The sequence below is a fragment of the Anopheles moucheti genome, chromosome 3 (genome assembly GCF_943734755.1).
Source record: "Anopheles moucheti chromosome 3, idAnoMoucSN_F20_07, whole genome shotgun sequence".
Taxonomy (NCBI): domain Eukaryota; kingdom Metazoa; phylum Arthropoda; class Insecta; order Diptera; family Culicidae; genus Anopheles; species Anopheles moucheti.
Genome location: NC_069141.1, coordinates 48,521,835 through 48,623,222, shown reverse-complemented (window position 1 = coordinate 48,623,222; position 101,388 = coordinate 48,521,835). Strand labels below are relative to the sequence as shown.

Here is a 101,388-nt window from a genome sequence, read left to right as displayed (position 1 = left end):
GCAGCTGTCAAGCGACGAGTGTGTTGCACCGAGTGTACCGTACATTTAATGTTGCGTTTTCTTACAATTTAAAACAACGTGTATCGTGTTTTACATCGAATGGTATCACGTCCAGCGTGATACCGTGCGTGTGACACATTTATTTAACAAGGTTCCATTGAACAGCTCTCAGCTGCCGGTAGTCTAACAGGTCTAAATTATAAAACATCGTCTCGTTTGCTCGTTGTGTGCTCGGTCTGAATTTACCGGCTATCCGTCAACGCTAACGGGTTTCAGCTGTGCAAAGTAGTGACCTCTTTAGATTTGGAAACCACCTCATTAGGATGGGAGTGGCTGTTGAATAGATACTGAAATCTTAAACCAGCAGGGGTGTGTCACAAAAATCGGCCTGAGTAAAATGGATTCATGGAAAGCAAAAACGTAAAATTTGCTGGGAAATCCAAGAATTGTCGTTTTTTGAGACAAAAAAGCTTTATAACTACCTGAAACAGGGTGGTTACAATTGTAAATGGAGTTTCGCAATATCTGTAATTGAGAATGAAATTAAGTGCTTTGGAAAACTTAACAGGGCCCACTATAAATTTGAGGGAGCTACTAACACTATCACTAATGTTTTAAAGAAAAGGTATCTACATGCTTGTGGACATGCAGCTTAATATAGCGTTGAGACTGGAATTCATTTTCCGTATTTTATTTTTCTATAATCAATTACATTCCTTTCTCAGATGTTTGATAGTTGCAGGTGCGCTGTACTTGAAAATATGAGATCATTATTTATATTACTCATATGCAGATCGGAGGTTCACACTAAAAAAAATCCTCAGGCCATCCTAAGATGGCCAAAGCGCTAACAAAATATGACGGAATTTCCCCAAAAGTATTAAGCTCATTTATTTTTTCCGCCCAAATGCAGGTAATGATGGAGATACTCTTTGACTCTCAAACGACGTTAATTAGCATTAATTAGAGTTCTTCTGAGATTGATATGAAAGCAATTTCCGTTAGCTTCAGTTTTGAGCTTTTGACCCAGCGCAATGGAGACGCCCAGTCTCTCAGCGTTCCTCACGATCGGCTACGTGTTCTGTATTCGAAAGAGTGCTAAAGGGAAAGCACTGGGACTCGATTGTGGACATCCAAGCTCCGTCACGAAAAATGGGTTTGATGAAGATTTTTAGGGATTTGCATTGATCCGATAAATAAAATCAGTTACAAAAAAAAACATATTTCGTTTGGGAAAGATCTTGTGTTGCATTCTGCTGTGGAGAGTAATACGATTCTATCGGAAAAGCTCCCTTACCTTTCGTATCATTTAAATTCTCTTCCCGTACTTTTTAAACTCTCTGCCTGGGACCCTTGGGTATAGACATAATTGTTCAGTGGGTTAGATGCGATCCGCAACTTTCTTCGTCGTAAACTGAATACTGTTTGTTAAGTTAATTAAGGCGAAATATGAACCCTACATTTTTATCGTAATGGAAATACTTTTTACATTCCTAATGGGTTTATAAATGCAATTAGTTTAATTTGAAGCGCATGCACAAAGCCTTCCCACTATGCTCCGCTATACAGGCAGTGTTACTAACTGAAAGTATTAATAAATGGATTGTAGTAGAATGAGTTTCCTCTGGCAACTATTTTACAGCAAAATTAAACTAACGATGTGCACTAGCTCCAAAGGTTGGTGACCTTGCGGCCGAACTTCCGATTGGCAGTGTCGTCGGTGGAGGAATTTGTGCAGTGATACGATTCGAAAGGGAGGTCGAAAAGGAGGTAATGGACGTCGGCGCACCCAATGTGGTGCTGGCTGAACGGCTTCTCGTCCCGGTGGAAATGGTACCGATCGTGCTGCCTTGGGACGAACATTTGGCGAATTGCCCTGCGATGGTCAATGACGTTGTAGAGCCGTGGGGACCGCTCGAACCTACTAGCGGTGTATTAATATTGGGTGTACCGGAAGCAATGGTTGCATTGGTAATGGTTGCGATCCCACCGCTGGTAAGTTTAATGGTGCCGACGGTAACGTTAGTCGCACTGCTAGATGTAACGGACGTAGTGTTGAGAGCGGTAGCGGATGCTGACAGAGGTGCGTGCGGTTTGGGTGGTGCCTGCTGTGCACTACTATTACTGCTGAGCGTGAATCTATCTTTGGTCATTAATGCGTACAGCTGTCGCTGCAATTCAGAGAGGAATGGTCGATTTTTTGTTTTCGGTTTTTGATTTGCGGTGGTGCAGGCGAGTGGGTGGTGCATTCGCGAACGATGCAGAATCCCTCTCCCAGATGACGGACATCAATATGGGTTGGTGCAGGTGGACGATTCAACAGAGATGAGGGTAATGATTGGGTAGGATATCAGAGCAGAGTGATGATACGTGATACAGATGAAAGTAAAGTTTAAGAGGAAAATGTAGAAATTGAAGAAAAGAAAGAGAAAGACAGAGAGAGAAACAGAGAGAAAGAGAAAAAGAAAAATACTACCATGAGCAACAAGAATTAAAAGCGTGGCCACATTGAACTAGCAATTACAATATGTACCAACACATACATACACTACACATACACAGCCTACACACCTATACATATTTCGTACGGACGAATAAAACAGACATACGCAATATGTTTAAAACATGTCGTACAGTAAAGAAAGCATTTGTAATGTTTGAAAACTTCATCACCACAAACCGCTAACGTAACGTCCATGCGTTTTACAGGTGGATAAATCAATTAGAGGTGAGTGTATTCGTTTGTACACTTATTGAATTTTAAAATATAAATCCATTCTGCAGCGCAATGTTGCGTACCACAACAGTGATTCATGTTTTCGTTCATCGTTTCCGGACGATGGTACGAGAAAAATGTAATAAAATAAGCAATCTGAACCGTTTGTTGAAAACGAACCTTAAAATTAATATTTGATTGAACACAAACCGTACGAAGAACCGTACGCGATTGATTGGTTGCAACATGATATGGGAGTACTTCTTTAGTAATGTTGCCATTATGCTTGAGTTTTCAACATGATATATGTATTTTTCCATTGCTTTTTCCTCAATCGCCGTTTGAAAATGTTTACGAATGAATTACTTTCATAATTGCATTGAATACGAAAATTCGAAAAGTAGAACTTTTTTGAAGTAACGCTCTAAAGCTGATTATTTAATTTGCATACATTTGTTGAGGTATTGAAGGTTATTTGTTACACTTTTTGATTCATTGATGATTTGCTGCTGGCAGCGAAATTGCAACGGGAGTATCTGTTTGGGCATGTGCTAATGGAAATTAGTTTTTTTCCAACATTAACTGATGAACTGATTCGTGATTTATGTCAAGCGATATTAAGCCATACCCAACCGTACGATTTCACGCGTGAAAAGTGTTTAAAGAGCAATTTGTCGATAATTATCGTTAATTGGATCTTGATCAAGTTGGTAATCGGATTATGGTTCGGGGTGTATCAGCAAACAACAGTGTAGATCTCCCGTCTACGCTATGCATGATTATGGCATGTATGAAACATACAGTATGGTCCGTTTACTACCTATTTGTACTAAGAAACAAAACAGATCGTTCCACAAACACTCGCAACAAATGCACTACTGAAACATTGAATACATAAAGCAGAGTTGTTAACTAAACTATTTACGGTTTAAGCTCTATACACAGTAATGCTTTTCATTCTTCAACGGGAAAACAGGAACGGCCAGATAGACGAGCAAGCTGAAAACGATCAATGTTTAAGAACAAGCAGTAAGTTAGTGAAGTTAATTAAGACCAAAACAATGCTACCAAATTTTAACAGAGTTCGGTTGCGGGCTGAGCCTCAGGACACGTCGAAATGTATTGTTATGAAAGTTGTTAGTAAAGAAGTTAAGGTAAACCTCCAAAAAATATGATAATCTTTATGCGAATCATGCTTTTGATGATCTATACGTAATTATGGAAAGAAATGTAAATTATGATTTAATTTAAAAATGCGTAGGACATTTACTTTGTATGTATGTGTGCATTTTAGTACAACATCGACAGAAGTGTGTTCAATTGATTTCCTTAAATTATTTTTTCTTTAAGAACCGCTTTATGTTTAGTACTGTGTAGTGAATAAATATATTTCTACAAAACTCATGTTGAAGATTACTGAGATTGAAATAACTGGTGTTTGTGCATGTGTGTTAAGTGTGAGAATCTTAAGTTCGTAAAGCATAGCTGTAGGAACTAATAACATATCTAAAACATGTATAACATTGCATTCAACAAAATTCTGACCCTAATTCCGATGTTCCATCAAAGGCCAATCTGTGCATTGATTGACGAATTATTATGCACACTCTTTAGTACATTAGTTTTTTTCTTTGTAAAATGAGCGGGAGGAGTAATGGAAGAATGGTATTTTATAAAATTCGTACAGTATCGAATTGGAGGATTTGAAGAAAGTTTTTGCTTCCAATTGCACTGCCCAATTGCTCATATGGCAGTCGTCGTATAAACCAATTGACAATTGTACTAAAATGGTTGACATAAAAATTAGCACAGTTAGTAGATTTTTGGTTCCGTTCTCCTGACAACGAGACAATATGCTGTATCCCGGATAAAATGATCATTAAAACAGTGATATTCTACGACGTAACAAAAACCAACAGGAAAGACAGAATGAAATATCCCACCGGTGTGACGGTATGCGTAATTTTGGCTCGTTCCAATACTAATCTAAACATCCGTACTAAAACAGTACACTAGCAGCGTGTGGCACCGGTGCGCTGTCTACTTGCAGATAAGAGCAACTTTCAAACTACGTCATTACAGCGCTATAGTTAAAAAAGAAAATTCACGACATCCCGACTGCATCCGTCGCTAAACGTAAATGCGTATGACATGATTCCTACGACTAAAAAGGATGTCTACTAGGTATGTTGTCTACTCTAATCGGCCGGTTAGTTGATTTCCGTTTGCAACCATCACGGGCCGGGTTGACTAAACATGGCTTACCTCGGAACGCTTCGGTTCACTCGGTTCTCGTGTCCAGACACACGTCCAACCGATCACTCGGAGCATCGGAATCGGAGGGGAAGGGCGTTGGAGAAATATGGCTTTTGTTGTGGTGTTGGGTTGTTGGATGGGCGACGGTGCGTGCTGTCTGTCGGGTGGTTGTTTGTTTGATTTATTTTTTAGCACAGATGGATTCAACGGTGGAGTACGTGTGGTTTGGTGCTGATAGTGGCTGGAAACGTTCACCGATCACTCGATTGGTAGGTGGGGTGTTCGAAATAAAAGGTCTTGTATTCATCGATCTCAAGGGAATAAAGACGCACGTGCACATACTCACACATACACACATACATTCATATATATATGTATATATATATAATATAAAGAAATGTTATAGGTATATTCTTTTGTCTGACGGTATGTGGTATGTGGTGTGTCGGTGTGTAGGAAGGTGCTTTGACATTTCTTCACCAGATGGCGCTACTATCCTTTCGCTCTAATCCAGGATTGGACGCTACAGTAAGAGATGTACTTGTTTAGAGCACACTCAGCTGGAGAAACCATTACAGAGGATCTTGTGCGTCATGTGTGTATCGTGATGGGGCGTTTATTTCTCTCTCTCTCTCTCTATTTTTATGTTTCCTCCTTTTGCTTCGGAGGGCAATATAGTTAGCATAAATAGCATTTTTAAACAGTCAGTGCTCTTTTAAGGTGCTTCCATATTGGATTTATACTTCTAACGATCATTGTCCACGCTAAACAGGGATGATGATCGGGGACGATTTTTAGTAACTTTTTCCAGAACGGATTTGAAGTTTTTGGTGTTCAGTATCTGAAAATATACAGATGATTGTGGTGAACAAACGGGCGGTCAAGCAGATACGTGAGCTGGATGATGATAGATGGAAGATGAAGCATGCATCACAATGGTGAGTGGAGTTGTGAGTAGAGCATGGTGATGGTGGTATGAGTGCAAGCAAGGGATGAGCTTAGCAAATGTAACAGAAGGTACCAGTTTGGGAAAGAATGTACACATCCGGAGAACCAAAATCAAACAGAACTTGCTATTTAGAATGTTACTAAAACTGATAGGAGTTGTACATGTTTTGTGTGTGCAATGTTGTTCGTAAATAGCGGTACAATTGCTACTGTATTTGTTTACCAGTACAGAATTTTAAATCGATAGATTATGGAGAGATTGTTTACAAAAAAGAGAGGAAAATTGCGGTATATGAAAGACTCCATGGAAAAACCCGTTGGTGTTGCGAACTCCTAAAGGTTCTACTTGGAAAAGTCTACTGTTTCTACTGATACGATCTTACTTGTTGTGCCGCTGGGGCAGGGATGGTACTAGTTTATCGGGTCGGGTCGAAGATCCGCACTGTCTCTAACGCTACTTTGCGCACAAGTTGATACATTTCTAGTACTGCTCACGACTGTTTCGTGTTCTACATATACGGCAATACATTCATACACCAACACGATGATTGCGATACGATCGACGAATTGACGTTCATTTTGTAGTTCTTGCTGCGGTTGGTGGTGGAATTGAACATCGTAGATTTGTGTCCCATGTGTGTTTGATTCGATTAGTTTGATTTTGGTTAGCCATTAGCGATGGTGTTTAGTGTTGTTAACAGGTGATAGCCACCGAAAGGTGTTTTGTTGCTTTACTATTCTACCGCCCCGCTCATCTCTTCACACTTAACAATAAACATCGGATGATTGTAGTTAGAAACCGGTGGCTTTACAAAAATGCTCCTAATGCCATTTCTACTCTACGTTGGGGGCGGCACACGTTTAAATGATCCATTTGCTTATGTTTTTGTTCGTTTACCAGTTTACCCTCTGACGGTTTCTGGTGTTGTGGTTACAGTGGTGTCGTACTTGTTGCATGCTGTGGCTTGTGTACATTGGTGTCTTAGTTATGATTAGAAACATATCATGACGATTGGAACTGCTGCTCTGTTTTGCTCGTTTTGTTTTTGGCTTCAATTGGTCTAACGATATCGAGTATCATGCAGACAAAGGTATAGAATCTGACAGGTTGAGAAAAAGCGACAGTGACAGTGCAGACTTAGTAATGTTTTGATTCTAGTAGTTTATAGCGTGCTACGGAAATGCTAGGCAAGTCGATACAGAATGAACTTCTTCCATTCGTTTATGGCCATCTTTTAGTCGGTTTCCCGGTTACGACTTGTGTGCGTCTTGTTCCTTTCAAGCGACATAGCCAGTACTAAGAAATACATTCATTAGGCAGCAGTACACCGATCCAAGTAGGCGAGATGCATTACTAAGTTTGGCGGTGGTTAGAGCTACCACCGTTCATGCAACGATTTCGGTCCATATACACACATACACAGCCATGATGAAAACGAGAGAAGTATATGAGAGCATATGTAAAGCGGAAAGTAGCGAGAGAATGGAAGAGATCGAATAGGGCGATGTCGACTTGGAATGTAGTCTCGTCTTGGGGAAATTTGACGACGATAGATCCGGCATTAATTTCAATCCATTCTTCCATTAAACGATGCGCTCTCTTTTTCTGCATTGCTCGTTCGGTCCTACTTTCCTAATGCCTTCTGTACGGCATCGTCCTAGGTATAGCTTGTAGCTTTTCAGAGCTTGAAGCTTTTGCGCAGATTTTTGATCGCCTTTTTCTGGCTCTTCTGAAAGCTGCGCTGGAAGCTACTAGTTGCGCTGGTATTACGCGAAGCCGGAGCATACGACAACAGTTCCAAAGGCTTTAGGTTGGAAATTTTGGACGACTGCTTGACGACAGTGGACTGTTGTCACGGTTGCGTTGTTGCGAGAGTCGAGATGGAATTAGTCGTTCGAGTTTATATGAAGATTTGGAAATATAAGTATGTTTGTTTTTGTATATTAGCACATACACAGATACACGGACATACACACGCACGGACGCATTAACACAATTGTACAATGTGTCAGTGGAGAGCAGATATAAAAGAAAGAGAAAGAGAAAGAGAGAAAGAGAAAAAGAGAAATCTTTTGTAGGAGAATGTTCGGTATCCAATCGAATCGGTTTTCTTGTACGCTGTTCTCGTCTTAAAGCTTTCCCGTTCAAAAGCTAGATATGTTGTAAGACTGTTTGTGCCATAGTTATGTTATTTTTTTTTCGGTGCTTTGTGTCGTACTGAACTGTGGTTGTTGTTAAGTGGTGATGATGTTTTGACAGTTGACAGTAGTGGTGACTTTAGTGATGTTTTAGTAGCTGTAGTTTTGTTGTTGTGTTGTTTGTAGTTCTACATGACATAAACTGTATTCTGGTAGTGAGTTGTTATCATCTTCTGGGAAAGCCAAACACGATGCAGTGATAGCGTGCCACAGTGTGGAGCATTGAGTAGCGAAAGCAACCGCTCTATGGTGACTGTTGATGTTTGTAAGAAGATACAGTGTTGGTGTTTTAGTTAGCTGCTTAGCTTAGTGGTGCGACGCCATATTCAATGCAGTGTAATTCGTTTTGCGTGCAACGTTTTTCTTTGTGGTTGTTGTTCTGATCGAGTAAATAAACTGTGCTTCAAGCATTTGTTCAAAACCAAAGTTACGGGCGTACTGTGGAATCGCTGTGTGCTTTTTGTCCGTTAAGGGCGGTGTGCAGCCAAGTTGCTGGCATCGTGGTGCGGGTTTTGATTATGCAGTGTGCCTCAAGCGCTAAAGTAAATGAAGATTGAGGATGTTGGTGCCAGCTTTGGTGGATTCACTGAATTATTAAAATTCAAGCAAGGTTTCATAGCATTAGGCAGATTTGTGTTGACGTAAAAAAAGTATTATAAAACGTTATAAAACAGAGCGCGTATGTACAGGAGCAAAAATATATTAAAAACATACAAAATAAGCAAAACATCTACAAAGTTCATTCCCCGGGGAAAATCTTAACAAATACCTGGGAAAAGGTTGCGTGTGCTATTGACAAGAATAATTTTCAATTGTTGTAAGCGGTATATACTTTACTCTGCGATGTATTGTTTCCACAAAAAGAAAAGAACAATGACAGAAAGGTATCATTGTGCGCAGCCAACCACTGAGAAAAAGCGGACAAGCTGAGAGTTTGGACAAGTTTGATTATTTGACAGATTTCTTTTGGGGGTTGTTGCTCACGTTTGGGTGAGCATAGAAGATTGTTTTTATTCGCGTCAGCCATAAGATATTTTATCTGGTTTTTCGTTCTTCGGTCGAACCTTGGAGAAAGTACAGATTGGTTGTCTTTAACGATTGAAACACTGATGCCAGTCCGTTTCATCTTTGATATCATGCCATGCTGTCTCGTAGCACCGTCTCGAGGGAGCACTGGCTAGTGGCAAAATGCCATATACGATATATTTTCAATGCCATCGTAAGGCTTGTACCCAATTCCGCTTCTACTTTGTGTGCAATGGTATGGGTCATCACGTCGCGAGACGACTGAGTAATAGCACGAGGGATTTTGCTGCTACCGTAGGTAATGCGAATAAAATGTTCATTCGCAAGAAAAGGAAATTTTCATCCAACTGCAGAGTAGAACGTTTAATCTGATTACAGACAAACATAAAATGGTTGCTCGGCATTGTACCATGCGTGATGCGCCCGTACCGTGTCGTTTTATGGTGCTTTTAAATAGCGAAGCAGATTAAAGAGCATCAGGGAGCTATAGCTGCTTTAGATATTGTTTTCTTTTGTGATTGTTTGCGACAGCTGATGATGAATATTCAGCTAAAATCCAACCCAATTGGTGTTTATTTGTTTATCTTTTGTATGCGCAGCGTTAGTTTAGAGGGAGGAAGTACAGGTTACTTTCGCATTTCTAACGCAAGTTACACCGTTGCGCAGTTTCGGCACGGAAGGATTAAGGAGCAAATGATTTGGTATTCATTTGTATTCGGGTAAGCGCATACACGGTGTATATTTAGATACGGTACGAAAGGCACAGTTACCGATTGGATAGGAATTTCACGGATAAATTGAGCCGAAACCCGTATACCGATAGGAGTGTATAAAATTGGTACAAAACCTTCAAACCAGAGACAAACAACTGGCCGACTGGGGGGGTCGGATACAGGTGGAAGGATATGGACGGAAATGAGAACAAATGACAACCATCAAGAAATATGGCCGCTCTGCGATGGTCGCATCCGTACGATGGGACTTACCAACCACGAACAAGAGCAATGGGGCCAAACTCACGTAGCACGTGTGCAACATACCGCTAGCGCGCGTTACGTATATGTAGCGCCGTAATACATCAAACTGGATTAGAACCGCAGCCTCGTAATGAAATACTAAAGCCATGCTCGTTGCCGGTGCGCTCCTTCCGCAATGCGTGTGCTGGATGCGGAATGAGAAACCGGAAGCCGCTATCGATGCCAGTATTCCTGTGTGAAAGCAGGTGAGGGGGAAGGTGCAGTGCCACTGATTCGATTTGTATTGTGTACAGTTGTGCATAGCGGTGTGCAGAGTGGTGATACGCTCGGAGACACGCTCATTCGATGCGCGCGTATGTGTGTGTGTGGGCTCAGGTGTTGCATGCAAAGTGACGTGCAAATCCATGCCGAATCGCTTTCCACTACACCCACACTGAGCTGTGCAACATGTGTTTGTTTGTGTAGGAGGCAGGATGCTGTGCGGACTTTCTGGTGGGTGTTTGGTTTTATGTCTCTTTTATAATTAATTAAATATTCACCAGGGTAACTGAAACACACAAAAAAAGGGAAAACCAACAAAGGGTGTAAAATGAACAGTTTAACTATCGTTTTTTATGCTTTTGTGTTATGAAAAAATAAATCATTCATCAGTTTTACCATAAATGAGTATAATAGAATGAAGCATTCTTGATTTTGAATATTGTACAAGCTTTATAGCTGCCTGGTCTTTCGTTCATTCAGTGGAGGCGCATGGTCACTTGTTCTTTTGACGGAGACGCATGGTCACGTGTTCTTCTGATGGAGACGCATGGTCGTGCGTTCAATTTGTGGAGCTGCTAGCCGATAGGTTAGCTACACAGAAGATAGGTCTTAGTGCAATTTAAAAAAATAAACAATTAAAGTGAAACATAATATAAAATAATCCAATTGGTCACTCGTATGTACAATAATAATGTTCAAAATATGCCAAAGCAAATTTGCTGTAAATTGTGATGACTTATTTGACCACAGCCCAAATCACTGTATGATAAATGCATTCACAACCCTCCAATACTCAGGACACTCATCTGTATTTCCTGACGGCATCAATAAAACTGAATGATGCATATCATATGCTTAATAAATTAATATCCCTAACGGCAATATGCATGATGGATGATGTATCGGTACGTAAAAAATGCATTAAATTAAAAGTAAAAAAAAAACTTTTTAAATTTAAAATTGAACGAATTGTTTAGACTGCAATCCATAACATGGTAGCGCATAGTAAACAGACTAATAAAAACTAAATTGGTCAGGATAAAATGTTGGTAATCGTGGTTATGGGCTGGTATATCGAATAATTTGACTCAGCTGAAAACAAAGGCAACTTTGAGAAACTTTGTTTTTTTTCGTTTGACAGAGGATGTGCAGAAGCAACGTTTGGGTGAATGAAGTTTTGTGTGGCTTGGGATTGAAAATCATACACCAAAATGAGTGATTATTGAAATTGTTTTAGGTTGTTGAAGTTGAAAAATAAACCGTAATTTTGAGAAGAAACATTTGATTGTATGGAGTTATACTGTACTATTGAAACATAAAACAAGTAATTTTTAGTTTCGTGAGGATTTGTATGAGTATGGATCATCTAGATTTTAAGAGTCATATACATAATCACGAAAATAACATATAATAGGAAGAGTTTTAAAGTATAAGGCAATTTATGTAAAGGAATGCGAGGACTCCGGGATGCTAGTTGTGATTTTTAGCAGAAGCACGAACAGCCAAAATTAAATCCGAATAGAATATGTTATATTGTAAAAGAAGCATAAGCATCACACACGATTAGTAGCATCACAAAAAAAACCCAAAACTCATAAAGTAAGACTTAGCTAACTTAGACGGATTTCTTGAACATTCTCATTCATCATTGCAAAGATAGGATGCATCTCTGATAGCATTAGAGGCAAATCTGCAATATGAGGTTTGCAATAAAGTACACTACAACACGATCATTGTTGATTCCCGGGCAGAGAATGGTAACGATGACTCAAATGCTCGAAAGTGAAACAAACACAACTTTGTACATCTCAGATGAGTGGCTCAGTAAATGAGGTGGAATGCGATAAAACACTGTGGAACCGATCTGGAGACTTGTTACTATTATCAGTTTATATTACATAGGTTGTATGCAAACACAGAGCCATCGTTTTATTTTTGTCGATTGTTGTGTTTCCTATTATCACTTTAGCAACGTTACGATATTTACTTTTATCAACATTAATGAAAACAGAAGATAAATCCTACAGAACGATGTGGTACATCGAAACATCGACACACATAGCAAAGCTCGCACAACGTAGTTGGAAATTAGCCACAATATGGAAAGGCAAACAAAGGTAAGTATGGTTGGTTGGTATTTGAGACCACAGGCGTGTGTGTACATATTCATAGCATTCAGTATAGAAGTAAAATAAGGACAGTTTGAAAGCTTGGCAAACATCAACGTTTGACAACTTTTCCGTAGACTCAACAAACAATGCACACTACAGCTTGATCGTACGGTAAAATAAATGGGAAAATTCATGTGACCTGCGTTGACAGTTTGACAATGATAAATGCCGAATAGATATATCCACTGAGACAAGGCATGATCATGACAATTTGTCTATTTCTAACAGAGACAAACATAATTATTTATACAGTAGGGCACTTTTAGTCACGTGCAAACTTTTTTCTAACTGTGAGGTAGGTAGAGAAGTATATAATTACACATTGAACATGTTGTACACAAGCTAAATCTAGAGATTAGTTTATTGGATAGGGACAGTGAAAGAAGAAAGAGTTCTGATAGAATTAGGTAGTCAGAAAGGTGGGAATACAGAGAGAAATATAGAATCCCATAGCAATCGACAGGGAGAGAAACACGAAGCCTCTAACTGTTCATTAGTAGACACTGTTTTAAAGGGGTTCGTATTTTTAGTTCCTCCATTATAATGTTGAGCTAAGGAATCGTTGCTGCACTTCAATGACTACAAATTTTTGAATTCTTGACTTGTATGATGATAAAGAAATTTAATGTCATGACCAAATATTTTTCAGCAGCTTTAGTGCTTTACTGTATTAATTCAATAAATGAATAGCGCATCCTTCACAGAAATGTGAACACTAACAAATGCTGTGTGATGATTTCTGCCCATTACATGCCGCATTTTGTTCAACGGTAATAGAACTTATCACTAGCCAATTAGAGCATTTGTTACTGTAAACGTTACGAACAGTTTGTCAATGTATAATCTTACACACATACAAACATACGCACTCTCTCACATTCATACACACGTACATTTGCCCACAACGCACAGACACAGAAACAGGACAAATCACAAGAAGGGAACACATACATTTTACACCCACCAGTCTCATCGTTAATCATTGTTGGTGGTGAGCCAGCCAGCACCATCGTTTGGCCGATGGTTTGTCGACGAAGGTTACCAACTAGCCCACGAATGATCGTTGTACTTATCGTTATACTTACGTGGTTGGGAATGTGTGTACGCTATGTGTAACAGATGGCCGTTGCATGTTATCGCTTGTTTAAACATTCTACTGTCCAATTATTAGTGAGGAAATATTAAATTTAGGTTTGCGACGGAGACGCTAAGTTATGCAATAAAAACCATTCGTTACTTAACACTCAAATCTGCCCGGGACTACAATGAGAATGTTGTAGGGTTTGTCTTAAACTGTCGTAATGTTATCATCCGAGGGCGCATTCGTTAGCGGTATATCGCATTATTATGTACCTTAATGTTTACCTATCTTGCATCTGTTATTGTGAATAAGTATCGTATTTCCCTTCATTTAAATTGTTACATTGTTACTTAATAAATTATTTCTCGCTTGCACCTCTTCATTATTGCCTTTTTTGCCAAAATTTACGGGGGGTTTTATTTGTGTTATTATTGTATTCGTTTGATTGTTTTCGTTTGCAAAGTGTGCGATTGTTTCAAGCTTATATGCATTTTGGTAGATAATTAAAAGTGAAAACAGTCTGCACAATCCAAAGAAATGATTTAGACGAAAAAGAGTGCACTCGTTTCGATTAAGTGAAGAAAATCGTATAAAAAAACGTGCCAATGTTTGGTATCTGATTAAAGTTTCAAATAGAATGAAGAAATAAACGGAGGAGTATGCTCCCAATTTGAAAACACTACACCAATGACAGTTAAAATACGTTAAACAAAACAAACAGTTTTTTTCCGAAAAACAAGAATAACAATGAAAATGGGCGAAACGCGTACGGAAACGTACGCCAATATGATGAAGAACGATAAAGCAAAATGATTGTTTTTCTGCCAATGAGTAAAACAGATGAGAAAAACGGCTTTATGCCAAAAATAATATTCTCCAGAACACAAAATAATGTGGAAAAATGGCATGGCAATATGTGATGGCAGAAAATGAGAAACATTGAGTAAAAAAGCAGTGAATTAAACAAAATGGAATGCGATGAAGGTATGGTAAGGACGGTGGATGAAAATGTGATCGCGGTCGTGAGCGAATGATGGTGAGTGTTGCGCGTGGAATGTGTGTGAGTAAACCTGTGATCATATGAACACATGTGCATCGTTTTGTTGGGTGTGCGATCGTGGTTCGGGAGTTGTATGCGGTGTGAGCGGTGTGTCTTAACGGCTAAACGTAATATTTAGTGACGGACACTTTCGTACATAATTATTTCGAGTCTGACTACTAGAATTTCCATTGAAAAGAGACTGTTGAACCGGACTTGCGGCACCGGAGCCACCATAACCAGTCAGTTGTCTTACCATGCCGGAACCGAGCTGTTGGAGCAGACCGGAACCGGAACCGAGCGGTCCGGACGAGAGCACGGTCGAGGTACGACGGCTCCGGATTGATTGCATGCTCGACGACAGTAGGAACGGAACACTGCTCGAAGTGTTCGGCATCGAGCCTCCCTGCGATACGTTGCAATCCATCGTCCAGGGTGTGAGGCGTAGGTTGCGCCAGGCCGTGGCAGAATGTCCCCAATGATGATACAGAGATGAAAGAAGAAGGAGGGTGGGAAAAAAACATTGACGGGAGTGAAAAGAAAAAAGAGAAGAGAAAAGCGAAATGCAATTAGTGGTTGTCAATTTTGGTTCGGTTGTTTCTTCCACGCTGTTGTCACGGGTCATTTGCCTCCCGTTCGGCCAGAGTGTATGAGCACTGGCAGGGTTGGCCAATTGCGCACACCTTCTATTTGTTCGATTTTTTTTCCTTTGTTTCTATTCCGTGGGTGGTAAAAACTGTCATCGGCAGGGGTGTTTTATTGCTTGATTGGACGATGTGGGTTGCGATGGATATACTGTGGATAGCTGCATGCAAAGCAGGTTTCCTTCATTCCATCGTTATTTGGTACTGAACGGTAAAATGGCGGTCATTTGGAAAGCACTTTTTGTTTCAAGATATGCGTGAGAGTGTTTAGATTCAATGTACTGTGCGTTTTAAAATGTGATATAAATTGTACTAAATGTCAATGTTTGTCAGCAGCCATACTTGATAGTTTACCATACTTTGTGTGCACTAAATGTCAATGTTTATCCTTATAGATAGTAGTCATAGTATGTGTCTATTTACATATGTTTTAGTACTTCATATTACCAAGAGTATATTATGAGTATTATCGAAAGACCTGCACGGTGACAGTTTTTACCCAGCAACGACACGATAAACCTTTTAATTTGTATTAAATTTAAAAAAATCAGAAAAAAAGTAGAGTGCAATCCATACTGAGCCGATAGTGTTTCCAATTTAATAATATGGTGATGTGATAGACCATTATGTAAACAAAATAAAGAATTGAATTTGTTTTCATTAGTACCTTTAAAAGATATTGTAAAAATATAAATATATATTTAAAACATGTATAATATAAACGTATATATAACTTATAAAAATATGAATATTGACAAAAATAGGTTGATAAAGTATACTTATTATAGATTAATAACATGTTCAACACTAACAAAAAAGAGATCCGTTACTGGTTGCACCTAGGACGAGGTAAGTAAGCACAGACAAACAGTAGCACTACGCGAGCGGTAGTCCAGCTTCACTTTACAGCCAATACAAGTCAATGCAGTGTATTTGAAACAAAAAAGCGACAAACGACACAATAAATAAATCTCAGATATATAAAAAAGAACGAATGAAAAGCATCCACCCACCGTCCTGATCGAATTCCTGACAAAAAGGAAACTACCATTGGACAGCAGAACATTAAAGCTGCTCATCACGTTCTGCACACTTACTTGATGCAAATGCGTTCCTTTTTTTGCGTGGGAAGTTGCGGTAATGGAATGGATTGTTGGCAAGGGATTAGGGCAAGAGCAAACGAATACGTTGTGACGTTGCATGAAGTGATGCGGCACAGAAAATAGCAACGAATAGGGATACTTCCAGCCGAGCTACGAGTGCTGTTTGTTTGCATAGAAGAATTCTGCCAAACGCTCGTCCAGCAGAAACACCAAATGCAAACGCTCCACCGGCAACCACACACGAGAAAAGAATGAACGGCCAGGATCGGGCAATTCAGGTGAACTCGCAAGTTTCAGCACTACGTCACGAATGGCAAATCTTACAAAAATAGTGTCCGCTCGGTTGCAGCCAGCAAACAGAAGGATGTTGATAGCAGTTTGAACAGACAATAGGAGCAGTGCGGGTTGATAGCAACACATCCTCACATACACAGAAGGAGAATAGTTTTAGAAGAAAAGTGATTTCCGCCGGAAAGGATAAAAGTAAAACAAACACTGATCCCGTAGTGGATGCAAGGGATTCGGCCAAGAAAACTTCATCGCCATGTTTTTCGTTGGCAAATGGCGTCACCTACTCGAAAGAAAAGTACCGCGGATCGAAATATGGTCCAGGTGAATGCATGTGTAAGCAAGCTTGCCTGCAGGATATTGTGCGCAAACACAAACAATGGGAAATATGTTTCATCGGATGCGGAAATCTTTCCCCTTTAGTGGCTTTGATGGTCTGATAAGCCCCGTTGCACGTTGCATATCCCTTCGCTAGAAGGAGATAGGAAAAGAAAATAGGTGGGATGTGGTGTTGAAGGTGTGGGATGTGTGGAGGAATATTCCGGGGAAACTAAAACTCTTCTACCAAAGTACGAAACGTTGAACCCACAGGATGCAGAAGTTCGATCCCGGACGTGCCGGTTTCACGGAGGTATATTAACGCTTACGCTAGAAGGCTGTAGGGAACGCAGCTACGGCTACGGCACACGATAACAAGAAAACAAGAATTACAGATAGATAGTACTCACGATCATGCTCCGTGCAAGCTAAAGAGTCAAACGGGAAGAAAAGCGTATATTTGTTTCTGCTCGTCTTTCGATTCGAGTTCGATTGATACGATACGGATAATGGTTCTTCGAGTGGTACGAATGTTTACTAGCCCGCGTAGTACAACGTATGCGCCAAGTGCATGACAGCATGACTGATGATAGTGTCAGTGTGTTTGAGTGGCCCATCTTTCGCTTTTGTTTGGTTTCTGATTGATTGTTGTTGTGTATGCTGCGTGCAGTTCGTTGTGTGGTTTGGAACACACCTGTGCTGGCAGGTGATACCGTGTGTGTGTGCTTTGATTACAAATGGTGTGAATTCAATTTGGTTGTTGCATTAGAAAGAAATAATACTTTTCCCGAATAGTCTAATCCTATAAATAGTAAGCTATGAGTAATATATTTTTTGTATGGCACAACTTTTGCACCAGGTTTCATAAAATGCAATGTAAATATTTCTCCATTGGCCTATGCATGATCAACAGCTTGTGAAGAGTGTTTTTATATGTAACACATAATCTCGAGTTTTAGTTTAAACAAGCTGCATATATAAATAGTTCCGTAAATTAGAACAAATATTGCTCGAAATATAGCTTTACCGTTGCTTAGAAACCACTTTCAAGATGGATGAAATAATTTTGTAAATAATTTACGTAATTTTCGATACAAATAATTCGAATCTAAAAAGCATCAAAACACACGCCACCTGTTTGAAAATACTGTTGTTTGCATTATTGTTAGCTTAGATATTTCAATAAACTTGTCTCACGTAACAGAAACGAATAAACGCAAGCAAACTAAATACGAAAGCAGTACTTTAATAGAACGAATTTGAAAAGATTCTGTTTTAGGTTTAGAAATAAAATTTGAGTAACAAAGTATTTTTTTACAAGTCAAATCACAATATAATAAACGCATTCATTTGGAACAGACATATAGAGAAGATCGAACTTTAATTAAAAAAACGAAACGAACGCAAACCACAAACAAAGCTCAAACAGTCGAACGCAACGAGTACAATAAATGTAAGCGGACGGCACAGGACAGTAACTCGAAGCAAAACCGACTTTAGCATTTTAGCGGATGAGATAAACAAGCGAAGCGGGCAGTTAGTTTGGATGATACAACGTTGAAAACAAGTTATAGATTGTAGAAAGTATGTAAAAAGTGCATTGAAGTAATGCAAGTTAGCAAGCGTTGAGAAAAGTTTAATCAGAGTTTAGTGTTAAATGAGTATGAGCAATACGGCAGCGAGAAAAGCATTTAAGAAGTCAAATAAAACAGAAAATATCAGTATGGTATGCAAATAAGTTCGGAACCATTAAAAAACGACGCAGAGCCAAATGAGATGAAATGACTCGATCCATGTGGAGAGCGAGAGAAAGGGAATATGAATTAAAAGATTGACAGGGCTGCTCATTTAATTTCAGTTAATTACAATTACACCGGTGTAAACAAATGGAAAAGAAAAGAAACAAAAAAGGGCACTACGCACACAGAAATGAGTGTAAAAAACGCAAATAATAAAATTACATACAATGGAATGAGTGGTTGGCGTCACTTCAATGTTGAAAAGAGAAAATTCCAAACGAATGATAAACTGTTATAAATGGCACAAGTTGTTGAGCAAAAAATATGAGGGCGATCAAAAGTGTTGGAAAATTCATCACTATGATGACGTGAGTGAAAATTCCAGTAATACCATTGGTGAATAGGCTAATATTTATTTGATATTATCATGAAAATTCCCATACGTTTGATGAGGGTACCTTTTTTAAGATGAGGAAATGTATTGTTCATTTAACTCCTCCTGCATACTTCAGTTAGAATCAAAAACGCTTTATAGAGAAGTACTAGAAGCAAATAACTTACTGCTTACCAAGTACTACATTGTGTGCAGCGCTCTAAAATAAATCACGGAGGATAAAACCTGCTGCAAAAAGGTGTTTGCGTTTTTGTTTTTTTTTAAAGACACATTCTGTTTCAGTACCGTACAGTACTGGATTGTACCATTCGCGCTCTCATGTCCCATTGTACAGGACTGGTGATTGTTGTCGCGAGAACAACAACAAAAATACATTTCACCGTAGAAGCCACCATTAGAGCATTGCATAGCATAGATCGTTATCGACGGAACAAAAGTAAAACAGAACCCAAGCCGGAAAGGACAACCGCGGGAGTAAAGTAGGAAAAAAAAGAAAAAGCTAACATTTTCCGGCCAAATGTCAACAGGTGGCGTCAGTTCAACAGGTTAGGTGTGAGTAGCTTTATGCGCCTGTACGAGGAATGTGCACCGGAATAAAATAGCTCAACAAAACTGACAAGGAGCAAAAAAATGACAACGGAAGTGAGAAACGGGATAAACGAAGTGACTGGAAATGGCGTTGTGTTAGTTTTTTTTTTTTCGTAGGAGCAGTAAACGTTATCTATGCGATGCAGCAAAAGTGACGATGATGCACTGATGCATAAAAAGTAGGGCTCTTTTGTTTGGTTGTCTGGTTTTTGTTTCGAGCACAACATGTGAAGCACACTACCATGAAGTTAGGAAAATGGCTTTTTTGCCCAGAATGGAAGAAGGAGAAAAAACAACTCAACTCATCTAATCAATCAATCGTCTGGGATGGGAGCAGTAGACGAACGTTAAAAGCCATGGATTGTAGGGTAATTGCTGACACGTAAAACTCTCGACTCTCGTCACACCTATTGGTAGGGGTGGGGGGGCATGTAGAAAAAGCAAGATCAAGTTATTTGGTCACATAGCAGCATAAAGGCAAGGAAAGTTGGGAAAAAGTGGCCAAGGGATGGTTTTTTTTGCGATAGAAGTTAATTTAGTTGGAAGCGTCTTGAACATAGTCAACACCACACGGAACATAGGAGGGCACTTCAATTGGCACATCGATGCGGACGTACACAAAACACATAGACAAGGAAACAGAGCAAAAAGAAAGAAGCATCAAGCACGGACAAGTCACATTCAGGTGGACAGCGCACAGTGGACATTGTAAGACACAACAGTAAGGCATCAGCCAACGAACTAGACTGTGACGGCACGTGTGCAGAGGGACAGTCAGCACGCCCGTGGACAGATTCTGCAAAGTTTTGACAAAAAAAAGAGAACATTTACTGCAAGGCATGGAGCCGAAACCGAACGAGACGAAACAAATGCACACACACGTTCAAGTGCTATAAAAGACAAACACCGATCGCACCGATCGTCACATGCGAATGGAATGGTGTGCGGTGAGAAAACATTCCCACTCATCGTACTTTTCGAGCGATCCATTTGTTGGCGATTCCTCGATCGCAAAAAAAACACACACACACATACATTCACAGACACAAACGTGCATGTCAAAGACGGACGAATGAAGCCACGCAGGTGTGAAGAAAGGTAAAAAAAAACACATCATGGCGTGTCGTGAAGGTCCTCAAGAAACATCCAGAACAGACAGACGGACAGAGTACCCATTCATTCAACTTCATCGTCTATTACATGCGCTCTCTGAAACTTACTACGTAAGCGGATGAGGAAGGCACAGAAAGGCTCGAACCGGAGCCACCTCGAGCGCTGAAAGCCTGCTACAGTAGATGGAAAATGGAAAAGTAGCACGGATAGCAGCGTTGACGGATCGGCACCGAATCCATCGGGCGCGGCAGGCATGATCATTCGGATGATCCCGGCCGAAGACACGGAAGAAGCGGAAAGCGGAGAAGAGGAGAAGCACGTCGGAAGTTTATAGATATCATGTATGAAACAAAAGAAACAGAGAGCATTTGGTTTTATAGGAGAGAAGAGAGAAAACAGAAACGGAAACGTTTATGTTAGTTTATGCTGATACAGCGATCGTTAGCAATGTGCGATGTGAACGTGCTTTATCGATCCCACATCAAATGGACCGCGTGGACTGTGGCGGCGTAACCTGCGCAAGATGCAACGTCATAATGCCTAATGAAGAGTGAATCAAGTGACCGCAATGGGTGCCCCTTTTGTGATGGGTAGCGTATAGCGCGTGATTGATTACACGATGGGAAGGACTGTTTGGAAACTCATTAGCCAACTATCGTGCGACGGAAGCTTTCCACTTAAGCTGAAGGGGTCTATTATGGTACGACCGTACGACCGAACACATCGCTTGTGAAGCGAGCTGTATATATACTTGAGATGTAATGTTAATTAAATCATTGAGTTCGTATCTGGCTCACATACACGGGGGTGCACAGATATTACATTACTTTGAAGTAAATAAAATTTGTACATCGTTGCCCTAGATGGAATGCTTTTGTGGACGACGTAGAAAGCAACATGTAAACATGTTTATCCTTGCGGGACAATAAGCAGTGTCACTTGGGTATGGGACTGTAAATATGTTTGACCTTTTCATAACAATTATACACATCAGTTGTTATAAGTTTTGTTGCAAACTTGTGGGCTGCAGTTGGTTTCCCACGCAGACCAGTTTATATGCTTTTAATTCATTGAAATCTGTCTATTGTTTGTAGTTGAAGTCTGAGAATGGTGACAAGGGAGTCTCTGACACCACTCTGCTTGGTTAGCCGAAACCGTAATGGTGGACGTATGATGATTTGACTATTTATGAGCAAAGTTGATATACAATTGCTTTACTTTATGAATATTATGTAGCAAATGACGAAGGCTGTATTGATAAAAACGAATGGAGCACTAGGTTACGAGTGAAGAGCGAATATGTACGGAAAATATTACAGAACAGCAACAGAATGTTGGTGTGTATGTATGTACGTGAGATAGCAAGATCGAGTGTACGATAGCAAAGAGAAATGAGAAATGAGTCACTAGGCATTACAGCTGGCAGTATTTACTAATGCAGCTATACGCTACTTGGGCTAATTGGATGCTACTTGTTGGCGTGTCGGTTTATTCACTTTTAAACCATACCCTTCTCGATTAGGCGAAAAGTACTACAAAGATACACGCACACGCACACACACACACGGACATACGCACGCTACAAACAGGGTGTTGATAGGTTTGCAGATCGACCACTTGCTACTTACAGTCGGTGGTGACAGATTGATGTTGGAGCCACGTCGTTCCTGCGGACCAATGCTCGAATGTCGTCGTATCGGTAGCCCTCCGCCCGGGGTTCCACCTGCAACGGGGAAAGAACAAGTAGTGTGGAAACATGGAAACCAGCCAGAGACACAAGGGCAGCTGGGCTGGGCCGAACGATAGAGCTTATGCCCTAAGCTTGTTTTATCCCTTAAGTGAGCGACGGTTAAAGTTCACCGCAATGAGTGCAACGGGAGTGTGACACCATGGCATGACCGAAGCTGTGGATATTGCGGACGCTGTCGATGAGCAAGGCTTGAGGTTTTCATGTGTTCCGGACAGCTAACTCAAACATCAACTCAATGCGGCTAAATTCCCAAGACGATAGCCAAGTTCCACGCGACGGCACCAAAGAACATTGATAATTTATTGGTTGCAATGTGTTGTAATTTGTGCAATTATTCAAAGGATTACTGTGGGTCGAGGTTATGTCGCTTCGTACTGTGTCGCTATCCTGTTCGTACAACGATACTAGCAAACTTTCCACCGAAAACATAGACTGTTGGACAGTGAATATTTTATATGGTAGAGAAAGGATTAGCAAGAGATTAGGTTTGCTTGGTGTAGTGAAGCATTGATGTGTATCTTTTGTAGTGAAAATCTACTACCACATGATTTATCTTAATTCCAGTATGTTAATTGAAAAGCGACAGAAAGGTGTTACTGTCAGTAATGCTATAAAATGTAAAGCATCTATTACATCAACTCTAGAACATAGATAACGTGGTAAAACTTTGTTGGACAAAAACACATTTTGCTGGATATAAAATTTGTTTGAACTAGTTGCAATTTTAGCGAGTTATAGTACGCGTTGTAAAGAAATCGTTTCCAAAATTTTAGAGTTTCAGGTCCAAAAAATACGGGCTCTATTGATTTCATCGTGAAAATCTTCATACAAGACACGTCACTAGAAGGGTAACGTTTGCAAAAGGGTTTTTTTTTGCAGGAATATGTTAAACAATACTTCCCATCGTTGCATTTCTACTCACCCGGAGACGAAGCACAAGAGGGCGCGATGCGTATTTTCGGCGTCATGAGCGTATTGTCGGACAGTCGGCGGTTCGGGAAAGCGTTTACCACACGCAGGAAGTTACTGTCCGGCGAGGACGGTGATCCGCCGAACCACCAGCTACCTAGAGCACCCGATCCTGTTAGAAATGGGGTTACGACACACACACAACTATAGCATGCACACGTTTAGACATTCCAATACCTCTTCGGGTACCTGTCGAGTTCTTGCGTGCCATATCCTCGGCGCTCGACGTTTTGCGCTGGTCGATGCGTAGGTTCGGTATGTTGAACTGCTGCGCGTTCATGTTGTCGGACGAGAACTGGTGCCGCAGCGGTCGGTGCCGGTCCGGCGATGGGAGCGATAGATTGTCCAGCTTCAATTTGTTACGTTGTTGTCTATCTATTTGGTCCAGCATTTCTTGAAGCACCTGATGTAGAGCGGTACAAATTATAGAAGATGCATTTCTGTGCTGGCTGCCAGGCACCACCGGTTTTATACGTACCTCCAGAAGGATCATAAACTGTTCGAGATTTAACGACGGATTCACTGTTTGCGGTAGCAGCGTGGGCATCACCTTCGTCGCCATGATGTTAACGGTTAAGCCATACTTTTTGTCACACAGCATGATCCGGTAGATGTCTGTGGATAATGGAACAAAATGGGGAAAATAAAGCTGGTGACGGCAACAGGATGTCGTGAGCGTTACAGAACTCACTGCCTGGTAGCAACAAAAGGGGTGACGGAAATGGAAGGAAATCCTATGAATAATTTTACGCCCACCAACGTTATGCTTTATGTATGCACACACGTATAATTTACACGCGACACATCGCAACACCGTCGTCCCCTTGTGGGTCGGTTGAGGATGCGGTACGCTTACTGTTCAATTTGCTTTATTAGTGTATCAACTGGTTTATGACATGATTTCCAGCTCATTAAATTACATTTACTAACAGCACCAGATTCCAACCGAGTGCAGGAGGAAGATAATTTTATGTGGACCGTGTCAGCTGCTCCGGGAAGGACTTTGGCTTTTATCGGATGCATCAAACTATGGCCTGAACAGAGTGCTTTTAAGAGTGGTTGAGTGTGTCGCTGTGCTTATTCCTCATCGATTTGTGGAAATTTGTCGAAAATGATCCTTTGATATCGGTGGTGAAAGTCTAATTACTGCTCACCGAATTACACGATGCATTGTGCATGCATTACAACGAAAATGTGCCGTGCACTGAATATCCATTAATACGTGGATTGTTTTTCACGTCACATGCGACAGCAGAACGAAAGTGCGGAATATATACACTCAGCGTAATTATAAAAGTTGCCTAAAAATCTCAATTATAAATTGGACAGGCAATAATATACAATTCACTATTATTATATCACTAATAATAAGAAAAATATAAGTATTATTTTATTTTGCGATGTGTCTCGTTTGATGGTTGAAACAAAAGAGAGCGAGCCCGGGCAGACGTCGATTAGTCTCTAGTGTAGTCGAAGAGACTAACCCAGTGAAAATACTCTAGCGTATAGTCTGGTTTAATATTCTCTAGTAATACTATACCAGATATAACTTGTATATTTATTATTATAATTATTGTTTCTGTTCTGTTATTATAATATATCTATAACTATACTTTTAATTAGAATGATTCAACTATTAACAAATAAACGAGCATTGACAAGGAAGCACACAACGCCCCTTGCTTTAATCAATGCCTACTATGTGTAATAATTCTTTGAATATGCCAAACTCCCACCGATTGTATAAATAAACGTGTTCGGCCAGTTACAATACTCTGTTTCCATGGAAATAGGATGCAAAACCCGGGATGGGAAATTTTTGTTGTTGATGCTCTAGTTGTTAATATTAGCACGCCTACACTATCGTTTTGATGACGTAATGCAAGGACCAGTTTTCTCCGTTAGCAACAGTATGGCTGGACGAAGTTTTGCATGTAGGTGTAGCAAGATATTTTTGTACGTAAATTTTAGACCAACTCGTCCGAAGTGATTACTTTTCTTCGTTTGCAGTTGCAAAACGGCATTACTGTTATGTTTATAGAGGATGGAGGATAAGTTATTACAAAATATTTTGATAAATTAACAGTCCGATCTTAAAAGTATATTTGAATACCAAAAGTATTCTTTTATTTCTTGATTGCTTTATGTTAGAATATTTGCATAGATGATGGCTGCGATATTTGTTATAAAGTTGGTCAACGGGTTTGCCATCACAATTCTGTCTCTAGCATAACAATTGTGAATTAATCGTACAAAAGTCATAACCGTTAAACAAAAAAAGGAAACAAGTAAATGTTCACTCGTCCTCGGGCTTGTCCTTGACATTATGATGTATTACACGGCCATAAGGCCACAGTAATGTTACGGGTTGTAGTACAAATCAACAAACATTGCCGGCAACAACAAAAAAAACTCGTTTTTCCTGCTATTACATGTGATAGCACATGTTTCATGTATGAACTAGCGCCTCGGGTCTGCTTTCCTACTAGTTAACATACTGTCCAATATGGCTCTGCCAGACTTCCAGGTGTGGTTGATAAATTGTACACCATTAATAATGAGCGTACGGCTAGTGAATTTCTGATGGGTTTCTCCAACTACTCATAATAGAGGTCGAAAAACATTTCAAATAATGTTTTTCTTATGCTGCTTCTGCCAAACTCGTAGATTCTACTCGTTGCAATGCTGAGCCCCATGCGAAGAACGATTTGCTTTGCATGGTTACTACGCACGAATGCTTTATTCTTTGTATCATTTACCGCCAGGTTAATGGCTATGGATGAAATTGCTGAAACATCTCCCGGACATTGGGAGTATGATAAGTCCCCAGATGAGCGTTACCATCTGCATCGCACAATGGACTCCTCCCAAATGCTTTCGGGCTATTGCAAAACTGCAGAAAACAGACACACACACAGTGTACGGTTCGGCGTACGGCAACGTTTATGTTGCAAAAGCTCATTGAACTGTCCCGGATGGCCGGTTCAATGGAAAGATTTTGCAACGTAAAGTAAACCCACCGCAAGCTAAATTGCAACAGGTAAACCCGCTGGCAAGTATTTTGCGAAACTGTCATCTCACAGCTCAGTCGAGCTCTCAGGGACACGCGGCGAGTGCCGTGGGAAGCACATTTATGGGGTTGATGGGAAGTTGCATACTTACTGACGACGCGCACCACGATGTCCGGATCGGTGAGTCGTACTTCGAGCAGCAGCGGCAGCACCTCATCGATTATCTGTCACGGAGCAGCAAAGGAAACCGGGAATGAGAACTGGTTACCATTCGTACGATGGCGTACCGGCATGGTGGTAACTCACCTGAGACTTATCCAGCTTATCCAGCGTACGTTCGACGCACTGTAGCACGTTGCCCATGATTTTCAGATCGCTCTGGTTCTTCTCGAACACCGACTTTAGCTTCGGCAGCACCAGCTTCTTGATCGTGATGTCGTCGAGATAGTCGTACACATTGGTTACCGCCACCAGGGCCGCACTCTGTGAACGAGAGACGACAAGCAACGCGAACGTGTGCATCGAGTGCGAGTGAGCAGATGGAGGAAAACTGTGGGAAATTAATTTATCACAACTTGAATCACGACGATATCCTCCATCTCTCCACCTACGGGGTTTAGGGGTTTCAACAAAAGCGTTGAACCGTAGCTTTCACGAAGTTTCGTTGCCTTGGAGAGACGATTGATTCGCGCTGCAGATAATTGACATTGGAGAAAGGGCAAAATGCACGAGCCCTTTTTTCTCGTTCTGCTTTGCTGCTAGAGTTGGATGGAATGTATCTTAATCTCCGCTTGGAGGCGTTGCCCAAGAGTATGCGGAAGTTGATTCAGGGTATGATCTTGATAGGATCGTGATGGATTTGATTGAACTTCGACTTGTTCCGTCCGAGTTATCGATTTCAGTATCAGACGCAAAGATGGAATTGAGTAAAGGCAAGCATTATGAAATTCGAATTGTAAAATAGTGCAATGCGTTCGAATTGTGGATTGAATTAGGACGTGTATTGAAACGATTTATAGTTGAATAGAACATTTTTATGTAGACTTGATTTCTGTCGAGACATATCGACATCATTATCACAAGATGAAAACAAGAATAGTGCAACTATTTTACCTTTATCATTTATTGTTATAGTAACGAAAATCCGATCTAGGAACATTGGTGCGGTCTGTGGCGAGCTTTATATAGTGTGTTATTGTTAAAGGATTATTATTGTGCGAAATATAAAACAATCACACACTTCATAAACAATCGTTTAACTCTTCGTACACCTTGCGAAAGCGAGTGAAGTATGGTTCTATAGCAGTGATTTTAATTGTCTTGAAACCAAACGGTACGTCTTCGTCGGACGCTGAAGATAGGAAGAAGTCTCCCTTTTCGTTGGAGATTAGCAATGGGGGATAAAGAGGTCGAGAATTACATAATTGGATTGCTTCCATGATAGGGCAGACATACGGTGCCATTTCACACAGCACTCTAAATACCGTACCTGCTAATAACACATGATATCCATCCCAGCCAGGCACTCACTGTGGAGCCGCTTCACACTCACCTGCACCTGTATCGTTGTGCTTTCCAGCGCGTTGAACAGTAAGGGTAAAACTTCCGTCCGTATATCATCCCGTGGTGTTTTCTCTAGAATAATGTGTAAGTTCTCTAATAACGCTACGGTTGCTTGTATAGATTTTGGAGCTACAAAAACAGTCCTGTGGGCGAGTGAGAGCGCAAACAGAAGAGAAGAGAAGACCAAAAATTGATACAAACCACCAAAACCCCACCGTGCGGGGATGGTGGTCGGTACCGGGGATGTGTGAAATCTGTTAAGATCTTGCTTGTAAAGTACACACAGAACTGACACAGTACACCCAATGCGATGGTTGGGAAAGTGGAAAACATCGTCATCGGATAGGAAGGCTCGGGACAAACCCGTACATACAACGAGATGGTGGTGGTGGGGATAGGAATGCTTGCGAACACAATGGAACGAGGGTAAGGAAACAATGGTTCTTACTTAAAGGTAGGTAAAATGATTGCTTCATATTCCGAGTTTGAAGATTCTTGGACCAGGGTTAGGGCGGGCTGCAACACTGCGGCCAGCACTTCATCAGCACGCATTTCCTGTTGCAGATTAGGCCAGATATGTTGCCACCAGAGTTTCTGTTGGAAGAGAAAGAGAGAAAAAAACAGTAGCCAGAGGAGGTCCGTGAGTGTACGGTAACAAAAACCGACGTGAATGGTTATGACAGACAAATTGAACAGCCATTTGTAGTTTATCTGTTCCGGCGCACGTATGCTTTGAAGGAAAACTATCCGTTTCTTGGAAGAACTTAACGATAATAGATCGTTTTGATAAGTGATTACGCTCGGTCTTGCGTTGCAGCTGCTCCACTTATATTCCATTAGACGACAAACAGTTAATTTCGACGAATGTTTACTATTGGTTTAAACAATAAAAAGTGATCGGAAAGTGATGAGAAAAAAAGCGTAAAAATACACGTGACATTAGCAACGTGTACTGGAATTTCGAAAGGTTCAGTAATATTTTCGTAATATTTGACTACGTTCCATGACAGTTGGGAGGATATTAAATCTTGAAAACTTTAAATTTTAACATCATAAATTATTCCCTTTGATTTGATTAATCATATTAATTATCGGACCATAATTCAGGTGTATCCTGGAACATTCGTGTAATTGTGCAGATTTATATACCGAGCAGGCAATATTCGCGACGTATGTCAAACAAAGATGATGAACTATTTGGGATGTTTGGGATCCATCTTAAACTCCGTCGAAACTGTCAGTCTAAACTGTCAGTGTTGCTTACTAACATGATATATATCATCCATAAAATCATATATCATCTACTAAAAATCGTTCCCAACGATAATTTGGGATATTCTTCGATTCTTCTCTTAAGGATGATTCTATTTTTAAAAGTGATGTGAACGATTCATTCGACTGACTCCAACACTGAATGACTGAAATTTGTACCAATAAATGCCACCATTACGATCATTTACATTTTCTATTTCACTACAAGAGTTGAATTTTTTTCGGGTTAATATTAGGATGGAAACATTTTTTGTATTCAGTCTGTTCTGGAATCAGATAATCATTGTTTTTAATTAACTGTTTATGTAGGACCACGATTAGAACTGTTTCGAGGATTATAAAGTTCTTCCGAATATCTTAGAAATAGCTCAGATGAAATCATTCATATTCCATTTAGAGATTGAGTCTAATGACTCTCAGTTTGTTGTGGACAAGTTAAACTAAAAGAGATCGATGAGAAAGACATAATATATCGTTCATTGTCTATTGAAGTAACACTTAAAAATGTATTAAATGATCTCACATCCTACTCGGTAAAAGAATGGGTGTAAGCCATTATAAGATTAATGATTAATCAACTTAGTAAGCACTAATTTATTTCTGCCTTTAAACAGATATGAACGTACCATTGATTATATTGAAAAATACTTTCCGTAGCCAGGTTGTCTGTACTACACATTTGGATTTTCATTTTCACACCACCTGTCACGCGTATGATCGCTTTCAGCACGCAGGTATGAGGTGTGAGCTATTAAATTTAAGACCCATCATCCGTTGGATGGCAAATTAAACAGAGGGCAACAAGAGGGGCCCATGTAACGAAAACGGTGAGATTTATAGGGCACCACCAGCACGATAAACTGATTACTGTTGTTCGTGTTGCTTGCCTGCCCGTTCCTCCCCCTCCAAAGCGTAACCATCAATGCGAGTGTTGGTAAATCACATACCAAAAGGGAAGGCTGCTACTCCGTGTAGCGCCCTCTTACGAAGCGGGTGATGTGCTCGATAAGATGGCACGGTATGGCAGCAGAAAAAGGAATATCGTCAAACGACGCTGAGTTCAATATTGTTGCCTTTAACGGACTGCTGAAGTGAGAAAAGTCGGACGATCAAATCTAATTTGCACTTTCACATTGTTAACACCGTCCGGATTGGGGATCGCTTACTGGTTTGGTTGAACATCCTTCGCGAATCATTCGAAGAAAATCGAAACCCATTCCCCACCGACTGCGCATCGGTTTCGATTGGATCTAATGGTCCGACAGCTAAAAAGTGTGCAACAGGTTGTGCCGGGTAAGATGAGCTATGAGCCTGCACACTCGTCACAAACTCGGTCGGTTTTCACAGGCAAGTGAAGCTTGACTGCTGCTACCCGGCTATCCTTCGATTGCATCGATTGAGGTTGATTGATTTTTGAAACCGCGCTCGGTTCTGGGAAGCTGAGTTTTGCATCAGGTCAATTTGCCTCGGGCGGGTGAACGAGCATTGAGAGGTTTTTGAAGCATTGGCAAAATGGCTTCCCTTAGGTTCGGCCAAGCTCTTACAGAACGTTTGGGAAACGATTGGAACAACGTTTTGCAGCTGATAGCTGATGTGAGTGAGGGACGGGGAAGACGAACCCTTATTAAGCAGGAACGCAAATGAACTGGAAAAAGAGAAAAGGTTGTTTACATCCGGTGATTGGTGTACAGGTTAAGGCAAACAGTCTCGAAACCGCATAAAGGATCAATCAATCGATGAGTCCTGCCTGTTTTACAAACAGGTTTGATAAAGACAGAAAGCTCTCGCTTGGGTCGTTGTTTTACGTGAGAAAGTTGTTTGAAAATAGCTCATGGCCGTTGTATTACAAGCTTTTATCAAATGATTATTATCAATCGCCGCCAGTGTTGTTCAGGGCTTCAGAGGTAAAATGAGGTGTGGGTAGTAAAAACCAAAAAAAAAAATTGAAATACCTAAAATGCTGTATATTTTTTAATGCTGTGCTTCTTGCTGTATAATTGGTATTGATTAGAGAAATAAGCTAATGCTGATATTTACTATATCTTACTTGATTTATAATTGGCTAGATAAATGAAAAAATAGAAGAATGGCTACAATCTACAAAACTCCATGTATTTGAAACGCATTTGAAATCATCAAATAATTCCAGTAAAAAAAACTTAATTAAAACTGTGTTTATGATACATCATCCGCCGAAGGGATTGATTTGTGGTAGAAGGGATGTGTATTAAGTAGACGGAAGGTTCGAATAATTCAAGTCACATGTAGAACATTACCTGAAGGAGAGCGGTAACAAATAAATAGTTGTAAGGATGGAAATTGGTGCAATAGATTACTGAAGACAATTAAATATTTGCTATGAATAGTTAGGTAAACAATTAAATACCGGAACAAAGAATTAAGTAAAGGTATAAATTGAATAAAACTATACATAGAACTAAATGTAATAAACTAGCGTAAAACAAACTAGCGCAACGTGTATAATGGCTAATTCATCATTTTATGATACGATAGACAATGACAACAATGTTTAATCGGTTTATTCAAATGAGATGCCCACTTGCTGTGCAAATTGTAGTTTCATGTTGTTTAGGTTTATGTTTTATTATTTTGTAATTGCTTCACCCAGCGAAGCATGAAAATTGATTGCTACTACAATGTAATAATATCACATTGCGGGATGCATTCTGCAAAACAATATTTTCTTCTAATCCTTATCGGCTTCAGCAAACACTGTACCGAGTGAACTCACCTTTACGGTAGTCAATTATGCGTTCGCTTGAATATGAAACAGAATTATACAAACAAAAGCGGGACAGTAATTGTGCATAATATTCATCGGTTGGTATTAAATCATTAACTTCGGTTAACTTATTTTTTTCGCCTGGAAGCACTGTTTGGCCACGGGCAAATTTGCCCGGCTGCTTCCAAAACGGTGGCATTATTACGAATTTGCGTTTTGAAGCGAAATGAAGCAATTTTTGCGCAAGCCTTTCCCGTCAAGGCAGGTGCTGGCAAGGTGGCGTACATGAGAAGCGTTCGCTCTGAGCATGGGATGCTACAGGAGCCACTTGAATGAATTGTTTTTGTTAGTTCTTGTCAGCCTACGCTGATGCGCTGCGGACGCGTTGACGACGAGGAGAAACAACAAATAAAAACATATTTTACCGAAGCGCAAACGTTGCGTTATCTTACCCGCGGTATGAACGGCAACACTTCTCTCAGGGTGCTACGGTAATAGTGCGTTTTCTGCGTCGGATCCTTCATGTTGATGACATCGAGAAATTGTAGCGCCTGGACGGCAGGATCGCTGTGCGGGTCGGATTAAAATGAGGAAAAAAAAGGATAGAAGGGAGAATAAAAAAATTAAAAAAATGAGAGTAAAAACATCACCGGTTCTGCGACAGTAGACGAAGATGGGAAAATAACGAAATGCCAACGATTCGAAACGGAACGGAATGGAATTAGGTACCGAACGGAGCACGAAAAAAACACGGACAATCCAATTATGCCGCTCCGTTCCGCGTGCTGTGCGTCGATTCGCCATGAAACTTCCGGGAAGAATGGATGGGTGAAGATGGAATGGCCGGAATATGTTTGTTTGGTTTTTTTTATTCTACCTCTTCGTTCACCATCGCCCACCGAGCGAGGTGGAAAAGTAAATGTGTCCATCCTACCTGAAGTACTTGATGAGCGTTAGTAGCTGAGCCGTCGGGCGAGCTCCGGGTGATTTCTTCAATAGCCTTGTGGTTGCCTCCTGCAGCGGGATCGGTATCCTTGGAAGGATATTGTGTACGGCCTCATCTAGCTGATGATTTATAGAAAATTAGTTCACGTTTTCCATTCACTCGCTTTCGCTCGCTCCGTTTAAACTAATCACCCACTGGTTCAGACCTAGTAGGGGACTAGTGCCAGCGGTGTCCGACGCATCCCCTTCACCCGGTGTATGCGAGTGTGTGTAGTAAGAGGAAGCATGGCGCCAAACGTTACACCCAGGCAACCAGCACACACCGGCACAGCGACAGACAGAATGGCAACGGCGTAGATGTCCGCTCATGTTGCCCACATTGATTGCGTGTGAATGGTATATATTCGTGCACGTGTGTCGTGACGGAGCTTTATCGCGTGGGATATTTGCAGTATCAATGGGCTTCTAATAATAGGCTTGCTCCATTTAGGCCTGCGCCTCGAGCTGTCTTTCCCCCGTACGCACACAAACCTGTGTTTTGTGTTGGAACTCTAGAGATTTTCTTTTCTTTGCAAATAATTTGACTCCCCTTACGACTTCGTCGAACGTCAAAAGAAGCAAAAAAAAAGAACAGCTCCAAGTTCGACAGCGTACTAGGCGAAATGAATGTATTTTTGAATCTAATCAACAAGCTCTGTGGCAGTACATATTAATAACATTTTTTGTCAGTCTTCCTACCCGGGAAAACGAAGGTGACACACAAAGCACACATGTACGGTGAACTCTAGTCTCCAAACAACCCCAAGCCAACTGCTTCCAATCGGTGTGAAGCAAGCGGAAAAAAGTATGTTTCCCGTTGCAATTCACCATCAGCTGGTGAGTTGGCTGCTACAGCTCGAGTAGCTAGACGGTTGCTCGTCTGCAATCGTGGAGTATTTCTAGTGAAAGGGGAAAATCATTCCTTGTCCCCGTACGGTTGGTCCCGCGCGCGTGTACAGAGTTTGGAATTGATTTAATTATTGTTGTGAATAAAATGGAAGCTAACCATGTTAAAAAAATGAATATGGAAAAGGTCTTGCCGTCGAAGCGACGAAGCTAGAAATTTAGATTCATACGCGTAAGCCGTATGTTTCCTTACACACACTTGTCAAGGTAATTTATTGTTGTGCTACAAAGTTAGCACCTCCAAAGTGCTAAAAAGGGCAACATGTGTTATATTAATATCATCAGCAATTGAATTGTATGAAATAGATTAAATACATGCTTCACACACCACACAATTATAAAAAACAGTGTGTGGCCATACAGAGTATGAGGCAATAATCAGCACTATATAAGTAATATCTGTATTTGTTTTTAAAAGGTCGTACAAACATAACCTGCGTAAAATAACAAAAGCATCGTACCACCTGCAGAAAACATCATGTTTATAAAATTAATCCCATCCCATGCGGTATTATGAAACCATAAAAAGCAAGGTAATGACATGATTTTAAGGTTAAAGACTGGAAAGTGAAACAGTACAAAAAATCTCTTCAGCAGGGATAAAACAGTTACCTTGTAACGGACGTCGGCCTGATTTTGAAACGGAATATTACGCCCGGAACCTGAACCATCAACCCACCTCGTATGCTTGGTTGCTGTGCTCGTGCGTTATCAGAACCAGTAGCATAAACGATGTACGGAATTTAAGATTACACTGAGCACGCTCACTTTCCCCAGTGGTTGTATTATTTTTTTACCTGGCTGTCATTGCACGAATTATGCGTACGCCCTTTTGTGCGTACGCCCATCCCATCGCGAACGATGTCTTCACGAAACTCGTAAAGAAAGTTACTTTCGAAGATTGCTTTGTTCGGCGAAGTAAGCCAACCTGCCAGGCTTTGCAGTGGTGTACTCAACCAAGCGAGAGACCGAACCCACCAGTCGGAAAGATACCCACCGTAGATCAAAGCTTAAATTGGATACTATTCACGTGCTGGCGGAAAATTGGGAAAAAAACATCAGTCAGAAACTGTGGAATGTACACTAGACATAGCACCTGATAGTGTGTGCGTGTGTGCGTGTGTATATGTATGCCCTTAACCAACCCCGCACTACCGATTGGAGTTTAAAGCCTTACGTCGAGCCTTCGGAGGATCGTTGCTGCATTCAGCGAGCAGCTTTACGTTAACGTTGGGCCGAATACTTATCATGACCGCGAAGTCACTCGACAGACAAAGAAGACTGGTCGAAATAGTTCATTTCGTCGGTACGCCCCAACGGTGTGGGGATGCAATCGCAAAATGGGGCGTGAAAAAAATAGTGACGAAGGAGCATAGAAAGCAGCATCGGGTATGAAATCATATCTATGCCATGTGGTGCGTGCCAAAAATACCAACCAATTCCATCTGCTTCAGGTAGGTCGAGGTTGAGTTGCCCGACTGTATCAGCGAGCGGCCGTGGTTGAATATGGCACAAATAACCATCCCGAGTGAGAACATATCGCTCAGTATGCTGCAGCTACTATTAATCTGGATTTCGGGAGCTGTGGATGAGATGAATCGCGATGAGTTGGATGTGCGTTTTCGCTGCTTGGTTTTGAGTTGAATCCCCTACCCATATAGTCCAGATTCGGTTGCACCAGCTTGGAGGCTCGGGTTGACCAAGGTTGGCACGGTACGGGATCGGTTGCATCGGTTTCGTTGGTGCGCTCAGTGAACTCGAACCCGGCCAACTTCCAGGTGCCCTTCTTCGTGATCAGGATCGATGATGGGCAGACATTTTTGTGTATCACTTGCCCGGAGTAGTGCAGGAACGATAATGCTTCGGTTATCTGGAACAAATGAAATGAACAAATTTCACAATGGTCGTTTCGTTTCTGATATTGGAAGGGTATATAGAAATGGGGATGAAATCAAACGATTTGTGGGAGTTCCCATCGTCTCGTAAGGTAAACAGACGGGTTGTGTTTCGTCGAATCGTCGAATTTCGCATGTATATGAGTCACATTGCAAGTATTTTAAATCTATTATTTATTATTGTTTTATGACGATTTTTTGCCGCATTATCATTGGCATATGGGCTGAAGAGAATTCAAGGTTCGCAAAAAATAAATGAAGCAATGTACTGATGTTTGCACGCACTTACAGTATAATTCACACAAAGATAGGCCACACAGAAACATTGTTTACATATCTTTTACAGGGAAATAAATTAAATACAAAAGAAAGCATGAATATTATAGAAAAATAAATAAATTGACCAATGGATGAACTTTATTAACTGATTATTTTTAAATTTTATTTAAAATTTATTTGTTTATTTTTATTTAAAAAAATAAAATAAGTAGATGACATGGATAAATAAATAAATGAATCAAAATAAATAAAACAGACGGACAGCGAATGCAGCAGATAACACATTGTGAAACACATTGAAAGTTTAATAAATAAATGAGTAAAAGAAAAGTGCATTACAAGGTACATAATAAGCAAATAAAGCATATAAATAGGAAAGGGAAAATAGATGGAGAAATGAAGTTTAAAAGAATAGTAAAATGCAAAACAATAAAATACATGAACAGAAACGATAGTTAAAAAAATAAAAAGAGCAAACAAATAAAAAACGAAAAATAAACAAAACGAAACAAAAGCGAAAAAATACTCTGACAAATATTATTTTAAAATAATTTACAATCATTATGACAATCTAAATCGAAAGCTTCAACGAAGTAGGAAAGGAGTGTGGAATAAGTTGTCTTGATGTTGATAATCTTGAAGATGTTCTTTTAAAAATCATGTGCGACTTAACCGTACTACTACTGTTGATATAATATTTTGATTATGGTAATGGAAGAAAATAAATTAAAATTAATTATAGCGGAAACATTTACTACATGCTTTGTAGTAGTTTGGGTAAGACTAATATAGGATTTCATATTGCACAAATACTGCAATGCGTGCAATGTCGTGCTTTGTTTTACACCTTGGCCTGATGCTGCATCCTCAAATTCCATTGCAGTTGCAAGATAACTTATAAATAACGATAGTTTCCAGTTGCTATAATCCCCCTCAATGTCGTCAATAAAATTGGCCTCGTTGGAATGCCAACATTACTTGACAGACCACAACTTTATCCGTAAAAGCTAAGCAAGAACACGCATCAGAATCGTTCCGCATCTGTAGTATCGTATCAATTGCCGTACTGGCAAACTGCTCGGCCTCGTTTCACTTACAGCTTTATAGCACTGAAACGTGACTTTGGCAACGTGAAGAAATGCCATTTGAAATCATCATTATTCTGCACAAAGAATAGTTTCCTTCGGGCAATAGTTCAGCGTGTGGAAACAGACTGAAGCAAACGGCTGCAAAGCGGAAACCTCTACAATAACGAGCATTGGCAAAGGCATTATTTCCGAAAGGGAGAGGATCGGAACCGGAAATGGAAAAAAGAATGCATTTTTAAACAAGTTTGCTTGAAGCTGTACCATCGGGTGGTGACTAACGAGAAAGTACAGCGTGCACGTGGCCCCTTTGCAATTCCATCTGGAACGCGATGGATCGAGCAGTCGATTTGCGTAAAATGTACTATCCTCGACATTGATCTGGAGTTTTCTCGTTCTAATCGATCAAGCTGCCCCAACAATGGACATTTATGGGGAAGCGAGCAAAATAACAGTAATGCTGCTCACGTTTGTCACGTTTTCCATGCACGTTTATGCGGCCGAACGTAGACAATTATCAGGAAAAGAGGCGAGATATTTTGTACTCCTATTTATCGTTTTTTCAGTGCAACAAAATGGTTTAAATGTTATAAAAATGTCACCAATAACCATTAGATACTTCGCCGTGCAAGAATTATTTTTTGCGCATGATGGCGTTCTGTCATTGCTACGGTGGCGGTGTGCGAAAACGTTTGTTTCCATTTATTTATTGATCCGATTTTGCCGAGGAAGGAAGGATGACTGCTCGGACGGGACAAAATAGGATGAAGAAAAAGGACGACATAAAATGAAAGCATGCGATCTTCCAGTTGGCCGGTACGGGGCACCTGCTTGTACTTCATCGTCACAGTCGGACGACGCAATGATACGATTTGGAAGAATGTTTTCTGACCAGAAGCCGTTCTGGCACGGGAAAAGGTGGCCAGTTTCACGAATCATTGGTTCTCCGAACGCTTTAGGAATCCTTTCTTGTACTTCTTTTATTTTAGGATGCTTTGATAGGGCGGGTTGCTATGTGCGTGCCTGGGGTTTCGTTCGACCTAAGGCAGACCTATTGGGAAACTCTCTTTGCCCTTTTGCATCGATCGGCAAGGCTTCGCGGTCCGATGACAAATTGTGGATACCTTTATTAATAGGGTATTAGATACCGGTGAATGGGAGACAGTCGAAAGGGACGGTTGTGTTTTTGCGGTACAGCTATAGGGAACGGGGAAAACAATAAAGCGAAGAATGGTTCAATGCTATAGCAACCATACCTGTAGGATTCCGTACTTCAGCTCAATGTCCAGGAACGTGTACTCTTTCGCGTGGGCTGGCCGATTCGTGGCGATAGTGTTTGGGCAGTGCTGTCCGGATGCTCCCGTGGTCGGTGGTCCCGTAATTGTTCCGCCTGCTTCCTGGCTCGCAGAACCGGATAGCGAGTGGAAAGAAGAGACGAGGATGGAATATAACACAGGTTACTTGTTTGTGGGTGTTCTGTTGATAAAATGAATCGAAAAGCTTTAGTAGGCGGTAGAATTGGAATAACAGTAGAAGGTTCGGGTCCTACAGGTAGGGGAAGTATTCCGTACGCTTTTTACTAGGTAGTGTCACGTGCTCGAATAATATTCCCCAAGGACATTGGGGAAATTTTGTTGATAGAGCTATAAAATTGAAAAAAAACTCGTCTTTAGCGTGGTGATTAGAGATTTTTATTGAAATATTTTTGTTGTTTATCGGATGTCTTTCCTGTACAAATAATTACAACCATTAGCAATACGGCGGCTATCTGAGTAAACCCAGATTTTCTAACGTGACGGGTTTCCATGCGTACTTCTGCTCGAACATTGATTTACGATGCAAGTTTGACGGACCACGGATTGAGCGAGCTTGTTGCTCCTCAAGGATACTCCCAAAGTGTAGGTGCTTCTGAGGTTTGGCACTGTGCTCTGTATATTGTACGGGTGGTCTAATGGTCACCTTTCGGAACACATCTTGTCTCTACCTCTAGCTACCTCGTCAAATAACACAATCGAAGTCTATTGATAGCCTCCGTTGATGACGGTCGTTTAGAGCTTCGATAATGATCACGATGTTGACGATAATGGCGCTACGGTGATTCATGCTCGATCTATCGACCATCACATAAATTCACCCATAATGGTTCCCCATGCCACCGTCGTGCCACCCGTGGGTTATTGGAAACGCAGCCGGTACGTGCGGCGCAGGTGTGAATGCATAGCGCGGCAATCGGAAATAGCATACCATTTGTCAAAATACCTGTCGCCGATGCTGCCCGAACCGAGAGCTTGTTTGCCGGACCGATTGTGAGTGGCTTATGTTTGCGGTTTGATGGACCCTTGCCAACGCTTTCCCCCAACCATCGTAGATCCTTATCAGTATCGGTAAGGACGATACCAATAATTGATACACCATAAAACCTGACGGCCGAGGTTCGAGCATTGTGCGGTTTTCTTCCGAGAAATCGGAATACAATTTACCGCTAGGCTGTGGGTTTGGTGGTGAACTTTGTGGTTAAAATGTTTCCATTTGCTTCGTTAGACACCGCTCGGTATGTTTCTGATTTGCCACCTTAGACAGATGAAACCATCTTTTACACAAAAGCTGTGTAAAAGACATCAAAACAGCGACTCAACATATTAAACTTTGTGGTCGAAGCCTCATTTGACGACATAAAGTGATTTTTTTCTGCTAAAGGGCAAACATTATCGTAGCAGAACGCTCAATTTACGGATTAGATGACGGGTATAACTTTTTACGACAAAAGCAATTATGTTCATCTTAAACGTTTAGTTGAAGCGTCGTTTGATGAAGCACCAACTGGTACAAAAGAATGTGATTTTTTTCATATCATATATTTTATTTATTTTAGTACAACTCAAAGCTATTCGATACCATCGACGCCTGGTGTATAGTTACTCTTCGCATATTTTTAAGTAAACCAATATATTTTAAGTTAAATAAGCACACTAAATTATGGTCATTATAGGAGTTTGAAATAAATTTTACTATTTTATATCAAATAGTGCTTTTTTAGTTTCGTTTTTCTTTCTAAATCTCAAGCTGTAATCAAATATAGTAGCTCTTCATTTTGTATAAGTCTTTATAGACTGGAGTTAACTGCTTCTTTTAATGTTCTCCTTGTTCTCCCATGTGGAGTCCCATGTGGACTGCTTCTTTTAATGTTCTCCTTGTTCTCCCATGTGGAGTCGGAAAAGCTTTCGACATAATTTATTATTACCCGTTCGAATAACCAAGCCGATCCAAGATTCGCCATAATTTTTGAACAAATTTATAGTTTTTGTTTTAGGATGGCTTATTTACAAACGTAATATTGAGCCTTGCAAACTAAGTCTAAGTAAATGAAATCATTGTTTCGTTGTTTTCAGGAAGTGTTTTAAAGCTCTGCAGAATTGTGCAAGGATATTATTTTCATTTAACCATATTTAGAACAAGAGGTATCCATTGAACCAATTTTTTTTCATACACAACTTTTGTTCTTTTTTTTCTTTCAGTTTTTCTCTTGTGACATTTTATACGCTAAAAGGCATCTTCAGTGAATTATCGATGGTTTATCACAGAAACGAGTGGTAATTGGATTATTTAATTACAAAAACGAATATGAAGTATCCGCAAACGTAATGAACAACCCGTGTATATTAGAGGAAATAGAACAAGAAATATCACTTCGTTTGGATAGGAATTAAATTTAGACATAAACAAAGCTAAAACGTATTTGTAACCGCAGCTATAGCTAGACCACATTAAAGAGCAAAAGAATGCTTTTGACTATAGCATTTCAACGGTATTTCAAGTAATGAATTTTATTACAGTACTTGAACACCAACGCAAGTCATTTTCTTTAATTTATCGTAAGAAACTGTAGTAATGCTCTTGGAATATGTAGTGCACCATACTGGCAGCTCAATTTGTTTCAGATTGTATCTTACTCAGCTTCCTTGCTCGAATGACTGGCACTATTTGATAACCGTTCCTCTTTCTTGCACTACCGCGCTGTACAAGCGATAAAGAGCAATTGAGCAATCAATCACATCAAACGAAGTCTAAATGTTTAATGCCGTTGTTGTTAGCCTAGGATCGCGTTGAGTCGATGTTCACTGGCAGTACAGCGTACGGTACGGAAATTATTACATTAAAATCATACTGCAGCTGTACCGCCATTCCGTAGAAGACGACGGCAAAAAACCCTCGCGGAGCAAACCATGATGCAGCACTGCAAGTAAAGGCACATTAGCATACGCCCAATGGGGCGGTGATGCATGTGCTTGCATAAATGTAATCTTGGCTTTGGTGCAGAAAATGGCTTACGTTCGTGAAGGAGGCGGTGTGGGCATGGTATGATTTTAAAAATTCATTACCTGCCTCACCGAATGCCCTGTTCCAGCGAGGAACGCGACTGTCGATCTTGACGCCTCTCGAATAGCAGCCAACAATCAAGCGCAAAGTGCACTCGAAACCCAACATAGCGTAGTGGTGTCTGCATCGCACCGTTGGACGCTCTGTTAGCCCGTGTCTGTTGTCCGTGAAAGGCATGCGGACCCGAAGGCGGTTCTTAATTCCTTAAATAATCCTTCGTGTAGTCAACGATGGTAAGCACGTAGCAAAGGTACGGATTACCTTTTCGTAGGTGAACACGCTACAGGTGTGCACCTGATGGCATGTACAGACTCGCACACACACACACACACACATTCAAATAGAGGTGTGGTTTGGTGCATCGCGTGCCATTTGCCGCTGCGGCAGGATATGCAGCGTTCCGTCACGAAAAGCTCTTAGCCCTGCCAACTGGAAGAAAAGTATCACTTTCAACAAAGTGCCGCAATGAGCCGAAGGTAATGAGTAGGGCACGAGGGCGTGTGTGATACCGTTGTGTCGTATCAATATCCCACTGTCATGAAACCGGCAGGAAGGCGGTCGGGCATCGTGGTTGCAAAAAATAACAACCTCGTGGAGATGCTCGCATGCCAAGATGTGCATGCTGCGGCATTTGTACACCGTTACCAATACCTTGTACTAGATACCACCAAGAAACCTGGGCGTGTGATCCAAGTAGCTATTCGGAGTGAATTGTTTTGTACCGATTCTAATAAAAAAAAAACTAGATGTAGTAGAACGGACGAACTGTAAACTTTTCAAAACACTCGACTAAGAGTGGTATAAAATTCAACAACAGCTAGAAAGGAGAAGAAACAAGCGAAAATATCGAACAGGTATGCTGCTGTTCACCAACCACTCACCTGACAGCTGACCACATGTAAAGCATTGAATGTGCACTTTTCCATCAGCTGTCAAGTTGCAAGTGGTATGTATTAATGCTTCATTCCTTTCAAGTGGAGGAAAAACTTGTACAGAATCGTCCAGATTATCAAACTTGCCTTTTAGGAGTGAAGTGTTGTTGAGAATTGTTGAGCATTAAACAAAGGAATATCCTTTTGTTGAAGTGAATTTACACATTGAGAGATATTGAACTGAGTAGCAGGGTAATTTCCCAGGAAAAAATGGTCTACTATGATAAGCAGTGGAAATGTTGTGGATAGAATAGAAAAGTCTGTAAGGGGTGTACACTCACTGGTGGTGGAACAAACGGTGGTAGCAATAAAAAGAGCAAATCTATTAATTAGGATACGCTTGCCCTCGGTATCAGCGAATCGGAAATGGATCGATTTCTATTTTAGTGTAGCACTACCACTATGACTACCATTACAACTACCATCATCATCACCTTTGATGCTGATACCTGGCGTTCCTGATGTTCATTTGCCAGTTGCCATTCCGAAATTCCCTGCCGGGCAGTAAGCAAGGTCTAATATGGTAGGGTTAAAGGTGTGGTACTGATTTTGGGAGTGTTGGGAGGTTTGTGTTTCGGTTTAATCGACCTGCTACGCTCACCGCCGTCTGTATAAATGACCAACATGTGAACGTGGACAGGCAGGCAGACCACGAACCGGAAAGGCATCGAAATTAATGAGCCTACTACATGCATGCACTTGGGGAATTTCTATGTCGTTTCGGTGCGCGTTCACTGCGGCCAGTTGCCGGTGCCGGAGAGAATGTTCGAACCGTGGCGGCACCACACACGTGTTTCGTTTGCAACGGATGGTAGGCAACTTGAAGCCGATTGGTTGGAGTGAATTGTGCTTCTCGATTAAAGTGCTATGGGTGTTGTGTGTTGTTTAGCATTCTATGTTCCATGCTCGGTAATTTTGGGTTGATGAACGAGAAGGATATGATTACTGTAATATTAACATAACGAGCAGTTTCTATACAAGTTACAGAGCATGTGTGTTATTGTTTCCATTATTGATAGTAATTCTATACACAAAATTTATTGAAGCGGGACTGTACAGTAAAACAGCTTTAAGAACAAATATGTAAACTGTGTGAAAATAATTTTTATGTTTCGAAATGTAGAACAGCTATAGACGATTGTCAAATATAGTACCAATTTAGAATAATTTGGTATAATAATATAATTTGGTATATAATAATAAACACGTTCAGGTAAATTATACACGTATAATAATACATGCACTACAGCCATCAAAGTCGTTATAAAGTGCGACCTTTTGTAGGGTACGAAGCATTTGCTTAAAGCTTACGTGTTGATGATAATGGGAAGTAATTTAAATAACCTCTTATTGTGTTTGTTGTGGTTTTTACGCAAATGAGGCAGGCGCAACATGTTCCAACTCTATATCTTTTACCCTCGCTGTGCGCTAACGGGGTTAAAATGACAGTGAAAAAGGTCGATGGAAAAAGGTTAATGTGTGCAGAGAGGTGGAGACACCGTGGAGGAGATTTTCAGTGAAGAACTGTGTGAAGTGTTTTACCAGTTGCATTTTTGAATATACTTGCATATCCCAAGCTACAGCCGCTTCGCGGTCTTGGCCTGCTGCAGGAGTCCTCTAGCTCCTCTTCTGATATAATCTTTTTAGAATGAACCGTTACGCCATGTGTTACTCTTGGACACTTGCTCTTAGGTTTTAAACTCCCCTTTATGATGATTTTAAACTTAAAAAACTATTTGCTGATTGAATATTCGCAAATTTTCGTAAAATAATTAAAGCTTTTGTTTGCGTGCGATTAAGACAACTCAGCAAGGAGTCATTTATGTTGCCTACATCATTTTACCACACTTTATTTGTACTCATGTAGGTACAGCATTACATCAGAAACATTTCTATGCATTGTAATAAAGCCTTCATATTCGTAATCACCTTAGCAGTCAATGCTCAGTGAGGTTCAAAAGCTTCTAACAACAAACGAACTTTGTGCACAAAATGCATGTTTTTCGTTTAAACCCTACAGCGTGCAAATTCAACAGTGGAAAACTTTGAACCAAACAACGCCACCATGTCCAAATAACGAGATCCTACCAAAAGATAAATGCACCTGGCTTATCCATTTGGGCATGCAAACAACAAACCCTGTTATACTGGTGTTTGTTTTGCTGCCGCTTGAAGAGACATCCTCGGAAAGGCTCATCGGATGGAGCAAACTTTCGTTCCCTAGTGGTTGAAGGAAATTGAACACGGTGAGGGGGATTGGATGGAAGGAGGTTCATCCATCTATCGTTCCATCTATCCATCGTTCGCTCATTAGCTTCATTATACGAGTGAATGGTCGTGAAAGGAAATGAGTTAGAACGAGATAATCACCATTCCATGATTGTGTGGCCGTGTCGTTCCGTTTGGCCTCGGTCCATTACACTCGCAACAAAAGAAACACAAGAATGAATTCCTCGTCTTTCTTCCTTTTTTTATACTACCCTCTAGTTCCCATTGCCTCTCCCACCTCACAAACGCTAATGGAGCGAGCGTAGTCGAAAGAGTTTTCCTTATTGTTTACGCAGTTGCGCTGGGGTGGGTGCCTGTGCGTTGTGGAGTGGGACTTTTGTCGAGAAACAGACTCAAATCTGAAGTTTGCAGCTAAGCAACAGCGTGACAGACTATAGTTCGTAATGTAGACTCATTTAAATAAATAAGAATGATAAATGTCCTTAAAAGTAGCTGTCCTGTATTTCTCTAAACGTCCAACACCTCCATGCTATGTTATTCTGAGCTTTCGCGTAGAATGAATCTTCTTCGTTGGCTCGTACATTTTACCCTGAGGAGAGCTTTGCTTTCAGCGCCCAATTTAGTACTGTCAATTCTGATTAACTGCAACTGAAAATCAACATTAGCGCACTCATTGTTGCGAAAAGTGTGGTAAACTCCATAAGAATTTGTACCGCGGAGTGGAGTAGAGACGGTTTTTTGTGTGTTTTAAATCGTCGCTTCATAGTTTTCCTTTCGCAGAAGCGTCGAGAGCACTACCCGCAATGTTTCTGTTCAGACCAAGCGGTGTCAGTTGAAGCCACAAGCTTAATGTTGGTGTAGCCACAAAACAGTACGATGGTACGATTATAACAGGTCTCACTCACCTGATAGGCCAGTATGTTGGCTAAGCTGGCTATGACAGGTTCGGTAGCGAACGAGAGGGTTTCCGAACTTTCCTCCACCGTGTGCATGATCTGCAAGATCTGTAAAGCAAATTAGGCATGGAAGGAAGGCATAAATATTAAACACAAACTCATTCCGGATGCACTCGATCCATGTGTTGCAGGCCGTACGGTCGTAAGCATCGCATCGTCCAGAAAATGTAGCGTGCAACGATCGTTTCAGTTTGTCTGTTCAACTTTTCTCCCAGCGCTTTACGTACCTTGGGATGCCGAAATCGTTCCAGCTGCTTTACGGATGCTCGCAAAATTTCCGTAACCGTCTCCTTCCGTTTTGGTTTGTGCAGCTTTTCGGCCGTCCGCTTCTCGAACACAAAGATGGAACATTCCTGGAATAAAGAGAAAAAGAGCAGACCACGTTGTTTATGAATAAATAATAGTTCTCATATTTCAAGAGAATGCTAATAAATATAGCGATGCTATGCGAAGAGAATATGTTCTTGCCAGTTGCTCACAAAAATGGAATAATAGAATTCTAGTTTATTCCATTTAGCTTTGCATTTTTATTTAAATTATATATTATAATTTCTATGGATTGGTTTCTATATCTCTATGTTAACAGAGATAACTGCTGTTGTTCAAAGGAATTTCGTTAATTTGAATTAACAACAAATAAGTAAGTAATGCTAATTAATTTATATCTTTGTAAAAGATCCCGACCGGAGGTGATAAACCAAATGAGGTCAGAACTCAAGATCAGTCAATCGATACGTTTTCTTTATAATTTATTTGAATGCAATCAAGATTAACTACAACCTCAACTTTTATTACTGTTCAATACGTTTTTAATGTAAAACATTATTTTAGAATTTCATATCTTCATAGAGTGGTTTCCGTTCACTGATGTGCTGTTGGAGATAACGAAAGCACTTCGCACATTAATCGAAATGATACGTAATACTATCAAAAGAATTATTTGAACTGAATGTCTCGAAGTTTAATTTGAATCGTATGTAAGCCTAAGTGAGCCTATGAATGTCAGTGGGGATATTTTCCAAACAATAATATTTGTACATAAACTCGTGAAAGGTTTGTTATCACAATATTTTGGAGAAAGGATTATAAGGGGTTCGCAGGTCCATCGATAATATCCTCAGAGTAGATTAGCCAACAGAATATCAAACTTTATTTCGGGTAACTCTACAAGTTTATCGTTCATCGTTCAAAAACATTCAGTGTACTAGGAACCTTGTTGGGCATATAATCAACACTAATAACATGTTTGGATTTCGACAACGATGTTCTAGCTAGTGTCATCTTTCGAATGACGATAGGATTCTCATTTTTACTTGTTTATTTTCACAGAATTAATTATAATATACGAAAGGATAGCATAGACTTGAGACATATGCGCAAGCCTGGGGCTTACTTCAAGTGTAGTTTGGGAATGTATCACACTCGAATTATTGGTTATGTTGTATGATTTGTCTATGCGATACTGGTATTTGTAGGTGATCATTGACAGAGATTTGGTACGTAGGATGCTAGATGTTAGATGTTAGGATCCTAGATATTGGATGGTGTATTAATTTTTCGTGTATATGGACTTCGATATCATAGAGGAAATAGTATTAAATTTATAACTCTGCTCACCACTGCTTCTCAAATCAATGTTGGGGTACGATGTGGAAATAATCGTTTAATCGTTTGATTTATTAATTTTAATAAACACTCAATAAATATATTATAGTCCAGTTTCTGATGTAGCGATAGCCTAACGTCTAGCCAAACATCGGGAAAAATAGTGTGCGTGAAAAAGCATGTTTATGCATTTTTTATTGTTTGTTAACCACTTGAACAAAAGTAATTTAGCCTGAGGTGAATTTTAAACAATCAATTATGTTCATGTTTGTCGCCGTAGATAAACGAGATAAAAAGCAGTTTTTCTTGCTGGAGCTAAAATTGACAGTGATTGAGCGAAAGCTGAAATACATTGTGCCTGCAATAGCATCTGTTCGGTGTATCGTAATGATTCAAGCATGTCGAAGTGCGTACCAAGCACAAGATCTGTTATTTGCCACTTCGAATGTTGTGCTTCACCGATTTTTAACCGCTTTGAAACCATTACATCGTTGAGATTGATGAAGCAAAGGTATACACCGCTGCCATTCCCAACAGAACGATCACATTTACCGGCCGTTGCAGTGCATTTCAAATGTGCATTCCAAGTGCAGGTAGCACCTGCGAACCCTCCCACCGGTTGCGCTACATTCACAGAACGTCGATGAATTTATTCATCTCGGCACGGCGCTCTCTGCTCACCTCGCCTGCCGCATGAGGAACGCTATTTTGGTGCGTTTGTGAAACGTTTTCTCGGTCCAAACTTGTTAGCAAGCAAGCAGCTTGAAACTCAATGTTCCGGACGAGCGAACGAGCGTCTTCGCTGCTAGGCTTCTATACGTTCCATTTCCACGCACGAAATACGGAAAACCCGTCACAACTTTGGTTGGCGCTGCTTGTAAGCTCGGTGACAAATCACTGTGCCATGCCACTTTGTTGTCCTCTGCTCCGTCTCTCGCACACATACACACATAGATTCAGAGGTTTACCAGTGAGTGTTTTCTTTTCGTCCTCGCCCGGTGTGCCCTCAGCATGTTGCGAAGGAATTCTGCTGTCGAGCTTTTTCAATGCTCATTTCAGCCGAGTGAGGGTAAGGCATGGGAAGTGGTTAGACGGAAGGTGGGTTACAAACACTTCCGCACGAATAATCAAATTCATTCCGTGGAAAATTGAATTTTATTTCTGTTTTATAGTGTTGAAATATTTGCTGCCCTTTCGGAGGGACATGTGGGTGAAGGTGGTCGGATGTAAGACGCGCTATTTGGAAGCTGTAACAACAAAGTACGAACGAGCATTGTGTACCACAGTGATGTTGATGTTTTGCCTTTCACCGAGTACATCCACGGGTCTTTGTCGGCGAATTCATACCGACGAGGCCGAAGAAAGGTCGTAGAAATCTTAAGCATTTTGGGTCGAGATTCGCTGTGTACCATTTGAATCTTAAAGGACATTAAATTGAATGTATTGGAATTGTTTGTATTGTGTTGTTTATGTATTTATTAGTTGTTTGTTGAGAGCGTGCGTTCACATGCTGTAAGTTCCAATTAGTATGGCAAATTTTTAAAAGAGATAAATGATACAAATGGCGATAAATGTTAGAAGTACAAATTTAATTGTTTAACAAAGATAAAGAGAGTCATTTAGGAACTCCTTCATTGTGTTTTTTATACAACGAAAAATTTGTTAATTATATTTTTTAAATAAACGAATGTATTTCCCCATTTTGTATGTTTTAAACGTATACTTTCTCGTTTGAGATTGGCTTCTTCACTAGCTTTCCTGGGTTTGCGCAGCAAAGTTCATTGCTGTTTGCTGTTTCAAATGAAAGAAAAACCCCCTAATCTGCTGGCGGATTAGCTTTGTGGCGCACAAATGCGTGCCGAATTTGTTGAGCAAATAGTGGTTAAGGATCTTTTCCAGGTCCTTTTTTCGCCTATTCGTATCCCTGTTTGTTTCCACAGTAAAATGCTTGCTCCTGCTCAAAAGCATCCATTGAATGGTATCACAGCCTCAATGTATTACAGAGAGACTTTCAACCTCCAAACCATGGATGGCACAAACGTTGCTGAAACACGATACACAAAAAGGGATTTGCCAGTTTTATTGTTCACATTATTGTTAACCGGGTTTTCACAGGCGAATTGTTCGCAGCCGTTCGAGTACAGCTTAAAAAATATTTATGACCTTGTAATATTTAGCCCCCAGAAGCTACACGCGAACATCGTCAAGCTGCCGGTGGTAGAACACAGCCAGAAGTGATTGTTAAACGGAAATACTTGGAACGAAACTTTTGCAAAGTTTACGCTTCCGATGAATCTCATCAATTGACACAGGGCGATATCTGACGCTGTTTGTTCATTTGCAATTGGGAAATAATTGTTTGGATTCTGAGAAAAAGTCATTGTGCCAGTTTTGGGCAGGGACAAACGGATGGTTGTTTGTTTAATTTACATTTATTTCGATTTTGTTCTATTTCGGGGTAGAGAGCGTTGCACGTAAAGCAGGAAAAGGAAAGGTATTTCCAGATAGTGTAATAACTCACACAAGAAGTTTACTGACAATTAATACAATAGCGCTTATTTTAAGTGCATCGTATTTGGGACAAATCATTCGCATGAACTAGATGTAAATAATGGCGAAGTTCTTAAAAACATTGTTTGATTAACAGTTTAAGAGTTCCATTTCAAATACTTTTAGCTGAAATTTCCTTCGTCTCTTGCTTGGTAATTATAAACTGTTCGTCCCAAAGTTTAAACCTTTTTTCCAATTATCCTTTGAGCAATTGAGTCTATGCTTTGTGAAAAGTCAATTAAACCAGCATTTTCGAATTAGCAATGGAATACTTCGTTGAGATGATGAATATGGTTTCGCTAGTAGATTTTATGCAATATTGAGGTATTTTTTAAAACTTAAATAATTTATGTGGGTTACAACAATGTATGATCTATTAAACTATTTATTTTCAAGAAATAAATTTTGGAACAAATAAATGGTTCAATGACCACAAGAGTCAAGTAAGTCGAAAAAAATGAGCGTTGATATAGTTGTAGTATGAACTGCATTTTTTTAAGGTGTACAAAATTGTAAGAAGAAATTTAAAACACTTCAATTTGGAAGGAAAAAGCCAATACATTTCGTACAATGAAATTCGAAATATCCGGTCTTAAACAGGACAAGCCGTTTCACCCCTGTGTGATCGAAGTGGCATTTTCTTGATCTTAGTTTCTCTTGTGTAGACTACACTCTATCATTGTAGGGAAAACCGGGGTATGGAACATTCTCTGCTTGACACGAAGTTAAATTCATTCATCTTCATTATTCAACAAAGTTATCTTGGGTCGATGAAACCGTCATCCCGCAGCCAAGTTTAAAAATGAATGAATTTTTTTAACTAAGGTTCAGCTGACAAAGGGACGGTTTTATGAAATATCCCCCATCATTAAACTTAAATGACTATTGATTATCGGCACTTTAGCAATGATGATATAGATTTTCCTAGTACTCAGTTTTTTCCGCGTCCCTTACCCTCCAGTAACTCATGTGCAAAAATACGGCCCCGATCGGGGTGTAATTATTTCCTTTCCATGCGTTCCAATGCGGCACGGTAAACCGGATGAACATGTTTTACATTTTGCAGATGCAAATTATCGACGAGTGACCATAGCAAGCGTGTACGCTTGTGTACGCTTTATCCGGTAGCGCTTGGGTGAATCAGCGTGATCCATGATTTGACGCCGACGCTTCGAGACCCATAGTTGACTTATGACAAATATTCCTAGCTGCTTCGCAAAGTTAAAGTAAATTTTCAATAAATATAAAAATATAAGTAAAACTACTGCAATAATACTTTATTACAGCAATGTAATTTCTTGACGGTTTACTCAGAGTGAAATAAAATGGTGATTTTTTCAACTTTTTTTGCAGTGGTGGAATCGTACAGTTTTATTTTTCGACACAAGCATATAATGTGTATATAAGTATCATTTCAACGTATTACATTAAGTCGCAAATAATTGACAGTTAGCACCAAACCCATTATCTCCCTTTGTGCCATAATGAATATTTAAACGATTTTTACCATGTTTTAGCAGCAATAGGAGAAAAAAACTCTATTCTGATCGACATTTGTCATAAAAGTGACAAACGGCTGGAAAGAATCTTCTTCATTCCTTCCCTGGCAATAACCTTCTTGACAAGAGTATTGTGAAAATGCAAAAATTGTACATGTCGATTAGTGTCAATTGCTATCATTTTTATGGCCATCCTCGCAGTGTCATCGGGCTGTGAGCACAATACTTTTCTTCGTCTCGCCCCGATTGCAACCAATAGATGCACGCATGCCAAAAAGGTAAACGGTTGCATATAAAAGTCGTATGAATAATGGATTACGGGCGTATTAGTTACACGATCGCATAAACGGTGGAAAGCTGCCTTGGGACGCTATTTGCAACAACAGTTCCTGGGGCCAGTTGTGTGTGAGCACTGCCAGTGCCGTACGGGCAGCGTGGGTAAAGCGATAAATATTATAACCGTGCGCGTGCTTTTCTTCGTGCAACGGAAAGAAGAGAAAGTTCGTCCGAACGCTGCGAAGGAAACGGGGTCTCGTGTTGTTTCCCTTTACTGCCTACAACGATAACGGGCCTTTTTGTTCTTCTTATTGTTTACTTCGTACGGAAAAAAGATAAAAAGTTATTCGGAAGCGTTGAAAGTATCGCTTGCGTGCCTACACACACACACACATATATACGGCCATCAGCAATGTCGTGGAAAGCGCGTAATGTGGAAAGGATTTCCCCCTTCCAGAGGTGTTTGTGGATTGGCAGCCTGTTGCTGCTGGGAACCGTCCGGGGGCCAACACTGGCTGAGGGGGTAATAATTTTCCCATCCCATTCAGTTAGCTTTTTTCAATCGGTGAAAAAAATCACACAACCCCTAGGCACCATTTAACGGCTTCTCCGCTGGAGGGCTGCAAGAGTACGATACTTTGCATCTTCAGTTCATAATCACAGCACAAACAAATGGCGCTACCAGCGAGAAGAATTCCAAGCTCAAATCACATTTTCAAAGCGGATTGTTTTTTTTTTTGCATGTAACCTTTTCTTGCTCATTGCCGACTAGAAAGCCACAGTGGAGCAAATGATGAAATCGGGTGAAATGATACGGTCTGTTTGCCTGGGAAAGACGAAAGTTTCCGAGGAGCTGGCGAACGGATTGCGCGAGTCGAAGTTCGCGGACGTTAAGGAGCTTAAGTGTTACGTGAACTGCGTGATGGAAATGATGCAAACGGTCGGTGGTCCGCTCACTGCGCTTCGTTTGCACCCCTTTACTGATGCACGCGTACTTTACCGTTCTTGCAGATGAAGAAAGGAAAGCTTAACTATGACGCATCGGTGAAACAAATCGACACAATCATGCCGGACGAGCTGGCGGGGCCGATGCGCGCGGCGCTCGACATCTGCCGGAATGCGGCGGACGGTATCAAGAACAATTGCGATGCAGCATACGCCATGCTTCAGTGCCTTTCGAAAAACAATCCTCAATTTATATTTCCCTAGTAGCGGGTTTGGTTGTGTTATGCTCTAGTGAATGGTGTAAAGTATATTTTATGCATAATTATTAATATCTTGGCGTCCTGTACAAATGTTGGTGACCTTATTGTTTTTCATTGAATAAATTGCAAACGGTAACTTGAGAGATTTCTTTCGGAATAATTAATTTGCATGGGATAAAAAGCACGAAATGCGATCGCGGTAGTTAATTAATGTGAAAGTCAATTTTTAAATTATTTTTTATGTTTATGTTATAATTAAACCAACAAAGCAATCTTCATGATATATAATAATAGAATTGATTTTGGGATCCTTATGGGATCGCCGCAATAGGCAAAACTAGTGTATTACTGCACATTTATGGAGTTTGTTGAATAAAGGAAGGAATCAGGAAAACTTTAAGATTTTATAAAGGTAGAAGAACAATGAGGAAGATTTCAAAATGGATTGATTACATCTATTTTGTGTACGAGTTTTCCACCACCACCTAGTAGAGTCTCACGCAGGAGCGAAAAAGGTTTTCATTGTGAGACAATTCGTATCCACTCGATATCCACTGTATATCGATCTCGTATCTAGTCGATCTGGGATGTACAATATTTTTTCCCATCTCATACCATCCCACTTCAGATAGACCAAACAGCCGTCTTGTGCTGGCAACAATAGACGTTAGCGTAAGCTTTTCGCTCTAGAAGTTAAAATATTCGACCCAGCAATTTAGTACCTTAACAAAATGAACGACGGCCACTGTTCGTGTTAATTGCACTCAAAAGCGATGTACATTACTTTTTTGACTATTTTCAAAAAAAGGAACTTATACAACAGTTTCGAGGCCAACGCTCAGAAGTATAGCCTCGAAAAAATTAAACCATATACTAACATTCATGTATTTTTTCTGAGGTACAGATCAGCTCCTATATGACCAAAAGGCGTCGATAAATTTTTAATGAAGTTTATTAAACATAGACTTCAAGAGAACTTCATTGCTTTTAATTATCTCTGAAAGTTTGCATATTTGCACATTAGACCGCAGAGGAAAACATAAATAATACCTCCAATTTATTAATAAAATATTATCTTAATAGAAAATAAAAATATAAAGTTCCACAAAAATTAACATTTCTAAACAAGTCCCAATTCATCAATGTAAGTTTTAGTCATTCTAATGTGACTAATGTTCGAACCAGTATTAACCGTTCAACATCCGTATAACACATCGCATTCAAAACTTCACAGTGGTAGTACTAATAATTGAACATTATCATTAGGTTAACTGAGTTACATGTTTTTCCATCGTGTAAATTACACATAATACCACCACGCACGCACACGTATAGCGCACATGTTTGATTAGAAGTCTCGTGCGGTTCTGTAAGCTTTTTTTTACATTTCAAATCAAATGAATTTTGCACCACTTTGGGTAAGCACACCAACGCATTCGTTTGGTAAATAACGTGCAAAAGTAAACCCGATTAAAGTTGGTGTCTTTCCCGTGACTTTTTTCACTTCAGTATTCTTTATAATTTTCTTCTCGCGTCAGAGGAAAAGTTTGGTTCATTTTTCTTTGTGGCGTGCTACAAAGTTTCCATCAATTCTTCATCCTACCAAAGCCCGATGTATACAGGGAAAAAACAGCCTTAAAACCCCTACAAATAAGCGAGTATGTGCGGTGCTTTCCGGTTTTCCTCGTTTTCGCATTCGTGTGATGATGCTTATTTGAAAGGAAACAACTTTCTAAAGTCATCAAAAGCTGCTCCCACTTCCGGGACGCCCAGGAGGTGTATCTTATTTTTTTTTCATACTGCACACGCAGGCATGAATGAGCTCGCTGTGCCAGAACTAAGATAAAGTATTACAGCACATCGGAAGCTTGCTGTTTTTACCGCGGGCGGATGTGTTTTTTGCAGCAACAGCATTCCAGACAGCTCTCCGGAAAATACTTGGGTATTTGTATTATTATGTAGGTTAATTAAGGTTCACATAATAGCTATAAATATTAGATCCAAACCACGCGAAACATCTGTAAGCTAGCTTTGCTCTACAAATTGTTTAAAATAGTTCATAAAGATAAATAATTAGGTATTTTGTAGTTATACATTTTTACAAACTGTTTGGCAAGCAAGACAAAAATTAGTTGCAAGATTTCTTCATCCGCCATGAACAATGCAATGCGAAAAATCGATCACCAACCATCAAACTGCATCGCTTTACGAACGAAGATGACGGATAATTAATTCATGCAGCCCAGCGAAACTAAGCGTTTTCCGCTGCCACGCCGCGAAAAGCTACAATTTGGCTGATTGCTTCGCGAAACATTATCATTAAAGTCGTCATCGTACGATTGGCGGATACCAGAACCGTTCGACTGGGTTCGAAAATGCAAATTGCTTCGTCACTTTTCCGCTGAACGACGATCAAAGTGTGAGAGATCCAAGTGTAAAAGTAGGAGAGAGAGAGCGCGCGTGCATAACGCTTGCGTTGGCCGGAAGCAGGAAATGAATTTGGCAGTGGGAAGTTTTGGCACCGGGAGCTTACCGAGTTTAATCCCGGACCCACTTGTTATCAGGCGGGCTTTCAAGGCAAGTTTCTTGGCGGTGCTTTACACCTACGGGATCATGATCTTGAAAATGAACCGTATTTTTTCGTTAAGTGAAGATTCTGAGATATAAAAATTAGTATATTAAGATTGTTACTCGTTTTTGTGGCGATTTTAAGAAAAGCTTATATTTTTGTTCATAAAATTAACAAATCTACTATTAGTCATGTTCAATTTTATTACAAGCTAACGTTCAGCGATGGATTTCAACCATTTTATATTTTATCGTTTTGCTCGAGACAGGTTCATGCGTCATCATTAGTGTATAAATTGCAGTTATGAAGAACTTTTACACTCCATCCACCATTTCGTTCTTTTTTAGGTCGTTCGATTAATGCTTTCAAAATAAATAACGAGCCAACAAAACAAAATATAAAAAAAACCATTAAAACCTGATGACGGATTTGCTCGTCAGCATTTTATTTTTACTTCATGTTTTGTTGAGATAGACGCGAAGATATCCCACGATTGTTACTGCATGGCACGTGGGGAAGTTTGAGTGGTTTAATTTCTATCGCTGACGTTGTTAATCGCAAAAATTCTTTAACGTTAAAATAAACTGCGGATGAAGCAAAACAAAAAATACTGTTGAAGCACATTGCTCGGTTCAATATCTTTATCTCCTTTACTTTCATTCCTTCATTTAGTATATCGGTTGATTCGTAGGTTCCCCAATAAGGGTTCGCTCAATAGAATATAAATTGACCTATTTGATACATAAATAATGATTCCCTAGGTACTATCTTCTTCCTTCTAGTCCATTTGAAGTGGAAACCGTTGAAGAAAAAAAGAAATGGAGCGAGAAAGAAATGGTTTTCTCCGTGCAATTTTCCCCACCTTCAGTAGACCTTATTCGCTGTTGTCGATGATTCCGCTGTTTCCGGAGGCGAGGATTCAATGAATAATTTCTATCGTATGACACTCGTCGAAAGGATTGGAGATGGAAAGGAATGGAGAATGGAGCACACAAAAAAAAGTTTCCCATTCAGGTGGCATCTTAGGACATATGCCTTCCAGATTACACCGCCCGCACGATTCGCGATGGGTGCGGAGCGAACGGAGAGCAGTGTAGCATGAGTTATCGAGGTACTTTTAGTCAATTTCTAACCGCCCGATTTGACTAATGGTTGTTCCGGTGGTTGTAATGGTGAGTTAGCAGCAACCGTGCCTTTGGATGCAATAAATATCAACACCCGGATTCTGCATGCTGCCGGGCGCTATGCGTCGCTGTGCTGGTTATTTGTCATAATGATATCCTAAACAAATGGGTAAATCCCTCCCAAACACGTATGATACATGTGTGACCGGAGAATTGTAGCGAAAAGTTTATGCTGAAAGACAAATCGCTATCAATTTATTGCGGTTTGTAAATATCCGACCAGATGGATTCCAGGGGAACAACGTAATACGCAGAGTGCTTTTAAACGGGCGCAATTGATTGTTCTCATTTGACTTTGAGGTTTTAAGTGTATATTTCAATTTTAAAGAGTGTGAGATTTAAAACACATTAAGTATGACTTTATTTCGGTTTACTGAATGATTTTGACATTTCTTTTCAACTATTTCCGACTAAAGTAGGTATGATATTGTCTTATGTTAATATCTTTTTTCTTTGAGAATGGCCGGTCCGTTCAAACCTATTTTTACCACCCAGCTTTGTAGTCTGTCCTTGCTACCGAGGAAGTTTACGGGGATGATGCTACTGGTCCATTTATTGCTATGAAAATAAAATGCATTGCAGTCATTTCTTGCAATTTTTAATAAGTTCCTAGCTATATAATACGTGCTGAGTGTGAGCGGATTTAGTAACCTATTAAAGTGCGTCGTTAGCACTTAAAAAATAGTATCAACCTTAGTGCGTATGGTTATTATATGCAATATATAATAGATTGCTGCAATGCGTAGCTGTATAATATGCGTATAATACAGCAATGTGAAAAATGCATAACATAGTAACTTAAAAATTCATGTAAATTGGCATGTTACTGAATTTCAGTTGATAACAGTGAGAAACTAATGCTTATAAACAACTGATCGATCAGATATCTGGATTTTTATTCTGTTTTACATTACGATTACGATGTTTTAGATTAAGGCCACATGCTTAACTTGATTCGGATTATACTGTAGCTTACAATTTACATTGATTGGCAGAGACATTTTCATCTCTGAACCTAACAGGTGGGCTGATAATTGTTTGGCCTATGACAGTAAAACACTTTTTTTTGGCCAAATTTTTTTTTTTTGTATTCAACATACGTCCCTTCAAGGGCGATACACCGATTTTTGCGGTCTTTAAATTTTTCGATACCCTTTTTGTAGTAGTATTTGTCGTTTGCCTCAAAAAACGTCTTTGTTTCGGCGATCACCTCTTTATCCGACGAAAATTTCTTCTCAGAGGACATCCTTTTGGGATCTGAGAAATGGAGTTAGTCACTGAGAGCCAGATCTACGAAATACGGTGGGTGGCGAAGAATTTCGTGGCCTATTTCATTAATTTTTGCCATTGTTTTCACTGATTTGTTGCACGGTGCGTTGTCTTGACGAAACAAAACTTTTTTTTCTTCAAATGCGGCCGTTTTTTGGCGATTTCGTCCTTCAATCGCTCCAAAAATTTGATGTAATAGTCGCTGTTAATGGTGTTTTCTTTCTCAAGATAATCGATGAAGATTATTCCTTGCGAATCCCAAAAAATTGACGCCATAACCTTGCCAGCTGATTGTTGCGTTTTCCCCCGCTTTGGAGCAAGTTCATCGCGTCCAGTCCACTCGGATGACTGTCTATTGGACTTTGGAGTGAAGTGGAGAAGCCAACACTCATCCACAGTAACATACTGACGCAAAAACTCGGATTAAATTCGCTTAAACAGCTCCAAACTCTGCTCCGAATTATCAACTCGTTGTTGTTTTCGGTCAAATGTGAGCTCGCGCGGCAGTCATTTTGCACAGGACTATCTCATATCCAAATACTCGTGAACGATATGTCCAACACGTTCCTTAGACATCTTTAGGGTGTCAGCTATCTCGATCAGCTTCACATTATAGGTGTTCTTAATAATTTTGTGATTTTTTTAATGTTTTCGTCAGTAACCACCTCTTTTGGGCGTCCACTGTGTTCACCATCTTCAGTGCTCATTTCACCGCTTTTATATTTAGCATACCAATATTTGATGGTTGATTTTGGTAAAGCAGTGTCCAAAGACTCTTCATCATGCCAATTTTTGGCTATAACCATATGTTTCCCCTTCAAAAACTAATATTTTATCATCACGCGAAATTCCTTCTTTTCCATGATTACGCAAAACACAAAAGTTGCGTCACACAAAATGCTCTAGCTCATTAGGTTGTGGCCCGAGTGCTGTCAAATTTGGACAGAATTCGTTTGAAGGTTGGTACAAACGAAATATGATATGGATAAAAATCTTCTAGCGCGATAAATGTGTTAGGCCAAACAATTATCAGCCCACCTGTTACAAAGGGTTCCTTAGCCAGAGAAAACCTAACTATTTTCTGTAAACAAATGCTGAATCTTCACTATTGTCCAATTTAATTGCCACTATCAAAGTCATCTATTTCGTATGGGTTTTCATTTATTTCCTTTAGGAACCTTCAGCGTAAGGGAAGTGACCCCTAGTCTCATTTAGAAACAAATAATAACCTCACTATACCGATTGCGTGATCGTAGACGCATATCAAATTTGGGTTTATAAACTTAAAAAATAGCAAATACAGCTATTTGTTATAGCGTTTGTAATCAATATTGAGAAACTCGTTTGATACGACAGATACGATACTCTTCGCAGTAAACGCAACGTTCTGTGAATTATAATGATAGTTTGCTACCTCAGCTTTGTAATTAATTAAACTCATATCTGCTTATCACTTCAGCATAAATTCAATCGATAATATTTCAATTCATCGTTAGGAAATTCTTGCCTAATGAATTTTTACATCTACGAAAGACAAATTTCGTTACGAATCGTGCCTTCACTGAAAAGTTTAGTGATTTGATCGAAACCTACAATAAAACTGTGACTGTCGCTTCTGTGATGATTGAATGGTACAATTTGTCGACGTGTTATGGGAAAACTTTAGAGGCAAGTAATGCTTCGGCCGGGAAACTTCCTGTTAACGATACATCAGCAAATGAGAATATGACATGTCGGTGGAAAGTCCTCCGTTTTCTACGCCTACTTTTTCGGCGAATGGAGGAACACTCTTCGGCCTTCAGCTTTCCATTCGATATCGATGAAACTCGGTCGCTTCGTTTCTGCGCTGTACATGTAGGACGTATCTGGTTGGCATAAATCTCTCGCAAACACGCTGGAACTATCACCGAAGGAATAAAAAAAGGAAGGTGGCCACTGCACACAACTGGCAGCTCATCAGAAACCATTTGGTGTGATGTGTCAGGTGCCGTTTCTATCAGACCACCGGCGTGCTTACCGTTCCGTGCTAGGTAATCTGTCATGGGAAATTATGACAAATATTGCACGATGATCGCCGGTGAAACGAAACGTTGCTGAATGTTAATACCATCGTAATGTGGACTACCGTGCCTCGATGGTCTCGATGCTTTTGGCTTTGGTAGCTGGAGAAAAAAGTATCCCTTTTAGGTCGGGTTCCGACTTTTGGCATGTGTGAGATTTCAACACTCGATTAGAATTTGGTTGGGATCCGCTAGCTGCGCTAACCACCGCAGAAGGTTATGGCAAAATGGCAAGAATTTTCCTTTCCCATAACTACCGGCTTACCGGCTGCAGAACATGACATCATCGAGGATGTAAAGTGAATTCTGTGTTATGCACAGGGCACGTTGCTTGTGACATTTCCGTATCGCAAAGCCTGTCTTCACGCTCGTTCTCCCATCGGTACACGTGTTTGGTGTTGGTCCATTGTCAACCATACGGTGACTGTACGCGTTGGTGGCTGCGGGGAACGAAGGGATAGACCCGTTGTGTCATATTTCTGAACACACGTTGGAATGCTCGATGATGTTTCATATGAGTTATTTTAGGAATATGTTGGAATGTGTTATTACTATAAATAACAATATAGCCCGAACTGGTTCACCGTTAAGTGTTTCGAAAACTGGTTATACAGCAGATCTGTAACGTTTGAACTCCAACAAAAAGCACCAAAGTGAAAATTAAACGTGCAGTCACCAAGTTAACAACAGACGATTGAACTCGAACTTTGAATGATAATAAGTGGCGAAGCACTCGAACAGCTCTTGCAAGCAGCTAAGTAAAATTGTAGAATCTATCCAGAATAGGCAATGGCATTTTAATTACAGTAGCTGTACGGAAAGCATATTTCCTCGTTAGTCTGGAGATATGAGTCATTCTCAATACTTGTTTAGCGAACCATCTTCATTTAGGTCATAATGCATCCAAAACATCTTGTCATCATCATATACGCATGACACTTGATCACCCGACTGATAGCCTTGTAGCTGAATTTTCAACACTGATCTTATGACTGTAGTACGTGTTCCAAAAATGTAGACATAAGCAACGCTGATGCTGATCCTGGCATGAAAAAAAAAAATAAACAATCCTGACCTCCTGACGATCCTGACATGAAACGTATAACAGTGGTATGAATGAAGCAAGATAAATGATGAGTCGCTGCCTTGTGTGCGTTTCGTTTGCAACAGAAGCAATAAATGAACTGCATAGGCAATTAAGAAGATGGTGGCACGCTTTGCGACAGCTAAAATGATCTCCAAGAAGGTTGAACATTCAGCAATTGCGGACAAAATGGAGAAATATGCTGATTCCGTGTTCGTTTTCACTGGACGGACGATGAAGAATTCCATCAAAATAAAAGTTCCAACTGGAGAAATGTAACTACAAGATTGATGGATGTAGATTTGAAGCTCGTATGGATTTTTTAATTTAATTGAATTACGATACATATGTTTGTGCCTACTAATTTACTTTTAGTCAATCTTTATCAAGATGCATCATAAAACAAAATTTTCTTCTGCTTTATCGGCACTACAGTCTCAAGAACACATTATGGCGTCGGTATTCGGTAAAGAGCATTTGCATACGATGGATCCAGTTTGTTTTGTAGTTCGCATCACTGCAAGTTTCGATCGGTAGCGATGATCCGGCATTGGCTTTAAGATCGCGATATTTGTGGGAACTGACTAATATGGCCCTAAAAATCTCCTTCCAAATAACCAATGTGGCGATTAACAGATCAAGCTGTAAGGTTGACTTTCCTGACATAGAATTGTTAATTGGTGTCTTATTAATTTATTTATTACTCCAGTATGACGGCTTTCACCGTATTATCAACACCGTGAATGAACAATCTTACACGGCATTTCCTCTTTGCAATTTGCCTTATCCCGGGCATACTCGGTTGTATTAGTTGTTGGCGTATTTCGATGTTGTTTGTCGTTTGTCTATCGTTGTTGTATTCGTTATGTCTGTTCTATTGTTTTGTGTGATGGTTTTGGTCCAGTGCTATTGTTGTATTTGTTATTGTGTTTGTAGTGATGCATGGTGGTGTGGTGTAGCAGCCACATGGACTGGGCCGAACTGCGTCGCTTTTCACAGGAACAACCTTATGTGTTCGATATTGGCTGAGCCTTGAAGGGACTGAAACAAAACAGACAACAATTGGTTTATGCGGACTACAAGCATACAACATAGATGTCGTAAAGATCAATACTACGATTTTTGTGTATTCGATTAGGTTCCTCGACTGCAGCGCATTTTAATGTTGTCGAAGGATATGCAACATGTTTCGCATTCCAACAACGCTCTGCAACAAAACAACTCTGCAACTCTGCATCAAACAACATATTTGTTAGTTATCTTATCTTAGGTGTAATGCTGTTGCGTTTTGCGAAATAAAACTTCTTTAATTTATATATCCACTTAATAACGATTTGTAAACAAAAGGAAAGATATTTTCCATCAATATCTTAATAAAGTCTCCTGTGAGTGAAGTTTTGGTCTGCATTCTTCCATTGCTTTTAAATCCCTTAATGTGGCCATAACAATTTTGATAATGTGCTGCCAACCTTGTTCGTGTTTCAGGGAAAAGAACAAGCTGTGAAAAGTCTTGGAAAAAGTTTGGCCGAATGATGATTGCCATAAATATGCCGCCACCGAAGCGCAATAATGTTGTAGTGCCTGCGAGAAGTTTCATTTCCCGTTTGGTATTGTTTTTCTATTCTTTTTTATCTTTATTTTTGAATTCCAACCTGGCACATGGGTAAACATGGTCTGACAGAAATAGAAGCAAACAGTAAAGAAAACAAACAGAAAATATCCATTTTCCATTGCTTTTAAATCCCACCTGCTGGCATGCTTCGCCGGCAGGTTTTGTTCATCGCTCGGTATCAGGCCGCGGATCGGCCTCTGTGTCGCTCCTTCCTACCAGCCTCTTAGGTGCAAGTTTGAGCTGTTGGTTGACTTTTATTGCTTTTATCTTTGCTGTTCGACGTGAGAGGACGACAAAAAAAAAGAAAGAACGCCAACAGGCAGCAGGGGAATATTCAGACCGAGCGAATGACATTGCCGCCATCGGTGTACTTATCCTTCGCGTCAAGTTTTATTACTTCTCGTGGCGCTTGAACGACCGGGAGGAAGATTTCCAACAAGTGGTTGGCATTTATTAGAATGCTACTAGTTCAATTTTAGTAGGGAATGGGTAGAAATGGACTATCTGTTTCCATGGGCAGCAAAGCGTGGTTCATGATCATGTTATTTTGTTTTTGGTATATGGTTGTGCTACCTAGGATTATTAAATGACTTGCTGGTGATTTGTGTATATTTAATTCATAAAATCAAGTTACATACGATATTTATTTTCACCAGAGCCCTGCAGGAATGTCCAAAATAAAGTTAAGGTAATCTCATACTCATGTTAAATAATTTCATTTTAAACTTTTTCATCTTACAAAAAAAAACCGATATACCTTCTTCAAAATGGTGGAAACATTCACAGCACAAAGATCAGCAATAATGGATGTGAAATTAAAACTCATTCACTCTATTATAACTTGTAAATCTTGTTGTTCCTAAGGATAATAATGTAACCTTCTTCATGTTTTGGTCGTCTGTGACAGGCGACTGAAACATGCTTCGAGCTTAGTACGGATAACCGAGACCGAAGTAAACCATACCGAGGCGTATGGTTTCAAGGTAAAATGAACTTAAAAAAACTAAATTCCATGTCCAACGCTGCCAGCCTAGTAAACGGAGGAAACGTAAGCCAGGAAATGATTTTATGACTACGAAATTGCTGAACAATGTTGACACTGTATTGCACCGGAAACGGCAACTGCTGTGGAAAGCAGAGCGCCAGGTCTTCCGGATGCCCTCGAGATGTTTGACCGGGGCCTGGACATGGTAAAAGAAAACCTAGGTCGGAAGCGGGAACCAGGCTCCGTTCACTTGAAGCCGGTTCGGTAAAAGCTTCTTAGCTTTTGGTATAACAATTGAATAAATCTCCCGGCGGGAATTATAATGTGATGCTCTCGAGTGTATTGAGGTCAGGCGTTGGTTTGTAGCAATTCCACCAAGGAGAAGATTATTCACACCCTTCTGGTGACTGCAAATGGAACAGTCGACAGTCGAATAACAAGGTCATAAATTGATAAGCTCTATTGAAATGATGGCGTTTAAGCAAACGGAGGTTTCTGGAAGTTTGCCGCTTGCAGACCTAAATAGATGGTGTTATTTGTGCCTGATGCACAGTTTTTAAAAGTTTTCCAGCCAACGCATAACAGAAACTTTAATGTTAATAAAAAAGTTGTTTTTTTTTGCGTTACACTGATGACACAAACACAAACATTACGAATACTGACCATCAAGCTACGTCAGGATTGGCATTCAAAACAAATATCGAAGTGTAATTGAGACTTCTTTCCTTTTTCTACCCTTTTCCTTTTTTTCCTTTTTCTTACAGGTAAACTAATATTAGAGAGAGTTGTTTTGGTTTTCTGACCAATTTAAAAAAAATTGTATTTTGTAGTTGAGTTTATTAACTAAAACAACAATAAATTAGAAGCTATAAACATACATTAAAACACTTAGTCATACACACATACACACACACCCAGGACGAAGTGGGTGCTTCTCGCGTCCTGGTGCTCACGTCAACTAGATAACCATCGAATGTCATTTGTGAGTGTCACAATTGGCGGATTAAGCACATTAGAAACTGTCAACTTATATGTGATTAACATGAGTTATTAATTGATATCCTTGTTTGGCTGACCTTGTAACGTTCATTCCATTTACATTAATTTGTGCGTTCTATCTATATGCACAAGTCTTTGAGCAGAACCGCGTAATTAGTTACATTTTCAACATCATTATTCTTACATCATAGAAGAAACGTATATCAATAATGCACAGCGTTATTTGGATGTTACTCGTGTTGTAAATATTTCCTAGATATGTTCCTAGATTGAGTGCAGATTAGAGCTTTCATGAATTCTCGGGTTGTAACATATAAAAAACCCCTATGTGTGGAAAAAGAAACTGAAAGCCACGATAGCCATTCTAAATGAGATAAATGGATTTTCACCGTTTTACTAATGCCCAAACCCCTCTGAGTGTAATCCGTCAGATTTGTACCTTCCCAAACCCTTGAAGGTTCTTCAAATTGACGATGGAAGCCGTAGTTATCCCGACTCAGCATCAACATACCCGTCATCATCATCATCATCATCAGCATCAATATTATCACTTTTTGAAGCAACTGAGCCCGTAGTGCATTTGGGATCAGGAATCATTCCCCATCATTCCCATTTCGAAGGTAAATTGACATAACCTTTTTGAGGGTTATATTTTCTGAAGCCGGTTTTGGAGCATCAAGTCTCGTCCTACCAGGCATGTGTACACGTCTGTCATGGGTTTCTGAATAGTGTCTTTTACTTCTGGCTTTCCCCACACATTGGTCTGATGGGCGGCGAATGTTGTGTGTGGATGTTCCCTGAAAAACGTATATCGTTCCAAGAGTCTAGGAATAAAAACTAATACAGCGTAAGAAGCTGAGTGCATGACTGAGTCTCTTCAGTGGCCATCTTTTCATCTTCTGCACGGTTGATCATGAGTTTTATTTTTGTATTATTTATTGTGCTTTTTCTTTTTGCTCTGCCGAAGGTCAGAAGTATATCCTGAATATATCGTAAAAGAGAGAACTGAATTAAAATTATGTTGTCGCCGTCGGAGTACGGCGAAGAGTGTTGTGCTTGTATGACAAGCAGAACGTACGTGTAGAAAATAGACCTGGATCAATTACACAAATTTAGATGATGTTTAACCATCACCATAGTCACGGTCGTGAGAATAAATACAGAAATGAGGTATTTGGTGTTTGGTTTTCATTTCCCCGGTCGTTAGTATAGAGGGCAATGAAATGAGCAATGGGGAGTAGCTTTGATGAAAGTGCTATGAACCGGGTAGAGTTGTTTTAGGATGTGAAGTTTGAAACCGTTTCCCGTTTAGGTTCATGAAGCCACATCATTTTTACGTCAAGACAAGAAATTTACAAATTAAGCTAGTGGGGACGAAGTTCGGTCAATATTAAAAGCCACTGACACGGGTGGTAAACCAGAGTGCAAAATTATGTAAAGTGAGCTTAAACTCTTAAGCTTAATTATCGTATCATTATTGTTTTGCACCCCTGGAACATCAAACCGCACCGCAAAACTCGCTCTCGTGTTCTCTTTCTCTCTTCCAACCCGTCACCAGCCCACGATTGTTTGCGCTTCCCTTTCTTTGGAGTGTAATCGATACGCTGTGCGTGTACTTCAATTACTAAAGCTTTTGATAAATTGGATATTTATCTTTGACGTTCGATCGTGGGAGTAGAATCGAACTATGGCTGATCGAAGATTAACAGATCACCGGGGTGAAGTGGCACTGGAGCGGCGAACACAGATTGACGGTGAAAGGCGAAATTACAAATTGAAAGCCGAACAATTAATTTACCTGAGCAGTTGAGGTGGAATGTGCGATGAAGGAATTATTTTGCCTGTCGTAATTAATTGATTGGTTCTTGTTTTCTTGCCTTCCGAGAAGCATGTTGTTGTCTTTCAGTACAGCTGGGAGAGTTTCAAGCTGGACGCAAAAATAGTGGGTAGCTGTAGTGGGTTAGCTTTTGAAGTGGATCATTCAAATGAATAATTGCACAAATGTTGACGTCAATAGCTGATTTCGAAATCTTTTAACAAATATAAGTAGAAATTTAATTAAGTCGGAGAATTGTGTACCGATTTCATTTATTTATCAACACAAGCCGAGATAAAATACAAGCTACAGGTTGAATGTAGAAACCTTTCGCAGATATGCGCTGTAACACATTTGTAATAATGAAGTAAACGTAAATTAATTGTAATCTGATGTTTAAGGACACTTTCCAAATCGTTTGCAGGAAATTGTAGAGATACGAAATTAAAATAGAAATCGATCTATTTGAGAATCAAATAAACGTTTCAATCCGAATAACCTTTCATGGTTAGAAATAGCCAATTTTAAATCAGTTTTTGCGGTTAGATTGATGTACTCTCGTAACTGTTGTACTGGTTTAAACGAATATTGACCCGAAGCGCAAATAAACAAACCTCGAAATCTATTACGGTGCCTCACAATCTGAAAACCATCGAAAATTTGATCGTACTTGGATAAGGGAGAGCGAGAAACCGCGTTTAGAGTGGAATGGCGGTTTTGCCCAACATGACAGCACCTGCCAAAAGCAATAGCATAGCGCAACGGGGATGGTAGTCCGCGTCCCAGCTGATGAACGGAACTAATACACTTTGATTTTACCGGTTCGTTAGTAATTGTTTAGTTAAAAGTTTTCCCATTTTCTGTGGGATTTCTGGGACGGTGGCGATTGTTGCTATCGTGCCGATTGTTGTACCATAAAGGTGTGCCCACCGTACTACCCGCCTTGGGACGTCTGGTGTGTAGTACCACCACCACTACTACCGTTGGTTATGGTGAAAGGAACATTTTGTCGGATGGGCCATAAGTTTTAATTGACTTTACCTGAGTGCGTTGGCCGTTACCGTTTTAACGTTTCGCGCGCCACGGGTAGTTGGAAACTTGTGTCTGGGTTGCGCCAAGCTCAAACAGACAGCTACTAAAGGTGGTCATCCGTATTCTTTATAAGCACGAACCGAACGAATATGACAGCTTTGGGGGTGGAATCGTAACTGACGGCACAAGAAACTAGGGAACCAATATTTTGCATTAAAAATTAGGAGAAAGTTGCTGTCGCAAGGATGAGTCTTGCTAGTACATTTTCTCTAATGCGTTTTTGCAACACTGCACCGTCGGTGGAGTTCCAATGTCGACAGAGTTTCTTTACAAAGTTTGTGTATGTGTGTGGGCGTGGAAGTGTATTCTAGAGAAAGCATAACGAAGCAGGAAAGTTTCTCGAACTTTCTCGATGCATACTACACTGTCCTTGGGGGACTGAGTTGACTAATTTGAACTTCAATGTTGCTATGATAATACAGCATTGAATTAGGTTATAAATGATGTTTATACAATTAAAAAAAAGAGTAAATTGTATTGAATTACCAATTTCGAATGTGTTGTTCTTGGAATTGCAGGGGTTTATTTTTATAAGGGGGACGGCCCCGTGGCATGATGGTAGCGACGCCGGTCTTCGCACGAACGGACCGGACCAAAATCCCATCTGGACCAATTCCCCGTGCGCAGGTCTGACTATCCGGCTACGTGGTAAAATAAGTCTAGTAAGGCAAAAATGTCAGGCCTAAACCACTTGAGGTTGTTGTGCCGATAAAGAAGAAGAAATTTGGTATTGGCAGTAATAATAAGTTAAGTATATATTTGTTGAAAAAGTCTCTTCAGCTTGTCAGTTTAAAGAAAATAGTCAGTCAGTTATTCGCCATTTAAAAAGTGCGATAAAAAGTTAGTAACATTTTTGGGAATAATAATAGAATAGAATGGTATTTCTATTTGAAATAAATCACCTGTGGCCCATCGGACTTTCCGGCCTCGACCGGCTTTTCGCCGAATCGCGTATTGCGAGTCGAAAAGTGGACATATTGTTTCCACGAACCGAGCAATTGTCGATGTCATCATATTGCTGGAATTGCTAGCCATTACAATGTCATAAATATTACAATGGCTGTAGAATACAGTTCTAAAGGTAGAACATATGGAGACCATTTGGCCAATGTTACACTTTAGATGACTGGATGCATAAACCCAATACTTGTGGATCGCCGAAGTGCCTCACATATATAAATAAGTAGAGGTTTGCCCCAAAAGCACGAATGTTGCCAATTGTCGTTTGCGATGGAGTCTTGCTTAACTGGTCTTTTTTTGCGAATGCTTCATAATATTGCGAATAGTTGGTGATTGGTTCCGATAGGGTTCCCGAGTGATGGTTTCCCTCCTCTTTCTACATCATAGAATAGGTTATATCGATCTGGTACCCCAAGGTTATCTTTTATAAGACGACTATGTCGAAATCATGATTTTTAAAGCGATCAAATCGTCTCAAATATTTGGATGTGTGAGGAGGAGCATGGTTGAAGAAGATCGTGCCCAAGTAGGTGCTCATCATGCTCATGCCCGTTTTGGACGAGTTGTACAACACCATAGCGAACTCGATTTCTGGATTAAGTAAAACATAACTTTGGCTATCGAAACGAATATGCAATCGAGTGAGGAGGAGAGCAATCCCGGACCGACACTCGTAGAAACTTATGTTGTGACTTGGCTATCTCAGTAAGACAGATTCAAATGTACATAAGTTAGCCCCATACGTCCTGAACTTCTTTGCAACAAGGTAACTGCTTTATCAAAACCTTTTGCAAAGGAATTAACTTACAAGTGTATTTTCTTTCCCTAAGGAAAAATAATAATAATAAAAAGAATAGAAAAAGGTGGATGCTGGTGGTATAGGATGCAATTAGCAATAAGATCTGCCTGATCTGCGTGATGAAAAATGTAACCAGTTTAGATAAATAAAATGACCAATCACCATTGCAAAAAGTAAATGCTTTGGCAAAAATTCTTTAATATTTAAATCGTTTCATCATTTGACAAGTGAAAAAAAAGATTGTGGAAAACGGTATCAATTTTGTTTTCTTGTAACAAATATCTGATTATCACTTAAAGAGTAAATTTAAAAACACTTATTTCTGTTCGTAAAACTAAAAACATATGCATCGCAATGTTATGTACCACAATTCTTTACCACAATTCTGCTCGCTTAATCATATCATATAGGAAGAACAAAAATAGTTACAAATAGAAAAAACAGCACGCAAGAAGCGCGTTTTCGTCATCTGTAACTGACAGCAAGTAAATTTACCACAACCACACAACCGATTCCAATTGCTCGTGAGAAAGTGAGATCCACACCTGAACGCAACCCCCTGTGTCACCACACATTTTATTTTTCACCCAAAATTGGTTTCTGGTGAAGTTTTCCAATTTCAAGCCACACTATTGATTGCTAATAAAAAATGGAACAGAAATCAGCCAGAGAGCAGCATTCCGATTAAACTTTGGCAGGGAAGTGGGAATTTTCCGGTTGGCAAGCGAGTGCGCTCCGCTTTCGATAAGAAAAGGATGTCTGTGAAGGATACGCCATGCCCTTGGGATATTTCCATTTCATTTGTAGTCTGGAGGAGTGTTCTTGCAATGGGTTGTTGAAGCGATGGAACGAGCACGGAAGGGTAGAAGACCGGCATTAAGCTTCCTTTTTTTTTTACAAAACCATGACCGATTGAAACGATGTCGACGATGATGATGATGATGATGATGATGGTGGTGGTTACCCTGTGCTTTGACTTGTGAGCTTTCATGCATAAGTGCGATCGAAAGGTGAATTCTATGCATCGCGGTACGCTGTTCCTTCCAGAGAAGATGAGGTTTTCCATTTTCTGTTTTTAAAAATTCGGCAAAATTTTATTGAATTGCCTTCTTCTAACCGGTATCGATCGGATCAAGTCCACGTCTGTGAGCATGAAGGTACCGTATTTTTAGAAACGAATACTGTCCCAAAAACGAATGCTTTTCCCAAACATGTTCTACCTGTTCAGGAGCATCGTTTGTATACTATTGTTTTTGGCATCACCTCCAGCAGAAAAGAACGAAAGCAAATTCCCCATCCGGCACACAAGCAAGCTTTAAGCAAACGGTTCAACGATGGCTATTTAATTAGCTACAGCGAAATGCGATCAGGCACGCAGCCATCGCAGTTATGATGCTGTCTTGGCAAGTAGCATCAAACGTCGCCTTGAAGTTAAACAAGAAACGACATATGAACAAACACACACACACACTCACAAACCTGTAGATTGAGGACGAGCTTTTCGCGTTTCGGTGGAAAATGTTTATCTTCTGCATCGGAAAGGATCGCGAGTGTGCCAGGGTTTATATTTCTTCCAAGAAGTTCCAGCGTCTGACGAATGGACTACCGGTCCCGGGTTTAAGAAGTGCGCACATAACACCATTTCCATACATAAACACATGCCCGCAAGGTCTAGTGAGGGATTCAGAAGGGCAAGGTATGGTGATGAATGGTAAATTGTTAATCTTCCACGTTTGGCTTTTTTCCGGGGCGGTTGGGAAAGCGCCGAAGGGGTGGGATGTTTGTTCCGTTTCGACTTCCTCCCAACGCGAAACCACTGACAGTGTGGGGTATAAATCAGGCCTTCATTCCTGGCCCTGCACTCATGGTGAACTTGTTTTACTGGCACTAAAACACACACACACACAGACATACCGTTGCTAGCATGTTGGAAGATATGCGGACTTGCTTTCGGCACAACCTGTGGCGTGTTAGTTGCGAGGAAGATGCCCGGAATGACGAAATGGATGTCAGGTGCGCCACCAGCTGACTCGTACGAGCATGTCGTGATGGAATCAACACAAAAATAGAGTTGTTGTTAGAAGCACGTTTACGTTTTTTCTTTACCCACTGTGTATACATCTGTATTCCGTTTTTCGTGTATGAAGAAAAAATACCGCCAGCAAAAAGCCTTCGGACAGAGATGCGCCGGGGGCAACGCTTTCCTCAAAAGTGCTCACAACTTGCTTTCGTTATTTAGTTAGCTGTTCTTTGTTACTTCTTGCTACCAAACGAAACGGGTTTTTTGAAACGTAGACCCAATCAACGACCGGTAAACATGAAGCCTGTTTTAGCACAGAAAACATCAGTTCCATCAGCAACTTTTACATAAAGTTGGCCGGCACGCGAGTCATGATTGTTGATGTATGCAGTCATGTTGTCACTCGATTTCGCTTACACTTAGAAACGCATTTGTTCGGCTTACCCTTATCTAAACAAAGCGACGACAAAAACGAGCCTCCAAATGCACACATCTTCCATGTGTTTTGCTTGTCTCTTGAGGGAAACCCTCCTTGCTCCTAATAAAGAGCGAACTGATGAGACTGGAAGTTTGTCTCTGTCCAACTGCACCACCCAGTGAGTAATAAATCTGTCACGAAGTTTGCCTGGTAGCACCAGAACTTGGAACGACACACCTTCACTAGGAGCTGTTTGTCACAGACTTTGGCAAAGGGTGTGGGTCGGATCCAGGTTTAGTTTGTTGTGACACCCGAAATTGAATTTTCTTGTGTGGCGTGTGGTAAAAACTGGGTATATAGAGCAATACGGCACTGTGACCGCTACCTTGGGTTTAGTTAGTTATTATTTATTACTTCATTAAGCGTAATGTGGGCACGTGCATGGGGGAAATGTATGATAGTTTTGCGTTTTGAGACACTGACATAATGAATAGTTCAAAAATAGCCTCAAGCCATTTAATCACGCCACTTCTTTTGTGACAAAAAAGGAATTGTCATACGAAAAGGGATTTAGGGAACTTGGCGCAGAAAATGCAAGAAGCTTACTTGCATTAGGTTAGAGATCAAGGCTGGTCGAATGAAATGGAATGGTATTAAATAAAAATAAAATAAAGCGAAATTAGCGAAATTGCACCTTGGATGGAGGCGCATGGTCCAAGACATATGATAATATCCCGCCATGGAGGTGCATGGTGGCCGATAGAAATGTGCAAAGATGACAAACTTTTTTTTACTAAAATAAATTTAGAGTAATTAAAACAATAACTACCTAGAGTGGAAAAAACATGTCAAAAACGATGCGCTAATAAAATAATAAATTAATTTATGGTTCTTTACAACTTCAATTTTCACACAAGATACGCGGTGCGATCACTGCCGTGATTGGCAGTTAATCTTGTTCAAACCATCACAGTAGGCTGCATCCACAATCATCCATCCAGTAAGTAAGTGAAGCTCTAGTTGAGGGGATAATTGAAGGGAGCTCATGGATTAAGTAGCGCTCCGAATAGCGGACATGAAATAGATACATAAATATTTCCCGCTTTGTGTGTTAACTTAAATAAATGTATGGTGGTTTAAGAGCGAAGTTGAATTTTGTTTCATGTGCGCAATTGTACGAGAATAATTTGAAACATAGGCTGACGAAATTGTTACGTTCCTTGCATGCGGGACCATTTCATTAGAAACAAATTCTCCTTTTAGACACATGTAACTTTCAGCATATAGCAGCGTTTCAAAATATCGTTAAATAATTTGCATCGACACTTACCTTGCCATCCGTTTTCCTGTAGCCTTCGTGAATTTTCCAAATCAGTTCCGGGCCGGCACAAGCAACCAATTTTCCAACTTCAAAGTACTGCGTGATCGGATTGTTGTCGTAGGAGTTTTGAGGCGGCGCACTGGTGGTGGCACTTTTGAACTTGGAAAACATGGTCGCGGCCGGCATAACATTTAATTGAAATAGCGGAATGTTGACTGCTTGCTTGGACACCGCTGGCGACAACCGTCGAACGTCGTATGAGAAACCGACCCGACGAGCTGGTTTCTCCGCCCTGTGAGCTTATATTCGTGTAAAATTTTGTTTTTGACGGAAACCGATACCAACTTCCGAGCAGTGTCACGCTCGAGCCGGAAATTGGTACTAGCGAGGCTTTGGCGCTGTATGTACAACAGAAAGTGATGTTTTGTTTTAATTTCGGTAGTCTTGCGCCGTCAGGTGTATGCTCGTAGCGTGCAGAGGCTTTCCGAGTTCGGAAGGGTTCCGTGTGGTTTGAGTTTGTAAAAGTTCCACCACCTTAATCAACCGGTCAGCCTAACGGAACGGATCCTGTTTTGCATTTCTCGCTGGACGTATGTATGGAGTCGTCAATGCTCGCAGCTTCCTCGTGCTAGGAATACCCCCGTACATTCAGCTACCTGGCGTGGGTATGATTAATGTCGGACCTGAACCATCATTTCACCTCAAGGCTCATTATCCCTTTTTGGTCGAATCGAGTCGGCGTAAATGCGCTCTCGGGCTTTTGAATTGCAAAGGTGAAACAATATATGAAAACGAAACAGAACCAAGGGACGATAGGGTACGCGATATCTTCGGTTCGTGCGTTCCACCAGACCTTCGTATTAAATTAGAATTGGAGCGTAAGCCCTGCGTTCTGGCACTTTTCGAAATGGAAGTTTTCGCTTTAAATAGCCCGATACCGCACAGTCCTAAGGGATCCCTGTTTCTGCAAACGTTGGGAAGAGATGACGGAGCGAAATGGTTTGCACTAATGCCGAACGTGCTGACCTTCCTCTGATGAGATGCGGCGAAGAATCTGTCGAGAAAAATACAAGCAAAGAAACCGGAAAAAGTTATCAAATGAAATTTGATTGCAATGCAAACGAATAAACAAGCAGGGCAAATGGATTCAGAAGTGTTTGTAATTAGTCCCGTAATATGCAAATAGTAAGCTGAAACATTTCCTTTTTGCTGTTGAAGTTCAACGTTGATTCCGGACTCTCATAAAGTTCATCAAACTGTGTATCACCCTAATTACTCAAAAGTGTTTCTATACGAAAAAATAAACATCTCATTTTCTAGCTAAGACATAAAATTAGAGTGATTATTAATTTATTCTATTAAGCAACAGTTAAATAATACCAAAACTTATTTAAAATGTTGTAAGTGAAACACTTCAAAGTGTGTTTTCTTTTATTAAAAACATGAAAGCCATTAGGATGAAGTCTTTAGTACTTCAAGGTTTATTAACCGTGACCCATTAATATTTTCAATTATTGTTGCGAATTACTGTTGTTATTACTGTTATTGGGTCGCATTTTTAACATCTCTGAACTAGATGAAAGGTCTTCAAGCTATTGTCTACGAAAACCTTCGAGTGCTATTTATAAATCTAATAATAGACTGCCCATTGCAATATCATTGTATTTCAAACTGCCGCGAAAATAACCCCTAGGCTTCGCTGGTTACAATCACCGCCCTTGCACTGATTACTTTGAACAACCTATCTCCTAGATTCTCCTAGATTATTTTTTTTAATATTACGTATTCTTATCATGTGTAGTGAATGTAAAGAATTAAAAAAAATAAAAACGGATGAACATAATCACACACTTTTGTATGAGATTGAGTACAGACACAACTATTGTTCAACGGTTATCGTCCTTTTTATCGGCAAAACAACCTCAAGAGGATTTGACTTGCCATTTCTGGTTTTCTTTGACATTACTCGTCCGTAGCTGGATAAGTAGTGCACGGATTTGGGTGATATTGTACCGGTCATGTCGCGTGGAACGACCTTCCCATCCAAATAAACATTCGGGCCGCTCGAATGATCATAGCAATTATATGAACAATTGAACTGCTTGAAACTCTTCTGAAAGCACTTTTTCTTAGTAGGCTTTGATGGTGTTAAAATTCATTTTTCATTTCATGTTACTACCAAGTTTCCATTCTGTCTCCAACCGTCGTTCGGATCGGATGCATGTTTGCTACGCTCCGCACAAGATACCGGCAATCCCGTAAGAGGAAAGGTCAGCGACTGTACCCAGGTGTTACCATCGGCAATAGTAGTAGTGTTAGTGAATAAAGATAATAGTGCGTACGAGGTGCGTAGGTGTTACGCGCACCTGCTAGTTCCACTGTTAAGCGTGTTATCCTTCTCCTTTGTTGTTCGTACCGTTCCGTCTCGCTTACTTGTAGGTAAGTCGAAAAGTCACGTCGTTTTTGTTTTTCGTAAAAATTATTATTTTTGTTAAAAAAAAAAATAATAATTACAACTCAACCCCGTTCCGGTCTCTTTGGCCATAAAGGCCAGGATGGAAGTTGAAAAAACTTCCTCCGACGATGGGTTCACCCCGGTGGCAAACAAAAAAAGAAAGTCGGCCATCCAAGAGGATGATATTTTGCCGCAACAATCCGCTGCGTCGGTAGTCTCGACGTCCCCGGATGGTGCGCAGAGGCACCGCAGTTACCCGATCTCGCATCGGGGTGAATTTCGGGTGTTCATGATGCCCGGTAAAAAAGAGCTGGACATGCTAGCAATAGCATCGTCCTTGCATAAAAAATATTCGGCTGTGACGGACGTACTTCGCGTCCGCACAAATAGAATCCGGGTCGTCGTGAACGACCGAGTGCAGGCGAACGCCATTGCAGCGGACCCTGCCTATACGGAGAACTACCGGGTGTATATTCCCGGTAGCATTGTTGAAGTTACTGGTGTGGTAGAGGATCTCGACATTCCAGCTGAGGACCTCAGAAAATACGGAATGGGCGGTTTTCGCTCCTGTGCCACCCCAGGTGTGAAAGTGACAGAGGTCAAACCTTTGTACACTTCTTCCATCATAGATGGTAAGAAAGTGTATAGGGAGACCCGCTCAAAGCGTGTCACTTTCGAGGGAACCGTACTACCGGGCTATATCGTGTATGAGGGGCTTCGCGTCCCTATTGCAAGACCCTTTGTCTCCAAGGTACCCACCTGCGAGAAATGTAGCCAGATCGGTCACTCAAAAGAGTTTTGCAGCAACAGAGTTAAGTGTGTCAAGTGCCAAGGTCAGCACTTGTCCTCCGAATGCACCGCAGCGCCATTCAAATGCGCTCAGTGCAATCAGCACTGGCACGAATTAAAATCGTGCCCGGTGTACAAGAGGACACAAGCTGAGCTTAAAAAAGCTCAATATCAGCTGGCACGTGGCTCCTACGCTTCAGTTCTGGTGGGTGGCCCTTCAAGCGAAAACGCTTTCCGTCTCCTGGAGGAGGAGACAATCCCCTCCAGTACGGAGACACTGCGCCCAACTGTCTCGGAGGTGGTTGTGAGAGTGAAGAGGACAGTGACTCGTCGTCGCAGGAAAGCCCCAAAGAAGGCTACACCTCCTACGGAGAAAAAATCTGCCTTTGCAAAAGGCAAGAAAAATTCTCCCTCCTCGGCAACCCCTCGTCTAGCAAGTGCCCCTCGTCAACATACCCCGGTGAAACCCCGGCAAGACGAGACGCTTCCTTTCAGTCCCATCCTATCCCCAGCATCCAACTCCCGACCCAAGCTACAGCAAAAGCTGAGGGCTCGTCGTCAGGCCCTACAAGAATCGGTCCCATTGTCAGGACTGATCGATTCGCTTATTTCAGTACTGGGCATACCAGAGCCACTGAAAAGTATTATTACCATGGCGCGTCCTTTAATACAAGGCGCTCTAAAGCAGTGGCTTGGGCAATGGCCCGCACTGAGTACGTTAGTTCAATTGGACAACTAAAGTTCCAATGGCTAACATACTCCAATGGAATTGTAGAAGTTTTCTTGGAAAAATAGATCTTTTTAAAACCCTGGTCGGCAAGCACAAAACAGATGTGTTTGCCGTCTCTGAAACCTGGCTTACCCCTGATAAAAGTATAACCTTCCACGGATATAACATCATCCGTCAAGATCGAACTACTATAGGTAGGGATAGTCGTGGTGGTGGTGTGTTGATCGGTGTCCGGAGAAATTTACCCTTTTTTCGGATACCCCTCTCCTCACTACAAGTTATTGAATGTGTCGCAATACAAGCAAAGCTAGGCGATCTTGAATTATCTTTTGCATCTGTCTATATCCCTCCGGAAGCCGGGATTGAAATAGAGAAGATCACAAGGGATCTTGAAAAAATAGCAACGGCAGTAAAAACGCCCATTTTTATCCTGGGAGATTTTAACTCCCATGGACACGACTGGGGATGCACCAAAGACGACTTACGTGCTCCAGTCATCAGGGACTTCTGCGACAAACATAGCTTGACAATATTAAACTCCGGTGAAGCTACTAGGGTTTCAGGGCCTTTGGCGCGTGAAAGTGCAATAGACCTGTCTCTATGTTCAGTGTCGCTTGCTCTGGATACTTCGTGGAAGGTTATCCAGGACCCCAATGGCAGCGATCACTTACCGATTGAAATGGTCTTCACTGGTAGGAATCGTCAGGTTGATAATGCTCCTGTCAAATGCGACCTGACAAGGAATATCAACTGGGCAAGATACAGCGAACTAATGTCAGCTTCGCTGCCATCTATAAACTCCAGTTTTGATCCACTCGTGGAATATAAAAAACTCGTAGAATGTATAAACGAGTGTGCCCTTGCAGCCCAAACAAGGGGACCCCACCAAGCAAGGCCCTTTAGCAAACCTCCTACTCCTTGGTGGGACAGAGACTGTCAAGCTGCATTTGTAGCGAAGAGGAAGGCATTTGGCCAATATAGACGCCATGGTTCCAATGTTCTATACGAACAGTATAAAGCATTGGAACGAACATGTAGAAATCTGCTAAAAGCAAAAAAACGGGGCTTTTGGCGGAAATACGTCGAAAGCCTCCCGCCTTCCACTTCGCTCCGTTCGTTGTGGAACATGGGTAAAAGGATGCGAAATAGCAAATTCACCAACGAGAACGAGAAATTTTCGGGAGATTGGCTCTATCAATTTGCGGATAGAGTATGTCCAGATTTCGTTCCTGCGCAAAAATTTGAACAACATGCGCCTTGCAGTGATCCTATCATGGACTCGCCCTTCAGTATGGTCGAGCTCTCCCTAGCTCTACTTTCTTGCAAAAATTCTTCTCCAGGACTGGATAATGTTACAAGCAAATTGCTTCAAAACATGCCAGACTTGGCGAAGAAACGATTATTGAGCATCTTCAACAAGATGTTGGAACTCAATGTCGTCCCGCAAGAGTGGAGAGAGGTGAAAGTAGTCGCAATTTTGAAGCCTGGCAAACCGGCATCAGAGCACGGGTCATACAGACCTATATCTTTGCTATCGTGCTTGCGCAAGCTACTCGAGAGGATGATTCTTTTTCGTCTGGACAACTGGTTGGAATCCAACGGACTGTTGTCCCGTACCCAGTTTGGCTTTCGCAAGGGTATGGGTACAAACGATTGCTTAGCGCTTCTGGTTACAGAAATAGAGTTGGCACATACTCGTAAAGAGATGTTGGCCTCTGTATTTCTGGATATCAAGGGGGCTTTTGACTCAGTATCTATAAATATACTGGGTCAAAAACTTCAAAACGCGGGGTTAAGTCCAAAGTTGAACACTTACCTTTGCAACCTCCTTTCCGAAAAGGCAATGAATTTCGATAACGGTCTGGTTCAAACAAGACGAATCAGCTTCTTCGGACTCCCACAAGGGTCCTGTTTGAGCCCCATTTTGTACAATTTTTATGTCAATGACATTGATTCTTGCCTGGAGCAAAATTGCAGCTTAAGGCAATTGGCAGACGACGGTGTTGTCTCAGTCGCTAGCAACAGCATCGTAGGTCTCCAAAGCCCTTTGCAAACCACGCTTGACAATTTACAGGTGTGGGCAAATAACCTAGGTATCGAGTTTTCTCCAGAGAAGACTGAAATGCTTGTTTTTTCGTTCCATTACGACACACCGAAAAATAGGCTTGCCAACGTGTACAAACCTAATTTTGACATATTTTTATATGGAAAAAAGATCACGATTGCCCAAACTTTTAGATACCTAGGTATTTGGTTTGATAGTAAAAATGTGTGGAGGTCACATGTAGATCAACTGGCAATTAAGTGTGCCAAAAGAATCAACTTCCTCCGAACAGTCACAGGCTTCTGGTGGGGTGCACACCCATTAGATCTCCTGCGGCTGTACAAGACAACGATCTTATCCGTCTTGGAATACGGATGCATCTGCTTCCATTGGGCAGCCAAGTCGCATATCATAAAACTAGAACGTATTCAATATCGTTGTCTTATAATTGCGCTGGGCAGTATGAAGTCCACTCATACAATGTCCTTAGAAGTGATGTCCGGAGTGATGCCGCTGAAACTGCGATTTTTGCAGCTATCGCTTCGCCTTTTACTACGTTCCACAGTATCTAACCCTCTAGTGATTGATAATTTCAAATCGCTACAAGAGGCAGGTTCTAAATGCAAAATCATGGATGTATATCATGATTTTGTATCTTTACAGGCAAACCCTAGCGCCACAAGAGCAATTAACTGCGCCAGTTTACCGGAGTCCTACAATTCCCTTCTAGTAATCGACACCTCGATGAGGGAGGAAACGAAGAACATTCCAAATGAACTTCGCTGGAGGACAATTCCCAGCATTTTTGTGGATAAGTATGGCACACCCTATAAGAACCAGTATTTCACTGATGGATCCTCTTCGGAGGTGGGCACGGGTTTTGGTGTATTTAACACATGCACCGAAATCTTCCACAAACTTAGACAGCCATGCTCAATCTATGTAGCTGAGCTGGCTGCTATTTTTTACGCCCTATTACTAATAAGTGCGAGTCCTCCGGATCAGTATTTTATATTCACAGACAGCCTCAGCGCTGTCGAAGCACTGAAATCAGTGGAGGCTATAAAGAGCTCCGATTATTTTATTCGAAAAATCTTGGATATACTAAGCTCTCTGTTCAACAAAGCGTTTCGAATATCGCTTATCTGGTTGCCTGCTCATTGCGGTATCCCCGGAAATGAAAAGGCAGATCTTTTGGCCAAACGAGGTGCCTCTGAGGGCAACTTTTTTGAGAGGTCGATTCCCCCTCACGAGTTTCTTCGCACCCCACAACAGCTTTGCATGGCTCGCTGGCAGAGCATGTGGGATGACGATGAGCTCGGGAGGTTCTTGTATTCAATCTCACCTCAGGTATCCCTGCGTCCTTGGTTTCACAGGCTCCCGGTAGGTCGTGCGTTCATTCGTATGATGTCTAGACTTATGTCGAACCATTATGCAATGAATGCGCACCTTCAACGTATAGGTATGTCCGACTCCAAGGTTTGTAGCTGTAGTGTTGGATTCCATGACATCGACCACATCCTCTGGTCATGTGGTGAATTCGATGCCGCAAGACCCGGTCTTCTAGCAGCCGTTCGGGCATCAGGAAGATCCGCTGCTGTGCCAATTCGCGACATTCTGGGTCAGAAGGACTACGAGTACGCACGGATTTTGTTCGACTTCGCCAAAGAGATCGGAATCACCCTATGAATCCCTCCCCTTCTCCATCCTGTAGGTAGTACGCACTATCGTTTGTTCTTATTTGTTCTTCCTTTTGTTTAGTCCTTGTTTCAGATGTTTGTCCCTCGTTTCTGTTGTCCTTACTGTTATATGTTCTATTGCTGTTGTCGAGGATACACTGGGGAAGCTTGGGCAGTCGCACCTATGTAGGTAAAAACAAATACAAATAGTATTTGTCCGAGACGTCAGCCCACACGGACGACAACGAATCAAAGGCTCCAAAGTCTGGCAAGATGGTCACGACGCCGATCATCAAACTCACCTCCGACTAAAGGACGCCGCAGACGGCCTGTCTGAATGTCGGAGTAATACGAAAGCCCACCGAAAAAGGAGGACAAGAGGGACTCCAAAATAACCGATATTCCTACCGAGTTCACCCGGGATAAGGTGCATCGCAATGGTGAGAGAAGGAAATGTCCCACCCCCTATTTGTGAACTACTAGACATTAAGCGTAGTCTATAAGATATACGGCCTGGCCGTTCTAACGATAATAAAAAAAAAAAAAACTACCAAGTTTCCAACTGAATAACTCAACTAGTATTCTGTTGTTAACAATGTTCTAAATGTAAACAAAGTCGAAAGACTAGATACATACAGAATAGCACAGATAATCTCGACAAAGCAGTAGGAAAGCGAAAGAAGAAGGCAAGTAATTGTTTGGTTCATTAGCCGGTGCGGCTCTGGCTGTTCTTGTTCCCAAATCGTTTTACATTGTATAAATCGTGTAATATAATATCGTACAATAGTATAAACCTTAGTTAGATTGAAAAATGTTGTTAATCTTATGTTCCATCTGCGCAGACAAAAATCATCCTAACCGCAAATAAGCCCTTTAAAGTAAACACCGCAAAAGCCTTCAGACCACTCAACTATTTCATCGTGTCAGCGTTCGGTTGGATAAACGATATTAATGTTGCGTTATTAAAAATATCCCCGACGTTTACGCTGTTTCTTTTCTGCCGGAAAATCGGTACGATAACCTGCCATTAGTCGGGTGGCGGATTAGCTTCGGTATCAATAAACTGATTAAACAAATCCTTCTTCATTAGCGTCAGCGTGATGTCCTCGGGACAACGCACACAGCAAACAGTCTTACCCGTGGCTAGCCAAGCAACAAGTTTGCCCCTGCTTGCCAGCAATAATTGACAGCTTGGAAACGGGGAGTGGAGGCTAAAAAAGAGGGAGAGAGAGAGAAAGAGACCAGGTATACCAAAAAAGGTAAAAGAAAAAAAATCACGAACAAGCATAACGATGTGGAGGAGCTGTTATAAAAAGGGCGTTCTACCTGGTCGAGTTCCGAGGTTAGGTTCGGTGGTGTTTTGCGCATCTATCGAACGCACCACACACCATCGGTACGGAAAAGACTTCTCCTTGCTCCAGGGATTGTTGGTTTTGTTCGTTGTTGATTTGTTTGTTTTTTCTTTTGCGTTACAGGTTCAAATTTTCCCGTTCTCTTATCGATATTTTTCGTCATCTCAATCGAGTGAAAATTGATTTCCTCTCCAGTGTGGAATGCTTAGGATACACTTTGCTCCACTTCCCGGTCTGGAAGGATATTCGATAAAAGGTTTTTTTTCGATTTCAACAACCATGGCACTGCTGGATACGGATAAGGGCCTTGTCAATGCTTGGATCCGGAGCGCCTAGAGGCACGGATGAGACACAACAGATTAAAGCCGTTTATGAAAATTTTATGAATCAATTTCACTTTTTCCTTTAAATATGGCAGGATTTTTTTTGTTTGTATTTTTTTGATGTTATATTTTCGAAACGACGCCAAAGTCAATCCGTAGCAGCGACTTCTTTATCTAGGCGAAATGCCACGGATAGCAACAAAAATGAGTATCTTTCTAGTACAGTTTTCGTAGGAAAAATCATGACCGTGTTGACTACAAGCTGATCCCGGTATCAGATGGTCTATGGGGAATGGATCGTAACGGTTTTATCACACTTTTCTTAGGAAAAAAAACTTGCGTACGTTTTTGTAGCATGGTCTTGAGTATGCTGATCGGATTGAGAAGATTTTTCGATTCTATAATACAGGGTTACTCAACATGTTGCACATTGGCCAGTTTGTAAAATAGTGTGTGTGAAAATTCTGTTTAAATCGTAGGTTATAAGCAACTCATCAATGTGCGTTATTTATATTACTTTTTTATCTTGTCAGACTGGGAATAGGAAATTTAAAGTACGAAAGAACTGCTTAAAAGGGAGTAAAACTACAGTTTAGATAGCCGGCAAATTGTCTGCTTCTTTTTTATTCATATTATAATTAACAATAATTGTTGATAATACTTGTAATTGTTGTTCTTTGAAATAAGACTTTGTTCAGATCCTGATCGGTTTGAATAATGTAAGTTGTTTTGCTCAAAATACGAAAATGAACATAATACTTTCCCCACACGCAAACAAGGGCTGCAAATTCTTAAATCTTCACAAGATCCCCTGTCTACTACATCGTGACAAGAATCATCGATTCAGTCGAACGGCTCGAATATATTGAAGAGGCTTTATCCTTTGTTTCGCAGCATGTCTTTGATTTTTTTTGTATGTTTGTCAAACATATTTGCCAAGGATGAGAACCACAATGCTTGCGAGCAAATACTCCAAAACGGAAACGCAGTGAGTGAAGCGTGTTTGGCTTTTGCTTATTTTCCTTACCCGTGTTTGCATAAAACATGCAAACTCAACGAAACAAATCAGCCGATCGATCATTTTACGTTTCGGTTACCACCGCACGGAACGATAGCGATGATGTGCTGCTAGGTGCGCTATTTTTCAGCATACACCGGTTCGTTTGGTATTGCCCCAAAATCAAACTACACCATTGTGGAAAAAAACGGAACTTTAATGTGTTGAGTTTTGTTTGCATCCTCTTTTAACGAGGATGTGATCAGTTTTTTTGGGTCTTTTTATTGGGGCAAGGTTATGGGTGTGGGACAGCTGGTGTATGTGTGTGTGAATTTCACAAGTCAAAAACCATCGGAAACGAACGCCGGACGGGCCGGTTTTTGCGTGAGAGCAGGGCTCATGAAAAATTCAGTGGTCCACCGATGCGTCGAGAGGGGTTTTCTGATGCTAATGGTTCCACAGACAGTAGCACCCGGATTGCGATGGGGACATCGTATTAAGGGAGTGTCGCTATTGAGATAAAAGAATCCCAGAAGACTGTATACAGTCGTTAGCACTAACAACGTTGTGATGAAAGCTCAAATATTATGATTGTGAGCGAGTTTTCATTAAAAATGTAACGGGTGTAATTATAAATTACTAATGATTAGAGGAAGAGCTGAAGAACAACTATACACTCGTTTTGCTTTTTAGTTGAATGCATTAAGCCAATGAGACTACCGAAATCTGTAGTATGGAAAAACCTCAGGTAAGAAACATTCAGAAAATATGTTCTTGTGTAGCTTCTTTTAAAAAAATAAATACTACTCTAACAAACAGAGAAACATGTCAGTTGTAACGTATCGCTTGTTTTCAGAAAATCTTTCCGATTATCGTCTTAACTAAAAATAACGAATAGAACATAGTTTGCATGTCTTAGCGGCCGTAAAATTATCAAATTGAGACGTTTGTAAGCCTATTTAAAAATTAAGTAGGAACTTATTAGCTGTCCGGTTCGAATCTTTAAATTCGTATGTCACAGACTGCTCATGAAACCATAACATATTCAATTTTTAAACCGCTATCATGAATTCGAAAACATGCAGTTTAAACTGTAAGCTGGGGGGTTGGTGGAGGAATATGCGAACTACCCCTTATCCTTATTCGTAGGGAATTTCAACAGAACATAATAAATTCTTAAAGAAGGGCATCCTCTCCACATTTGCCAACACAAACAGCCTGTGAAGACGTTTCACGTTGACTGGTAAACGAAAACCGTAAGAAAAGTCGCGCTCGGTCTGGTTAGATTTATGACCGGCACGGAGGACAACATCACTTCGGCATAACTTCGGTCGCCATTACCATTCTCGCACAGACTAAGAGATTGGCCGCTGAATAAATCATGCACTCCTTGTGTTGGAGCCACTCCGGCACAGATCTGCCCAGAAACTCCGATCCACGGCCTGTTTGGCAGGCGCTGGCCGCACATTGTAGGAAAACCGCAGCTGACTGGTTTTTGACACAGACATGATAGACGCATGACGGCATGGAGAAGCCAAAACGCGTTAGTCAAGGTCCATGAAACCATCACCCGACGTATATGTGTTTTGCAGGCATGTTCATCTCCTGTCCCTTTTTGCATACATATGAAAACATGCGTTTTCGCAAAACCGAGCGCTGGGTTAACCACATCTGCCACAGGCCTGGTTCCGTGGTGTCATCAGCTGTCTGACACCGTGCGCTATCCACGGACCAAAAATAGGCTACTATAGTTTCGACCGGGCACGTTGCACGTAGTGATGCTCCGTCAAAATGGTAATTATTTTCCCCATTCCATCTACAGGCCGAACACGACCGTGGTGAGTGGGTAGCGGCAGGTTCAGCGGTATTAAATCCTGTGGCAAAGTCAAAATTTCAACGGGCTATGGTCGGAAATAGGCCGATCGCATAGGAACCGATCAACTAGTAGAGCAAATGAGGTTGTTAGTGGACGATGAGCATGCCGCGGGTAAGGATGATGATATTGTCTTTTTACTGCGCCTCGAACTATGCTAATTACACACCATTCTACTGTCTTCGTCGACCGGGAGCTACTCAACGACGATGTAATGAAAATTGTGTCGTTTGTAAATGTAATCGTGAAAACAGTTCATTAGAAAGCCAACTTATGAGATAGGTTCAGAAGTAAGCCTTTTCCTACGAATGCGTTAGTTCTTTGCAATATTGGAAAATTTCAAGTTCAATAGAATGTAAGTAGATAAAAATGAAAAAAATTATTCACAGTAGAAGCACACTTTATCATTGAAGCTCAATGACGAACGTTTAAACTGGTCGATGTGTTTTTAGACAAATTATCTAAAATTTAAGGTTTATTACTTGCAATAACACACACACCTTGTACTTTGTCATTCATTAACGTTCTGCTGTGTCTAGCCACATGAGTGTAGCCTTGATTTTAAAACTAATCTTTTCAATAAGACTTAGGTCACCAGCTTGACAATATAAACATTAATTTGAAAGTTGATTTTGTCTATTTGGGATTTCACGTCATCTACTGCTAACAACACTGTTACAAGTAACACTTTTCCGTCCCCACGTTTCGTGCAGTTGGTCCTTTATCATGCTGACAGTACAAAAAGAAATCGCTTATCACAAGCAAGTTGTTGTTTTAGCAAAACTTAAAAAAACATAATATGAACGAAATTACTGTAAAAATATTGGTGAAAAACCTTTGGAAAAGCTTTGCGTTTGATATACGAGTGCTGGAATTAGATCACCACTGATACCACTGATCTTTATTTCAATCATCAATTTATTCTATCGATGGCTTTTCCCGGAGGACTCCCGGCTTTTTGCGAACTGTTTTTTAATCTTTCGGAAAATAATCGTGTCTTAACAGCAAATCGAGCGTCATTTCTTATATTCTCCTTTCTTTAATACTAGGAAAGCATAACTAGATAACTAACAAAGTTCGTTTTATCGAGTCTATACCGTAAACGATTTTGAGGTTTGTTAAGACTTTGCGTTATCGTTAGATGTGCATCATCGATAAGATTGTACGTGTATCATTCAAACACTTAGCTGGCTATCAGACACAATAATACATGAAGCAGCTCAGTAAGCGTTAACGCGCCTTCCTTAAATGTTTTATCACATACGGCTCGTTATCACCTTACTCGGCCCGATGTGAAGTGTTTGCCCTACAGATCATGAAAACCCCTCGGACTGTTATATAAACTTCCTTCATTTATGTTTGCTTCTCTCCGCTGTTAGGATTTATGATCTTAATCGTTACATGTCTAGCCCTAATCCTCTCGACTCTCGACGATTTTTTTCTGATCGGAGAGGTCCTCGAAATCGAGTTTTTTTAGTCTTAGGAATAATTTTATTACCTAGCCGGGTGGTCTTTCCTAGCAATATGAGAACGGTTTGGATGAAATTGAATACCTATCTTGACATATTTTGGAACGTCGTCAAAGTTAATAAATTGAACCTGTTAACATTGAGGAGCCTTGTTTCCGTCAGATTTCCAATGTTTCGTACGTATTAAAACAAGTTTCATTTTATAATTAAAGCGATCTTTGAATTGAGCAGAGCTGAAAGAATTCGCAATCATATTATTAAGCCTCAACCTTTAGGCACACAACACTATCGCTTGGTGAAACGAGCAAATTGATTAATGTCTGAAAGGCAGGAACACAACGATGTTAAAATTAATTGGCAACCGATGTATTGCATTGTACTGCTCACATGTTTCTCTGTGTGTTAACATTGGACGGAGTATACTCCGGCACGAAAGCCCGATGTGGAACCACAAAACCTTTCACAACAAACAGCAACGCAGTTCAGACCCATCACCGATGTTTTCCCTTCTTCACTCTTCCCTCTTCCTTCCCGCAACGACCAACATTCTCCCGTGTCTTTGGCTCTTACCAAAATCCCGGGTGAAGCAAAACAGCCCATAATGTTCACTTAATTGAGTTCGGTTTTATTTGCTTGACCGTTGGTGTTCGCTTTTGTTCTTCCGGACAGTGAGTTCGCAATGTCTTTTTTAACGTTGTTGCAGACGAACAGCGTCGGGATAGGGTAAGTACGAACGGCACAGGAAACGCACTCCAGGAAAAGGTCATCACCATGGTTCGCTTGGGGCCCTGTCGTTTTCGTCGTAAAGTAAAACAAACGTGATTATATTCACGTTTATTGTGACTATTAGGACTTGATTGCTGCGTTGCGTGGGATAGAGTTGAGCCCCGGCTGAACGGGGTAATTTTAGGCAACAGCTGCAAAGAAGGGATTGACAATAGGGCGATATCACCTCCCACTTTTCAGTACGCAAAGGCGATACAATCTGCTATTAAAAGGTGTTGCATGGTTTCATTCATTCAGAAAGTTTTGTTTTGTTGCGTTCATTAAAGCCTTTAGCCCCATATTGTCAACTGCGATAAGACGGTCGCCATAGTTTTGTAGACATTCTGTTTGTCGCTGTCAATTAACAAACTGTTTCATCAGGAATTCAAAAAGCGACATTGGGAAAAGGCCACATGTTGTAGATGAACTGTTGTAGAAAACACAAAATACGAGAGGCCAACGGAAATTTGTGGGAAGCAACAGGGGGAGCCACCTGAAATCAGCGTTGATAGGTCACTCAATGGTTGCCTGGATGTGTGATTTATGGTGCGATCTTTGTTCGTGTTAACACTAACGGAACGAGATTAATGAGCGCCTAATAAATGTTAAATAGTCCTTTACTAGGGTTATAACACAAGAACAGAGGAATCACACTCATTAATTATCAATAAGAAATCTCGAATTCCCGTAGTAAGGTTAACGAACATTGTGTGAACATTGTGTGCGAATTTTGTTTTGTGGAATGCACACATATTTATTTTCAACAGCCATCAGAGTCTGATCTCACTCTTCTTAATCTTATGTAATAAAAAGAAATTGTAACCAATAGAACCAGCATCTCCTTCTGTCAGATATCAAGTCGTACTGGTATCACAGGAAATGAAATGTCAGATATGTTCGTCAATAAAGGTCAAATCTCAGCGGGTGGTTATACCCAGAATCGACACAATGAAAACACACTATAACAGGGATAATGACTGGGCCACAATGCAAACATTGCTAGGAGACCATTGCCATTGCATACGCTTGGCAAAAACATGGCTAAGAGACCTTACAATAAACTTTTATTCATCAAAACATCCACATTACCACGGCCAGATTTCCTAAACAGTCAAGACTCACAGATTGCGTATCGGCCATACTACACTAACTCACAGCTATATATTTTCAGAAGACCATCCACCAATATGCCAATGCCACGATCCATGATCGAATGAAGCTTCTGTTTCTTGTATTATTTAAGGATTTTCAACGGCCATTTTTAAGCTCGGCCAATACAAGCAAAGCTCAAGCCAAGAGTTATAAACAGCGATTCTGGTTTGCACAACATTTCTCCTTCATTAATTTTCAATCCAGCATCGAAAACCCCCCGAGCAGGTTCGCATGTTTATAAGTTTATAAACAACAATTACTACTTAACTTTGAGAATTTTTTTGAAAATATAAGTTAATTTGCTTTATGGTGCAACACTCGACGGAGCGATCGCAGAATATGAAGATCCTAGGATTCGCAACGATGCATTTAGCTGATTCGGCATTCACGCACACAAGCGTGAACGTGCTTATGTTATGAGGTTGTTGTTGATTTGAAATCAAATTTCAAATCTGATTGAAGAAGTTATGCATGTATTAATGTCGAAATAGACATTAAATAGAGTAATAGAATTGAGTAAATGCACTAAACCTTCAAAGGATTGCTTCAAAGGATTGTTCAGAATACTTGTATGTTGTTGGATCAGAAATGTGTCCTGATTTCCTTTTTGTGCCATATCTAGAAGTCTAGATAAAACAAGACTCACAGAATACATGACCACGGTTTGAAAATGTTGCGTTCCAGTTAGGATGAGTTATAGTATTTATGCTTAGTAACCTGTTTTCTGAGCAAGTAATGTGGTAATGTACAGTAAGAAACATGTCGGATGTGAAGATGTTATGAAATGTAGCTTACAAAGGTACACACTGAGCGGTAAATAGCAATAGTAACAACATATTTTTGGGAAATATTTTTAAAATTACTTAACAACTTGTGCTAATTTCAGTTAAAATGTTAGTAATACATGTTTCACACCTTTTTAGTTCATTTAAGTTTTAGTTCAAGCGTAATTTTGAGGAATTGCATTAAAATTTTTATTTCATTCAATATCAGTAGAATGAGATATTTGACGTAAAGTCCATGTAATTTTGAATAGCAAATTTCCTGTGGTAAGCAATGTGATCATGTTTTGAATCCATTTGTATTATGTTTTATAGCAAATGACAGTTTTGCTCCATTCAAAATAAAACCTAACAAAAGTTCCATTCTTGAAACATGAGTATGAGTTTCCATAAAAACCGCTCTATAATACTTACTAGAGAATGGTTCTGTTCTATGAAAACAAGCTTGCGAGGTGAGAAGCATTTTCCAAATTACATCATGTCACCTGTATTCTCTATCGGCTTCCGGCATACGCCAGACAGAACGATAGCGACACCATCTGTGTGTCGCTGGAAATAACAAAAAAAAAAAAACAGTATGATTCCAAATAAACGGTATTCCATTTTGCATTACTTTTACGTCCGCATTCATCCATCGTTCCGATGGTTTCCCATTAATTACTGTCAAGTTGCGCAATCCCCGTGGGGTTAACAAGTTTTTTTCCTCTGTTATCTATTACTTTCCGTCCTAGTGATGCTTGGCGCGAAGGGATGCAAAAGGGATAACGAACAACATCGGATTTGTAGAACAAAAGAAGGATATAAACGTGTGTTGATTCAGCAAAAAGATAGGTAACAGTGTTGAACCCAGTAGTGTTGTGTCCAGCATTTGTATTACTCCATCCAATTTGTAGGTAGAAGAATAAAAATTCATTGAATGAATGTTTTAGTCGAAAGCTTTTGCAAATGCACGATTTCTCTTCGCTTTTCGTTCAGTTCGGTGCCAGGACATGGTACAAAATACAAATTTTTAATGAAAGAGTTGGTTCAGTTAATGTTTCTACACTGATGCGATTGCACACATAAATCGTACGTTTGTAGAAATATCCATGTTGCCATTACATTCTTCTACGTGAGATACAACCATGAATTCACAACGTAAATTGTACAATCCTCTCGATTGCGAATGAAAAGTGCTGACTTCACCATTGAACGAAGCAACTAGTGCGCAAACAAATAAGATTTTGACAAAAAGAAAGGGAGAAAGTAAACTGAATGCTTAAAGGATTTCCTCGCTTTGATGGCCATTCGATTGAGCAACTCTCGGGAATAGCATATCCACCGGCATCCTGATTCCCATCGATGCTCTGCGGATGGACGCTTTATTTTCTTTTCCTACCGGAAGCGCCATCCCATCGACAATGGTAGCACGGAAATCGTCAATCCTGCCTTCAACAATCCTCGGAGCTTTACTTCGACACGGGCTGCACTCGACCTGGGCTTAAAACCCGACGAGCCGTCCCGTTTCACCCCAGGTAACTTCCTCCTCTCAGCGAAGATGGACGAAACCTTGCGCGTGACCCACCTTCCTAACAAGCGTGCCGTTCCCGAGGCCGAGAAAATGCGAGATAAAAATAAATCCCCGTTTCAACCGGAAACGGACGTTGAGGAGCAGTATGGTGTCCGTTGACCAGCGGGACCAGTTTCCAGGGAGGATGCTGCTATCACTAATCAAATTGGGGGATTTTTAGTGAATCAGTCTGTCGACGTACACTCCCGACAGGTTTTGCAGAAGGTGTCCTTCATGTGGCGTTGGGTGGTTTATCCGATGCGGAGGGCAGAGGCACAAAGTGTGCGTACTGATGGCACTAGCGGTGGCTTAGTCGAGTACATGGTGCCGTTAACATCGCCCGAAATAGAAAGAATCTTTACCATCTACACTCTCATGCGCCGTTGAGAAAGAGTGTAAAGCTGTATCGCAGTGAAAAAGGCAACAACCAACGACGCAGAAAATGATTTCGTTTTAGTTGGGATTATGTTTATTTCCGGCTTTCAGGATAAGGTTTGAATCCTCCTTCGTGGCGTGACGTGGTGAGCCTGTCGCTCGAGGGATGCTAATTTTAAAAACGATCGAACAGTTCGTTGCAAATGATAGAGAGTTTATGTTAAAGATTAAAACTGTTCCTTTACTAACCGTTGGGATTAATTCCAACCATTGTGTCCCATTGTAGTGTGGTGTGTAACGCCGTTTAAAGGTGGCGAGCGTTTAATATTTGATGCTAAAATCTATGGAAGAATATTGAATCCGGGTTTCAAATTTCAGTTTTTGATCATTCAATTTTGCCCTTCCTCGACACAACTAAAGAACAAAGTTAAACAACGAAACTTTACCCATACCATACCCTGCAGGGGGTTGTGGCCGAAAGATAAATTTGCTGTAGCTATGGCGTTTCTAGAAGTTTGCTCACTGTAGTCGCTTGAGCTTTAGAGCACGGTCGTGTCTGTTGATAACGGGGTTATGGCGGATAAAGTTTTACACCATTCGGAAAGGATACTTTCACATACGGAATCCAGCAAAGCATTATTCTTGTCCTTAATATTCGCTTTTTCCTTTTAAAATAATGAATTATGCACATACTTTAGTTAATTGCCATGTTTCATAATTTGCTTTACGGATGCAATCTAATCATTTCCCTGCAGTATTCGAATATAGTCGTTACTATAAGGAAACCATAGGTTTATCGGTTATTTATTGCTTCTGGTATTCGAACTTCCCCAATGAATGTTCCTTCTACATGGAGACGCCTGGTATCTGTTGTCAATGGAGACGCCTGGTATTTGTTGTCAATGGAGACGCCCAGTATTATGTTTTGACTTAAGCAAGGAGAAATGGGAAAAAGAAATATAATTCGCATCCAATCATTTAAACGACGAGACTAATACAATTGTCTGAGTTAAGTTTTTTAGAATTGATTTTAACCTTAATTAATATTAATAACATTTACTATCCCTGATAGTGTGTCTAAAGACCGATAAATAAATTGAATAACCTTTCCAAAATATTGTTACCTTCGTTCCCATCCCAATGTATGCTATCGCCCAAATTAATGCTGTAATGCTGTCACACTGTGCTCATCGCAGCAAAAGTAAACGAAAAGTCAACATGTTGTGCGTTGGGTTCTATTGCGCGGTCTGGTAATCTTCCTATTAGTGAAACGTACTAGTTTCTGGGATGCCCAGTTTAATCGTTTTTATTTCCGTGCATAAAATCCAAGATATCAGCACAATGGTAAGCACATTTCCATCACGACCATTGCGCCAGAATGAAGCGTAATGTTTAAGCGTAAGGGAACCGCAAAACCCACACCCAAACACCGCCCCGTTTGGCCACTTACTCCTCCCACAGATTACCCAACTACTTCCGGTGAGTGAAAGATGGCGCTCGAAGGGTAGGAAAGGAAGCGAGGGTGGTTGTTTCATTAAAATTTAATTAAAATTTCATAATTCCACCGAACCGACAGACAATGAGCTACCGGGGCATCTCGTAAGTTCATCAGGGCCTGGTGGTAGTGGATCGGTTGTACGCCATTCTCACCTTTGCGTGATGGGTTAAAACCGTCTAGAGGTGGAAGAAAGAAGACAATGAACTGTACTATTTCGGAAACAGTTTTCCGCGCCCCGGGAATGTGGTACCGGATGCTTTATCATCGCTAAGAAACCGGACGAGCGGAAAGTTTCCCTTCCGTTTTGCTTGAAAGTACAGAAATCAACGTTTCCTTTTTTTGGCACAGGGCATTCGTTTTCGGAATGAAAATGAAAACGCACAGAAAACATAATTCCACAGCAAATACATACACACCGCCGCCGGTCTACCGTGAAAATTGCTTCACAAGAAAAATTCTGATTCAGTTCGCGCGAAAGGAAAACGTTGCGTACCGCAGGGGTTGAAAGATGGCCACAATTTTCTCGACTTTCATCAAAACTTTTCGCACGAAGCTGCAACTACGAGTATAGAGCGTAAAGGGAATTTGAATTACCTTTTTGTGACAGTTCGATTATACCCTGCCGCGCGGACTCTGAGCTTGAAGCGCAAAATTAATTACAGCAAATAATTAACTCGTTTTTTTCACATGATCGACCGACCGATGATACGCTAGTTGGCGATTTCGATTCCCCAGAAGTTATGCGCTTTGATGTCCACGGAAATATTTCTGCTACAGCCAATATAATGGTGGTATTCCTCTCGTTTGATTCCGACGTTTGAAGCTTCATACACACACACACTCGCACAGATACACAAACACACATACACGCATAGGTTTCCTCACTGTCGCTTTCTCTTTCTATGACACTTGTTCTCGTTGATCGAAAGGGGTAAGCGAGGGCGCGAAAATTGTGCTCTGCTGCTGTTGAAGGTGAGCGACGAGCGAGAAAACCCACAAATCACCGACACAACACCGCACAAACACACTCACTCACACACAAGCTGCACAAAACCACAAAACGACTACTGCAGACGCAAACCCAAAATAGGTAATTAGCTAATTATCATCCAATTTTAATGTTGTCACTTGGCTGCACGTCCTTTGAGAGCAGGAGAAGATGGAAAGATGATCGTAGAAGAGGTAAGAAGCAGAAAACCCCGAAATTGCCTGTTGTCTTCATCAGCACATGTTTTTCGGTTTAGAATGTAATGGCTCATCACTTTTTAAAACTTTTTAACACACACTTACACACATAAACACACACGCGTTTCAAAACTTTTTCCACCTTGATCACTCGTTGTTTCACCGAAGCGTTCGGGCAGCGAAGCGAAGAAATTGGGGGAAAATTATTCACCTGTCGTTACTGACAGGTTGCAGCACGCAACACACTAGAAATGGCCCACCTGCAGTTTTGCCGTGGGAATGTTATTTCAACCGAACGAGCTGATGATCGATTCTCAGAAAGGAGAACCTCTAAAGGACGGCCTTAGGAAAGCTTATCAGTGGTAGAAAAGACGTTGTTTTCCTTTGAATCCCTACTTCCCAAACTTCCGTACAAAGAGAACAAGAGAGGTAACGAAAAGGCGGACGGTGTGACAAACTGGTCAAACAATTGTGCTGATTAATGATGAATGATGGTTCCATCGTTTTCTTCGCCGGAAAATATATTTATCCCCCAAGGGTAATGAGTGGAAAATGAGTGAAGAATTTTCACCTCCAACAGGCGCTGATAAAATCGATAACTTGTAATGCCTTTTTCATGGTTTTTCCGTTTTTCCCAGTAAAAAAGAAACATTCTTAACGCTAAAGAATTCGATAGCTTGTTTAACAGAAAATCCCCAAGGATAGACAGGGAAAAATTTTTACTTCTCAAGGCATCAAACGTAGTGGACACACGTTTGTACGCTAGCTTCTATCACCTTTAAACCCCAACGCAGCAAAATTCCCGGATGTGTTTAATAAAATATTTCCCTCAGCGAAACATTCTTTTTTTTGTGTGAGAAAAGGCTCATTAAACGCTGGCTCAACAATGTTCCACAGCAGTGGTGAATTGTTGTTTCATTTATATTTTTCACCTCCGTTTTGGTATTCATGTGCAACAGTTTAACTCCACGCACGGTCTTCTCTTCTTCTCCTGCTTCTCCCTCCTTCCACACAATTCACGTACACTCTCTCATTCACTCTTTTTCCGTTTTTTTTGCTTTCTGCAGCCTCACCACAATGTATCACTGGCAATGCAGGCTAGCAGGCTAGCAGGTGCAAAATGTTTGCTCTCACACACAGCGGAAACCGCAGCAAAATGTACCGATATCCTTGTTTGCGAGCTTAGAACCGCACGGTTCGATGTCTTTATCAAAACTGAAAGTTCCCTACGAAGGACGGTGATCGGTGTGGCTGGTAGTTGAAGTTATCGTATCCAGTCGCGGCCCGAAAACGGAGGGCCGGGAGACTCGGTTAGATGCTTTAACGGTGGATCTGCGTACATTGGTTCCTTGTTTCCCCACCCGGACGGGATCGCTCGGTCGTCATCGGCTGGCATCGTTAAAGTTGCAGGTGGGGATGAGTTCATCTGTGCAACAGTTTTCCAACCGGGTGAGACTGACTTGAATGCTTGCCGTTCTCAGAAAAGATTGAATGCAAAAAAAAGTCACGAATTTTTTATATTGAGCTTGGGAACTCCTTGAAAGTTTTTTTGTAAATAAGTTGACTTTTTTCAATCATTTTAAATCAAATTTCTAATAAGGTCTTTTGATAATGCTTCTACTTTAGTTAAATTTCATTTATGCTTTACGAACCGCACCGATCCTAGGTCTTGTTTTATCATTCTAAATGTCAAATTTCCATTGTCATATGTAGATTTTTGGTTTGTTTAAATTTTTAAATCCTAACGAACTTGCTCCAAATCCTCTGCGAACTATACAATTGTATTTACAATGTAAAATCCAAACGTAGCAACAAGAACTTATCTTTATCCGCACAACAACCTCAAGAGATCAGGGCCTACCATTTCTTGCTTCGGATCGGATGGGATTTTGGACCGGTCCTGTCGCGTGAAGACTGGCGCCGCTACCAATACACCACCGAGCCGCCCCAACAATGAGTACAGCAGATTTTAATTCCAGACTTTTGAAAAACAATTGTCATTGTGGCTGACAATTTTGTTTATTCAACGCAAATTCATTTTCTTTCGGTGACTCTTTGTAGGATTATCTGTCATTTACAAGCTGAAAATGGTAAAGCTACATAAAATTATTCCCTCTTTGGCTTTTGCCTTATCCTTTGCTTGCTAGTTTGAAGAATGGTGTATAATAATGTCTATGTTATATTCGTTTATACCACACTGACGGAAGGAGCCGGGATTCTACTGTAACAGCTGGAATTCATCCATGATCGGCGTATTGCGATATGGCAGTAGACATAAAGATTACTGCGTTCTGACAAGCAAGATATTTCCCTTTCAATAACAACTTGTTGACACTATACCTTCCAACCTGCAAACTGTTGATGCTGGAATGAACATTTTATTTCAGTTCGCGATAAGGCGCACGCGCTGGAAGCACAAGCAACCAGTTCGTTTCCATTCGGCTCGTGGTTTATTCACCCTTCCAGGCGAGGTATGCTACTACTTGTTAATCAAAACAAAGCTCTAGCTCTATGCCATCATCATCCAGGGCGCGCATTTTCGTCGTTCCGAAGCATGGAAACCAGCCTCATCTCGCAATCCGTACACCCCGGTCGGGGCAACAACATGCTGCGAGCTTTTTCGCTCTGGACAGCTTTTTCCGGTGTTCCATTAAATTTGCGTAGCCATGTAATTCGTGTTGCGGAAAAGGAAAAATAGACATTTTCGGAACATAGCAAAGCCAACGTCGTGCCGGATGACGCTGTGGAATCATCTGGACCTGTGTATTCGTCGGCATTCGTCCAGGGGAAATAAAGGTCAGCAACGAACTGTAACCGGAATGTACCATTTTGCGATAAACTGGGTCAACGCAGCACGGGCGGCCCAGAACGGCGAGCGTAAACGAAACTAGGTGAACGTTGCTCAACACGACCGTGACTGTGCGCGAAATGGTGCTGCCGAGATGCAACAGCTTTCAGCTGTGTTGTGCTGGCGGCTCGTTTCGTTGCCCTCTCGGCCAGCCTCGTGTCTAGCCACCTTCCAATGGAAGGCACGCAGGAGCGAGGCAAACATTTTTGAACGTGTTGTCCGTTCACAGCTCCGGACACTGGGGTTAAGTGTACCGGGAATTTTCTGACGCTACATGGGTCTATATGTTCATTTCTAGGATGGCGATGGGCTACACATTGATTGGCTTATAAATGTATCGTACATAAAGCTGGTGTCGGTTTATACCATATTGTTAAAATAGCTAATTAAATCTTTTATTTTGTATTGAGCAATAAGGTTGGGGCATGGCATGTTCATGGGGTTGAAATTCGACTGTTTTTTAACTTTATCAGTAGACAGCGAAAAGTCTTTTCGATTGTTTCTTTCATCTTGCTCTGCTCGTCACATTATACGATCAAACGGAAATCAAACAGATACATTATTTAATCGACAAAAATAGATAGCATCATAGCCGTTGCACAATATTCAAGGCGTCTTGGATTTTTAATTGTTCTTGCGGATGTTTTACGCCGGTTTCCCACTTTCTAGGCAAAACACTGGATACCCTAACGCCAACCGCCGTCCCCCGTCAACGGTACAAATTTGCATAATTAATCCACGGATGATTTATTAATTCTTCTCGCAGCTTTGCGCCCGATAGCTCAATTATGCGAGAATGGGAGATTTGCTGGAAGCCGGTACTGCTCTCGAAACGACTCTTGCTTTACGCGATAGGCTTATGGGTCCTGCGACGCGCTTGTCCCTTCTTCAGTATGATACTTCGGTGCAGACGAAGCTGCCGAGCCCGGTACGTGGGGAAAAAGCGCTCGCTGCGGGGTACATTTTTATTATGCTGCTGCGAATGTTATTGAAATTGTTACAAACCGTTACCCCGAGCGGTTTTTGATGGTATATTAGCTAATGAAATGTTGTGGCCACCATAATGCCCGCGATTAGCTTAGGATGTAAGCTTTAACGGTTGACTGGGTAGCGCAAATATTGTTATCATGAAGTTTGATGCTTTGATTTTTTATGCTAAGGCGATATGACATCATTTGTAAGATAAATAAATGAATATTGTTAATAGTGATCATTGATTTGTTTCTCTTATTGTGACAAACAAAGCATACGGAATTAATTTTTCCTTCCAGTTGTCTTTGTTTGAATTGTAGAACAATTGTACTACAAGAAAAAAAACATAATTGAAAAATCAATACTGCTCCTTAATACAGCTTAAATTCAGCTCTTACGATAAGCATCGTCGGTATTAAGCACTTGTTTGTTGTTCAAACTATTACGTTGTTTTAGTTCACTGTCGTTAATTGTCTATAAATTAGACAAACCGCACCAATAACCGAATCCGTTGGGTGACTGGCAATGGCGATTAATTCAAATTTTCTTATCATACTCAGTTATGAAGCCAGAATTCGCACCTCAAGAACAGTTTTCCATCCAAAAAGGTTTGCATTTCCACATGGCTGTGGTCAGGTGGTGCGTCACAATCACTGTCACTAATTGGTATGTACGGGAAATTGCGTGGTAAAGCCTGTATGCTCTCTTGAGACGTCGGTTCTGAAATTGGGCCGGCTTCACCTTACACGGGGGTTAAAATATATTGCTCCCCAGTCTCTAGTGGCGCAGTTGAACCAAACCCAATTTCTGCAGCAAACACTGTACTTCATCTTGTACCGGTGGTACACGGTCCAACGACATACTTTCAGAACCATTCGAAACATTGAGTAGGGTTATGTGCAGCTTAGCTACAGACTTGCCTCTTCGCTTCCTGTTGTTACGGTCATCCGGTTTATGGTGCGAGCCTGCTGTCGGTCGGTATATCCCGGTACGAGTACATGGTTAGCAATGTGCTAGACACCCAAAAACCACCACTGTAGCAAAATGAGAACGACATTGGGTTATATCATTACCAGATGAGTAAACATTCGAAAGTATATCGGACCATACATTTGCTAAGCTGTGAAAAGGGGATGTATGTATGTGACCAGCCCGATGCTAACTTACCTGGAACATGAAAGTGTATACGGGCTTGAGGGAGCAAAATGATCCCTTTCCTCGTTGCCAAACTCGTTTGCTTCTATCGAAACCAGAGACAGAAACCACTGCAGGCATCTGTCATTTTCACTGTGGGCGATATGCAACAGCCTACATTTTCCCGTTGGGTAGCTGTTATTTTTGCATTTCAACAACACCGCAACCACCTGACGGATAGCACGCTTTGGTATTCATTGGAAAGCTAGGTTAGTGCCGGAAATGAACGGCATTCTCATCATCAGACTATGGCATTCGTTCTGAGTATCTGGTAAAAGCTTCCTGCATGCAATGCATTAAATGATTGTCGACGGACACACCCCGTACGGATTCCGCACCCAAATCAGATATTGCTCCTCTGCGGATATAAACCTACACAACGCAACTCTATACTTGTTATTTATCGTATTTCTATTTTTTATGTAGCTGAACCCGTGAAAACAATGTAGGATTTGTCGTTTATTCAATTCCCTTCCTTGCAATTGTTTAGAAAATGGAAAAAAAACATCAGCTTTACAGTTGAGCTTGCTAGAATTATTATTAGTATTATAATTAAATCATCGTTACGAAAAATCGTTCAATGTACGTTCTACCTAATGGAAAAGATTAAAATAGATTTAGTATCGTAGAACAAAAGGCATAAATGACTTATTCGGGGAAATGCATTCAACCTAACATGACACTGCAATTATTGAAACCCTTCTGAAGCGTAGTTGACTTCTGCGAAAGTTGCTTAATTGTTGGAGATGCTCACTTTCCAGAACGTTTTTCATATAATCTGTGAATTGCTCTTTTTATATACAATTTGTTGGTGTTCACTTGAGCCGCAGTCGGTTATTTGGTGGTGATCCAGTTGATTATTCTAATGCTAGCAGTAAAGCTCAGACGTTACAAACCTACCACAATTCGTCTTGTGGTGGTCGAAGGCATAGTAAAACTAAATGTTGCAAGTTGTGCATTAGGATGATTTGTCTTACAGGTTCACTATATGTTTGGGGTCAACAAATATAAAAACTATCTTGCTAACTACCCGTAGATAATAAACATATGGTGTTCTACACGAAGCTAAACAGTTCTCGATTGAACGTATAAAGGAATTAGGGAGAAGTATACCAACTAGTCGGTTAGAATTAGTGTCCGAAGAGCCGCGTTTAACTGTATAAATAATTAGGGAATCAATTAAAGGAACAAGCCTTGTGCATTGTAGTGTAATATTGTATATTTGTTTACCCAAGTACTTTTCAGGGTATAACATTTTATATACTAAAATTGTCTTTTTTTAAAAAAGCTGTATTTATTCAACTAAAGTGTAAACTCTGTTTTAATGTAGTCAGATGATAATTTTATAGTGACTGTAGTGTCAGGAACATTTCTTGAACATTTCGAGATCTGAAGATGGTCAAATGAAAGTAATGTCAGAGGTCCCGCTTTGAGTCATATCTAGAAAGACTACAAAGATTTGTGCCATTTGGATTAAGATTTTATACCCCTGTAAAGCGGTCCGGTTCAGGGCGACGGGTGGATATCGCATGAATTTTGCCATATTTTGTTCAATAGCATTGGCGTATAATAAAGGACCCTTGACATTTTCCTGTCCGCACTTTGAATGTGCATAGCTTTGAGAGGTGCAGCTAGGTAGGAAAGCTGAAATCTTCGCTAATAATTAAAAGATTATTTTTCTTACAGTCCACAGAGCATGAGCAGGATGTGGCAGGAAAAAATGCGAGATTTTCAAAAACAACTCATATAACCCAGCATTTCGACGTATTGTAATAATTTTGGTAATATGTCTGATAACATCGATGTCTAATAATATGTCTGCTTACAAAAGCAGTTTTCGAAAGTAGATTTAAAACATTTCCAACAAGGTAGTATGTTTAATTTTATTAAAAGTATTTGTAACAAAAAGACAAAATCGATGAAAATAATTTCAACCATCTCAGCAATTCTATGTAAATTTCCATTTCAAATGCTGATTTTTATTATGGTATGGTATTATAGGTTTTTTACTTTATGGTTCCTATCGATATCTTAGAACGTTGTACTGGATGACTCCCATCTATTCATAATAATATAGAAACTTAATACTTTCTATACTTTTGATACACGTTCGAACGCGCCTAAAAAATGCAACAAGTAACAAATAATTGTATTGATAGCGGCTCAGGTCTCAGCACGACAGGCCCGAGGAAAATCCCATCCAAATTAAACCTCCATAACAA

At 40.6% G+C, this 101,388-nt stretch overlaps 2 protein-coding genes across 2 annotated transcripts; one reads left to right on the top strand and one right to left on the bottom strand.

Annotated features, from left to right (window-relative positions):
- Window positions 1–1,652: 1,652 nt before the first annotated feature.
- LOC128300741 (SCY1-like protein 2) lies at window positions 1,653–73,321 on the bottom strand. The gene is made up of 19 exons (XM_053036917.1): window positions 73,145–73,321; window positions 46,040–46,165; window positions 45,762–45,860; window positions 38,575–38,715; window positions 35,713–35,929; window positions 35,496–35,641; window positions 33,104–33,234; window positions 32,622–32,736; window positions 28,603–28,748; window positions 28,144–28,297; window positions 26,898–27,074; window positions 26,743–26,815; window positions 24,059–24,195; window positions 23,770–23,983; window positions 23,534–23,692; window positions 22,490–22,584; window positions 20,969–21,034; window positions 14,931–15,080; window positions 1,653–2,171 (listed from the first exon to the last, which is right to left on the bottom strand). Exons 1-19 carry the CDS (start codon window positions 73,319–73,321, stop codon window positions 1,653–1,655), a joined length of 3,042 nt encoding a protein of 1,013 aa, XP_052892877.1.
- LOC128300742 (general odorant-binding protein 72-like) lies at window positions 52,155–52,951 on the top strand. Its single transcript, XM_053036918.1, has 3 exons — window positions 52,155–52,265; window positions 52,515–52,682; window positions 52,754–52,951. The coding sequence occupies exons 1-3, from the start codon at window positions 52,155–52,157 to the stop codon at window positions 52,949–52,951; spliced, it is 477 nt and encodes a 158-aa protein (XP_052892878.1).
- Window positions 73,322–101,388: the final 28,067 nt, after the last annotated feature.

Excerpts from the sequence above, each read along its gene's own strand:
- LOC128300742 (XM_053036918.1), top strand. The coding sequence starts at position 52,155 with ATGTCGTGGAAAGCGCGTAATGTGGAAAGGATTTCCCCCTTCCAGAGG. Across the intron at positions 52,266-52,514 it reads GGCCAACACTGGCTGAGGGG|AAAGCCACAGTGGAGCAAAT; the intron begins GTAATAATTTTC and ends ATTGCCGACTAG. Across the intron at positions 52,683-52,753 it reads TGATGGAAATGATGCAAACG|ATGAAGAAAGGAAAGCTTAA; the intron begins GTCGGTGGTCCG and ends CCGTTCTTGCAG.
- LOC128300741 (XM_053036917.1), bottom strand. The coding sequence starts at position 73,321 with ATGCCGGCCGCGACCATGTTTTCCAAGTTCAAAAGTGCCACCACCAGT. Across the intron at positions 46,166-73,144 it reads ACAGGAAAACGGATGGCAAG|GAATGTTCCATCTTTGTGTT; the intron begins GTAAGTGTCGAT and ends TCTTTATTCCAG. Across the intron at positions 15,081-20,968 it reads CTTCCTCATCCGCTTACGTA|GGAGGCTCGATGCCGAACAC; the intron begins GTAAGTTTCAGA and ends AACGTATCGCAG.